Source organism: Syngnathus floridae, chromosome 12 (genome assembly GCF_059516105.1).
Source record: "Syngnathus floridae isolate MCC-2025c chromosome 12, RoL_Sflo_1.0, whole genome shotgun sequence".
NCBI lineage: Eukaryota > Metazoa > Chordata > Actinopteri > Syngnathiformes > Syngnathidae > Syngnathus > Syngnathus floridae.
In genome coordinates, this window is record NC_142424.1 from 12,653,737 (window position 1) to 12,790,048 (window position 136,312).

At 43.6% G+C, this 136,312-nt stretch overlaps 2 protein-coding genes and 1 long non-coding RNA gene across 4 annotated transcripts; 1 reads left to right on the plus strand and 2 right to left on the minus strand.

Annotated features, from left to right (window-relative positions):
- The first annotated feature begins 9,997 nt into the window (after positions 1 to 9,997).
- LOC148390089 (uncharacterized) lies at positions 9,998 to 24,301 on the plus strand. The gene is made up of 3 exons (XR_015861549.1): positions 9,998 to 11,927; positions 20,310 to 20,484; positions 20,544 to 24,301. It is a non-coding gene; the product is annotated as an uncharacterized LOC148390089 (long non-coding RNA).
- Positions 24,302 to 27,304: 3,003 nt separating this feature from the next.
- prrc1 (proline-rich coiled-coil 1) lies at positions 27,305 to 76,024 on the minus strand. 2 transcript variants are annotated; one of them, XM_088391149.1, is made up of 9 exons: positions 75,621 to 76,024; positions 73,550 to 73,655; positions 72,390 to 72,713; positions 72,163 to 72,308; positions 70,144 to 70,228; positions 69,767 to 69,930; positions 58,719 to 58,822; positions 50,588 to 50,690; positions 27,305 to 27,985 (listed from the first exon to the last, which is right to left on the minus strand). In XM_088391149.1, exons 2-9 carry the CDS (start codon positions 73,644 to 73,646, stop codon positions 27,776 to 27,778), a joined length of 1,233 nt encoding a protein of 410 aa, XP_088247275.1. In that variant the 5' UTR covers positions 73,647 to 73,655; positions 75,621 to 76,024; the 3' UTR covers positions 27,305 to 27,775. The 2 variants fall into 2 exon arrangements, with proteins under 2 accessions (XP_088247275.1, XP_088247274.1); XM_088391148.1 differs by having other exon boundaries at positions 70,126 to 70,228; positions 75,621 to 76,023.
- Positions 76,025 to 81,727: 5,703 nt separating this feature from the next.
- Positions 81,728 to 109,559, minus strand: LOC148390091 (long-chain fatty acid transport protein 6). Its single transcript, XM_088391147.1, has 10 exons — positions 109,003 to 109,559; positions 108,683 to 108,886; positions 107,288 to 107,446; positions 104,490 to 104,614; positions 103,822 to 104,016; positions 101,739 to 101,829; positions 101,440 to 101,638; positions 83,098 to 83,195; positions 82,334 to 82,464; positions 81,728 to 82,261 (listed from the first exon to the last, which is right to left on the minus strand). Exons 1-10 carry the CDS (start codon positions 109,475 to 109,477, stop codon positions 82,085 to 82,087), a joined length of 1,854 nt encoding a protein of 617 aa, XP_088247273.1. The 5' UTR covers positions 109,478 to 109,559; the 3' UTR covers positions 81,728 to 82,084.
- Positions 109,560 to 136,312: the final 26,753 nt, after the last annotated feature.

The window sequence follows — 136,312 nt, forward strand, 5'->3', positions numbered from 1 at the left end:
TTTAAAAAGGTCACTTCCGGTTTGATTTGGGGTCACTTCCAGTTTACTTGAGGTCACTTCCGGTTCATTTGGGGTCACTTCCGGTTTGATTTGGGTCACTTCCGGTCTATTTGGGTCACTTCCGGTTTGATTAGAGGCACTTCCGGTCTAGCTGAGGTCACTTCCGGTTTATTTGGGGTCACTTCCGGTTTAAAAAGGTCACTTCCGGTTTAAAAAGGTCACTTCCGGTTTGATTTGGGGTCACTTCCGGTTTACCTGAGGTCACTTCCTGTTTACCTAAGGTCACTTCCGGTTCGATTTGGGGCACTTCCGGTTCATTCTAGGTTCATTGGGAGCACTTCAGGGTCAATCCAAGATGGCCGCCACACTGGAAGTGGGGGTCAAGGGTTGAATTTTGTAAGCATAGTGGAAGTGGGGGTGAAGGGGGTGAATATGGTAAGGATGAGGTGACCAAAGTGAATAAAGTTGGAATGGGTTGAATCGGTTGAAAAATGTAGAAATTAGAGTAGAATAACCAAATTTTGTAGAATTTGGTTGAATTTCAAAATTGAAAATTTGGAAATTTTGGTAAGTGGGAAGGTGTGGAATAGGTAGGCAAAAGATGAACAGTTGAAAGTTGGAATGGGTTGAATCGGTTGAAAAACGTAGAAGTTAGAGTAGAAAAACGAAATTTTGGAGAATTTGGTTGAATTTCAAATTTGAAATTTTGGAATTTTTGATAGGTGAGAAGTTGTGGAATAGGCAGGCAAAAGATGAACAGTTGAAAGTTGGAATGGGTTGAATCGGTTGAAAAATGTAGAAATTAGAGTAGAAAAACGAAATTACGAAGAATTTGGTTGAATTTCAAATTTGAAAATTTGGAATTTTTTTGTAAGTGGGAAGTTGTGGAATAGGTAGGCAAAAGATGAACAGTTGGAAGTTGGAACGGGTTGAATCGGTCGAAAAATGTAGAAATTAGAGGTGAAAAACGAAATTTCGTGAAATTTTGTCGGAATTTTTAACGTGAAAACGTGAAATTTTTGAATTTGGGAATTTTGGGAATGTCGAGAATCATTACGAATGTGGTTTGAATGTGCTGAATGAGGTGAATTTAAAAGGGGAATGACGTAAATGTGAAATGTCGAATCTGCCATTGAGAATGAATGGGGAAAAATTTGTCGTAAATTCGCGAATTTTGCGAAATCGGAAAATTTTCGGAACGAGAAAAATGGAAGCCCTCATCTCGTGAATATTTGGAATACGTCAAAAGTGGAACGGAGTGAATCGGATGAATTATGTGGAAGAAGAAGCGGGACAAAAAAGTGGCGGGAATAAAATAGAAGAATAATAATAATAATAATAATAATAATAGAGAATGGTGTAGAATAACATATGTGTGAAGGCCATCGCCTTCACACAACTAGAAAATGCAATTTCTGGAGAAATTGCGTGTGAAGGCGAATACTTTGAATCACTTCTTGGGGAATGATGCCGAATGATGTTGAAATTAGTTGAATTTCTTGAGAAATGTGAAAATAGAAGTGTAATACAAAATTTTGGAGAATTTGGTTGAATTTCAAATTTGAAAGTTTGGAATTTTTGGTAAGTGGGAGGTTGTGGAATAGGTAGGCAAAAGATGAACAGTTGAAAGTTGGAACGGGTTGAAACGGTTAAATAATGTAGAAGTTAGAGCAAATCATGAATCCCCTTAGAGAATGAGTGGGAATTAAAAGAAAAAGCAATTGCGCCAAAATTTTTTGAAATTTGGAACAAAACGAAAAAAAGCGGCTTCAGGAGGTTCACTTCTGGGGTCAAAATGTTGAAACGGGTTCAATCGGGCAATAAATACAAAAGTTAGCACCTAATGTAGCTATTTAGGGCAGTTAATGTTGAAATAAGGTCACTTCCGGTCTATTTGGGTCACTTCCGGTTTGATTAGAGGCACTTCCGGTCTAGCTGAGGTCACTTCTGGTTTAAAAAGGTCACTTCCGGTTTAAAAAGGTCACTTCCGGTTTGATTTGGGGTCACTTCCGGTTTACTTGAGGTCACTTCCGGTTCATTTGGGGTCACTTCCGGTTTAAAAAGGTCACTTCCGGTTTAAAAAGCTCACTTCCGGTTTGATTTGGGGTCAATTCCGGTTTACCTGGGGTCACTTCCGGTTCATTTGGGGTCACTTCCGGTTTGATTTGGGTCACTTCCGGTCTATTTGAGTCACTTCCGGTTTGAATAGAGGCACTTCCGGTCTAGCTGAGGTCACTTCCGGTTTATTTGGGGTCACTTCCGGTTTAAAAAGGTCACTTCCGGTTTAAAAAGGTCACTTCCGGTTTGATTTGGGGTCACTTCCGGTTTACTTGAGGTCACTTCCGGTTCATTTGGGGGTCACTTCCGGTTTGATTTGGGCCACTTCCGGTCTATTTGGGTCACTTCCGGTTTGATTAGAGGCACTTCCGGTCTAGCTGAGGTCACTTCCGGTTTATTTGGGGTCACTTCCGGTTTAAAAAGGTCACTTCCGGTTTAAAAAGGTCACTTCCGGTTTGATTTGGGGTCACTTCCGGTTTACCTGAGGTCACTTCCTGTTTACCTAAGGTCACTTCCGGTTTGATTTGGGTCACTTCCGGTCTATTTGGGTCACTTCCGGTTTGATTAGAGGCACTTCCGGTCTAGCTGAGGTCACTTCCGGTTTATTTGGGGTCACTTCCGGTTTAAAAAGGTCACTTCCGGTTTAAAAAGGTCACTTCCGGTTTGATTTGGGGTCACTTCCGGTTTGCCTGAGGTCACTTCCTGTTTACCTAAGGTCACTTCCGGTTCGATTTGGGGCACTTCCGGTTCATTCTAGGTTCATTGGGAGCACTTCAGGGTCAATCCAAGATGGCCGCCACACTGGAAGTGGGGGTCAAGGGTTGAATTTTGTAAGCATAGTGGAAGTGGGGGTGAAGGGGGTGAATATGGTAAGGATGAGGTGACCAAAGTGAATAAAGTTGGAATGGGTTGAATCGGTTGAAAAATGTCGAAATTAGAGTAGAAAAACCAAATTTTGTAGAATTTGGTGTGAATTTCAAAATTGAAAATTTGGAAATTTTGGTAAGTGGGAAGGTGTGAAATAGGTAGGCAAAAGATGAACAGTTGAAAGTTGGAATGGGTTGAATCGGTTGAAAAACGTAGAAGTTAGAGTAGAAAAACGACATTTTGGAGAGTTTGGTTGAATTTCAAATTTGAAATTTTGGAATTTTTGGTAGGTGAGAAGTTGTGGAGTAGGCAGGCAAAAGATGAACAGTTGAAAGTTGGAATGGGTTGAATCGGTTGAAAAATGTAGAAATTAGAGTAGAAAAACGAAATTACGAAGAATTTGGTTGAATTTCAAATTTGAAAATTTGGAATTTTTTTGTAAGTGGGAAGTTGTGGAATAGGTAGGCAAAAGATGAACAGTTGGAAGTTGGAACGGGTTGAATCGGTCGAAAAATGTAGAAATTAAAGGTGAAAAACGAAATTTCGTGAAATTTTGTCGGAATTTTTAACGTGAAAACGTGAAATTTTTGAATTTGGGAATTTTGGGAATGTCGAGAATCATTCCGAATGTGGTTTGAATGTGCTGAATGAGGTGAATTTAAAAGGGGAATGACGTAAATGTGAAATGTCGAATCTGCCATTGAGAATGAATGGGGAAAAATTTGTCGTAAATTCGCGAATTTTGCGAAATCGGAAAATTTTCGGAACGAGAAAAATGGAAGCGCTCATCTCGTGAATATTTGGAATACGTCAAAAGTGGAACGGAGTGAATCGGATGAATTATGTGGAAGAAGAAGCGGGACAAAAAAGTGGCGGGAATAAAATAGAAGAATAATAATAACTAGAAAATGCAATTTCTGGAGAAATTGCGTGTGAAGGCGAAGACTTTGACTCACTTCTTGGGGAATGATGCCGAATGATGTTGAAATGAGTTGAATTACTTGAGAAATGTAGAAAACAGAGGTGAAAAACGGAATTTTGGAGAATTTGGTGGAATTTTAGAGGATTTGGTTGAATTTCGAATCTGAAAATGTGGAATTTATGGTAAGTGGGAATTTGGGGAATAGGTAGGAAAAACATGAAGAGTTGAAAGTTGGAATGGGTTGAATCGGTTGAAAAATGTAGAAATTAGAGTAGAAAAACAAATTTTTGGAGAATTTGGTTGAATTTCAAATTTGAAAATTTGGAATTTTTTGTAAAGGGAAGTTGTGGAATAGGTAGGCAAAATATGAATACTTGAAAGTTGGAATGGGTTGAATCGGTAGAGAAATGTAGAAATGAGAGTAGAAAACGAAATTTTGGAGAATTTGGTTGAATTTCAAATTTGTAATTTTTGGTAAGTTGGAAGTTGTAGAATAGGTAGGCAAAAGATGAACAGTTGAAAGTTGGAATGGGTTGAATCGGTTGAACAATGTAGAAATTAGAGTAGAAAAAAAATGTTGGAGAATTTGGTTGAATTTCAAATTTGGAATTTTTGGTAAGTGGGAAGTTGTGGAATAGTTAGGCTAAAGATGAAGAGTTGAAAGTTGGAATGGGTAGAATCGGTTGAAAAATGTAGAAATCAGACTAGAAAAACGAAATTTTGGAGAATTTGTTTGAATTCCAAATTTGGATTTTTTGGTAAATGGGAAGTTGTGGAATAGGTAGGCAAAAGATGAACAGGTGAAAGTTGGAATGAGTTGAATCGGTTGAAAAATGTAAAGATTAGAGTAGAAAAACGAAATTTTGAAAAAATTCGGTTGAATTTCAAATTTGGAATTTTTGTTAAGTGGGAAGTTTTAGAATAGGTAGGCAAAAGATGAAGAGTTGAAAGTTGGAATGGGTTGAATTGGTTGAACAATGTAGAAGTTAGAGTAGAAAAACTAAATTTTTCAGAATTTGGTTGAATTTCAAATTTGAAATTTTTGGTTAGTGGGAAGTTGTGGAATAGGTAGGCAAAAGATGAAGAGTTGAAAGTTGGAATGGGTTGAATCGGTTGAACAATGTAGAAATTAGAGTAAAAAATCGAAATTTTGGAGAACTTGGTTGAATTTCAAATTTGGAATTTTTGGTAAGTCGGAAGTTGTGGAATAGGTAGGCAAAAGATGAAGAGTTGAAAGTTGGAATGGGTTGAATTGGTTGAACAATGCAGAAATTAGAGTAGAAAAACAAAATGTTGGAGAATTTGGTTGAATTTCAAATTTGGAATTTTTGGTAAGTGGGAAGTTGTGGAATAGTTAGGCTAAAGATGAAGAGTTGAAAGTTGGAATGGGTACAATCGGTTGAAAAATGTAGAAATCAGACTAGAAAAACGAAATTTTGGAGAATTTGTTTGAATTCCAAATTTGGAATTTTTGTAAATGGGAAGTTGTGGAATAGGTAGGCAAAAGATGAACAGTTGAAAGTTGGAATGAGTTGAATCGGTTGAAAAATGTAAAGATTAGAGTAGAAAAACGAAATTTTGAAAAATTTGGTTGAATTTCAAATTTGGAATTTTTGTTAAGTGGGAAGTTTTAGAATAGGAAGGCAAAAGATGAAGAGTTGAAAGTTGGAATGGGTTGAATTGGTTGAACAATGTAGAAGTTAGAGTAGAAAAACTAAATTTTGCAGAATTTGGTTGAATTTCAAATTTGGAATTTTTGGTCAGTGGGAAATTGTGGAATAGGTAGGCAAAAGATGAAAAGTTGAAAGTTGGAATGGGTTGAACCGGTTGAACAATGTAGAAATTAGAGTAAAAAAACGAAATTTTGGAGAACTTGGTTGAATTTCAAATTTGGAATTTTTGGTAAGTCGGAAGTTGTGGAATAGGTAGGCAAAAGATGAAGAGTTGAAAGTTGGAATGGGTTGAATTGGTTGAACAATGTAGAAATTAGAGTAGAAAATCAAAATGTTGGAGAATTTGGTTGAATTTCAAATCTGGAATTTTTGGTAAGTTGGAAGTTGTGGAATAGGTAGGCAAAATATGAAGAGTTGAAAGTTGGAATGGGTTGAATCGGTTGAACAATGTAGAAATTAGATTAGAAAAACGAAATTTTGGAGAATTTGGTTGAATTTCAAATTTGGAATTTTTGATAAGTGGGAAGTTGTGGAATAGGTAGGCAAAAGATGAACAGTTGAAAGTTGGTATGGGTAGAATCGGTTGAAAAATGTAGAAATTAGAGTAGAAAAACGAAATTTTGAAAAATTTGGTTGAATTTCATATTTAGAATTTTTGGTAAATGGGAGGTTGTGGAATAGGTAGGATAAGATGAACAGTTGAAAGTTGGAATGGGTTGAATCGGTTGAAAAACGTAGAAGTTAGAGTAGAAAAACGAAATTTTGGAGAATTTGGTTGAATTTCAAATTTGAAATTTTGGAATTTTTGGTAGGTGAAAAGTTGTGGAATAGGCAGGCAAAAGATGAACAATTGAAAATTGGAATGGGTTGAATCGGTTGAAAAATGTAGAAACTAGAGGTGAAAAACGAAATTTCGTGAAATTTTGTCGAAAATTTTAACGTGAAAACGTGAAATTTTTGAATTTGGCAATTTTGGGAATGTCGAGAATCATTCCGAATATGGCTTGAATGTGCTGAATCAGGTGAATTTAAAAGTGGAATGACGTAAATGTGAAATGTCGAATCTGCCATTAAGAATGAATGGGGAAAAATTTGTCGTAAATTCGCGAATTTTGCGAAATCGGAAAATTTTCGGAACGAGAAAAATGGAAGCGCTCATCTCGTGAATATTTGGAATACGTCAAAAGTGGAATGGAGTGAATCGGATGAATTATGTGGAAGAAGAAGCGGGACAAAAAAGTGTGGAGAATAAAATATAATAATAATAATAGAGAATGGTGTAGAATAACATATGTGTGAAGGCCATCGCCTTCACACAATAACTAGAAAATGCAATTTCTGGAGAAATTGCGTGTGAAGGCGAATACTTTGAATCACTTCTTGGGGAATGATGCCGAATGATGTTGAAATTAGTTGAATTTCTTGAGAAATGTGGAAAATGGAAGTGTAATACAAAATTTTGGTGAATTTGGTTGAATTTCAAATTTGAAAGTTTGGAATTTTTGGTAAGTGGGAGATTGTGGAATAGGTAGGCAAAAGATGAACAGTTGAAAGTTGGAACGGGTTGAAACGGTTAAATAATGTAGAAGTTAGAGCAAATCTTGAATCCCCATAGAGAATGAGTGGGAATTAAAAGAAAAAACAATTGCGCCAAAATTTTTTGAAATTTGGAACAAAACGATAAAAAACGGCTTCAGGAGGTTCACTTTTGGGGTTAAAATGTTGAAACGGGTTCAATCGGACAATAAATGCAAAAGTTAGCGCCTAATGTAGCTATTTAGGGCAGTTAATGTTGAAATAAGGTCACTTCCGGTTTGATTTGGGTCACTTCCGGTCTATTTGGGTCACTTCCGGTTTGATAAGAGGCACTTCCGGTCTAGCTGATGTCACTTCCGGTTTATTTGGGGTCACTTCCGGTTTAAAAAGGTCACTTCCGGTTTAAAAAGGTCACTTCCGGTTTGATTTGGGGTCACTTCCAGTTTACTTGAGGTCACTTCCGGTTCATTTGGGGTCACTTCCGGTTTGATTTGGGTCACTTCCGGTCTATTTGGGTCACTTCCGGTTTGATTAGAGGCACTTCCGGTCTAGCTGAGGTCACTTCCGGTTTATTTGGGGTCACTTCCGGTTTAAAAAGGTCACTTCCGGTTTAAAAAGGTCACTTCCGGTTTGATTTGGGGTCACTTCCGGTTTACCTGAGGTCACTTCCTGTTTACCTAAGGTCACTTCCGGTTCGATTTGGGGCACTTCCGGTTCATTCTAGGTTCATTGGGAGCACTTCAGGGTCAATCCAAGATGGCCGCCACACTGGAAGTGGGGGTCAAGGGTTGAATTTTGTAAGCATAGTGGAAGTGGGGGTGAAGGGGGTGAATATGGTAAGGATGAGGTGACCAAAGTGAATAAAGTTGGAATGGGTTGAATCGGTTGAAAAATGTAGAAATTAGAGTAGAATAACCAAATTTTGTAGAATTTGGTTGAATTTCAAAATTGAAAATTTGGAAATTTTGGTAAGTGGGAAGGTGTGGAATAGGTAGGCAAAAGATGAACAGTTGAAAGTTGGAATGGGTTGAATCGGTTGAAAAACGTAGAAGTTAGAGTAGAAAAACGAAATTTTGGAGAATTTGGTTGAATTTCAAATTTGAAATTTTGGAATTTTTGATAGGTGAGAAGTTGTGGAATAGGCAGGCAAAAGATGAACAGTTGAAAGTTGGAATGGGTTGAATCGGTTGAAAAATGTAGAAATTAGAGTAGAAAAACGAAATTACGAAGAATTTGGTTGAATTTCAAATTTGAAAATTTGGAATTTTTTTGTAAGTGGGAAGTTGTGGAATAGGTAGGCAAAAGATGAACAGTTGGAAGTTGGAACGGGTTGAATCGGTCGAAAAATGTAGAAATTAGAGGTGAAAAACGAAATTTCGTGAAATTTTGTCGGAATTTTTAACGTGAAAACGTGAAATTTTTGAATTTGGGAATTTTGGGAATGTCGAGAATCATTACGAATGTGGTTTGAATGTGCTGAATGAGGTGAATTTAAAAGGGGAATGACGTAAATGTGAAATGTCGAATCTGCCATTGAGAATGAATGGGGAAAAATTTGTCGTAAATTCGCGAATTTTGCGAAATCGGAAAATTTTCGGAACGAGAAAAATGGAAGCCCTCATCTCGTGAATATTTGGAATACGTCAAAAGTGGAACGGAGTGAATCGGATGAATTATGTGGAAGAAGAAGCGGGACAAAAAAGTGGCGGGAATAAAATAGAAGAATAATAATAATAACTAGAAAATGCAATTTCTGGAGAAATTGCGTGTGAAGGCGAATACTTTGAATCACTTCTTGGGGAATGATGCCGAATGATGTTGAAATGAGTTGAATTTCTTGAGAAATGTGGAAAATAGAAGTGTAATTCTAAATTTTGGAGAATTTGGTTGAATTTCAAATTTGAAAGTTTGGAATTTTTGGTAAGTGGAAAGTTGTGGAATAGGTAGAAAAAAGATGAACAGTTGAAAGTTGGAATGGGTAGAATCGGTTGAAAAATGTAGAAATTAGAGTAGAAAAACGAAATTTAGAAAAATTTGGTTGAATTTCAAATTTGGAATTTTTGGCAAATGGGAAGTTGTGGAATAGGTTGGCAAAAGATGAACAGTTGAAAGTTGGAATGAATTGAATAAGTTGAAAAATGTAGAAATTAGAGTAGAAAAACTAAATTTTGGAGAATTTGGTTGAATTTCAAATTTAAAAATTTGGAGTTTTTGGTAGGTGAGAAGTTGTGGAATAGGCAGGCAAAAGATGAACAGTTGAAAGTTGGAATGGGTTGAATCGGTTGAAAAACGTAGAAGTTAGAGTAAAAAAACCAAATTTTGTAGAATTTGGTTGAATTTCAAATTTGAAAATTTTGAATATTTGGTATGTGAGAAGTTGTGGAATAGGCAGGCAAAAGATGAACAGTTGAAAGTTGGAATGGGTTGAATCGGTTGAAAAATGTAGAAATTAGAGTAGAAAAACGAAATTACGAAGAATTTGGTTGAATTTCAAATTTGAAAATTTGGAATTTTTTTGTAAGTGGGAAGTTGTGGAATAGGTAGGCAAAAGATGAACAGTTGGAAGTTGGAACGGGTTGAATCGGTCGAAAAATGTAGAAATTAGAGGTGAAAAACGAAATTTCGTGAAATTTTGTCGGAATTTTTAACGTGAAAACGTGAAATTTTTGAATTTGGGAATTTTGGGAATGTCGAGAATCATTCCGAATGTGGTTTGAATGTGCTGAATGAGGTGAATTTAAAAGGGGAATGACGTAAATGTGAAATGTCGAATCTGCCATTGAGAATGAATGGGGAAAAATTTGTCGTAAATTCGCGAATTTTGCGAAATCGGAAAATTTTCGGAACGAGAAAAATGGAAGCGCTCATCTCGTGAATATTTGGAATACGTCAAAAGTGGAACGGAGTGAATCGGATGAACTATGTGGAAGAAGAAGCGGGACAAAAAAGTGTGGAGAATAAAATATAATAATAATAATAATAATAATAATAATAGAGAATGGTGTAGAATAACATATGTGTGAAGGCCATCGCCTTCACACAATAATAGAGAATGGTGTAGAATAACATATGTGTGAAGGCCATCGCCTTCACACAATAAAGGACAGCAATAACAATAGTGTGAAGGTCTTCACCTTCACACTAATAAAGGACAGCAATAACAATCCCCGCCCCTGCAGCTGCAGGTTCAGCACATCGAGGTGGCTTGAGATGTCACACAGAAAGGCCAGCTCACACAGAAACTTTTGCTCCCGGAGCTCTGCTGTGTCCTTCCCTTTGCTTTCCAGAAACTGGCATATTTCTTCACGCAGTTCGAAAAATCTGTTCAGCATTTTTCCGCGGCTTAGCCATCTCACCTCTGTGTGATACGGCACATCTGTGTATTCTGAATCAGACTCTTCCAGAAAAGACTTAAACTGGCGGTGATTGAGACCTTTGGCTCTTATGAAGTTAACAACTTGTGTTACTGTGGACATAACATCCTCCATCTTCAGCGCTTTACCACACAGGGATTCTTGATGTAAGATGCAGTGATAAACAGATAATTCACCTGCACAGTTCTCTTCGCGCATCTTTTCACAAATCCTGCCCAGCAGTCCATTCCTTTTACCACTCATGGCTGGCGCACCATCAGTGGTTAATCCCACAAGTTTATTCCACGGCAGGTTTATTTCAGTTACACATTTGCAAACCTCCTCTAAGATTTCTTTCCCTGTGGTTGTGCCATGCATTGGTTTAAATCCAAAAGCTCCTCCGTAACACACAGATTTGAGTCCACGCCGCGGACGAAGACAGACAGCTGCGCAGTATCAGACGCGTCAGTGCTCTCATCCACAGCAAGGGAAAAAGAAACAAAAGCTTTTCCCTTCTCCATCAACTGGACATGCAGATTGGTGGCAAGCTCGCATGTGCGGTCAATGAAGTGAATTTTGAACTTTATGTGTATCTGTATGTTGCATTAGATCAGGGGTGTCAAACTGATTTTTTTCGCGGGCCGCATTGTAGTCATAGCTTCTTTCGAAGGGCCATTATGACTGTCAACTCAAATGTATGAGCACCTCATATTAGACGTATACAGTAAAAGCTACAAAACAAACGAACAAGTAACTCGTTTTCAAATCAGATGAGTAAAAACTGGTCAAATATTAAAAAAAAAAACGATATTAAAAGTGAAGACAATTTGCAATTCTAGTAATGACACAAATTTGATGCACAATTTGTCTTCGCGGGCCACATAAAATGATGTGGCGGGCCGTATCTGGCCCCCGGGCCTTGAATTTGACACCTGTGCATTAGATGATCCACTAGTAGCAGTAAGACTATCAAACTATATTTGCTGTACAGAGAAGCTTTAGTTTCAGTAATGTATAAGTACTTAGTAGAAGATAGAAGGGCCAGTTATCCGTGACCAGGGAGAGCTGAAGGAATGACCTTTTAGGGGAAACAAGCAGACTGAGACTCAAACTGCAGCTGTTACCCAAAGCCGTGACATCAGCTTCTTGTCAGGTATAAAAGCTACGGGCCTGACAAAAGAAGGAGCGGGGGCTCGCTCTAACTCGGGCTCGCTCGCTCTCGCTCGCTCTCTCTCTCTCGAGCCTTTTATATCCATGCCTTGGGGCCACTCAACTTTTTGGAAAGACTTCACTCTGACATCGGTTGAATAAACTCTTTTCCCAATCAGCCGTGTGTCCCTGAAGTGTTCATTTGTCTGGAGCCAGCCACCGACCACCGAGTGTTTTTTGGAGACCAGCAAAGCAACAAAAAACATATACCACATTTTTGGCGTCACGAACAGGATTCGTGTTCTCCAGGGGACCTCCCGTCCGCTCTCTCCGCGAGCATCCAGCGGCCGGCCGACGACCTGTATTGAGGTGAGTTGCTTGCACTCAAAGTCGCCGCAGCATGCTCGCTCTTGGAAAAGGGGGGAGGGAGCGTTGTCCCCCACACGGAGGACAGTTAAACGGATCTGATGTGGCCCCGGCGGGCTCCAGGGAAAGTTGTCTCTCCTTGTCAAAAGCCGTCATAATGCGACTTTTGAAGGGGGAGTGGCCCCAAATAGAGACAGCGAAAGAAAAGTAAAATAAAAACAGGAAAAATAAATAAAAAACAATAAATAAAAAGGGAACAGTAACAAAACGTTTTGGGGATTGCACGAGTGAATGGCATGCCGGGTGAGAATGTTAATCAAGAAGAAATAAACGCCCCAGTGAGGGCGAATGTGAAACAGGACAGGTTGTCGAGAACAACGCTGGTCGGCTGTCACGAGAAGAAAATAGTAGGAAGTCCCATAAAACGTGGACGTGGAAATTAGTCGTGTCAATGGTCCGGCGGAGGATCGAAATTTTAGCTGTATGATTGTGGCGGAAACACAGATACGATTGAACTATGCTGCGACAAGATACGGGTGAATCCACACGGGCCAGGGGCAATAGTCGAGATGTCCGGTGGGAGCCTAGTCTCTCCCAAAGTCCAGCGCAAAAGGGAGGTTGCGTTGACCGCGTTTGGCCAATAGGAACAAGCGCAACCTTGGCATCCGTACTCTGAGAGTGAATGGGAGAAGATATCCGGCCAGGTCAGGGACCTGTGGGCCGAAGAGAAGGATGCGCGCGAAGCCACGTCGTTTGGGCACTGATCGAATTAGAGGTGTATGTGAGTTATAAGGCTTGTCAATTTAAATGCTGGTGCAAGAGGCCCCCAGGTAAAACTTAAAAGGACTGGCGGTTTTTGAATATTGATTAAGCTAATACGATCTGCTTGCGGTTCGATTCCTCTATGGGGACATATTATAATAGCATGCACGCCTGTCAAAGTTTGATAAATTTGAGCCTGTACAGACCGCGTTTGGGAAATAGGTGCTGGACGGCTACTGTGTGAAGAGAAGTCCCACTGTGTGAAGGGGAAAACGTGGCAATGAGGCCTCTTGGAGTGCAAGGATTGGTATACCATGGGGGAGAAGTAATTTGTGTGCACACTTAAGTTAAATTCTGCAGAAAATAAAGGGGAAAATATAAAGCGATATTAGAAACGAAATGAAACGAAACAAAAGTTAAGTAAGACGTGCATATTTGTCAGTGCATATGTGCACTGATAACACCAAACTGCATAGCAGCAGTTGGCAAGCAGCAAAACGCGGAACGGATTCGAATCCTGCTCTGTCTTCTATGTCCGTGCGTCATTGTTGTGAGCGCTGTCTGCTCAATGTCGTCTGTTTGAGATTGTCTGCGCATGCAGAGACGTGTGGGATCCCATGTGTGTGTGAGTGTACCCATGTGTGTGTGTATGTGAGCGTGTGTGTGTGCGCGTGTGCGTGATCGTGAGTAAGTGTGTGTGTGTGCTCTTGAGTGCGTGTGAGTGAGCGTGCTTGTAGAAGCAGCAAAAGGAATGGATAGGATAGTGTGCTTCTCTGTGCTCTGGGGCGCGTGCCCGCCTGCGCTGCGCGTGCGGGAGGGGGATCCAGCGCCGGGGGCGGCAGGGTGGCCAACCTGTATCTGCTCACCATGTTTCAGGGCTGGGCCCTCCCCGCTCGGGCGACGTCGGGGCCGCGTGCAGGGCCGGAGTTGTGCCCATTTTAGGGGCCTACCTTGCTGGTAGCGAGAGGGGCAAAAGAATGCATGACCAACAGTGGAGGTCCTGAGGTAACTGCAACCCATGAGAATTAATGTCCCATAGCTGTCTAACAGGAGAAACAAGAAGCATGCGTATGTTAATCAATACGACACCAATATAGATGAGTATGTAGGTATCTCGAGAGGAGTCTGGTCCCCTCGTAAATAATGAGGGACCCTACTAGAGCCAGCTGATGCTCCTTTTAGCATTCTGAGGGAAATGGGAAATTGTTTAAAGACAACCACAACTTGTTAATTTAAATTGTTGAAAGGATGAGAAAACTGAAAACAAATTATTGCTACGGCTCTGTTTCTTTAGGACTCTCCTTAACACTTCAGATTTTCTGTTTACATAAAAAACCGACACAGCGGAGACATCCGTTGTCTCCAGGACAAAGAGACACAGATTGAACTTAGAATTAATGTTTAACAGCCGTCTAACAGGTGAAGACTAATTTATGAGCGCAAGAGAGGTATCAAGTGAGGGCCACAGCGCCAGCTAGAATTAAAGGAATTCTCTGGATTTAGACATAGGACTGAATTGTATTCACGGAGAGCCTGGTCATAAATTTTGGCTCGACAAGGGCGACCAGCGCCTATGTAACAAGACTCACAGGTCAAAAGCAGTAAGTCCAACATAGAGGAGGAGATGCCAACGAGGAGATATTGGATTTGGAAGTAATCTGTTGGTTCTCTTAATACCCTTGTAAAAGGCTACTCGGTACAAATAAATTAGCGATAGGAGCAATTTAGAGGTCCAAAAGTAAGAAATTCAAATGAAAATCACATCCTAGATTTGAATAGTGGAGCCTAACAGGAGCATGGGAAAAGTGAACAGCTGAGAAATGGCCTTCAATGTAGTGGCAGTGAATGAAAGATTCAAGATAGTTCAGTAATATCTGTAAAGTGAGCATAACACCATTAATACTTAGGTCAAAATGGAGATGATGCTATGTACAATTTGGAAACTTTATCAGAAATTGAAGGCTCAAATCAGGAAAGGTAATAAAGAGGATGGCATAAAATCAAAGTTAGGAAAAACAAACGATAGAATGTTGCCTGAAAATAGAATGAGCTTCTGGAAATTGGAGTATAATTGAGAGAAATCACAGTTAAGACTGGCAATTTAAGTTTGGGGTAATCTGCCAATTTAAAATGGTTCAAATGAGGTCCATCACAATACATCCGAGAGCTCATGAAGGAAAGGCACCGTCTCTCTCAAGTGTATTACATTGTCGATAATAGTAGAATTTGAAGTTTGATTAACAAAAGGCACTATGAAATTAATGGCATATTGGGAGACGATATTTAAGTTTGGTACCCCAGTCTGTCTTTTTCAGTATCCATCAGTTACTCTGAAACTCGATCCCGAGACTCCACCGACGGCTGAGAACAACAAGAAAACGGTGCATGGCTCTGAGGAACCTTTGACCTTTGCAAGAGCAAAGAAGGACTATATTTGTGCTTGGGGGGAGCACAACGCTCTGGAGGAGAACGACATCCTCGGAGGCGAAGTACAAAGAGTGAAGGAACTTACAAGATGAGAATGGACTCAGTTGAAAATGGACTCATCCAAGAGTGAGAGATGAGTTGACTCTGAGACTACGACCAAAGACAACAACTTGACAATGAGGTGCGGCGACAGACACGTGAGACCTGAAAGATGCATCAAGCTGCTTAGACATTATCAAAACTGGTGGAGCTTGGGTCAGAGTGGAGGGAAGCTTGCTTGGGCACTGAGTTTGACACCACTGAGGAGTCTTGATAAATAAAGACGTATAAAGAAATAAGGAGCAAAATGTGTAGTGTTACAGAAAAAGGAAAAGCATCATAGTCAGAGATTAAATTTGGATAAAACAGCTAACACTGTAAGAAATAAGAGTAGAATCACATTTAGCCCATCCAGCTTAACGATTAGACATTTAGTCATTGACACTTTGGAGAAGAGAAAATAGGGCATTAGGACCAACTAGGATGCAGTCAAGAGGTGATTAGATTGTTCAATGGAGCTAATTAATAAGTTAATTAAGTTAATCACACCTCACAGGGAAATTCTGGTGTCAAACAAGTCCGATAAACTCAAGGAATAACAGCCATGAAAACTTTTGACAGTTAAGAATAATATTGCTACTACTAATACTAAGAGTCACACCAAGTGATAGTGAACGCGATGACAAATGCCTTCATATGGCAAAGTGAAAATAACGTGGTGGAGTAGACTGTCTTTACCCGGCTGCTCGATCAGAACGATGGATTAGGACAAAATTATTTAGGAACCATCTGAGGCTGCTTCTTTCCCCATGCTCACCTATGAACATGCTCAACAGTGGAAATGACAGAATTTTTTAGGCATTTATTCAGCAATTATACAGTAAAGGTGAGGTACGAATGTAGGAAATATTTAATTGGGAAGAACATCCGGAAATGAAGGGTTACTGTTAGTATTCACTGATTGCCTGCTCACTTCCACATACTAAATTTGTTTGTTGTGGTATGAGTGATAGAAACAAATGGAGTGGCATTTGTGTGGTTAGGAATGAGTGTGTGTGTCGGGAGCAGTGTGAAAGGCCAAAGTATTTTGGAGTTGGTATGAAAGGGTCACAGTTGAGGGTAAGATTCCTCTCACCTGAGACGGCAACACCCAAGAGTGATGACTGACAGCTGATGGTTAATCAAAGGCACCATGAACAGCAAAATAGTTCATAGAGAAGGCCGAATTCAGCAACACGGATGGACAAGACAGGACTAATATCAAACATTAGGACGATGGATGATATGACATGACAAACCTGGACTCACCCGACAGGGTGACAGACTATGTAGATGACAAGCATACATTTGAAACTTAAGCTTGCTTGTGGCAAGTGCGAGCTTTGCTTTGTTTCTGTGTGTCACTTGACTTTTTGCAGCATCAACCGCCAGCCGAGGAGCAGAATGCTGGTTGTTTTATAACTTGTATTACTTTTGCAGGCTGTCAATTGCAGTCTTGGAAAGTTTATGTTGAATTCACGTGAAAATGTTAACCCTAACCCTTTAATTTTTATGATGATTGATGATTTTCAGGACGGAATCCCCGTGCGCCATGATTCATTGTGTGTCTATTTTCATTAAGTAGATACTCGATGCCTGTGTAGTTTTGTGAGTAAAAGTGTCCGTTGTTGGTATTGCCGAGTGTGAGGTGCACAGTCAATTTTCAGGAACTTGGGGATGACGGTCCTGGATGAGTGCAAGGTTCGACAGGACTGGCTGCAAGACATATGATGATGTGGTAGGACATTTGTCGGTTCCTTTTTGGATGCCTAATGACACATTGGGTGAATGTGTCAAAGGGGGGTGGGGTTACGTTTGAATGAGTAAGTAGATATAAAATTTAATTGTGACATTCAATGTTTTTTCAGATTCACTTGTTTTTGAGGCTTCAACAGGACGTGCCAGAATTCAACAGGCAGTGATGGAAGGAGCAGAAGAAGCATCTCGAAACCAAAGTTAATGGGAGATAACAATCTGGAATGGAAGCAAAGCGTGGTAACAATCTAGCGACAGTAAGGGTTAAGGTTTATCAACGGAAAAGCATGAATGACGACAAATCATACTGCTAATAGGGATTAGACTGCAGCACAATAGACAACAAATGTTTGGAAGGTCATTAAATAAAATAGGAAACTGGGTCAGAAACAAGGAATAGGGAAAATTTCTTAACACATGAATGCATTAAAGCTGCTATTAAAGAGAAAGTATTTAAGAACACATTTCGACGAAGATAATGTACATACACAAATTGGTTGGACAAAACTGACGAGACTGGTAGCAATTTGACGATATTGAGAAAAAATCTAAATCAAAGAGGAAATTTGGAGAGAAAATTAGTATTTGGACTGGGAAAGCGTGATTGCCGAGACGTGATTGACAGGACTTCAGACAGTGACAGCTTCAGCAGGAAAGGCTAACTTGAACGGCTAGCAGTTACTCTGCTACAGGAGAAATCTTGCGAGACTGACAGCAAGGCGAGGAATAAGGGGGATAATTCATAACTCCTGGGGGGAGTGTTTGTTTGTTTGTTTGTTTGTTTTAAGGATCACGTGGGCCTCTGGATCATAGGAGTAGATGCCGGGAACGCTCGGAGGTTCTATGGAGTACTTCGATGAGACGATGACCACCAATCGTCCCCGTGCCCCAAACAACCCCAGAGGAGAAGAATTTGTTTGCTGACGACTGCTTATGGAAATGTCGTTTACTAGGGGGGACCAAAGGGGGGCAGGAGGACTTCCGGCCTATGCTGGGCATTGCTGCTTTTTTCATTGCAACTCAAGGTTTTGTGCTGTCATTGTTCAATACTGGCAGTAGCTACCAATTATTGCAGAACTCCTGGACGCTGACCGGGGCCTGGGAAGAGACGCTGAGGACGGTGAAGTGGACATAAAGATCTTGGATGGACAGCCGGCCCTGGGCAGTGATCCCAGCGCAATTCACTCCTGAGCATTGGACTTTGCATCGTCAGAAACATACATATGCAAGGGGGGCAAAACTAAGAGCGTTTCAACTTTGCAGTATGCTGTGATATTGCGTCAATATTATGTCCTTCATTACTTTATCAAATGACCACATGCTGCATTACTTTAATTCATCACATATTAACATCATGTTAATGCAGTTTGACTGTTTAGGGGTCGGTGGACATGTCATTTCATTTCCATACTGTTTTGTGAGCTCATACTGTTTTGTGGATTTTAATGTGCCAGGGCTCCTTACACCTGGTTGACACCAGGTGAAGGGAACCACTGGGGATGGTAGAAAGGGCCTTCCTCTTTTTCCTTGTCATTAAACTGGCAGGGTTTTTTCTTGAGGAAAGGCCGGCAGCTTTTTGGGGCTTCTAACGGGCCACGCCAAATTTATTACTTCGCAATTTGTCACCGTTGTAAGGGTATTACCTAAGGGGGGTGGTACCGTCATTTGAATAATGTGGGCTTCAACTTTCTTTACTTGTGGTTCCCGAGAGGCCTCAGATTGTTGTCAGGGAGCAATTGGCTAACTAAATAGTTTGAGTTTTCCTAGTTAAAATAACCTTAAGTAGCATGCCTCGAGCATAATTTAGGCTGTGCAGGTATAGGCCAAATTGTAGACGTGACCATAGAAAATTTGGTTGGGAGAAGATTTTTTGGTTGTTTACTGATGTCATCTTTCGTTAAACTGTTTTCGGGACATTTGTAACGTCCCGAAGGGGGGAATGAAGTGAATTTTGAACTTTATGCGTATCTGTATGTTGCATTAGATGATCCACTAGTAGCAGTAAGACTATCAAACTATTTTTGCTGTACAGAGAAGCTTTAGTTTCAGTAATGTATAAGTACTTAGTAGAAGATAGAAGGGGCAGTTGTCCGTGACCAGGGAGAGCTGAAGGAATGACCTTTTAGGGGAAACAAGCAGACTGAGACTCAAACTGCAGCTGTTACCCAAAGCCGTGACATCAGCTTCTTGTCAGGTATAAAAGCTACGGGCCTGACAAAAGAAGGAGCGGGGGCTAGCTCTAACTCGGGCTCGCTCGCTCTCTCTCTCGGGCTTTTTACATCCATGCCTTGGGGCCACTTAACTTCACTTCACTCTGACATCGGTTGAATAAACTCTTTTCCCAATCAGCCGTGTGTCCCTGAAGTGTTCATTTGTCTAGAGCCAGCCACCGACCTTCGAGTGTTTTTTGGAGACCAGCGAAGCAACAAAAACCATATACCACATCAGCTATTGTGTTTCTGGTCAGGGTTACGTTTGCAAAGGCTTGCTTTTTCTCTGGGCACACTTGGTCACAAACCTTCATCATGCACTTTTTTACAAACTCTGCCTCATTAAAGGGTCGGGCTGATTTGGTGATTTCTTGTGCCACGATATAACTTGCCTTTACAGCAGCCTCACTTTGTGTTGTGGCTTTTGTGAACATTTTCTGTTGTGAAACCAAACCTCTTTTCATCTCCTTTACTTTCTGGCTCCTTTGAGCCGTGTCCAGGTCCTTATATTTGTCCTGGTGTTTGGTTTCATAGTGTCGTCTAATATTGTACTCCTTAGTTACTAACATGTTGGCTCCACAAACAAAACAAACTGGTCTGTCTTGTATACATGTAAACAGATATTCTGTCTCCCACCTATCCAGAAAATGTCTATTTTCTGCCTTTCTTTTCACCATTTGTTGGTAGGGTAACACCGTGACAGCTGTCGTTTGAGGTCGCAGTGTGGAGGAGAGGCACGCAGATGCGGGGTGTGCCCATAGACTGTATATAAGAAATGGACGTAACATCCGTGACGTCACCCATTGGTTTGTGGACTGCTGCTCGGAAGCCAATAGTATCGAATCTAGGCAGCACCATCTTGAAAATTTCAGGTGCATTCTGGGAAAAAATGAACACGGATTCTACTTATATGGGCATGAGGCGGAGTCATGAACGGACGTATGGGCGCCAAAGCAACAGCAGAGCATTATGGGATTTGTAGTACAAGCGATGAATGCGGTGTTACAGCGCTGCCGCCGTATAATACCGGCGGGCCAGCTCTAATGTTAATTTGAAATTGCCTCGCTGGCCAAATGTAATTACACTGCGGGCCAAATTTGGCCCGCGGGGCAGAGTTTGACACCTATGCTCTACACCAACGATTTCTCCGCAGGTGACTCTCCTGTGAAGCTCCTGAAGTATGCAGACGACAGCACTCTCATCGGACTGATCCAGAACGGTGATGAGACTGCGTACAGACAGGAGGTGGAGCGGCTGGTCCACTGGTGCAGCCAAAACCACCTGGAGCTGAACCCGCTCAAGACCGTGGAGATAACAGTGGACTTCAGGTGAGGCCCTTCACCACTTACACCCCTCACTATCCGCAGTAATACTATTCTCTCCACAGACACCTTCAAGTTCCTGGGAACCACAATCTCTCGGGACCTGAAATGGACCGGCCACATAGACTCTGTCCGGAAGAAGGCCCAGCAGAGGCTGTACTTCCTGAGACAGCTCAAGAAGTTCAACCTGTCGCGAGAGCTGCTGAAGACCTTCTACACTGCTATCATCCAGTCTGTCCTCTGCACCTCCATCACTGTCTGGTTTGGATCGGCCTCCAAACAAGACAAGCAAAGACTGCAACGGACAATAAGGACTGCAGAAAAGATAATTGGAATCAACCTCCCATCTATCCAAGACTTGTACCTGTCCAGGACCAGGAAATGTGCAAGTAACATCTCAACAGACTCTTCGCACCCAGGTTGCAGCCTGTTTGAACTACTCTCCTCCGGACGCCGTTATAGAGCTCTGTACGCTAAAACCAGCAGACACAGAGACAGCTTCTTCCCCCAGGCTGTTGCTCTGATGAACTCACACCACTCTTAGAGTCTCAGAGCCATTACTGTGCAATAACATCCTTCTCTCCACATCTTTTTTGAATTGTCTACACTGTTTGTGCTATGTGTCCTCTCTGCATCCATCTCTGGTCATCCTAGAAGAGGGACCCTCCCATCTGTGGTCTCTTCTCAAGGTTTCTCATTTCCCCTAGCTGGAGTTTTGAGTTTTTCCTTGCCCTCTTGGGAGTTTAAGATCAGGGGATGTTTGAGAATATCTGCCATTTTTCACATGTCCTGAGTGTTGTTGTTAGTCACCTACTAAATGTTGAACAGAGGCTGTGATTTACCAAAGTCAAATTCCTTGTTTGGCACGCTCAAACATGGCGAATAAAAAACTCTTGAATCTTGAAATAGCCGCACACTCCCTTCAAGATAAGCCACACAAGGTCCGTGCCCAACTCCCAACCCCTCTAGCGAAAGCAATCTCTCTTGCGTTTCCCGCATAACCAAAAACATTACTCTCACTTCTGCAAAAATGAACCAGTTCACACGAAACTAATCATTAATCATATTTGAAAGCATTGAAGTGAGGGGCACTGGCCACCGTTACAATGACACAAAACAGTTCTCGTCCTTCCGTGGTACAAACGTTTTTTTCCAGGAAACTCTATTCCTTAAAGAGCCGTTCTGACATGATATCAATCAGTGAGTGGAATCCTAACAGCTTTCGGAAAAAAAAAAAACTGAAAAAACTCCACACAGGTTCTTTTGGAGTCACGAGTGAAATCTGATATCAAACGTAAATCGCAACTCCCCAAAACAACATTGGGTGCCATATGTCAAATCCGCACTTATCGACCGTAAGTGACCCGACCCTCCGTTTAAAGGGTTAAACTCCCCTTCGACCCCGCTGCTGTGACGCAGCCCTCATAGGGAGACAAGAGTTTCCAGGTCGGAGCGGGTAAAGATTCGTCCAAGTCTATCCGCCTCTAAGATATCAATTCGGACAGAATTAATGTATTCTTTTTGGGACGCCAATCCCTTTAAAGTCACTCTGAAACCATCCATCCATCCATCTTCTTCCGCTTATCCGGGGTCAGGTCGCGGGGGCAGCAGCTTTAGGAGGGACTCCCAGACTTCCCACTCCCCAGCCACTTCATCCAGCTCATCCCGGGGAATCCCAAGGCGTTCCCAGGCCATCTGAGAGACATAGTCTCTGCAGCGCATCCTGGGTCGTCTCCGGGGCTGGTAGGAAATGCCAGGAACGCCTCTCCAGGTAGAAGTCCAGGAGGCATCCTGATGAGATGCCCGAGCCACCTCATCTGGCTCCTCTCAAGGTGGAGGAGCAGCGGCTCTACTGTGAGTCTCTCCCAAATGACCGAGCTTCTCACCTTATCTCTAAGGGAGAGCCCAGACACCCTGCGGAGGAAACTCATTTCGGCCGCTTGTATCCGGGATCTCGTTCTTTCGGTCACGACCCATAGCTCGTGACCATAGGTGAGGGTAGCAGCATAGATCGACCGGTAAATCGAGCTTTGCCTTTTGGCTCAGCTCTCTCTTCACCACGACGGGCCGGTACAGAGTCCGCATTACTGCCGACGCTGCACCAATCCGCCTGTCAATCTTGCGCTCCATCCTGCCCTCACTCGTGAACAAGACCCCAAGATACTTGAACTCCACTTGGGGCAGGATCTCATCCCCGTTCCGGAGAGGGCATTCCACCCTTTTCCGACCATGGACTCGGATTTGGAGGTGCTGACCCTCATCCCAACCGCTTCACACTCGGCTGCGAACCGCTCCAGTGATAGCTGGAGATCACAGCCTGAAGAAGCCAACAGCACCACGTCATCTGCAAAAAGCAGAGACGCAATGCTGAGATCCCCAAACCAGACCCCCTCAACGCCTCGGCTGCACCTAGAAATTCTGTCCATAAAAACTATGAACAGAATCGGTTACAAAGGGCAGCCTTGGCAGAGTCCAACCCTCACTGGGAACGAATGCGACTTACTGCCGGAAATGCAGACCAAACTCTGGCATCGGTGATACAGGGACCGAACCACGCTTATCAGTTGGCTCGGCACCCCGTACTCCAAAGCACCCTCCACAGAACCTCCCGAGGGACACGGTTAAACGCCTTCTCCAAGTCCACAAAACACACGTGGACTGGTTGGGCGAACTCCCATGCACCCTCGAGGATCCTGCCGAGGGTGTAGAGCTGGTCCACTGTTCCACGGCCAGGACGAAACCCACACTGCTCCTCCTGAATCCGAGGTTTGACCTCCCGACAGACACTCCTCTCTAGCACCCCTGAATAGACCTTACCAGGGAGGATGAGGAGTGTGCTTCCCCTGTAATTGGAACACAAGTCCCCCTTCATAAAGAGGGGAACCACCACCCCAGTCTGCCAATCCAGAGGCACCGTCCCCGATGTCCACGCAATGCTGTAGAGGCGTGTCAGCCATGACAGCCCCACAACATCCAGAGCCTTAAAGAACTCCGGGCGGATCTTATCCCAAGGCCTTGCCACCGAGGAGTTTTTTAACTACCTCAGTGACTTCGACCCCAGAGATTGGAGAGTCCGCCTCAGAGTCTCCAGGCCCTGCTTCCACAATGGAAGGCATGTCGGTCGAATTGAGGAGGTCTTCGAAGTATTCTCCCCACCGACTCACAACGAGGTCAGCAGCACGCCATCTCCACTGTAAACAGTGTTGAGTGTGCACTGCTACCCCCTCCTGAGACACCGGATTGTGGACCAGAATTTCTTTGAAGCCGTCTGGAAGTCATTTTCCATGGCCATGGGTTTTTGCCTCAGCAAACGCTGAAGCCGCGTTCCACTTGACCATCCGGTACCTGTCAGCTGCCTCCGGATTCCCGCAGGCCAAAACGGCCCGATAGGACTCCTTGTTCAGCTTGACGGCATCCCTTTCCACCAGTGTCCACCAGCGGGTTCGGGGATTGCCGCCACGACAGGCACCAACGACCTTATGGCCACAGCTCCGGTCGGCTGCCTCAACAATGGAGGCGCGGAACATGGTCCACTCGGACTCCCCCGAGACGTGGGAAAAGCTCTGCCGGAGATGAGAGTTGAAGCTCTTCCTGACAGGGGATTCTGCCTGACGTTCCCAGCAGACCCTCACAGAGCGTTTGGGTCTGCCAGGTCGGACCGGCATCTTCCCCCACCATCGGCGCCAACCCACCACCAGGTGGTGATCAGTTGACAGTCAAGTCAAGTCAAGTTTATTTGTATAGCCCTAAATCACAAACAGTCTCAAAGGGCTTCACATAGCCAAAAATTGACAATTATTCTCAAAGCATCCCCTGATCTTAAACTCCCAAAAGGGCAAGGAAAAACCCAAAAAACCCCTGCCAGGGGAAAATGAGAAACCTTGAGAAGGGACCACAGATGGAAGGATCCCCCTTTCAGGATCACCAGGTTGTAATGGATGCAGAGAGGGCACAAGTAATACATAATATGAAAATCAATGAAAAAATGGATGTCGGAGGTGCCCTCGATTGTCCTGGCAGTGTCTTCAGGGAGGTTGAGCTGCAGTTTCTTCATCTTGAATTGGTCCCCGAGAATCCAGATATAGCCGCTGTCAGCTTTTGCGCCACCTAACCCCCTCCCCAGCCAGGGAGGGGGTGGGCAGAGAGAACAAAACAAACTACGGCCGAATCGGCGACTACAAGTTAGTTAAAGGCCATCTCATAGTTGTGTGTCCCAAGAACAAGAACCAAGCAAGGAGAAGCAGCATTCAGTTATTATGTTCCTCACCTTTGGAACAAACTTCTCGTAGATCTGAGGTCTGCTCAAACTGTCAGCTCCTTTAAATCAGGGCGAAAACCGTGACTGTTTACCGCAGCGTATTCTCAAATTAAATCCTCTCTCTATGCTTTTTTTTTTTTACTTTTTAACTATTTTTTATTCTTGCTTTTGTATTCATTGTATTCTGTATTTTTTCCCTTTTTTGTGCTCTATGTTCTTTGTTTTTTAATCCTTTTTGTGTAAAGCACATTGAGTTGTTGTGTATGAAATGCGCAATATAAATAAAGCTGCCTTGCCTTGCCTTGCCTTGCCTTGCCTTGCCTTGCCTTGCCTTGCCTTGCCTTGCCTTGCCTTGCCTTGCCTTGCCTTGCCTTGCACAATATCTTTCAGAAAGTAATAGTTTGTGTCACGTCTGCAGGTTCATAACATCAACAGTATTAACATGGCCACTGCATGGCTTGCTTTAGTAATATCTACTTTTGACTCACAGAACCGTGTGAAGAATGGCTGTTGTGATGCCAGTTCAGCTTGGAGCTGCTTCACTTTATCAGCGTGGTCACTCCCTGTTAGCTTGTCATATGTGTTAGCATGTTTAGTCTGATAGTGTCTCTTTAGGTCAGGGGTGGGAAATTAATTTTTACAAGGGGCCACATGAAAAACCTGAGTTGTGTCAGAGGGCCACACCTACGATAACTTAAATCTGCTCAATTTTCTTCCATTGTAAAATGCACTAAATTATTTATTTTAAATAGTTGATACTGGTAATAAGAAGAATACAATTATTCTGTTTATATTTATATTGAGCTATGTGAAATTGTGGTGTATAGGTCAAATTAAAAAACAATCATTAATCAGTAAAATTTATTCTTAACTTCTTTAACTTTTCCTCAAATGACAAAGCCGCTGCATCTCTGGGTGTGAAGTTTGATAAAAGGCCTTGTTGGGCTTGCAGTTTTGCTAGCAATGCATCAGCCTCTGATGCGCCCTGTTTATCAGACAGATGTATTTTTTCTCATGCTTGGTCGTGTAGTGGCGACTCAAATTATATTCTTTAAACACAGCGACCTGTGCACCACAAATCAGGCACACGGTTTTACCTTTCATTTCTGTAAAGAAATACTTGGCAGTCCATGTCTTGTTGAAAACACGGCGCTCCTTGTCAACTTTTCTTTTCTGAGCGTCAGCACACATTTCTCGGGCAGCATTACTTCGCACTGTTCACCTTCACGCACATCTCACATACACGCTACACGGAAGTGCGACGCCTTTCAAAATAAAAGCAAAACAGTTGTATTGCACGCACGGCACAATTTTTTTTTTTTTTAAATTAAGTAGTAAATCAAATATAATTTACGATTGGTCTCATGCGGGCCGGACAGGGTCGCACAAAGGGCCGGATGTGGCCCGCGGGCCGTAATTTGCCCAGGTTTGCTTTAGGTTGAAATCCTTAAACAAGGCAACCGTCTCTTTACAAATTAGACAAACACAATCACCTTGATTTTCAGTGAAGAAGTATTGTAATTCCCATTTCTATTGATAGCGACAGCCCTCAATGTCAACTTTCCTCGTTTTCTTTGCAGTCGCCATGGCAGAAATGAGCGGAGAGGGGTGGTGCTGCAACCTTTTGGTAATAGGACAAATTACAGTTTCAAGTTTCATGATTTTTTTTATTCAGTTTGACAGTGCAGGCGGGCCATGAATAATACCGTAGCTGCGGGCCCTATGAAATCTGACCGGGGGCTGGATTTTGCCCGCGGGCCAGGGTTTGGACGTGGATGGAGTGGATACAGTGCGGAGGCTGAGATAAATTGTAGCTAGAACTGCTAAGCCAATCAAGGACAAGGACACAGCTCAACATGTTCCCAATGGCTATTAGTGTCATATGGTCAAACAAAGTTACACGCTCCAAGCTCCAAGTGACGCCCGATGTTGCTGATGGTGGAGGGGTTAGGGTTAGGGTTGTCTTGTTGTCAGTGTTGTGTGTTTCATTCCTGCATATCACGATGTGAATGTGTGTGAGTGAGACATAAAAAAAAAAAAAATCCGCGATGCACCAAATCTGTCCGCAATACAAGTTTTGAAAAAAATCCACGATAGAGCAAAGTGAAGTGAAGCGCGAAGTAGCGAGGGATTACTGTACTCCCTGCGCACACTCTTACAATTATACCGCTACTCCCACCTCTGCCGTGGATGTCTAATTACCCTTTCATCTAGTACAGCCAAAAAAAGGATGTTCCCTGGGGTCACACGCGCCCCCCCTGGCCCCACTATTTGAGAAGGACTGAGACTTTAGTTCTGAAAAAAAGCAAAAAATAAAAAGCAACTTTCAATGACTTGTAATTTTTTGTGGTGTCATTAGACTTCCCTCCGAAGAGGCGATGTTCACCTGTCAGTGTTAAAAAGTAGATTTGAGTAGATAACTGAAAATCGCTTTCTCATCCAGGGGTAGTGTGTGTGTGCGTCTGTCTGTCTGTGTGCGTCCGTGCGTGTGTCTGGGTGCGTGCACGCAAACTGTGCGTGCAAACTGTGCACTATGTGAACTGAATTGGAGTAGGATCACCAGACACCTTTTTGGTTGCATTTATTTTATTCTTACATGTGGCAGAGATGACCCTTCATATAATGTAATAAGGCAATAAGGCTTTTATAATTTTTGGCGTAATGATTCAGGTTTCAAATTCAGTGTGAAATTCGTGAAAAGGTTTGGCCAAATATTGTATGATTTTAAAATGCCTTTGCTTTTACAACAGTTGGGACATAAAATAAAAAAAACAAGGAAACAATCACACAAAACCTCACATAGCAGACTAATATATAATGTCAGGAAAGAAGAGCAGGTGATTACTTCTAAAATGGCTTCATTTTCAAAGTGATGTGCAACAGTAAAATCCAGTTGAGTCGGAATGTCAATAACATTACTCACGAGTTTTGAAAAACACGGAGCAGTGAATAATCTCACAGACATTGCAATGGCTCTCAGTTTTCGCTACTCCATCAAAATGTCCTAAAATGCTCCTAAACACAAAAATCAGCAGAGCCTCATAGAGTCCTGGGTGGCAGGTTCCGTTTATAGATTCCAGCCAACGCTTTGGCGGCACTATAGATCATTTGCCGCTGTGTCATCCCCGTCATAGCCAAAAGCCATTCTGTTTTATCGATGTTGGGCAGACTGCGTTCCAGGACATCACCTACTGTAACCATAAGACCGGACCATCGAAGGCTGTAGTCGGGAGGAGTCAGAGACTGAGCCTGTACGTAGATGAGAAACAAACATATATTATCTGTCTGGCATAAATTTATATCTTGTTGGTCTGCAGAACACCACCTCCAGGGAGTTATCACTGCTCAACACACTATTAGAAGATGCAGACTCTTAAGAACAGATACATTTTTTGATCCTCAACTTTGTTTATAGCATATTCAGCTCACATTTTCTTCTTATTTTGGTGACTCATGACCTTATAATCTGTTTACGTATCTGATGATGCAGTGATTATTCTCACCAGGAGGTACACTATTTACTCTACTCTGACCTTTTTAAACCGGAAGTGACCTTTTTAAACCAGAAGTGACCCCAAATAAACTGGAAGTGACCTCAGCTGGACCAGAAGTGCCTCTAATTAACCGGAAGTGACCCAAATAGACCGGAAGTGACCTTATTTCAACATTAACTGCCCTTAATAGCTACATTAAGCGCTAACTTTTGCATTTATTGTCCGATTGAACCCGTTTCAACATTTTAACCCCAAAAGTGAACCTCCTGAAGCCGTTTGTTTTTCGTTTTGTTCCAAATTTCAAAAAATTTTGGCGCAATTGCTTTTTCTTTTAATTCCCACTCATTCTCTATGGGGATTCAAGATTTGCTCTAACTTCTACATTATTTAACCGTTTCAACCCGTTCCAACTTTCAACTGTTCATCTTTTGCCTACCTATTCCACAACCTCCCATTTACCAAAAATTCCAAACTTTCAAATTTGAAATTCAACCAAACTCTCCAAAATTTAGTATTACACTTCTATTTTCCACATTTCTCAAGAAATTCAACTCATTTCAACATCATTCGGCATCATTCCCCAAGAAGTGATTCAAAGTCTTCGCCTTCAGATGCAATTTCTCCAGAAATTGCATTTTCTAGTATTATTATTAGTGTGAAGGCGAAGGCCTTCACACTATTGTTATTCTACTTTATTATTATTATTATTATTATTATTAGTGTGAAGGTGAAGACCTTCACACTATTGTTATTGCTGTCCTTTATTATTATTATTATTAGTGTTAAGGTGAAGACCTTCACACTATTGTTATTGCTGTCCTTTATTATTATTATTAGTGTGAAGGTGAAGACCTTCACACTATTGTTATTGCTGCCCTTTATTATAAGTGTGAAGGTGAAGACCTTCACACTATTGTTATTGCTGTCCTTTATTATTATTATTATTAGTGTGAAGGTGAAGACCTTCACACTATTGTTATTGCTGTCCTTTATTATTATTATTATTATTAGTGTGAAGGTGAAGACCTTCACACTATTGTTATTGCTGTCCTTTATTAGTGTGAAGGTGAAGACCTTCACACTATTGTTATTGCTGTCCTTTATTATTATTAGTGTGAAGGTGAAGACCTTCACACTATTGTTATTGCTGTCCTTTATTATTAGTGTGAAGGTGAAGACCTTCACACTATTGTTATTGCTGTCCTTTATTGTGTGAAGGCGAAGGCCTTCACACATTGTTATTCTACTTTATTATTATTGTGTGAAGGCGAAGGCCTTCACACATTGTTATTCTACTTTATTATTGTGTGAAGGCGAAGGCCTTCACACATTGTTATTCTACTTTATTATTGTGTGAAGGCGAAGGCCTTCACACATTGTTGTTCTACTTTATTAGTGTGAAGGTGAAGACCTTCACACTATTGTTATTGCTGTCCTTTATTATTATTATTATTATTATTGTGTGAAGGCGATGGCCTTCACACATATGTTATTCTACACCATTCTCTATTATTAGTGTGAAGGTGAAGACCTTCACACTATTGTTATTGCTGTCCTTTATTATTAGTGTGAAGGTGAAGACCTTCACACTATTGTTATTGCTGTCCTTTATTATTAGTGTGAAGGTGAAGACCTTCACACTATTGTTATTGCTGTCCTTTATTATTAGTGTGAAGGTGAAGACCTTCACACTATTGTTATTGCTGTCCTTTATTATTAGTGAAGGAAGGAAGTGACCCCAAATAAACCGGAAGTGACCTCAGCTAGACCGGAAGTGCCTCTATTCAAACCGGAAGTGACCCAAATAGACCGGAAGTGACCCAAATCAAACCGGAAGTGACCCCAAATGAACCGGAAGTGACCTCAGGTAAACCGGAAGTGACCCCAAATCAAACCGGAAGTCATCTTTTTAAACCGGAAGTGACCTATTTAAACCGGAAGTGACCCCAAATAAACCGGAAGTGACCTCAGCTCGACCGGAAGTGCCTCTAATCAAACCGGAAGTGACCTAAATAGACCGGAAGTGACCCAAATCAAACCGGAAGTGACCATATTTCAACATTAAGTGCCCTAAATACATACATTTGCACTAACTTTTGCAAATTTTGCCCGATTAAACCCGTTTCAACATTTTAACCCCAAAATTGAACCCCAGTTTGAAATTCACTTATTTCAACACATTCAAATCACATTGGGGACATTCCCAAACTTGCCAAATTCAAAAATTTCACGTTTTCACTTTTAAAATTTGCACAAAATTTTGCAAAATTTCACAAAATTTAGTTTTTCACTTCTAGTTTCTACATTTTTCCACCGATTCAACTCGTTCCAACTTTCAACTGTTCATCTTTTGCCTACCTATTCCACACCTTCCCACTTACCAAAATTTCCAAATTTTCAATTTTGAAATTCACACCAAATTTTCCCAAAATTTAGTTTTTCCCTTCTAATTTCTACATTTTTCAACCGATTCAACCCATTCCAACTTTATTCACTTTGTTCACCTTATGCTTACCATATTCACCCCCTTCACCCCCACTTCCACAATTCAACCCTTGACCCCCACTTCCAGAGTGGCGGCCATCTTGGATTGACCCTGAAGTGCCCCAATGAACTCGGAATGAACCGGAAGTGCCCCAAATCAAACCGGAATTGACCCCAAATGAACCGGAAGTGACCTCAGGTAAACCGGAAGTGACCCCAAATCAAACCGGAAGTGACCCCAAATCAAACCGGAAGTGACCTTTTTAAACCGGAAGTGACCCCAAACAAACCGGAAGTGGCCTCAGCTAGACCGGAAGTGCCTCTCATCAAACCGGAAGTGACCCAAATCGACCGGAAGTGACCCAAATCAAACCGGAAGTGACCCCAAATCAACCGGAAGTGACCTCAGGTAAACCGGAAGTGACCCCAAATCAAACCGGAAGTGACCTTTTTAAACCGGAAGTGACCCCAAATAAACCGGAAGTGACCTCAGCTAGACCGGAAGTGCCTCTTATCAAACCGGAAGTGACCCAAATAGACCGGAAGTGACCCAAATCAAACCGAAAGTGACCATATTTCAACATTAAGTGCCCTAAATACATACATTTGCACTAACTTTTGCAAATTTTGCCCGATTAAACCCGTTTCAACATTTTAACCCCAAAATTGAACTTCCTGAAGCCATTTTTTTTCCTTTTGTTCCAAATTTCAAAAAAATTTGGTGCAATTTTTTTTCTTTTAATTCCCATTCATTCTCTATTAGGATTCAAGATTTGCTCTAACTTCTACATTTTTTAACAGATTCAATTCGTTCCAACTTCCAACTGTTCATCTTTTGCCTTCCTATTCCACAACTTCCCACTTACCAAAAATTCTCTGCAATTTTGTTTTTCTACTCCAATTTCTACATTTTTCAACTTATTCAAGCCATTCCACCTTTCAACTGTTCATCATTTTCCTACCTATTCCACAACTTCCCACTTACCCAAAATTCCAAATTTTCAATTTTGAAATTCACACCCAATTTTCCCAAATTTCCTTTTTCCCTTGTAATTTCTACATTTTTCAACCGATTCAACTCTTTTCAACATCATTCTGCAGCATTCCCCAAGTATTTATTCAACCTCTTCACCTTCACACGCAATTTCTTCAGGAATTGCAAATTCTAGTTATTATTATTGTGTGAAGGCGATGGCCTTCACACATATGTTATTCTACACCATTCTCTATTATTATTATTATTCTTCTATTTTATTCCCGCCACTTTTTTGTCCCGCTTCTTCTTCCACATAATTCATCCGATTCACTCCGTTCCACTTTTGACGTATTCCAAATATTCACGAGATGAGCGCTTCCATTTTTCTCGTTCCGAAAATTTTCCGATTTCGCAAAATTCGCGAATTTACGACAAATTTTTCCCCATTCATTCTCAATGGCAGATTCGACATTTCACATTTACGTCATTCCCCTTTTAAATTCACCTCATTCAGCACATTCAAACCACATTCGGAATGATTCTCGACATTCCCAAAATTCCCAAATTCAAAAATTTCACGTTTTCACGTTAAAAATTTCGACAAAATTTCACAAAATTTGGTTTTTCACCTCTAATTTCTACATTCTTTGACCGATTCAACCCATTCCAACTTTCAACTGTTCATCTTTTGCCTACCTATTCCACACCTTCCCACTTACCAAAATTTCCCAAAATTTTATTTTGAAATTCACACCAAATTCTACAAAATTTCGTTTTTTCACTCTAAATTCTACATTTTTCAACCGATTCAACCCATTCCAACTTTATTCACTTTGGTCACTTCATCCTTACCATATTCACCCCTTCACCCCCACTTCCACTATGCTTACACAATTCAACCCTTGACCCCCACTTCCAGTGTGGCGGCCATCTTGGATTGACCCTGAAGTGCTCCCAATGAACCTAGAATGAACCGGAAGTGCCCCAATTCGAACAGGAAGTGACCTTAGGTAAACAGGAAGTGACCTCAGGTAAACCGGAAGTGACCCCAAATCAAACCGGAAGTGACCCAAATCAAACCGGAAGTGACCCCAAATGAACCGGAAGTGACCCCAGGTAAACCGGAAGTGACCCTAAATCAAACCGGAAGTGACCTTTTTAAACCGGAAGTGACCTTTTTAAACCGGAAGTGACCCCAAATAAACCGGAAGTGACCTCAGCTAGACCGGAAGTGCCTCTAATCAAACCGGAAGTGACCCCAAATGAACCGGAAGTGACCTCAAGTAAACCGGAAGTGACCTTATTTCAACATTAACTGCCCTAAATAGCTACATTAGGCGCTAACTTTTGCATTTATTGTCCGATTGAACCCGTTTCAACATTTTAACCCCAAAAGTGAACCTCCTGAAGCAGTTTTTTATCGTTTTGTTCCAAATTTCAAAAAATTTTGGTGCAATTGCTTTTTCTTTTAATTCCCACTCATTCTCTATGGGGATTCAAGATTTGCTCTAACTTCTACATTATTTAACCGTTTCAACCCGTTCCAACTTTCAACTGTTCATCTTTTGCCTACCTATTCCACAATCTCCCACTTACCAAAAATTCCAAACTTTCAAATTTGAAATTCAACCAAATTCACCAAAATTTTGTATTACACTTCTATTTTCCACATTTCTCAAGAAATTCAACTAATTTTAACATCATTCGGCATCATTCCCCAAGAAGTGATTCAAAGTATTCGCCTTCACACGCAATTTCTCCAGAAATTGCATTTTCTAGTTATTATTATTATACTTATTCCGCTCACTTTTTTGTCCGTTAACTACTTCCACATACTTCAACCGATTCACTCCGTTCCACTTTTCACTTATTCCAAATATTCATGACATGGGTGCTTACATTTTTTTCGTTCAAAAAATCTTCCGTTTTCACAAAATTCACGATTTTGTGGCATTTTTTTCCCCATTCATTCTTAATGGCAGATTCAACATTTCACGTTTTTGTTGTTCCAGTTTGAAATTCACTTATTTCAACACATTCAAATCACATTGGGGACATTCCCAAACTTGCCAAATTCAAAAATTTCACGTTTTCACTTTTAAAATTTGCACAAAATTTTGCAAAATTTCACAAAATTTAGTTTTTCACTTCTACTTTCTACATTTTTCCACCGATTCAACTCGTTCCAACTTTCAACTGTTCATCTTTTGCCCACCAATTCCACACCTTCCCACTTACCAAAATTTCCAAATTTTCAATTTTGAAATTCACACCAAATTTCCAAAAATTTAGTTTTTCCCTTCTAATTTCTACATTTTTCAACCGATTCAACCCATTCCAACTTTATTCACTTTGTTCACCTTATGCTTACCATATTCACCCCCTTCACCCCCACTTCCACAATTCAACCCTTGACCCCCACTTCCAGAGTGGCGGCCATCTTGGATTGACCCTAAAGTGCCCCAATGAACCCGGAATGAACCGGAAGTGCCCCAAATCAAACCGGAATTGACCCCGAATGAACCGGAAGTGACCTCAGGTAAACCGGAAGTGATCCCAAATCAAACCGGAAGTGACCCCAAATCAAACCGGAAGTGACCTTTTTAAGCCGGAAGTGGCCCCAAATAAACCGGAAGTGACCTCAGCTAGACCGGAAGTGCCTCTAATCAAACCGGAAGTGACCCAAATAGACCGGAAGTGGCCCAAATCAAACCGGAAGTGACCTTATTTCAACATTAAGTGCCCTAAATACCTACATTTGCGCTAACTTTTGCAAATTTTGCCCGATTAAACCCGTTTCAACATTTTAACCCCAAAAGTGAACCTCCTGAAGCCGTTTTTTTTCCTTTTGTTCCAAATTTCAAAAAATTTTGGCGCAATTTTTTTTTCTTTTAATTCCTATACATTCTCTATTAGGATTCAAGATTTGCTCTAACTTCTACATTTTTTAACCGATTCAATTTGTTCCAACTTTCAACTGTTTATCTTTTGCCTTCCTATTCCACAACTTCCCACTTACCAAAAATTCTCTACAATTTTGTTTTTCTACTCTAATTTCTACATTTTTCAACTTATTCAAGCCATTCCACCTTTCAACTGTTCATCATTTTCCTACCTATTCCACAACTTCCCACTTACCCAAAATTTCAAATTTTCAATTTTGAAATTCACACCCAATTTTCCAAAATTTCCTTTTTCCCTTGTAATTTCTACATTTTTCAACCGATTCAACTCTTTTCAACATTATTCTGCAGCATTCCCAAAGTATTTATTCAACCTCTTCACCTTCACACGCAATTTCTTCAGGAATTGCAAATTCTAGTTAGTGTGAAGGTGAAGACCTTCACACTATTGTTATTGCTGTCCTTTATTATTATTATTATTGTGTGAAGGCGATGGCCTTCACACATATGTTATTCTACACCATTCTCTATTATTGTGTGAAGGCGATGGCCTTCACACATATGTTATTCTACACCATTCTCTATTATTATTATTGTGTGAAGGCGATGGCCTTCACACATATGTTATTCTACACCATTCTCTATTATTATTATTATTATTATTATTATTATTCTATTTTATTCCCGCCACTTTTTTGTCCCGCTTCTTCTTCCACATAATTCATCCGATTCACTCCGTTCCACTTTTGACGTATTCCAAATATTCACGAGATGAGGGCTTCCATTTTTCTCGTTCCGAAAATTTTCCGATTTCGCAAAATTCGCGAATTTACGACAAATTTTTCCCCATTCATTCTCAATGGCAGATTCGACATTTCACATTTACGTCATTCCCCTTTTAAATTCACCTCATTCAGCACATTCAAACCACATTCGTAATGATTCTCGACATTCCCAAAATTCCCAAATTCAAAAATTTCACGTTTTCACGTTAAAAATTCCGACAAAATTTCACGAAATTTCGTTTTTCACCTCTAATTTCTACATTTTTCGACCGATTCAACCCGTTCCAACTTCCAACTGTTCATCTTTTGCCTACCTATTCCACAACTTCCCACTTACAAAAAAATTCCAAATTTTCAAATTTGAAATTCAACCAAATTCTTCGTAATTTCGTTTTTCTACTCTAATTTCTACATTTTTCAACCGATTCAACCCATTCCAACTTTCAACTGTTCATCTTTTGCCTGCCTATTCCACAACTTCTCACCTATCAAAAATTCCAAAATTTCAAATTTGAAATTCAACCAAATTCTCCAAAATTTCGTTTTTCTACTCTAACTTCTACGTTTTTCAACCGATTCAACCCATTCCAACTTTCAACTGTTCATCTTTTGCCTACCTATTCCACACCTTCCCACTTACCAAAATTTCCAAATTTTCAATTTTGAAATTCAACCAAATTCTACAAAATTTGGTTATTCTACTCTAATTTCTACATTTTTCAACCGATTCAACCCATTCCAACTTTATTCACTTTGGTCACCTCATCCTTACCATATTCACCCCCTTCACCCCCACTTCCACTATGCTTACAAAATTCAACCCTTGACCCCCACTTCCAGTGTGGCGGCCATCTTGGATTGACCCTGAAGTGCTCCCAATGAACCTAGAATGAACCGGAAGTGCCCCAAATCGAACCGGAAGTGACCTTAGGTAAACAGGAAGTGACCTCAGGTAAACCGGAAGTGACCCCAAATCAAACCGGAAGTGACCTTTTTAAACCGGAAGTGACCTTTTTAAACCGGAAGTGACCCCAAATAAACCGGAAGTGACCTCAGCTAGACCGGAAGTGCCTCTAATCAAACCGGAAGTGACCCAAATAGACCGGAAGTGACCCAAATCAAACCGGAAGTGACCCCAAATGAACCGGAAGTGACCTCAAGTAAACTGGAAGTGACCCCAAATCAAACCGGAAGTGACCTTTTTAAACCGGAAGTGACCCCAAATAAACCGGAAGTGACATCAGCTAGACCGGAAGTGCCTCTTATCAAACCGGAAGTGACCCAAATAGACCGGAAGTGACCCAAATCAAACCGGAAGTGACCTTATTTCAACATTAACTGCCCTAAATAGCTACATTAGGTGCTAACTTTTGTATTTATTGCCCGATTGAACCCGTTTCAACATTTTGACCCCAGAAGTGAACCTCCTGAAGCCGCTTTTTTTCGTTTTGTTCCAAATTTCAAAAAATTTTGGCGCAATTGCTTTTTCTTTTAATTCCCACTCATTCTCTAAGGGGATTCATGATTTGCTCTAACTTCTACATTATTTAACCGTTTCAACCCGTTCCAACTTTCAACTGTTCATCTTTTGCCTACCTATTCCACAACCTCCCACTTACCAAAAATTCCAAACTTTCAAATTTGAAATTCAACCAAATTCTCCAAAATTTTGTATTACACTTCTATTTTCACATTTCTCAAGAAATTCAACTAATTTCAACATCATTCGGCATCATTCCCCAAGAAGTGATTCAAAGTATTCGCCTTCACACGCAATTTCTCCAGAAATTGCATTTTCTAGTTATTATTATTATTATTATATTTTATTCTCCACACTTTTTTGTCCCGCTTCTTCTTCCACATTCTTCATCCGATTCACTCCGTTCCACTTTTGACGTATTCCAAATATTCACGAGATGAGCGCTTCCATTTTTCTCGTTCCGAAAATTTTCCGATTTCGCAAAATTCGCGAATTTACGACAAATTTTTCCCCATTCATTCTCAATGGCAGATTCGACATTTCACATTTACGTCATTCCCCTTTTAAATTCACCTCATTCAGCACATTCAAACCACATTCGGAATGATTCTCGACATTCCCAAAATTCCCAAATTCAAAAATTTCACGTTTTCACGTTAAAAATTCCGACAAAATTTAACGAAATTTCGTTTTTCACCTCTAATTTCTACATTTTTCGACCGATTCAACCCATTCCAACTTCCAACTGTTCATCTTTTGCCTACCTATTCCACAACTTCCCACTTACAAAAAAATTCCAAATTTTCAAATTTGAAATTCAACCAAATTCTTCGTAATTTCCTTTTTCTACTCTAATTTCTACATTTTTCAACCGATTCAACCCATTCCAACTTTCAACTGTTCATCTTTTGCCTGCCTATTCCACAACTTCTCACATACCAAATATTCAAAATTTTCCAAATTTGAAATTCAACCAAATTCTCCAAAATTTCGTTTTTCTACTCTAACTTCTACATTTTTCAACCGATTCAACTCATTCCAACTTTCAACTGTTCATCTTTTGCCAACCTATTCCACAACTTCCCATTTGCCAAAAATTCCAAATTTGAAATTCAACCAAATTTTTCGTAATTTCGTTTTTCTACTCTAATTTCTACATTTTTCAACCGATTCTACTCATTCCAACTTTCAAGTGTTCATCTTTTGCCTACCTATTCCACAACGTCCCACTTACCAAAAATTCCAAATTTGAAATTCAACCAAATTCTCCAAAATTTCATTTTTCTACTCTAATTTCTACATTGTTCAACTGATTCAACCCATTCCAACTTTCAACTGTTCATCTTTTGCCTACCTATTCCACAACTTCCCGTTTACCAAAAATTCCAAATTTGAAATTCAACCAAATTTTTCTAAATTTCGTTTTTCTACTCTAATTTCTACATTTTTCAACCGATTCTAACCATTCCAACTTTCAACTGTTCATCTTTTGCCTACCTATTCCACAACGTCCCACTTACCAAAAATTCCAAATTTGAAATTCAACCAAATTTTCAAAAATTTCATTTTTCTACTCTCATTTCTACATTGTTCAACCGATTCAACCCATTCCAACTTTCAACTGTTCATCTTTTGCCTACCTATTCCACAACTTCCCGTTTACCAAAAATTCCAAATTTGAAATTCAACCAAATTTTTCAAAATTTCGTTTTTCTACTCTAATTTCTACATTTTTCAACCAATTCTACCCATTCCAACTTTCAACTGTTCATCTTTTGCCTACCTATTCCACGACTTCCCACTGATCAAAAATTCCAAATTTGAAATTCAACCAAATTCTCCAAATTTTCGTTTTTCTACTCTAATTTCTACATTTTTCAACTTATTCAATTCATTCCAACTTTCAACTGTTCATCTTTTGCCAACCTATTCCACAACTTCCCATTTGCCAATAATTCCAAATTTGAAATTCAACCAAATTTTTCTAAATTTCGTTTTTCTACTCTAATTTCTACATTTTTCAACCGATTCTACCCATTCCAACTTTCAACTGTTCATCTTTTTTCTACCTATTCCACAACTTTCCACTTACCAAAAATTCCAAACTTTCAAATTTTAAATTCAACCAAATTCTCCAAAATTTAGTATTACACTTCTATTTTCCACATTTCTCAAGAAATTCAACTCATTTCAACATCATTCGGCATCATTCCCCAAGAAGTGATTCAAAGTCTTCGCCTTCACACGCAATTTCTCCAGAAATTGCATTTTCTAGTTATTATTATTATTCTTCTATTTTATTCCCGCCACTTTTTTGTCCCGCTTCTTCTTCCACATAATTCATCCGATTCATTCCGTTCCACTTTTGACGTATTCCAAATATTCATGAGATGAGGGCTTCCATTTTTCTCGTTCCGAAAATTTTCCGATTTCGCAAAATTCGCGAATTTACGACAAATTTTTCCCCATTCATTCTCAATGGCAGATTCGACATTTTACATTTACGTCATTCCCCTTTTAAATTCACCTCATTCAGCACATTCAAACCACATTCGGAATGATTCTCGACATTCCCAAAATTCCCAAATTCAAAAATTTCACGTTTTCACGTTAAAAATTCCGACAAAATTTCACGAAATTTCGTTTTTCACCTCTAATTTCAACATTTTTCGACCGATTCAACCCATTCCAACTTCCAACTGTTCATCTTTTGCCTACCTATTCCACAACTTCCCACTTACAAAAAATTCCAAATTTTCAAATTTGAAATTCAACCAAATTCTTCGTAATTTCGTTTTTCTACTCTAATTTCTACATTTTTCAACCGATTCAACCCATTCCAACTTTCAACTGTTCATCTTTTGCCTGCCTATTCCACAACTTCTCACCTACCAAAAATTCCAAATTTTTAAATTTGAAATTCAACCAAATTCTCCAAAATTTCGTTTTTCTACTCTAACTTCTACATTGTTCAACCGATTCAACCCATTCCAACTTTCAACTCTTCATCTTTTGCCTACCTATTCCACAACTTCCGACTTACCAAAAATTCCAAATTTGAAATTCAACCAAATTCTCCAAAATTCCGTTTTTCTACTCTAACTTCTACATTGTTCAACCGATTCAACTCATTCCAACTTTCAACTCTTCATCTTTTGCCTACCTATTCCACAACTTCCCACTTACCAAAAATTCCAAATTTGAAATTCAACCAAATTAATCAAAATTTCGTTTTTCTACTCTAATTTCTACATTTTTCAACCAATTCTACCCATTCCAACTTTCAACTGTTCATCTTTTGCCTACCTATTCCACAACTTCCCACTGATCAAAAATTCCAAATTTGAAATTCAACCAAATTCTCCAAATTTTCGTTTTTCTACTCTAATTTCTACATTTTTCAACTTCTTCAACTCATTCCAACTTTCAACTGTTCATCTTTTGCAAACCTATTCCACAACTTCCCATTTGCCAAAAATTCCAAATTTGAAATTCAACCAAATTTTTCTAAATTTCGTTTTTCTACTCTAATTTCTACATTTTTCAACCGATTCTACCCCTTCCAACTTTCAACTGTTCATCTTTTTTCTACCTATTCCACAACTTTCCACTTACCAAAAATTCCAAACTTTCAAATTTGAAATTCAACCAAATTCTCCAAAATTTAGTATTACACTTCTATTTTCCACATTTCTCAAGAAATTCAACTCATTTCAACATCATTCGGCATCATTCCTTAAGAAGTGATTCAAAGTCTTCGCCTTCACACGCAATTTCTCCAGAAATTGCATTTTCTAGTTATTATTATTCTACTTATTCCGCTCACTTTTTTGACGCTTAACTCCTTCCACATACTTCAACCGATTCACTCCATTCCACTTTTCACTTATTCCAAATATTCATGACACGGCTGCTTACATTTTTTTTGTTCGAAAAATTTTCCGTTTTCACAAAATTCACGATTTTGTGGCATTTTTTTCCCCATTCATTCTTAATGGCAGATTCAACATTTCACATTTTTGTTGTTCCAGTTTGAAATTCACTTATTTCAACACATTCAAATCACATTGGGGACATTCCCAAACTTGCCAAATTCAAAAATTTCACGTTTTCACTTTTAAAATTTGCACAAAATTTTGCAAAATTTCACAAAATTTTGTTTTTCACTTCTAGTTTCTACATTTTTCCACCGATTCAACTCGTTCCAACTTTCAACTGTTCATCTTTTGCCTACCTATTCCACACCTTCCCACTTAGCAAAATTTCCAAATTTTCAATTTTGAAATTCACACCAAATTTTCCAAAAATTTAGTTTTTCCCTTCTAATTTCAACATTTTTCAACCGATTCAACCCATTTCAACTTTATTCACTTTGTTCACCTTATGCTTACCATATTCACCCCCTTCACCCCCACTTCCACAATTCAACCCTTGACCCCCACTTCCAGAGTGGCGGCCATCTTGGATTGACCCTGAAGTGCCCCAATGAACCCGGAATGAACTGGAAGTGCCCCAAATAGAACCGGAATTGACCCCAAATGAACCAGAAGTGACCTCAGGTGAACCGGAAGTGACCCCAAATCAAACCGGAAGTGACCCCAAATCAAACCAGAAGTGACCTTTTTAAACCGGAAGTGACCTTTTTAAACCGGAAGTGACCCCAAATAAACCGGAAGTGACCTCAGCTAGACCGGAAGTGCCTCTAATCAAACCGGAAGTGACCCTAATAGACCGGAAGTGACCCAAATCAAACCGGAAAAGACCCCAAATGAACCGGAAGTGACCTCAGGTAAACCGGAAGTGACCCCAAATCAAACCGGAAGTGAGCTTTTTAAACCGGAAGTGACCTATTTAAACCGGAAGTGACCCCAAATAAACCGGAAGTGACCTCAGCTAGACCGGAAGTGCCTCTTATCAAACCGGAAGTGACCCAAATAGACCGGAAGTGACCCAAATCAAACCGGAAGTGACCCCAAATGAACCGGAAGTGACCTCAGGTAAACCGGAAGTGACCCCAAATCAAACCGGAAGTGACCTTTTTAAACCGGAAGTTACCTTTTTAAACCGGAAGTGACCCCAAATAAACCGGAAGTGACCTCAGCTAGACCGGAAGTGCCTCTAATCAAACCGGAAGTGACCTAAATAGACCGGAAGTGACCCAAATCAAACCGGAAGTGACCCCAAATGAACCGGAAGTGACCTCAGGTAAACCGGAAGTGACCCCAAATCAAACCGGAAGTGACCTTTTTAAACCGGAAGTGACCTTTCTAAACCGGAAGTGACCCCAAATAAACCGGAAGTGACCTCAGCTAGACCGGAAGTGCCTCTTATCAAACCGGAAGTGACCCAAATAGACCGGAAGTGACCCAAATCAAACCGGAAGTGACAATATTTCAACATTAAGTGCCCTAAATACCTACATTTGCGCTAACTTTTGCAAATTTTGCCCGATTAAACCCGTTTCAACATTTTAACCCCAAAATTGAACTTCCTGAAGCCATTTTTTTTCCTTTTGTTCCAAATTTCAAAAAATTTTGGTGCAATTTTTTTTCTTTTAATTCCCGTTCATTCTCTATTAGGATTCAAGATTCCCTCTAACTTCTACATTTTTTAACCGATTCAATTCGTTCCAACTTCCAAATGTTCATCTTTTGCCTTCCTATTCCACAACTTCCCACTTACCAAAAATTCTCTACAATTTTGTTTTTCTACTCTAGTTTCTACATTTTTCAACTTATTCAACCCATTCCACCTTTCAACTGTTCATCATTTTCCTACCTATTCCACAACTTCCTACTTACCCAAAATTCCAAATTTTCAATTTTGAAATTCACACCCAATTTTCCCAAATTTCCTTTTTCCCTTGTAATTTCTACATTTTTCAACCGATTCAACTCTTTTCAACATCATTCTGCAGCATTCCCCAAGTATTTATTCAACCTCTTCACCTTCACACGCAATTTCTTCAGGAATTGCAAATTCTAGTTATTGTGTGAAGGCGATGGCCTTCACACATATGTTATTCTACACCATTCTCTATTATTATTATTATATTTTATTCTCCACACTTTTTTGTCCCGCTTCTTCTTCCACATAATTCATCCGATTCACTCCGTTCCACTTTTGATGTATTCCAAATATTCACGAGATGAGCGCTTCCATTTTTCTCGTTCCGAAAATTTTCCGATTTCGCAAAATTCGCGAATTTACGACAAATTTTTCCCCATTCATTCTTAATGGCAGATTCGACATTTCACATTTACGTCATTCCACTTTTATATTCACCTGATTCAGCACATTCAAGCCACATTCGGAATGATTCTCAACATTCCCAAAATTGCCAAATTCAAAAATTTCACGTTTTCACGTTAAAATTTTCGACAAAATTTCACGAAATTTCGTTTTTCACCTCTAGTTTCTACATTTTTCAACCGATTCAACCCATTCCAATTTTCAACTGTTCATCTTTTGCCTGCCTATTCCACAACTTCTCACCTACCAAAAATTCCAAAATTTCAAATTTGAAATTCAACCAAATTCTCCAAAATTTCGTTTTTCTACTCTACCTTCTACGTTTTTCAACCGATTTAACCCATTCCAACTTTAAACTGTTCATCTTTTTTCTACCTATTCCACAACTTCCAACTTACAAAAAATTCCAAATTTTCAAATTTGAAATTCAACCAAATTCTCCAAAATTTCGTTTTTCTACTCTAATTTCTACATTTTTCAACCGATTCAACTCATTCCAACTTTCAACTGTTTATCTTATCCTACCTATTCCACAACCTCCCATTTACCAAAAATTCTAAATTTGAAATTCAACCAAATTTTTCAAAATTTCGTTTTTCTACTCTAATTTCTACATTTTTCAACCGATTCTACCCATACCAACTTTCAACTGTTCATCTTTTGCCTACCTATTCCACAACATCCCACTTATCAAAAATTCCAAATTTGAAGTTCAACCAAATTCTCCAAAATTTCGTTTTTCTAATCTAATTTCTACATTGTTCAACCGATTCAACCCATTCCAACTTTCAACTCTTCATCTTTTGCCTACCTATTCCACATTTTCCCACTCACCAAAAATTCCAGATTTGAAATTCAACCAAATTCTCCAACATTTTGTTTTTCTACTCTAATTTCTACATTGTTCAACCAATTCAACCCATTCCAACTTTCAACTCTTCATCTTTTGCCTACCTATTCCACAACTTCCGACTTACCAAAAATTCCAAATTTGAAATTCAAACAAATTTTTCAAAATTTTGTTTTTCTAGTCTAATTTCTACATTTTTCAACCGATTCTACCCATTCCAACTTTCAACTCTTCATCTTTAGCCTAACTATTCCACAACTTCCCACTTACCAAAAATTCCAAATTTGAAATTCAACCAAATTCTCCAACATTTTTCTACATTGTTCAACCGATTCAACCCATTCCAACTTTCAACTGTTCATCTTTTGCCTACCTATTCTACAACTTCCAACTTACCAAAAATTCCAAAAATGAAATTCAACCAAATTCTCCAAAATTTCGTTTTCTACTCTCATTTCTACATTTCTCTACCGATTCAACCCATTCCAACTTTCAAGTATTCATATTTTGCCTACCTATTCCACAACTTCCCTTTACAAAAAATTCCAAATTTTCAAATTTGAAATTCAACCAAATTCTCCAAAAATTTGTTATTCTACTCTAATTTCTACATTTTTCAACCGATTCAACCCATTCCAACTTTCAACTCTTCATCTTTTTCCTACCTATTCCCCAAATTCCCACTTACCATAAATTCCACATTTTCAGATTTGAAATTCAACCAAATCCTCCAAAATTCCACCAAATTCTCCAAAATTCCGTTTTTCACCTCTGTTTTCTACATTTCTCAAGTAATTCAACTCATTTCAACATCATTCGGCATCATTCCCCAAGAAGTGAGTCAAAGTCTTCGCCTTCACACGCAATTTCTCCAGAAATTGCATTTTCTAGTTGTGTGAAGGCGATGGCCTTCACACATATGTTATTCTACACCATTCTCTATTATTATTATTATTATTATTATTATTATTATATTTTATTCTCCACACTTTTTTGTCCCGCTTCTTCTTCCACATAATTCATCCGATTCACTCCGTTCCACTTTTGACGTATTCCAAATATTCACGAGATGAGCGCTTCCATTTTTCTCGTTCCGAAAATTTTCTGATTTCGCAAAATTCGCGAATTTACGACAAATTTTTCCCCATTCATTCTCAATGGCAGATTCGACATTTCACATTTACGTCATTCCCCTTTTAAATTCACCTCATTCAGCACATTCAAACCACATTCGGAATGATTCTCGACATTCCCAAAATTCCCAAATTCAAAAATTTCACGTTTTCACGTTAAAAATTTCGACAAAATTTCACAAAATTTGGTTTTTCACCTCTAATTTCTACATTCTTTGACCGATTCAACCCATTCCAACTTTCAACTGTTCATCTTTTGCCTACCTATTCCACACCTTCCCACTTACCAAAATTTCCCAAAATTTTATTTTGAAATTCACACCAAATTCTACAAAATTTCGTTTTTTCACTCTAAATTCTACATTTTTCAACCGATTCAACCCATTCCAACTTTATTCACTTTGGTCACTTCATCCTTACCATATTCACCCCTTCACCCCCACTTCCACTATGCTTACACAATTCAACCCTTGACCCCCACTTCCAGTGTGGCGGCCATCTTGGATTGACCCTGAAGTGCTCCCAATGAACCTAGAATGAACCGGAAGTGCCCCAATTCGAACCGGAAGTGACCTTAGGTAAACAGGAAGTGACCTCAGGTAAACCGGAAGTGACCCCAAATCAAACCGGAAGTGACCCAAATCAAACCGGAAGTGACCCCAAATGAACCGGAAGTGACCCCAGGTAAACCGGAAGTGACCCTAAATCAAACCGGAAGTGACCTTTTTAAACCGGAAGTGACCTTTTTAAACCGGAAGTGACCCCAAATAAACCGGAAGTGACCTCAGCTAGACCGGAAGTGCCTCTTATCAAACCGGAAGTGACCCAAATAGACCGGAAGTGACCCAAATCAAACCGAAAGTGACCCCAAATGAACCGGAAGTGACCTCAAGTAAACCGGAAGTGACCCCAAATCAAACCGGAAGTGACCTTTTTAAACCGGAAGTGACCTTTTTAAACCGGAAGTGACCCCAAATAAACCGGAAGTGACCTCAGCTAGACCGGAAGTGCCTCTTATCAAACCGGAAGTGACCCAAATAGACCGGAAGTGACCCAAATCAAACCGGAAGTGACCTTATTTCAACATTAACTGCCCTAAATAGCTACATTAGGCGCTAACTTTTGCATTTATTGTCCGATTGAACCCGTTTCAACATTTTAACCTCAAAAGTGAACCTCCTGAAGCCGTTTTTTATCGTTTTGTTCCAAATTTCAAAAAATTTTGGCGCAATTGTTTTTTCTTTTAATTCCCACTCATTCTCTATGGGGATTCAAGATTTGCTCTAACTTCTACATTATTTAACCGTTTCAACCCGTTCCAACTTTCAACTGTTCATCTTTTGCCTACCTATTCCACAATCTCCCACTTACCAAAAATTCCAAACTTTCAAATTTGAAATTCAACCAAATTCACCAAAATTCTGTAGTACACATCTATTTTCCACATTTCTCAAGAAATTCAACTAATTTCAACATCATTCGGCATCATTCCCCAAGAAGTGATTCAAAGTATTCGCCTTCACACGCAATTTCTCCAGAAATTGCATTTTCTAGTTATTATTATTCTACTTATTCCGCTCACTTTTTTGTCCGTTAACTACTTCCACATACTTCAACCGATTCACTCCGTTCCACTTTTCACTTATTCCAAATATTCATGACATGGGTGCTTACATTTTTTTCGTTCAAAAAATTTTCCGTTTTCACAAAATTCACGATTTTGTGGCATTTTTTTCCCCATTCATTCTTAATGGCAGATTCAACATTTCACATTTTTGTTGTTCCAGTTTGAAATTCACTTATTTCAACACATTCGAATCACATTGGGGACATTCCCAAACTTGCCAAATTCAAAAATTTCACGTTTTCACTTTTAAAATTTGCACAAAATTTTGCAAAATTTCACAAAATTTAGTTTTTCACTTCTAATTTCTACATTTTTCCACCGATTCAACTCGTTCCAACTTTCAACTGTTCATCTTTTGCCTACCTATTCCACACCTTCCCACTTACCAAAATTTTCAAATTTTCAATTTTGAAATTCACACCAAATTTTCCAAAAATTTAGTTTTTCCCTTCTAATTTCTACATTTTTCAACCGATTCAACCCATTCCAACTTTATTCACTTTGTTCACCTTATGCTTACCATATTCACCCCCTTCACCCCCACTTCCACAATTCAACCCTTGACCCCCACTTCCAGAGTGGCGGCCATCTTGGATTGACCCTGAAGTGCCCCAATGAACTCGGAATGAACCGGAAGTACCCCAAATCAAACCGGAATTGACCCCAAATGAACCGGAAGTGACCTCAGGTAAACCGGAAGTGACCCCAAATCAAACCGGAAGTGACCCCAAATCAAACCAGAAGTGACCTTTTTAAACCGGAAGTGACCCCAAATAAACCGGAAGTGACCTCAGCTAGACCGGAAGTGCCTCTTATCAAACCGGAAGTGACCCAAATAGACCGGAAGTGACCCAAATCAAACCGGAAATGACCATATTTCAACATTAAGTGCCCTAAATACATACATTTGCACTAACTTTTGTAAATTTTGCCCGATTAAACCCGTTTCAACATTTTAACCCCAAAAGTGAACCTCCTGAAGCCGTTTTTTTTCCTTTTGTTCCAAATTTCAAAAAATTTTGGCACAATTTTTTTTTCTTTTAATTCCCATTCATTCTCTATTAGGATTCAAGATTTGCTCTAACTTCTACATTTTTTAACCGATTCAACTCGTTCCAACTTTACACTGTTCATCTTTTGCCTTCCTATTCCACAACTTCCCACTTACCAAAAATTCTCTACAATTTTGTTTTTCTACTCTAATTTCTACATTTTTCAACTTATTCAACCCACTCCACCTTTCAACTGTTCATCATTTTCCTACCTATTCCACAACTTCCCACTTACCCAAAATTCCAAATTTTCAATTTTGAAATTCACACCCAATTTTCCCAAATTTCCTTTTTCCCTTGTAATTTCTACATTTTTCAACCGATTCAACTCTTTTCAACATCATTCTGCAGCATTCCCCAAGTATTTATTCAACCTCTTCACCTTCACACGCAATTTCTTCAGGAATTGCAAATTCTAGTTATTATTATTCTACTTATTCCGCTCACTTTTTTGACGCTTAACTCCTTCCACATACTTCAACCGATTCACTCTGTTCCACTTTTCACTTATTCTAAATATTCATGACACGGCTGCTTACATTTTTTTTGTTTGAAAAATTTTCCGTTTTCACAAAATTCACGATTTTGTGGCATTTTTTTCCCCATTCATTCTTAATGGCAGATTCAACATTTCACATTTTTGTTGTTCCAGTTTGAAATTCACTTATTTCAACACATTCAAATCACATTGGGGACATTCCCAAACTTGCCAAATTCAAAAATTTCACGTTTTCACTTTTAAAATTTGCACAAAATTTTGCAAAATTTCACAAAATTTAGTTTTTCACTTCTAGTTTCTACACTTTTCCACCGATTCAACTCGTTCCAACTTTCAACTGTTCATCTTTTGCCTACCTATTCCACACCTTCCCACTTACCAAAATTTCCAAATTTTCAATTTTGAAATTCACACCAAATTTTCCCAAAATAATTTCTCTTTGTGTGTCTTGGTATATGAAAAAAAAAAAAAAAAAATCGACAATAAAGCAGACTTTGTCTTTGATAAAACAACCAAATAAAACAAAAAACTACATCAGAAAAAAATTATATTTTCAGATGAAACTGGATGAGGGCGCTTTAAATTTCACCGTTGGACGTGACTCATCAACTGGGTGGGCTTAAGAAAAATGGCACCAAAAAGAAAGTCATATTTTGCAAGTTACAAACTTCAAGTTGTAAAATATGCAGCTGAAAACAGTAATTGAGCAGCATGAAGAAAGTTTGGAGAACCGTGATGTACCAATGGATTACTATTTCAAGTGACGTCAGTGGCACCCCGCGGCGCGACCCACGTAAGGACGACCGGCATCATTAGCGGTGATCATTTCTAAGTGACACGGAGGACAAAGAGTTTAAAGGAATTAAGGATTTGGAGTGACATAGAAGGTTTGAAAAACTATTATGGCTTTTACGCACGCCCGGTCCTATTCTACTGAGTCAGGGGCCGGCGCTCGGCCGAGTGGCTGTCTGCGAACGGTGCATGGGGCTCGGACATGGCCATTACGCACGCCCGGTCCTCTGCCATGGAGCTCTTGTGTCTGGAAGTCCACGCCGCCACACGCTTGGAAGTTTGTTTTGAGGAATAAAGAGCCGTTTACCAAACCCACGTCTATCCTTGTACTTTGTTAACGCTACAATATAGTTATATACTAGATCTGTGGAATAAAGACGAGGTTGACGTCAGGGCGCACGCGCGGCGATGTTGACAAAGGACGAGGAATTTGATCGATGGATTTAATGGATTTAAAGTGCACGGATGGTTTGATAATATTATTGCTTATATTATTTATAAACATACATGTTATTTATGTAATGGTTGTCCTAAATCACTCTATATGTTACGTCAGGCCCGTTCTTAGCTCCTCATTTGTGTTTGTCACGTTAGCATACCTATCGTTTAGCCTGTTGCTATCGTATCGAATGATCGATGGATTTAATGAATTGGAGTGACACCGATGGTTTTATAAACATGTTATTCATGTAATAGTGGTCCTTAGTCACGCTATATGTTACATCAGGCCCGTTCTCAGCTCTTTGTTTGTGTTTGTCACGTTAGCATACCTATCGTTTAGCCTGTTGTTGCTATCGTTTAGCCTGTTGTTGCTCGTTCATGACTGTTTTTGGTGTGGGATTTTGTCGAATAAATTGCCCCCCAAAATGCGACTTATACTCCGGAGCGACTTATATATGTTTTTTTTTTAACTTTTAGGGGCATTTTATGGCTGGTGCGATTTATACTCCGGAGCGACTTATGGTCCGGAAAATACGGTAGTCATAGCTTCTTTCCGAGGGCAATTATGACTGTCAACCCAAATAAATGTATGAGCACCTCATATTATATACAGTAAAAGCTACAAAACAAACTGACAAATAACTCGTTTTCAAATCAGACGAGTAAAAACTGGCCAAATATTTAAAAAAAAAGATATTAAAAGTGAAGACAATTTGCAATTCTAGTAATGACACACGAATTTGATGCACAATTTGTCTTTGGGGGCACATAAAATGATGTGGCGGGCCGTATCTGGCCTCCAGGCCTTGATTTTGACACGTGATATATATATTATAACATTCACATAAATATTGTTCAAATATTTAAAGTGTATTTAAAGACCCTAAAAAACGAATGCCATAAAACCTCTCAGATTTCACTTATTGCAGGGATGGTCTGAAATATGACCCCTGTGATGTTGGGGTTTTACTGTATTCTACTTAAACTGAATACTTATTTATCCACTTTCTGTAGAAATTATCATCATCGTCTCCAAAACAATGGCACACTCACTTTGCAGTTCAGGTAATTACTCATATTTACCTGCTGGACATGTTCGAGAGCCAGAGGAGTTGCCTGGGTGAAGACCTCCAGTTGGATGTTATGACCAGGGTCCTCCAGGATCAAACAGCCTATGTCAAACCACCTGAATACAAAAACATAATTTATGAGATTTGTATAAAATAAGACACATTTTGGTATGAACCCAAAGTCTCTGCATTTAGCGGGGGGATAATTCGACGACTAAAATAAATAATTGTACTAAGTTCATCTTGTTTTTCCTTGTTTTAATCACTTCACTGGTTTCTTTTATATCAAACAAATTGTTTTAGGTTCTTTACCTGACATGTTTCGGCGGTTTCTTCCGCCTGATGAAGTACTAAAATAAATTATCATAAATCAATAATTTTATTTCAAGCTCTTCTTTGAAAAACATACTGAAAATGCGCATTTTCCATTTTTCCAATGTAAGTGTAAAGGCTTAATGAGAATTTTAGGCCTTTTTTCAAATTTTTCGAACAGGTATTTTACTTACAATGTTCTTCTTTTCCCCTCAGGAATCACCACAGCGAACCATCTGTTTCCATCTCACCCTATCCTGTGAATCCTCTTCTCTCACCCCAACTAACTTTATGTCCTCTTTCACTCCAGCCATAAATCTCCTCTTTGGTCTTCCTCTTGACCTCCAGCCTGGTGGTTCCATCCTTCTACCAATATATTCACTATCCATCCTCTGTACATGTCTGAACCATCTCAGTCTGGCCTCTCTGGCTTTATCTCTGAAGCACCTAACATGCGCTGTCCCTCTGAATTTTACTTACAATGTTACTCAAAAATATAAAATAATAAAGGGAAACGTCTACATCAGGGGTGCCCAATACGTCGATCGCGATCAACCGGTCGATCGCCTAGCCACTACTGGTCGATCGCGTGACATTAAAATGTTTTTGGGTTTTTTTCGCACTTGACGCGTGCGCAAACAACGGCGCTAACAACACAACACTAACGCTCGCGAGTTCCCTCCAATTGTCAGATCCCTGTTTTTTCTCTTAAACTTAAGAAAGGGAATAAAAAGGGCAGCTGGACATAGTAAAAAGATTTTTAAAAAAGTATCACTTTCATAGGGAATATATATATATATATATATACATACATATACATACATAAACAGTGGGGGAAATAAGTATTTGACCCCTTGCTGATTTTGCAGGTTTGCCCACTTACAGAGAATGCAACGATCTACTATTTTAATCAGATGTACATTCTAACAGTGAGAGACAGAATCCCAAAGAAAATTCCAGAAATTCACATCATATGAATTTATAAAAATTGATAACTGTCTGATGAGAAAAAACAAGTATTAGAACCCCTGGACAAACAGCAAGTATTCTGGCTCCTACAAGCCAGTTACTCTTTCTTTAAGACACAGCCCCAATCCCAACCAATTATCTACATCAAATACACCTGCCTCACCTCGTTACCTATATAAAAGACACCAGTCAACACCCAAACAACCAGCATCCAACATCACCACCATGGGCAAGACCAAAGAGCTTTCTACGGACATCAGGGACAAGATTGTTGATCTGCACAAGGCTGGGATGGGCTACAAGAGAATCGGAAAGCAACTTGGAGAGAAAAGATCGGTGCAGTTATCAGGAAATGGAAAAAGCACCACACCACCGCCAACCTCCCTCGGTCTGGGCCTCCACACAAGATCTCACCTCGTGGGGTCTCCCTGATCATGCGAATGGTGAGGAATCATCCCAAAACCACAAGGGGGAACTGTTGAATCAACTGAAGACAGCTGGGACCACAGTTACAAAAGAAACGGTTGGTAATACACTACGCCGTCATGGATTGAAATCCTGCCGCGCACGCAAGGTCCCCCTGCTCAAGAAGAAACATGTACAGGCCTGCATTAAGTTCGCCATTCAGCACCTGGACGACTCAGAAGAGCCCTGGAATAAGGTGATGTGGTCAGATGAGACCAAAATATAACTTTTTGGCCTCAACTCAACTCGTCGTGTTTGGAGGGCAAAGAACATCGAGTACAACCCAAAGAACACCATCCCCACCGTCAAGCATGGTGGTGGCAACATCGTGCTTTCGGGGTGCTTTTCAGCCAAGGGGACGGGACAACTCCATCGTATTGAGGGGAGGATGGACGGGGCCATGTATCGTAGAATTCTGGACCATCTCCTTCCCTCAGTGAGAGAGCTGAAGATGGGTCGAGGATGGGTGTTTCAGCACGACAACGATCTTAAGCACACCGCCAAAGCAACAAAAGAGTGGCTGAAGAAGAAGCACATCAAGGTTCTGGAGTGGTCTAGCCAGTCTCCAGACCTGAATCCAATTGAAAATCTTTGGAGGGAGCTTAAAATTCGAGTTGCCAGGCGACAACCTCGGAACCTGAATGATTTGGAGGCTGTCTGCAGAGAGGATGGGCCAACATCCCTGCCAAAATGTGCACGACACGACTCTGGTGGGTCTCATCACAAAGCGACGAGACTCGGTACAGGTCGGAAGTTGACCTTCTGACCACGTGGTGCAGGGACAACAACCTCCTGCTGAACGTCAATAAGACCAAGGAAATCATTGTTGACTTCCGGAAGGGTCACACAACACACCTGCCGCTGATCATCGACGGTGCTGTGGTGGAGAGGGTGAGCTGCACCAAGTTCCTGGGGGTGCACATCAGTGAGGACCTCTCCTGGTCCGCAAACACCTCGTCACTGGCAAAGAAAGCTCAGCGCCGCCTGTACTTCCTGCGGAAGCTCAGGCGTGCATGTGCTCCTCAGGCAGTCCTGTCTACATTCTACCGTGGCACCATTGAGAGCGTCCTCACCAGTTGCATCGCTGTCTGGGGTGGTAACTGCACTGAACAGAACTTGAAGGCCCTGCAGCGCATAGTGAATACGGCTAGTAAGATTATTGGTGCTTCGCTCCCCTCCCTGAAGGACATTTACACCTCCCATCTCGCCCGCAAGGCAACCTCGATTGCCAGAGATGTGAGTCACCCGGCTCACTCTTTGTTTGACCTTCTGCCCTCTGGGAAGAGGTACAGGAGCCTGCGCTCCCGCACCAACAGACTCGCCAACAGCTTCTTTCTCCAGGCTGTTAGGGCCCTGAACTCGCTACCCCCTTCTGCGTAGCGTGCGGCACTGTTGCGCTATTTTCGGGAATGTCTGCTGTACGAGCACTTGCTCCTTTTTTTCTGCTCCTCTTATTTATTTATTTATTGTTGTGTTATTTATTCATTATTTATTCAGCACGCTTTTGTTATACTTGTTTACATGTTTGTCTGTTGTGAGCCATGTCTTGTCACCGTGGGATAGGGGGGAACGAAATTTCTGTTTCTTTGTGTGTCTTTGGCATGTGGAGAAATTGACAATAAAGCTGACTTTGACTTTGACTTTCAATGGAATGGTGAGTTTTATTTTTATGTCGTTTATTGTTGTTTTTATTTTATTTCATCGTATTTATATATTTATGATGAATAAATTTTTTATTTATATAAATGTATTATTTATTTATATAAAGGCCGGTCCGTGAAAATATTTCTGACACGTAACCGGCCTGTGGCGCAAAAAAGGTTGGGGACCACTGCTCTAAGGATTTGTGATCTGTCAGGCTTGGAGCAGGGAGAGGACTCGAATGCAGAGTTCCAACCATAAAGTTCCAACCTTCTGCCCTCTGACTCGCCCTCCCACCACCAGACTCGCCAACAGCTTCTTTCTCCAGGCTGTTAGGGCCCTGAACTCGCTACCCCCTTCTGCGTAGCATGCGGCACTGTTGCGCTATTTTCGGGAATGTCTGCTGTACGCGCACTTGCTCCTTTTTTTTTCTGCTCCTCTTATTTATTTATTTATTGTTGTGTTATTTATTCATTATTTATTCAGCACGCTTTTGTTGTACTTGTTTACTTGTTTGTCTGTTGTGAGCCATGTCTTGTCACCGTGGGATAGGGGGGAACGAAATTTCGGTTTCTTTGTGCGTCTTTGGCATGTGGAGAAATTGACAATAAAGCTGACTTTGACTTTGACTTTGACAAAGCTTGTCACCAACTATAAAAACCGTTTGACATCTGTGCTGGCCAATAATGGCTTTTCTACAAAATATTAACATGCTGTTTGTCCAGGGGTTCAAATACTTGTTTTTCCTCATCAGACGGTTATCAATTTTTATAAATTCATATGATGTGATTTTCTGGAATTTTCTTTGGGATTCCGTCTTTCACTGTTAGAATGTACATATGATTAAAATTATAGATCGTTGCATTCTTTGCAAGTGGCCAAGCCTGCAAAATCAGCAAGGGGTCAAATACTTATTTCCCCCACTATACATGCACTTGCACACTTGCACCCATGCACGCACACGCACATATATGCACATATATATACATATACATACTTATACATATATACATATACACATATACATATATATATACATACATACATACATAGACATACATATACATATATATACATATACGTATATATATGTATACATATACACATATATACATATATATACACACATACATATATATATATATATATATATATATATATATATATATATATATATATATATATATATATATATATATATATATATATATATATATATATATATATATATATATATATATATATATATATATAGCAGCAGTGATCCTAGAAACGCTTGGCTACAAGAAGAATGACCATATGCGACCACAACAGTGCCCACCATGGAAGAGAAGGCTGGAGGCCAAAATCAAGATAGCACGGAGAGAAGTGAGCCAAATGACAGAGGCCCAGAAAGGTGCAATGAAAAAGCAAGTTCCCAAGAAATACAGCCAGATGCCCATACCTGAAGCACTCGAAACTGCCAAACAAAGACTCCAAGCCTTGGCCAGCCGCCTAAAGAGGTACACAAGAGAGAATGAAGCCAGACGAATAAACAGGTTGTTCACAACACAACCAGCGAAAGTGTACGCTCAGTGGCAGGGGAATAATAGCAGAGCAGACCCACCAAGGCTGGAAACTGAACAGTACTGGAAGGATATATGGGAGCGGGAGGCATCACATAAGAAGGATGCACAGTGGCTGGTGGCTCTGAGAAAGGACCACAGCAAGCTCCCTGAACAGAACCCAGTAACCATCACAGTGGCAGACATCCAGAGAAGAGTCTCAGGAATGAAAAACTGGACAGCACCAGGCCCTGACATGATCCACAGCTACTGGCTCAAGAAACTTACAACTCTCCATGAGCGCCTGGCAGCACAAATGAACCAGCTGCTAAGGGATGGGACTCACCCTGAATGGCTAACCCAAGGGCGTACGATCCTGATCCAGAAGGATCCATCAAAGGGTACAGTCCCATCCAACTACCGGCCAATCACCTGCCTCTCCACAACATGGAAGCTGATGTCGGGCATAATATCAGATAAGATCAGCAGGCACATGGATCAATACATGAGCACTGCTCAGAAAGGGATTGGTAAAAATACCAGAGGAGCAAAACATCAACTCCTGGTGGATAGAACAGTCACCCAAGACTGCAGAACTAGACGTACCAACCTGAGCACTGCCTGGATTGATTACAAGAAAGCATATGACTCAATGCCACATACTTGGATCACTGAATGCTTGAGGCTGTACAACATCAATGGGACTCTGAGAACCTTCATCACCAACTCGATGAAACTGTGGAAAACCACACTTGAAGCCAATGGCAAGCCACTTGCACACGTGACCATCAAATGTGGTATATACCAAGGAGACGCTCTGTCCCCAATGCTGTTCTGTATAGGACTGAACCCCCTCAGCCAAATAATCAACAAGACGGGCTATGGATACCAACTCAGGAATGGGGCCACCGTCAGCCACCTCCTCTACATGGATGACATAAAGCTGTACGCTAAGAACGAGCGGGACATTGACTCCCTGATCCACACTACCAGGATCTACAGCTCTGACATCGGAATGTCATTCGGACTTGAGAAATGTGGCCGCATGGTGACTAAAAGAGGAAAGGTAATCCACACAGAGGGGGTCTCACTCCCAGAAGGAACAATAGCAGACATTGAGGACAGCTACAAATACCTTGGAATTCCACAGGCAAATGGCAACCTTGACGAGGAAACAAGGAAAGCAGCCACAGCCAAATACCTCCATCGAGTAAGGCAAGTCCTAAGAAGTCAGCTCAATGGCAAGAACAAGTCCCTAGCCATTAACAGCTACGCCCTACCAGTAATCAGATACCCTGCAGGAATCATACGGTGGCCAAAGGAAGATATACAGACCACAGATATCAAGACACGGAAGCTCCTAACCATGCATGGAGGGTTCCATCCCAAGTCCAGCACCCTGAGACTGTACACTAGCCGTAAAGAAGGAGGCCGAGGACTAGCGAGCGTGAGAGCCACTATCCAAGATGAAACATCCAAGATCCATAAGTACATCAGGGATAAGGCCCCAACGGATCACGTGCTCAGTGAATGTCTCAGACAATGGGCATCAAAGGAAGATGAGGTGCTGGAGGGACCATCATGGGAGGACAAGCCCCTACATGGGATGTACCACCGAAACATAGCTGAAGTAGCTGATATCCAGAAATCCTACCAATGGCTAGAAAGAGCTGGTCTGAAGGACAGCACAGAGGCACTGATCCTGGCTGCACAAGAACAGGCCTTGAGCACCAGAGCAATAGAGGCCCAAATCTACCACACCAGACAAGACCCCAGGTGTAGATTGTGCAAAGAAGGTCCTGAGACAATCCAGCACATAACTGCAGGGTGTAAGATGCTGGCAGGTAAAGCATACATGGAGCGCCATAACCAAGTAGCTGGAATTGTGTACAGGAACATCTGTGCAGAGTATGGACTGGAAGTCCCAAGATCCAAGTGGGAAACACCTCCAAAGGTGGTAGAGAATGACCAAGCCAAGATCCTCTGGGACTTCCAGATCCAGACAGACAGAATGGTAATGGCGAACCAACCGGACATTGTGGTGGTGGACAAAGAGCAGAGGAAAGCCGTTGTGGTTGACATAGCCATCCCAAATGATGGTAACATTAGGAAAAAGGAACATGAGAAACTTGAGAAATATCAAGGGCTCAGAGAAGAGCTGGAGAAGACCTGGAGAGTTAAGACTTCAGTGGTACCTGTGGTCATTGGAGCACTAGGGGCAGTAACCCCCAAACTGGAGGAGTGGCTGAAACAGATCCCAGGAAAAACATCTGACATCTCAGTCCAGAAAAGTGCAGTACTAGGAACAGCAAAGATACTGCGTAGAACCCTCAAGCTCCCAGGCCTCTGGTAGAGGACCCGAGCTTGAAGGGAAAAAGAGACCACCCACGGGGGGTGAGGAAAAGTTTTTTTTTTTTTTTTTTTTTATATATATATATGTATATGTGCCGGGCGGCGTGCGCGAGCTCGCCGGCTGCTGGAAGTCAAATGAGGCTCTGCGATCTCCTCCGCGGTGCTTATAACGAGCCGATACGCTCGGCGGGAGCTATTTCCGGCCACTTGGCGTGTGTGCACGGCCTCCCGGTGGTGCCGGGCGGCGTGCGCGAGTGCGCTGGCCGCTGGAACTCGAATGAGGCTCCGCGATTTCCTCCGCGGTGCTTTTAAAGTGCCGATCCGCTCGGCTTGGAGCTATTTCCGGCCTCCCGGTGGTGCCGGGCGGCGTGCGCGAGCTCGCCGGCCGCTGGAAGTCGAATGAGGCTCCGCGATCTCCTCTGCGGTGCTTATAAACAGCCGATCCGCTCGGCTGGAGCTATTTCCGGCCACTGCGCATGCGCCCGGCCTCCCGGAATTTGAACACATTTCGTCAATAAATTTCGCATATTTCTGATTGAATTTTGAAGTTTAATATAATGCAACAATTGAGCTCGACTTATACAAAGGATATATCATAAAATCGTAAATTTCCGTTGAATTTTAGGGGGTCGACTTATACACCGAGTCGACTTATACACCGGCAAATAATATATATATATATATATATATATATATATATATATATATATATGTGTATGTGTATATATATATGTATATACACATATATATACACATATACATATATAAAAATAGGTTTAGGGTTTTAAAAGTCTACACTTGTCAAAAGTGGAGAGAATGTGTAAGTGGCTGTACAAAGTTTATCTTCAAGGAGTGTCTTACTTGTCTGGAAAGAGCTCAGTAATAAATTTTTCCATTGAGACCACTGGCTGCTTCTCGTGGATCACACCCGATCTTCTCAAACTATCAATGCGCTCCTGAGCCCCCTGCATCACTCAAGAAACAACCGCAGGTAAATTGTTAATTTATATGGTACAGTTTGAAATTAAAAAAATGAATAAACATCAACATTTCAACTATTACTTCGAGGTATTTACATCCGATTGAAAGGATAACTTTTGTTCAACCCCCTCATATTTCATGTCAACAACAAGAAATGGAACACTGACAGGCAGGCAAGCCACAATGCTTGTTGAACATACTATTAACAAGTGTTTTGTGGCCCAGGACCATCCTATTGATCGTGACTACACTGACTATTCAACAAAAGGGCTTTGAATGTACTGCCATTGATTTTCTTTAAAGACCTCACACTGCCAGGTTTGTCGCTTGCCGAGAACGACTTTTGTTGAATATACAAAATAGAAATCATTTTTTCATGCCGCGCACGCGCACGCAAAAAGGTATTTGGTCAGCCACCAATTGTGCAAGGCCTCCCACTTAAAAAATGAGATGCCTGTAATTTTCATCATAGGCACATTTCAACTATGAGGACAGAATGAAAAAAAAAAAACAGAAAGTCAGAAAATTTTTAAAGAATTTATTTGCAAATTATGCTGGAAAATAAGTATTTGGTCAATAACAAAAGTTCATATCAATACTTTGTTATATAACCTTTGTTGGTCAAACGTTTTCTGTAAGTCTTCACAAGGTTTTAACACATTGTTGCTAGTATTTTGACCCATTCCTTCATGCAGATCTCCTCTAGAGCAGTGTTTTTCAACCGGGGTGCCGCGGCACACTGGTGTGCCGCAAAATATTGTCAGGGGTGCCGTGGGAAATTCTCCAATTTGTGTGCCTGTGCGGCCGGCAGAGTAATCATGTAGTACTCTTCCATATCAGAAGGTGGCAGCAGCAGGTAGTGATTTGCCTTGTGCTTGCAGACGAGAAAATTGGTGACGCATGGATGCAGCGGCAGGTAGCATTGACTGCGACGTTGTCATTGTGGATAGTGAGACGAGTCGATAGTGAAAGTGTTGGAGAAGTTTTTGAAGAGAAAAAATGCTGACACTCTACTGGACCCTGGACAAAATCTGGACCCAGATGAGGGCCCTAGTATGAGTGGAGGTAAAAAGAAAGCAAAGACAAGGCAATACAATGAAAACTAGCTTTCATTTGGATTTACTTCTACCGGAGATGCAACAGCACCTACTCCATTGTGCTTGGTATGTGGTGAAAAGATGTGATCATTACGCACTGTTTTTTACACCGCAAAGCCCTCGTAGCCAAGACTTTACCGGCAGACCTCGTTCCTGTGTTGGATGATGTTGTGAGCATGATAAACTTTGTAAAGTCACAACCTGTGAAAACTCGCGTATTTGCGGCTTTATGTGAGGAAATGGGAACGGAGCATAAAGCCTTGCTGTTTCATACGGAGGACCGATGGTTGTCGCGCGGTAAGGTGCTGGATCGTGTGTATGAGCTGCGAGAGGAACTTAAAGTGTTTCTGACAAATGAGGGGTCAAATTACCCAAAGCTGCTTGCAAGTGATGAGTGGTGTGCAAGGCTGGCATACCTGGCAGATATTTGTTATCATCTAAATCAGGGGTCACCAACCTTTCTTAAACCGAGAGCTACTTCCTGGGTACTGATTAAGGCAAAGAGCTACCAGTTTGACACACACTTCTGAAATAGCCAATTTGCTCAATTTAGCACTTTGTGTTATCATTGTTATTTCCAGTTCTCATGTAAGTGTGGTTTTAACAAGAATAGCAAAAATACAGTCAAATCTCGGTTTTTGACCACAATCCGTTCCAGAAGGCGGTTTGAGAAGCAAATTGGTCGAATTCCGAATCTATTTTTCCCATTACAAATAATAGAAAAAAACTTAGTCCGTTCCAAGACTAAAAGGAACCCCCCCCCCCTTTTTTTTTTAAAAACGTTTTTTTCATTTGCGCATTTTTGCCCGATCGCGCAACTGCAGCGCACCGCCGAACGCGCAACCGTAGCGCGTCGCCGACCGCGCAACTGCACCGCGCTGGTCGCATTATTGTGACAGAGCCGTCGCCAAAATTTAGAAAATATTCTTAAAGTCCTGATGTACTTTCCAAAATTTAAGTGGACCTCAGTGCGCGGGGAGCTTTATTTGGTCCGATCGCGCAACCGCAGCGTGCCGGGCGCTCAGTGTCGCATTGCTTTAAGAGCGTCTTTGTGTTTTAGGATGGCTTTACTGCTCCCACTTGCTTTCTTTGGAGGCATGATTAGGGGTTAATACAATCCTCAAAGTAACGAAAATACTATAACCACAGATTCAGTCGGCATCCGGGCCGCGCGGTCGGGTTTTCTCGGGTCCTCCCGGCTCATCTAGTGAGGTTCGACCTCTGAATTTTGTTCAACAACCGAAGCAAAAAAATCTCAAATTTTTTATTCAAATTCCGACTTGTTCGAGAACCGGGACGTTCAGAAACCGAGGTTTGACTGTAAAATAAATAGATGCAGCTCACTGACAAGTGCCGCTATTTGAGCTAATTTTAGAACAGTCCTGCGGGCGACTCATGCGGTCCTCACGGGCTACCTGGTGCCCGCGGGCACCGTGTTGGTGACCCCTGATCTAAATGAACTGAACACACGAATACAAGACCGAAATGAAAACCTGCTTACAAGCACAGATAAAATAAATGGATTCAGTTCCAAGGTGCAACTCTGTCAGCAACATGTGGAAAGTGGCAATCTTGAAATGTTCCCACTCACCAAGAAATGGCAAGATGTTAATAATGCTGCATTGTGTGAGATAATAGTTAAACATTTGAAAATTCTTGAGCAGAAGATGTCATTTTATTTCTCTTTAGCCACCACAGAGTACCTTGACTGGGTTAGGGACCCATTCAGCTCAGCATCAGCTGTTGGAAAGGACATGACTTTACAGGAGCAGGAGGAACTAAATGAACTTAAACAAGATCATGGTCTCAAGCTAAGCTTTGCTGATCTACCTTTGGACAGTTTCTGGTTGGCAGCTGCCAAGGAGTTCCCCATGCTGGCCCACAAAGCTATTTTGACATCTCTCCCATTTTCCACAACATATCTGTGTGAGGTGATCTTTTCAAGCCTGACTGCTGTAAAAACTAAAATCAGAGAAAGACTTAGAGCTGTGGAGGAAGATCTTCGTGTGTGTCTTTCATCGATTCCTGCCAGGATATCTGCTCTGTGTTTATCCAAACAGGCCCAGGTTTCACACAGAGAATAAATATGAACGATTGTGAAATACTTTTTGTCTTTGTTTTTATTTGATGTCCGATTCAACGTCATTCTTCAATATTAAAAAAACCTTATATTAACAATATAACACTTATATAGTAAATATTTGATTTTTCGCATTTTCAGCTGGTGGTGTGCCGCGGGATTTTTCCAATAAAAAAAGTGTGCCTTGGCTCGAAAAAGGTTGAAAAACACTGCTCTAGAGCAGTGATGTTTTGGGGCTGTCGCTGGGCAACATGGACTTTCAAATCCCTCCAAAGATTTTCTATGGGGTTGAGATCTGGAGACTGGCTTGGCCACTCCAAGACCTTGAAGTGCTTCTTACGAAGCCTTTCCTGTCACGTGCTGGTGCCACCTGCGACGGGACCACGCCCCCCTGTCAGTGGGATCACCGTTACCTGCCACGGGTTCATGGACAGCGCTATATCAGCGCCGCCAGCGCAGACCCGAGTGCCAGTCTGTCCCTTGATGCTGCTTCGTTCATCAATCCCGGAGAGAATTGACTCGCTTGACTACTCGAAACCCTCGCAGAATCGTTGTCCTCTCCAGCCCGATCGCCGCTCCAGCGCCAGCTGTTCCCATCATCCCCTTCAAATAAAGTCCGTCGTTACGCACTTGGCTGTACTGTCCGATCCTTAACAGTACAGACTGGCCAACACGATGCAGTCAGCGAACGACGAGACGGCATTGGGCCGACTGGAGCGAGCCGAGACCGCCATCAGCAGCCTGTCCGCCGACATCCGGAACCTGATCGAGGTTGGTCAGCAACAACAGCTGCAGCAGCAGGAGATGGCCCGAGCCCTCCAGAGACTGTCGGTGGCTGCGTCCCCGGCTGTCACGGCACCCCCGCACCGCCCGTCTGCCGAGGCCAGGAGGCTCGTGGACGTCCCGGAGCCCCGCCTCGGCAACATCGAAAAGTTCAACGGCGATCCCAAGCACGTGAGGGCGTTTGTGACCAACTGTCGCATAATGTTCAGCCTCCAGCCCGTCACGTTTGCCTCAGAATCAGCCAAGGTCGGTTTCGTTCTAACCCACCTCACGGACGAGGCACGGCTATGGGGTTTGGCAGAGTATGAACGGATGGCCCCGGCATGCGATTCCTTCGACGCCTTCGCAGAGGAATTGCTCTTCCTGTTCGACCTGGGATCCGCCGCCGAAGACGCCGCCGAGGAACTGGCGACGCTGCGTCAGGGTAGCCGATCGGTCGCGGAGTACGCCCTTAAATTCCAGACGTTGGCCGGCAGCAGCGGATGGAACGCGCCAGCGCTCGTTAGCACGTTCCTAAACGGCCTCGCGGATTATATGAAGGACGAACTGGTGTCTTACGATCGCCCGCGAACCCTGAGGGGCGCGATGGACTTGGCGGCCCAAGTAGACCGGCTGTTAGATAAATTGTATATATATGTTATCATGCGTTCCCTAATGCGTACTTATTAATAAAGTTATTGCGCAGAATGCTTGCTGTTTCTTCTTGCAGACATCACCCAGTCCACAACAAGTTAAACGATGCTGTCTGGAGCTTCCTGACCTTCTACACATCTGGGAATCCAAGAAAGTTGTTGATGTCTGCACATGTCATTTTGTCTATGCACTCTTTTCACATGACTACTTTGTTTCCCATAACATTCACTTTTCGTTTCTCATGGGATCCTGTCCGCGACTTCTAGTTTCACATAGAATCTCGTTTCTTCACTCATGAGACAAAGCCCACGCTTTCGCCCCCACCTATCAGGGGCTAGTCTCACATTGTAGGTAGGGCATTCCTAAATAAAAAGAGAGGAGTGTAAACAAGACCTTTAGTGTATTTTGGATTGATGTAAGTCTGTTTGCACTCCTCGCGAGAAAAGACTCAACATTCTGTCTCACTGGTTTTGTCTGCTGATCCTTTTGCTGAATCTGAACCTAACACCGGCGGATCCGGACGCGGCGGCGCGATCGGGAGGGGAGGTCCCCGCAGAATCCGCGTGGCCACATTCCTCCGTCTGCTGGGGACCCGCCCACCACTCCACCCGCCGAGCCCATGGATCTGGGAGGGGCTCGGGTCCCCTCGGAGGAGCACCGTCGACGCCTCTCGCTGGGCTTGTGTTTTTACTGTGGGGAAGGGGGCCATCGGGTGGCGGGGTGCCCGCTAAAAGGCCGGAGCTCACGCGGCGTCGGGGGATCTGCGTGAGCTCGACCAGCACCGGCTCTCCCAGTCCCAGCACGCTCACGCTGCAGGCACGTGTCCAGCTTGCGGCGGGCGACCAGAACGTGGCAGCCTTGGTGGATTCCGGCGCGGAGGGGAACATCATGGACATTAGCCTGGCGCGTCGGTGGGGTGTCGGCTTCCTCCCTCTGAGCCCGTCCATTCCCGCGCGTGCCATTGATGGCCGCCTGATTGGCGAGGTGGCTTTCGTGACGGAACCGGTTAAGGTACTGCTCTCCGGCAATCACCACGAGACCATCCAGTTTTTTCTTCTTTCCCTCCCAGGACAGCAGCTCATCCTGGGGCACCCTTGGTTGCGGCAGCACAACCCGGTGCTGGACTGGGAGGTGGGGGTTGTACGGCAGTGGAGCGAACGCTGCCATCGAGTGTGCCTGAAGGCGGCCACCAGCCCACTCGGCAGAGCCCCGCCCAGGTACAGTCCCGACATCTCCAATGTCCCAGCAGTTTATCACGAACTCAAAGAGGTTTTTAGTATAAAGCCAGGGCCGCTTCTCTTCCTCCACACCGGTCCTACGATTGCGCCATCGACCTGTTGCCCGGCGCCTTCCCTCCCAAGGGACGCGTCTACTCCCTGTCCGCTCCTGAGCGCCGGGCTATGGAGGAGTACATCCGGGAGTCCCTGGCAGCCGGCATCATACGGCCGTCCTCTTCACCTGCGGGAGCGGGGTTTTTCTTCGTGAAGAAGAAGGAGGGCACGCTCCGCCCGTGTATCGACTACCGGGGAATAAACGCAATCACCGTAAAGAACCGATACCCTCTACCTCTTCTTTCTTCCGCCTTTGAGAGCCTTCAGGGTGCCACCATCTTCACCAAGCTGGATCTTCGCAACGCCTACCACCTGATCCGCATCCGGGAGGGAGACGAGTGGAAGACGGCTTTCAACACCCCGAGCGGACACTACGAGTACTTGGTGGTTCCGTTTGGGCTCACCAACGCCCCAGCAGTTTTCCAGTCACTGATAAACGACGTGTTACGAGACATGCTGGACAAATTTGTGTTCGTTTATTTGGACGACATCCTCATCTTCTCCCGCTCGCTTCCTGAGCACATCAAGCATGTTCGGGCGGTGCTGCGACGCCTCCTAGAGAATTCGCTCTACGTGAAGGCAGAGAAGTGCGAGTTCCACACCTCCTCTGTCAAATTCCTCGGCTACGTGGTGCGTGAGGAATCCATCGAAATGGACCCTGGGAAGGTGGAGGCGGTCACGTCATGGCCTGTTCCCGAGACACGCAAGCGGCTGCAACAATTCTTAGGTTTCGCGAACTTTTATCGCCGTTTTATCCGTGGATACAGCACGGCGGCCGCGCCACTCACCGCCCTTACCAGCCCCGCCTCTCCATACAAATGGACAGAACGGGCAGAACAGGCATTTCAGGAGCTTAAGAGGAGGTTCACATCCGCTCCCATCCTCAGAGTTCCCGATCCCGACAGACAGTTCGTGGTCGAAGTGGACGCCTCGAACGTGGGTGTCGGGGCGGTGTTGTCTCAACGCAGCCGCCAAGACGATTGTCTCCACCCGTGCGCCTTCTTTTCTCGCCGTTTGTCAGCCTCAGAACGGAACTATGACATCGGTAATCGGGAGCTCCTCGCCGTCAAGTTGGCTTTGGAGGAGTGGCGACATTGGCTGGAGGGCGCCACCACTCCGTTCATTGTCTGGACCGACCACCGCAACTTGGAGTATCTGAGATCGGCCAAGAGACTGAACGCGAGACAGGCACGGTGGGCTCTGTTCTTGGACCGGTTTGAGTTCTCTCTTTCCTACAGACCGGGTTCCCGTAACGCGAAGGCGGACGCCCTGTCGCGTTTGTTTCCTGGTGGGGAGGAGGGACAGGGTCCGCCTCCCACTATCCTCCCGAGCTCGGTTCGGGTGGCGGCTCTTACATGGGAGATCGAACGCCAAGTGGAAGCCGCATCACGCGATCAACCCGGCCCCAGCAACTGCCCGGAGGGTTGCCTGTTCGTCCCTGAAGGCCTGCGATCGGCCGTGCTGCAATGGGCGCACGACTCACGCCTGGCCTGTCATCCCGGCGCTGCACGTACGAGGTACGTGGTGGCACAGCGTTTCTGGTGGCCCACCTGGCAAGTGGACACCAGCGACTACGTCAGAGCCTGCTCAATCTGTAACCGCTACAAGACGCCTACTCGTCCTCCGGCCGGGCTGCTTCAACCCTTGCCGGTTCCCCAGCGTCCCTGGTCTCACCTGTCGATCGACTTTGTCACGGGCCTCCCCCCCTCAGAGGGAAACACGGTGGTCCTCACGGTGGTAGACCGTTTTAGCAAGATGACGCATTTCATCCCTCTGCCTAGGCTCCCATCTGCGAAGCAGACAGCGTCCATCATGGTGCGGGAGGTGTTTCGTCACCACGGTCTCCCACGAGACATCGTGTCAGACCGAGGACCTCAATTCGCTTCCACCTTCTGGACGGAGTTCTGCCGACTCCTCGGCGCCACGGCCAGCCTCTCCTCGGGGTTTCACCCTCAGTCCAACGGTCAAGCGGAGCGTCTGAACCAGGAACTGGGCAGGTCTCTCCGATGCATGGCCGCCGGAGACCAGCGCGGGTGGGTCCAACAGCTTCCCTGGGTAGAGTACGCTCACAATTCCCTTCCCAGCTCGGCCACGGGACTTTCGCCTTTCCATTGCGTCTTCGGGTACCAGCCACCCTTGTTCGCCCACCAGGAGCGTGGTGCGGCGTGCCCGTCGGCCCAGGCTTGTGTCCGCCGTTGTCATCGTGCCTGGGCGAGGGGCCGGGCCACTCTTCTCCACTCTGTTTCAGGCTACGCCCGCCAGGCGAACAAGCACCGGACGCCGGCTCCGGAGTACAGAGTGGGGCAGCGTGTGTGGCTCTCGACGCGGGATTTGCCGCTGCGAGCGGGATCCCGCAAACTGGCGCCCCGCTTTGTTGGACCGTTCCCTATCCAGAAGGTGATTGGCCCGGCCGCAGTCCGTCTGCTCCTTCCAGACTCCATGAGGGTTCATCCCACGTTCCACGTGTCCCGTGTGCGGCCCATCCATGAAAGCGCGTTGGCGCCGGCGCCCGTTCCGCCGCCACCGCCCCAGCTCGTCGATGGGGGCCCGGCTTACGCTGTCCGCTCCCTGCTCCGATCGCGGCGGCGGGGTCGGGGCCTACAATACCTCGTGGACTGGGAGGGTTATGACGACGCGCACCGCTCCTGGATTCCGAGCCGCTGGATACTCGACCGTTCGCACATCACGGAGTTCCATCGTTGTCATCCGGACCAACCGGGTCCTCGGCGCGGGCGCCCGAGGAGGGACGAGGGGACCAGGGGTGAGGGTCCGGGGAGGTCTTGCCCACCGGTACCGGGGTCTTCTTCCCCCGCGCCCGTCGATCCTGCGTCTGGCGAGGTGTCGGACGTTTCAGCGGGTGCTGACCCCTCCACCTGGCCGCCTGGGGTATTGCCTTCCTTTTAGTTTTTTTGTTTTGTTATTTTCGGTTCCTGGGGACGTCGGGAGCCGTCCCTTGTGGTGGGGGTTCTGTCACGTGCTGGTGCCACCTGCGACGGGACCACGCCCCCCTGTCAGTGGGATCACCGTCACCTGCCACGGGTTCATGGACAGCGCTATATCAGCGCCGCCAGCGCAGACCCGAGTGCCAGTCTGTCCCTTGATGCTGCTTCGCTCATCAATCCCGGAGAGAATTGACTCGCTTGACTACTCGAAACCCTCGCAGAATCGTTGTCCTCTCCAGCCCGATCGCCGCTCCAGCGCCAGCTGTTCCCATCATCCCCTTCAAATAAAGTCCGTCGTTACGCACTTGGCTGTACTGTCCGATCCTTAACATTTCCTTTGTTGCCCGGGCGATGTGGTTGGGATCATTGTTATGCTGAAAGACCCAGCCATGTTTAAATTTCAATGCCCTTGCTGATGGGAGGTTTCCACTCAAAATCTCACGATACATGTGATCCTTTTGACCCTATGGGGTGAAATCTTGCGTGGAGCCCCAGATTGAGGGAGATTATCAGTAGTCTTCCATTTTCTAACAATTGCTCTCACAGTTGATTTCTTCACACCAAGCTGCTTGCAGATTCAGTCTTCTCAGCCTGGTGCAGGTCAACAATTTTGTTTCTGGTGTCCTTTGACAGCTCTTTGGTCTTGGCCATTGTGGAGTTTGTTGTGACAGTTTGAGGTTGTGGACAGGTGTCTTTTATACTGATAATGAGTTCAAACAGGTGCCACTAATACAGGTAACGAGTGGAGGACAGAAGAGTCTAAAACTCGAGTGTCAAACTCCAGTCCTCAGGAGCCGAGTCACACGTTTTCCAAATTTCCCTCGTTAAACACATCTGATTCAAATGATCAGTTCATCCTCGCGTTTTGCAGGAGCCTGATTAATTGAATCAGGTGTGTTTAACGAGGAAAACATGTAGGAATGCGGCCCCCGATGCCTGGAGTTTGACACCTGTGCAGATGCTACAGGTCTGTGAGCACTAAAAATCTTGCTTGTTTGTAGGTGACCAAATACTTATTTGACTGAAGAATATACCAATTAATTCATTAAAAATAAAATGTGATTTCCTGGATTCTTTCCCCCCCATTCTGTCTCTCATAGCTGAAGTGTACCTATGATGAAAATTACAGGCATCGCTCATCTTGTAACTTGCAAAATTGGTGGCTGACTAAATACTTTTTTTGCCCCAATGTATATACACACGTGTGCACACGCACACACACAAAATAGAAATTATTTTTTCATGCTTTATATGTTGTATGATGTTCTATTACTTTACTCGTGACCAAACTAGATTGCATTTCAAATTTTCTCAATTTACTTCACTTCTTTAAGGGTGTATTCAGACCAGAAATGTCGTCTAGTCCGTTTGTTTGATCCGGACCAAAAGCGAACGCTTTTCGTTTTTGTTTGACGCGGTTCCTATTCAGACTGCACATTTTGCAAGTGAAGTAGTATATTTTGTAAACACACCCACCCTTGTGAAGATCTATGTTCCCATTGAACAGCAGTTGACCAGGGCGGCACACAGAGCACAGAACCGGAAATGGAGGAAAACATTCGAGTCCTACGCGCTGCATTCCTGTTCTGCATATTTGTGCTGTTGGTTCGGATCTACACTGTTTGTATTCACACCTGAAGCGAACCGCACCAGAGTTTGTTTGGAAGCAAACCGAAAGTAAAGCAAAGCAGTTCTTTAATCCGCACCAGAATTCATCTGCGTGTATTCACACCTGCACAAAAGGTCCAGACCAGTGTTACAATTGAACCCTGGTCCGTTTAAATTGGACCAAACACTCAGGTCTGAATACACCTTCATGTAAAAAATGTTTTTTTTCTACCTTAATAAAATAATCATTCTCTATAAACGGTATTTTGCATTTTACAATGGTTGTCTTTGTGAGATATTAAAATTGGCATGATGATCAGAAGCATTTAAGTACAATGAACATCGAAAAAGAATGACAGAGGGACAAAATACCTAAATAAATACCACGCGTCTAAATATACACAAATTTTACATCATACACGCATATAAAATACGGATGTTTTTCAAAACGGACCTTGATACCCGCTGCATAACCCACAGGCTGAGGGGCAATGTTGGAAGAACCAATTTCTCCAGTCACCATGGCCATTCCAAACACCTCTTGAAAAGCATCTCGGACTGAATCAACATTTATCTCTTTAGTTGATGTCACAACAATGTCAATGTCCCCTCCGGACTCTATAAAGGAAAAAAAAACACATCGTTTCATATTCGTTCATTTTCTTCATCATCAAAAGATCTAAATATGTTTTTATTTCCAAGTTGACAAGATTTCTGTGCCATTCCATCCTCCTTTATTGATGAAAGAAGATGTGTTATTTTACACCACTGTCATCATTCGCCTATATGGCTTGAGTGATAAGAGATGCTTACTGATGTATGGAGCCATACCAGGATCTAGAGTGGTAATCATAGACTCTACAGAATGTTTAGTCTTATCCAGGACTGTTTTAACAACAGGGTTTCCAGCGACTCCCTAAAGCGAAAACAAAGAGCATAATATCATCATCATCATCCTTTACCTGGCAAAGAATGGGCAGCATTCAATATCATTTAAGACGCAGTGACATTTCTAAATTCAGTATTCTGTGATAACTATAACTTCAGGAGAAACCTCAGAATTTGCACAGAAACAGATGAACCACTCTGAAACTTGACGTGAACTGACCCCGGTTGGGCCTGTGAAACACTTTTCCTTTTCCAGACTACGTATAAGCCGCTACTTTTTGCACAAGCTTTGAACCCTGCGGCTTGTCGTCCGGTGCGGCGTATCTATGGATTTTTTGTGATTTTTGTGATGACTCGTACTCATACACTCGTAAAAAGGCTGTGGACTGACCGCTGTTAGCCGGCACCGCTTTGCTGGACGGAGGGATATGAGACCACACACAGTCACTGGGGAGAAGAGTGGTGTGTTGATCGCATGCCCGTCCGCCAGGCAAATAGTGCTGTATAATTGACACAAAGAAGAGACAGAACGAGATCAAGACGGACATTACTGAAGAAAGGAAGCTTTTATACACAAACCCTCATTATGGGGGACAAAAGAAATGCATATGATGCCACTTTTAACTTAAAGGCAGTCGATTTGGCTCTTAACGAAGGAACTGCTCATGCACTGTAGAGGTTTCCTCCGGTCACTAGAGGGCACTGGGCTATTGTTGATGACATCTTGTTGCGTCACTCTTTTCTTTCTTTATTTGCCGGTCACATCTACTCTGGATATAGCTATACGTGTCGCTCGTATCACATTGCCAACTTTACCCCTGTAAGTCGTCCCATTTTATTTATTATTAGTTTTGTGTTGCTAGTGTTTCCTGCACATTAAATTTATTATGGTCGTCACTGAGATTTATACATGTTTGTATGTTTGCAGAGCTCTTTCATCCCTGTCAATAAGGGTTTTGTTAATAAAAGGTATGCGTCCCCAAAGAACCATCTCTTTCCTGTGTATATTCTCATACAAATTGTAATTAAACATTAAAAAAACCCTGCGGCTTATGGTCCGGTGCGGCTTATATATGAACAAAACAAGATTTTCCCCTAAATGTAGCTGGTGCGGCCTAATCAGGTGTGGCTTATAGTCCGGAAATTACAGCACTATTGTATGTGCAAATCTGTAAAGTTGTTTTGTGTGGCTTCCGCCACAGAGACGTAATATACAGGCACCCGATGAACCAATCAAAGGACACTACGTTTTACGTAGATCAGGGCGGTAAACCAATCAGACGACTGGATGTAACACGTAGAGGAGTACATACCTCCGCCACCATTTGTAAATGATTACGATCGTTTGAGCAAAGTATGTACCTCCAACGCCATTGATAAATAAATACTACCGTTTGTGCAAATCTGTAACGTTGTTTAGTGTGGCTTCCGCCACACAGAGATGTAATATACAGGCACCCGATGAACCAAACAGAGGACACTACGTTTTACGTAGTTCAGGGCGGTAGACCATCAGAGGACTAGACGTAACACGTACCGGAATAGATACCTCCACCGCCATTGGTAAATAATATTATCATTTGTGCTAAGTATGTACCTTTGCCGCCATTGATAAATAAATACTACCGTTTGTGCAAGCCACACAGAGACGTAATGAACAGGCGTAATATGCAGACCCGATGAACTAATCTGAGGACATTACGTTTTACATAGATCGGGGCAGTAAATTCGGAATCTACTGCATAACCTAAATGCATTTATTAGCTTCAAAATGTACTGAACTGAAAATACTGAGAAAAACAGGCAGTCCCCAAACCGCAGCTGTGAACAAGTCATCTAGAAAATTCAAATGAAATTTAAATTCATACGAGTACACACTATTAGAGAAACAAAACAAAATTAAAATGTAATCAATCGTTGGACAATCTCTTGATGTTGGCTTTACAATCATTGAACATTTACCTTAAAAAAGCCCCATATTCCTCTACTGCCATTGTTGTCTATGGATACTCTGGGATCCTCTCGCTCCTCGGGGAATGTGATTGGGGATCTGGCATCGAAACCCACAGTCATGGCAGGTTGCTGAACCATAGGGTTAGACAGTACACCTGGAGATGAAAAGAAAGCCATGACACCATCCATGGTTGCAATAGAATTGAATCAAGTATGCTGTTGCACACATTATGTACCTGGAATAGAGGATGGGCTGATAAAAGTTGGCATCAGCAGTGTCTGTGGTGTTCGACCAGCATGACCCCGTGTGATGTCATATCCTGCGCTCATGGAAGAATTGGAAATAGGAGGCCCAACAGGGGGTGCACCAGAAGAAAAGGATGGTGGTCCTGTGGAAGAGGTCAGGGGAGGCACAGAGACCGAAGTATTGGTGCTGAAGGGGCTGCCAAGTGAAGATGGAGGAGGAAATATAGAAGGTGGAGTCACGGGGCTGCTAAAAGCAGGAAGGGAAGAAGCATTGATTGAGCTAGTGCCTGCAGCGATGAGATGACTTGATGGATCTGAAACATAAATATTAAACCTTGATGATACTTTTTGTCAAATGCTGGTCATCTTTTAGACATTACTTAACACTTTTTGTATTTAACGTAACAATTTCACATTTACGGGCCTTATTGAGAAGTAAGATACTTTTTGTCAAATGCTGGTCATCTTTTAGACATTACTTGTTAACACTTTTTGTATTTAACGTAACAATTTCACATTTACGGGCCTTATTGCAAAGTAAGTACTCCCCAAAATGACAGCCCAGGCAGTCTTTAAGAGAGTAAATGAGCCCATATAGCTATTGCCTAAGATTTGCAGTCTGTAAGGCCGTTCATTTAGTTGTATAATTTTGTAGAAAATAAGCAGATGACAGTCACACAAATGGAAGCTTTCTGCCTTAACGAAATACTAAAAGAAACCAAGAAAAAATGTGGTAGTCAGTAAGTTACTTGTTTACACAAACCAAGAGAAAAAAACTACAGAATCACACAATTATGAGGAAAAAAAATGGAACAATAAAAACAAGTGAACAACACACCACTGGTTATTTGTTGCAGCACATCTGGCTTTTATAACAGCCGGCAGTCTCAGAGGCATAGATTTAATGATTGATAATGATAAATGATGATGAATGAGTAATAAACAGTACAGAGATCCCTCGCCACTTTGCTCTTCACCTTATACAAATGCGCTACTGCACGGGTTTATAAGTGACAGGAGAACGGTGTATAAATGAATAAAATGATAGCGTGGGGTGTGCCTCTGAGCAATGCGAGCAATTTAAATGGAAAAATGATTGATTCCCTTTTGGTAAAAGACCTCTGGACTAGAATAAATACAAATGTCCTACCTATGCTCATTGGAGGAGCGCTGACTGAAGCAGCTGCATTTATTGGTGGTGTAGGGCTGGATGGAGGCGTAGTATCAATCCCACTCTCTTCCATCATTTCCTTAACCTTAAGGGAAGCAGAATCTTTTGTGGAACAAAATATTTACAAATCGTACTAATAAAATATAGTTTGACACTGAATTAACCTGTTGTTGTGATTGTTCTGTAGAAAAAACAACCAACTGTATCTAACGGAAAACAATTTTGCCAAAGGCTTACCTTTGTTTGTTTGTTTGTTTGAGCTTGCTCATTGTTACACTTCATCACAATGTCATTACATGCACTGCAAACACATGACTTTTTTTTTTCAAAGTCAAAGTCTCCTTTATTGTCAATCCCTCTGCATGTCAAGACACACAAAGAGATTGAAATAACGTTTCTCACTATCCCAGGGTGACAAGACAGAGTTCACAACGCACATACAAGTAAACAACACAGGAAAAATAAAACAAGAAGATGAACATGTAAGAGTGATAGCACGCTAGCCGCTCCTGATGCACAGCAGAGTCCGGAAAGATGACAGTCAACCAGGCCACTGTGAACACGAGCACACAGCAGGCACGCACTGTCCGGTTCGTGGATCCTATCAGGCGAACGCAACCCATCTTGTCGTCCCACGAACGAACGTACGCCAGGAGAATGGAAGGCACGGCTGGGCGAGCTGGTTTGGCCGCAAGCCTGGCCCGACGTCTTCGCGCTGGCCCCTCTTCCGCTGCCTCGCAGACCCGCTGCCGACGCATCCAAACAATGCTCCAGGACGGAGCAGTCCGAGCTCACGACGCAGTCCAACTGGGGGAGGAAGAGCAGGCCGGACTCGGGGGAGGAAGAGCAGGCCAGTCCGGCGTCGCTCCATGACGAAGCAGTCCATGACGAAGCAGTCCGAGCGCCCTTAATCTCTCCGCACCAAAGTCCAGAACGCCATAGATCCCACTTCCGCCGATGAGCAGAACATGCCCGCCGCACTAGTAGCACGACGTATCACCCGAGACGAACACACACAAAGCTGCCGGACACACTCAGTAATCACTCACAAAACACCAAACGGGACAGAGAGTAGCCGCTGCGTGTGCACGCGCCGCCATCTTGAACCGGTGATATTGGCTTATCAAAGGGATTGTGTTCGAGTCATCCGTTTATCTATCATAGATATGACTTGACCAATAGGGGTGAAGCAGGCCTGCTTATTCAGTTAATAATAAATCAGCTGGTTTACATCTCTGATAGAAAAAAACTGTTGTGGCAAAATTTTAATTACCTCTGAAAGAAAAATGAATCCCCTTCCCTTTGATTTGATTATAGTGGGTCAAATAACCGTTATAAAATTCACGTGCTCGTTTCAATGAGCTCACGTACTTGTCGTTGCAATTTCAATGCACCCATTGAATGAGTATCATTCGTATTATTTCGTTGAATATGAGAAGTCATATTGTGTGACAGGTCATTGAACGCACCTCGCGTAAACTGCCGAACGGGAGGGGGTGTACTGTGTACAGTTCTTTTGCTTTTCCACACAGCTAGCGTTGAGTAGAAACGCTTTTTTTCAAAACCTTTTTAATACAATTGAAAATGCGAAAACACAAATGTGACTTATTCGTTTCTTAAAATGTCAACAGGCAAGTAATGTCGCACTGCTGTCATCCAATGCATGCGCGTTCCCATATGGGAATTACAATGGCACAACTGCCGAGATGCGTCGAAAAATTGTCGCGTTCTGGTATATTTCACTGGGCATTTAGCGTTCTATGAGCAGGGCTAAATTAGCACCGCTCTTTATACTTTGAACAACACTTTGTTTTTAGGAACACAATTTCATTAGCGAATGCAATCAAACCGCTGTGCGTGTGCGTGTAAAGAAAGCGCGAACGTTACACGTGTGCACTGCTGTTCATGACAAAGCAAAAGGAAAGTCCAGTACTGAAGATGTTCGTACGGTTTGTTTTTAGTTAAGCCTTAACTGTTAAGGGAAACGCGTGTCGTTGGAGATAACGTGTATATAAATTCATATTGCAACATAAACAGCCTTTGTACTCACCTGCGAGCTGATCAGCTCGATTTCCCATGAACAACCACAGACTCACGTTGACGACGCCATGCTTTGCCACGTCTGCTCTAATGGTGAGTCCCTAGATTCGAGCTCCTCCCACTACAGGGAAATTGGACTCGCTCCTGACGGATCAGCTGCCACACCACAGCCCCAGTTCAAAGGGATGTTGTCGTCATCTTCACCGAGTTGGAAGTCGGATAAATTCTTCCGACCCTCGTCGATTGCAGCATAACAGCCATGAAAGGAATACACTCAAGCCGCTCCTGAATTTCAAATGTGCCCATATTTTACGCTTTGCGGTAAAAAAAGAGCGAAGGGAAAGCAAAGCAGTGCGATAGAATATAAACACGGCAAAAGAGAGCGAGGGAAAAGCAGTGCAGTGTGCGATATCATGTAAACACATCCGGTTTTCAAAATAAAAGATAACCCATTTCGAATATGCCTCATTATGTTGTATTATGATGTAATTTTTCAAAATGAAAAACACATTTACATTTGCACATTTATAATAGCCTCAGCAGTGCATTTTAAAATAATTGGTTCACATGACCTCGAAGTTATTGAATTAAAACCCTAATATTTACAGAAACAAATTCATAACATAAGAAGCATTGGAATGTAATTCTTTTTCTTATCGTGTCTACAAGGCAGTTAGTTACAAGGCTTGGCTAGATGTGGTTCAGCCACAGCTGAACACATTTCTGTCCCTTCTCATTAAACTCTGCCAAGTCTGACGCTGTGCAGGGATGTTCCAGCAGGGGGCATATGAGGAGGTGTTGCGTGGTCTGTGGTTCAGTGCCACAGTCACACTCAGCGTTCCGATCATTCAGATGTCCCCATTTGACGAGAGTGACTTTGGCACGTCCAACCCCAGATCTTAGTCTGTTTAGGCGTTTCCACGTTGCAAAGTGGGGCAGTGTCTCGCTTGCCTTAAGCTCCATTGTAGTTTCTGGTGGAAGATTGTGAAGTCTTTCTTCCCACCGAGTGACTCTTTCACTGCCTATGCTCGGTGTTCCGAGGGGTGGGACACTTTTCAGAAAACGTTTCCTGGACTAAAGGCGGCTTTTGGCTGGTACATGGCCGAAGAGAGGATGTCTTTGGTCAGTTACAAGAGGAGTATCTCAACCAGCCCATGAAGGTCTTTCATCCTACAATTTTTGGGGTCAATAGGTCACATAACCTCGATGCTATTGAGCTATAATGTTAATATTGACGATGTGGATATAGAGTCAAAAAGTCTCAAAACTAATATGGTCACTTCATTTATTAAAGGACATAAATGTTCACATACACAATCTGTTTGGTTTACAAATATTTAGACTCATGCACATATGTGTTCTGCACTTTTGTTCTGAGATAATCATTAAACACTAGTGTAACAGTGTTCAGTGGCCTGCATGAGAGATCCGTAAAAATTTTTGGACAAGAACATTCTACAGAAGAGGGGAATGTTTCTATACAAATACATTGGGCAGCAAGAAACAGTAGCTCTGATCATGTTGAGAGAGAACAAAACCTTACAAGGCATCATCATCAGTGAGTTCATAATCAGGAGAGGAGAAAACATCTCAAAACTAACGAATAAGGTTATTGTAATCACCAATGTTGAAAGAAGTGGTTCAAATGACATTTGCAGGAAAGTACGCTGAGATAAGGAGTATGCCAGCAGTTGCACGAAGAGGCCGAAAAAGCCAACAGCCTTCTTAGAATAGTACTGAGAGTAAGCAGAGCTATATAATTGTAAGGACTGCCTGAATTAGCATCCGCTTTTCTGATCTCTGCCCAAGTGGTGGTGGAAACTACGGGAGATAGAAAAGCGGTCCTGTGCTGATTGTAACTCTTTTCTGAACGCAGACGAATAATATGATCAGATGAAATTCAACTCTTTTCATGTAGGCTTGTAAGCTTTGTGTCAGTGTGCGCTTTCCTTAATAGAAGAAAAACTACCTTGCATTAAGTAAGTTGGACATAAACAATAGATAATGTTTGAGGCAGAGGGTGATTGGCGCGCGCTCTGCCGCTCATTGTAAATTTTCAAACGATGGTCATGAATTCATATAAAATCCTAGAAGCATTGGAATGGAAATGATAAGAAGTGTATGTCAACCAGCTCATATTTGAAACAAGGAAATCAAAGTCAAAGTCAGCTTTATTGTCAATTTCTCCACATGCCAAAGACACACAAAGAAACCGAAATTTCATTCCTCCCTATCCCACGGTGACAAGACATGGCCCACAACAGACAAACAAGTAAACAAGTATAACAACAGCGTGCTGAATAAATAATGAATAAATAACACAACAAATAAATAAGAGGAGCAAAAAAAAAAAAAGGAGCAAGTGCGCGTACAGCAGACATTCCAGAAAATAGCGCAACAGTGCCGCACGCTACGCAGAAGGGGGTAGCGAGTTCAGGGTCCTAACAGCCTGGACAAAGAAACTGTTGGTGAGTCTGGTGGTGCGGGAGCGCAGGCTCCTGTACCTCTTCCCAGAGGGCAGAAGGTCAAACAGAGAGTGAGCCGGGTGACTCACATCTCTCCCAATCGAGGTTGCCTTGCGGGCGAGATGGGAGGTGTAAATGTCAGAACAAGAATGCATGAATGCTGGAATGCAGTGTCTAATTTGGTTGTTAATTTTCTTTTAAATAAACTGGAAGCACATGAATCTCTCATTTGTCGCAGAAAATTGGTTCCACGACCACCCGGGATAAGTGAAAATCCACAAAGTAGTGTCACTTTATCATTTTTAATATATACATCATTCTTTGTGTTTCAATAAATGTACATTAAACCGTATATGTGCATATGCTATCATTATAACATTAAATAATAACATGTAAATACTATATTATGACATACAGAAAATAATGTATAAATAATATAAATATGATGTGTGTGTGTGTGTGTGTGCGTGCGTGCATAACATACGTATGTAGATGTAGCTAAAGTATACATACTGCAAATATGTTTTTAGAACTCTTTTCATATCACTGTTATGCTGATGCCCGCATACAGACAAAGAGTGAAAGCATCCAGGCCGAGGATGACAAGGGCTGTCCTCAGGCTGCTGAGGGCCAGGGACAAAGCCTTCAGGGCTGGGGATGAGGCTGGCTTAAGAACAGCAGGGGCCGACCTGTCCCGGAGCATCAAGGAAGCGAAGAGGGCATTCTCTTGCACGATTACCGCCCACTTCAAAGACAGCAGGGACGCGCAGAGCCTATGGCAAGGCATTCAGACCATCACGGACTACAAGCCCGTCATGCATTAATGCATATATTAATAATGCATTAATTAATATTAATAATTTATTTATTACATATACACTGAGAGTGTCCTCTCCAGTTGTATCGCTGTGTAGGGTGGTAGCTGCACTGACGACAACATGAAGGCCCTGCAGCGCATGGTGACCACAGCTGGTAAGACTATTGGTGCTTCACTCCCCTCCCTGAAGGACATTTACACCTACCATCTCACCCGCAAGGCGACCACGATTGTGTGTGATGTGAGTCACCCCGCTCACTCTTTGTTTGATCTTCTGCCCTCTGGGAAGTGGTACAGGAGCCTGCGCTCCCGCACCACCAGACTCAGCAACAGCTTCATATTCCAGGCTGTTAGGATCCTGAACCCTCTCCCCCGCCTGCGTAACATCCTGTACTTTTGCGCTATGTTCTGACTGTCTGCTGTGTGCACCCTTGCTCCATTTTTCCTCGTCTTATTTATTATGTTATTTGTTTATTTATTATTTATTCATCACTCTTATTTATTCATTGTTTGTGCCTTCTTGTTTTTACTTTTTGTGTTGTTTACTTGTATGTATATTGTGTACTATGTCTTGTCACCGTGGGATAGTGGGAAACGGAATTTCGATCTCTTTGTACGTCTTGGCAGGTGAAGAAACAACTTTTTTATAACAAGGTACAAGGTACAAATGTCGCGTGCGGAAATGGAGCAGGGAGGACTTGTCGGACTGGTATTGACGCGCGTCAGAGTAACCCCACCCTGGGTCGGATTCTGTTTTTGGGACATAGAGACAAAAAGAGCCCGTCCGCCTCCCATAGAAGTGGATGATTCAAGTGATGAGGAGGAGACTCTGCCACCAAAAGTGCTAAAAAATGGCAAAGCTGGCAAGAAAGCAAATAATGTTGAGCCCCCACAAAGGTTTACTGAGGGAGCTGAAGATGCCGCTGAGGGAGCTGAAGACGATGAAGAGGTCGTCCAAAAGAGAGACATTTGGTCCCTGCTCGACCCCCTGCAGTTTACCTACCAGGCAAACAGTGATGATGCGGTCAACATGGGACTGCACTACATCCTGCGCCACCTAGAAACCCCAGGAAGGTATGCCAGGATCCTGTTTGTGGATCGCTCCCGATATCCTCCACCAGAAGCTTATCCAGCTCGCGGTGCCTGCCTCCACCTGCCAGTGGATCACCAGCTTCCTGACAAACAGGAGACAGCAGGTGAGGGTGGGGACCATCATGTCCGACACCCGGACCACCAGCACTGGCGCCCCCCAGGGGTGTGTACTCTCCCCACTGCTCTTCTCTGTCTACACAACGATTGCTCTTCAGGAGACCCTTCTGTGAAGCTCGTGGAGTATGCGGACGACACCACTCTCATCGGACTGATCCAGGACGGTGATGAGACTGCGTACAGACAGGAGTTGGAGCGGCTGGTCCACTGGTGCAGCTAAAGCCACTTGAAGCTGAACCCTCTCAAGACTGTGGAGATGACAGTGGACTTTAGGAGAGACCCTTCGCCACTTCCACCCCTCACCATCCTCAGTAATGCTATTTCCACCACAAACGCCTTCAAGTTCTTGGGATCCACAATCTCCCGGGACCTGAAATGGACCGGCCACATAGACTCTATCTGGAAAAAGGCCTAGCAGAGTACAACTACTTTCTGAGACAGCTCAGGAAGTTCAACCTGGCACAGGAGTTGCTGAAGACCTTCTACACTGCCATCATCCAGTCTATCCTCTGCACCTCCATCACTGTCTGGTTTGGCTCGGCCACCAAACAAGACAAGCACAGACTGCAACGGACAATCAGGACTGCGAAAAAGATAATCGGGACCAACCTCCCATATATCCAAGACTTGTACCTGTCCAGGACCAGGAAACGTGCAAGTAACATCTCTACAGAGCCTTCTCACCCAGGTCACAGTCTGTTCGCACTACTCTCCTTCGGACAGCGTTACAGAGCGTCAAAATCAGACACAGACACAGCTTCTTCCCCCAGGCTGTCGCTCTGATGAGCTCACACCACTCAGAGTCTCAGAGACATCACTGACTGAGCAATAACACCCTGCTCTTGCCACTTAAATGTTGTTAGTCACCTGAATGTTGTTAGTCACTTAAATGTTGGACAGAGGCTGAGAACAACCGGAGTCAAATTCCTTGTTTGGCATGCAAAAACTTGGCCAATAAAGCTGATTCTGACTCTGTGCCGGCCCCTAGGCCAACGCCTCCCGATGCCACAACTGAGGATGGGGAATTGTCTGTTGGGCCACCTGATGACAGTGCTTGGGAGACGTGTTCATCAGATGACTCGGACTTGTCGGACTGGTATTGACGCGCGTCAGAGTAACCCACCCGGGTCGGGTTGTTTTTGGGATGTCAAGAGCCGTTCCTTGGGGGGGGGTGTTCTGTCACGTACCTGCGTCACCTGACTTCCAGCAATGCCCCCAATCAAGCCGATCACCAGCACCTGCCACTGCTTGTTAGGTCAGCTCTATTTCAACCCTGTGAATCAAGCCAGTGGTTGTCGGTTCGTCTCCTTACCCTGCCCATCACGCCACTGCTCACTGTGCTCTGCCCACTGTGCCCTGCCCGAACAATTCCCGTTGCCGACTTTGCCCATGTTCCGACTCGCCTTTCTCGCTGCCTATCCTGACTATACTCGCCTGTCCTTGACCACGCTCTCATCGCCGCCTGCCTCGACCACCTGCCTGCCTGCCTCCGACGCTGCGCTCTTCTGCTCAGCCACACCAGCAAGACCGGCAGTCCAGCGTTCCACTTCCCCTTTCCCCTTTTTATTAAAGATCCGTGCTGCAGTTGGTCACCCCGTCTCCAATCATGACACAAGTGTACGTACATACTGTAAATATGAACTCTTTTATTACTATAAAAAAATGATAAGGTACAATACTGAAAATATGTTTTTAGAACTCTTATTATAAAAACTTCTTTATAACAAGGTACAAGTGTACGTACTGCAATTGTATGGGCACTCCCTGCCTTCTGCTGGCGTGCGGGCAACTTTTGTGCCATAATTCCTCAATTTAGAATTTATTTTAATATTTTAATTTTTGATTGTTTCTTTTTTTAAAATGCCATATACATTATTATTGTTATTGCCAAAAATGATGCATTGCTAAATACCTGTTTATAACTTATTCATTTCTATTGCTCTAATGTGACACTTATTACTTGTCAGAGAATTATTTCAGATACTATAGTTTGATTTTTCCATCCACAATATCCTCATATAGAGATACATTGAGGAGAAGATAATCCTTCTGAGTGATATCTAAGAAATACATGTGATCCTTTGTGATTTTTGGGTTAAATCCTTCCTGGACCAGCTTTACCTTCTGCTGCTTAAAAGTCTCAGTGACATCCAAAGAGGGCTGAAAACACAAATTGAGCGTGTAAAAATGTGTAAGAATACAAACTTCGGTTAACAAGATGACATACAGTACCTGTATTCTGAGAAACCAAGGCCAGGCATATGCAGGTAGAGTTTCAACCAGGTGGTAGTAGAGTTTTGGACCATGCAATTTGTGCTCATGTTTTAATACAATAGCAGCCATGCCAGCTCGACCTTCATATCCTGCGATGAATATCACAACACAAGCAAACATGTTTCACTAGTTATGCAAAAAGGAAATGGAAAGCTAACACTAAGGATTTGATTCACGCAAGTATATATAGGTAGACTTTAATTACAGTTAGGTCAACAACAATGCAATAATAATAATAATAATAATAATAATAATAATAGGTCCACCTCCGGCCCTCTCTGTGTGGCATTTGCATGTTCTCCCTGTGCCTGCATGGGTTTTCTCCGGGTACTAAGGGCTACTAAGTTCGTGTTATACTTGGTCGTCCTGCCCTCATTCCTGACAAACTGTTTCTTGAGTGTAGGCCAGGAGTTGGATACTCCAGTCTTAGAGAGCTGCTGTCCTGCCTGGTTTACAAGTTTCCCTCCTTACCACAACTGATTCAAATGATTAGGGTTATTATCAAGCTTCTGCAGGTCTTATTGATAAGTGTCATTATCAATCTTGGCTAATGCTGACGTAGTTACTGTAGGTATAAGAAATAGGATGGATATGTGGATGGATATTTAAAACAATTTTCCACAAAGCAATTAAATTGAACATTTTATCACAAGATCTTGCTCTCATGCTCATTGCACACAGTATCACATGCAAGTGCAGCAATGAACAACAATATTACAAACCTGGTACAGTGACTCCATAAACATTAGCCTCTTGAATAAAATCCAGAAGACATAAAACCTCAGACACCTCTATAGTGGACACATTTTCACCTTTCCACCTGCAAAAAACATTTAGATGATGCTTTTTTTCTTTTTATTGAGTCTCACAATATACATAACAATCAAATTGCTAACTATAACTGTTATTATTATTAGTCTTAGTTATTATTATTCGTCTTAATAAGTATTTTTACATTATTATCATTATTTTATTATTACTAATTTTAAGGAAGTACTGCTCAGCGATCTACTTTTTGGGCCGAACCCTTTGGATATATTGCTGAGGCCATTTTTGGTGGTAATAGCTATAACTATAGGCATGTACCGTATTTTCCGGACTATAAGTCGCTCCGGAGTATAAGTCGCACCAGCCATAAAATGCCCCAAAAAGTGAAAAAAAAACATATATAAGTCGCTCCGGAGTATAAGTCGCATTTTAGGGGGCAATTTATTCGACAAAATCCCACACCAAAAACAGTCATGAACGAGCAACAACAGGCTAAACGATAGCAACAACAGGCTAAACGATAGGTATGCTAACGTGACAAACACAAACAAAGAGCTGAGAACGGGCCTGATGTAACATATAGAGTGATTAAGGACAACTATTACATGAATAACATGTTTATAAAACCATCGGTGTCACTCCAATTCATTAAATCCATTGATCATTCGATACGATAGCAACAGGCTAAACGATAGGTATGCTAACGTGACAAACACAAATGAGGAGCTGAGAACGGGCCTGACGTAACATATAGAGTGATTTAGGACAACCATTACATAAATAACATGTTTATAAAACCATCGGTGTCACCCCGATTCATTAAATCCATCGATCGTTCTTTGTCAACAATGGCTGCGCGTGGCTGAGGGCGCTTGCACAATATTCCACAGGCTCATATAACGATAGATAAACTATATTTTAAATAACTATAATATAAGCAATAATATTATCAAACCATCCGTGCACTTTAAATCCATTAAATCCATCGATCAAATTCCTCGTCCTTTGTCAACATCGCCGCGCGTGCGCCCTGACGTCAGCCTCGTCTTTATTCCACAGATCTAGTATATAACTATACTGTAGCGTTAACAAAGTACAAGGATAGACGTGGGTTTGGTAAACGGCTCTTTATTAAACAAAACAAACTTCCAAGCGTATGGCGGCGTGGACTTCCAGACACGAGAGCTCCATGGCATAGGACCGGGCATGCGTAATGGCCATGTCCGAGCCCCATGCACCGTTCGCGGACAGCCACTTGGCCGAGCGCCGGCCCCCGACTCAGTAGAGTAGGACTGGGCGTGCGTAAAAGCCATAATAGTTTTTCAAACCTTCTATGTCACTCCAAATCCTTAATTCCTTTAAACTCTTTTTCCTCCGTGTCACTTAGAAATGATCACCGCTAATGATGCCGGTAGTCCTTACGTGGGTCGCGCCGCGCGGTGCCACTGACGTCACTTGAAATAGTAATCCATTGGTACATCACGGTTCTCCAAACTTTCTTTCTGCTGCTCGATTACTGTTTTCAGCTGCATATTTTACAACTTGAAATTTGTAACTTGTCTTGTTTTATCAAAGACAAAGTCTGATTTATTGTCGATTTTTTTTTTCATATACCAAGACACACAAAGAGATTGAAATTACGTTCCCACTATCCCTCGGTGAGATAGTACACATATGCATACAAGCAACACAAAAAAAAACAAGAAGCCATAAACAATGAATAAATAAGAGTGTTTAATAAATGATAAATAAACAAATAATAATAAATAATAATAATAGATATAAGAGGAGCAAACAGACAGTGGACTTGGATATGGTGCTTTAAAGTGTTAATTGCTTTATTTGATGTTTTCTCTATTTTTTATGTTTTGAAAATGTTCAAGATAAAGATATAAAAGCATGTTAAGTGATCAACTATACTAAAAATAACATGGGAAGTGGTCAACTATACTTTTAAGTGATGTCTTAATGATCAAGTAAAAATTTGTGGGGAAAAAAACATATATAAGTCGCTCCTGAGTATAAGTCGCCCCCCCCACCCAAACTATGAAAAAAAACGTGACTTATAGTCCGAAAATTATGGTACGCACGCACGCACGCGCACGCACACACTCACACACACACACACACACACACACACACACGCTCTCTCGCTCTTGGGCAGTCCATCAATTTCAATGATGACGTTGCTCCAGATTAAAAGTATGGACAGTTATTGGGGTGTTTTGCGGCAGTGCATAGCCAGGCCGATGCGTGATCCACAGGTCTTGCCACATGAGTGACTGGGGTAAGTGGTACTGGAGGGCGTTGGCCCTGCAGCATGCTGATGCCTCTGTGCACGGCGTTGTATCCTCCTCTCTGTGGCCTGCTCCTGAAGGTGAGTAATACCTTGGTGGTAGGTAGAACTCCAGGTGTGGCAAACAGCAGCCAGGGACTCGAGTGCTGTAGGTGTAATGTCACACTTCTTCAGGAGGGTTTTGAGGTGATCCTTGTAGCGCTTTTTCTGGCCCCCTGCAGATCTCTGACCACCCAAAAGCTGGCCATAGAGGATCTGCCGAGGGAGGCGGTCGGTAGGCATACGGATCACATGACCTACCCAACGTAGCTGTTTCTGCGCAAGGAGCAGGACAATGCTGAGTGTGTGGGTCCGGTCGAAGATCTCAACATAGGGCACCCTGTCTTCCCAAGACACACGCAGGATCCTTTGCAGGCAGCGGATGTGGAAGGCCTCTAGGGTTCGTATGTGCCTCTGGTAGGATGTCCAGGTTTCAGAGCCATATAGCAGTCTAGACAGACATACTGCCTTATACACAGCTGCTTTGGTGGCGATAGTAAGACTCCTATTCTGGAAGACCCTGGAGCTGAGCCTGCCAAAGGCAGCGGAGGCAAGGCTGATGCGGACCTGAATGTCGCCGTCGATGTTGCAGGAGGACAGAATACTGCCTAGGTAGGTGAAGTGTGGGATGATGGCAAGGGGATGACCATCGAGAGTGAAGGTGGGCGCGCAGGTTTGGGGGGTGGACTCTTGCACAACTATCTGTGTTTTCTTGATATTAATTTGAAGAACCAATGGCGCTGTACAAGGAGGCGACCACATTTAGCACACGTGTAGGGACTGTGGTGAGTGGGCGAGGACAGCACAGTCGTCTGCATACTGTAGCTCCAGGATGTGTTGGGTGGTGGTTTTGGTGACGGCTTGCTGAATATTGAATAGGTTGCCATCCAATCTGTACTGTATGTGTACCCCATCGGCGGGCTCAAGTAGTTTATGAGAGAGGAGGGTGACGGTAGAGAGGAAAATGTTGAAGATGGTTAGTGCTAGAACACACCCTTGCTTGACCCCCCCATCCACACTGAAGAATGTGGATTGTTGGCCACCAACGTGCACGCAGGCTTGCATCCTGTCGTGGAACTGATGCAGGAGGTTTCTGAACTTGGGTGGAACTCCCAGCTTCCCCAGCACTTCCCACAACAGTTCCCGGTTGACTGTGTCAAAGGCCTTGGACAGATCAATGAAAGCTAGGTACAGGTCTTTGCGGTGTTCTCTGCATTTCTCCTGTACCTGTCTAGCAATAAAAATCATGTCAAAAGTGCCTCGCTCACACCTGAAGCCGCACTGGGATTCAGGCAGGATGTTTTCACTGACATGGGATGCTCGGCGGGGTAGTATGATCCGTGCTAGCACCTTCCCGGCCACTGATAAGAGGGAAATGCCTCTGCTGTTCCCACAGTCTGCTTTGTCACCTTTGCGCTTAAAGATTGTTATTATCCTGCCGTCCAAATATGTTGAATATCGAAGACAGTAAGCTCAACCACTTTCACTCAACAAGACTCTGAAGGCCAGGTTGAAGGTTGACTCCAGGTTTAATAACAAGGGAAAGGTGAAACAACGATGCCTTGTATAACACAAAATGTAGGTAGTAGTTTTGCCGAACAGCAGGAGAGAATAGAACAAGCAGCGTTCTCTTTCAACACTGTGCTGAAACATGCTCTTACTTCCTGATTCTAGTCATGTGACCTACTCTATCTTAATAACGATCACAGACTTCAAAGATCACAGACTACAAAGACATGACACAACCTTAAAGGTCTTAAGGTTCTTACTGGGTGAAATGTTTCTAATCAGGGGCAAGAAGGAGGACCATCTTGGAGACGGGACGCTGGTACGGTTTTGTCCCGCCCGTCTTAGAGACCTTGACCTCGACTTTACGTACCATGCCATCGTTGCTGGGGAAGACCTGAGTAATCAGTCCCAGAGGCCACTCTTTTCTCACGAGCTGATTGTCTTTGAGAAGGACAATGCTCCCAGGCTGGATGTCTGGGGCTGGAGCCTGCCACTTCTGTCGCGGCTGAAGTGATGCGAGGTATTGCTTCTTCCATCTATCCCAGAACGTTTGGGCCAGATGTTGGACTTGGTGCCTCTGGGACTTGTGAAGGTCTTTGATACAGTCACCGACTGGGACTGAAAGTACATTCACCTTCTGGGTGAGAACGGTTGTGTCGCTGTATAAGATAGTCTTGTCTAGTTGCATGTCGATCTCTGAGGAGATGAGTTTAGCAAGTTCCACTGCAAGAACCGCTGCACGGAGCTCGAGTCTTGGTACTGTGTGCTCGGGGATGGGAGTCAGCTTAGCCTTACCCATAACAAAGCCCACGTGGATGGTGTCCTCTGCATCTGTTAGCCTAAGATAGGCTACAGCACTGCTTGCTTTTGTTGAGGCGTCGCAAAAGACGCATAGCAACTCTCTGCATGACATTGCTGAGAGAGAGATCTCTGCATAGGTCCGAGGTATCTGGAGGGTGCCAAGGTCGTCCAAAGAAGACCGCCATGTGATCCACGTCTCTTCCATCTCTTGTGGGAGAGGGGAGTCCCAGTCGCTATGATCCTTTGTTAGTTCTCTGAGAATGTCTTTGCCTTGGATGGTGACTGGGGCGATGAACCCAGGAGGATCGTAAATGCTGTTCACGGTAGATAGGATGCCTCGGCGGGTGAAGGGTTTCTCTTCGTTGCCTAACTTGAAGGTGAAGGTGTCGGACATTAGGTCACAGTTGAGGCCCAAGCTGCGCTGCATGGGAAGCGCATTGGAACCGAGATCTAGGTCTTTGAAGTCTGCAGCGTGGTCTTGGGCTTGGAAGGCCTCTATTACTTCTCTATTGGTTGAGGCAATTTTATGCAGTCGCAAGTTTGATTCTGATAGAGTGTATTGCGTTCTCTTGAGCAGGTCCACTGCTACTTCCACTGTAGGGAACGACTTCAAGCCATCATCCACATAAAAGTCCCGTTTGACAAACTGTTTGACGTCGGGGTCCCCGTTCTCTGTGCTCTGCCGGAAGCAGTAGATGGCTACCGCAGGGGAGGGACTATTCCCGAATACGTGGACCCTCATGCAGTACTCGATAATGTTTTTGGATGGGTCGTTGTCCCGGAACCACAGGAATCTCAGGAAGTTGCGGTCCTCTTCCCTAGCGAGGAAACAGTGGAAAATGTGTTCGATGTCCGCTGTCACTGCCACAGCCTCCTTCCGGAACCTGAGAAGTAGCCCGAGCAGGGTATTGTTAAGGTCAGCAGAACATTATTCAGTGAGACTCCTCCGTGCTGGGCGCTTGAGTCAAACACCACACGGATGTTGCCGGGCTTTTTTGGATGATAATCGCCCAAGGTTGGCAAGTACCAACGCTCTTCGCCCTCCTTCAGAGGAGGGGCGACTTCTGCATGTTTGTTCTGAAAGGCCTTCTCCATGACGGTGAGGAAATGCTGTTTCATCGCTGGTTTCCTTTCAAGACTCCGTCTCAGTGATGAAAGTCGATTTGTGGCCTGGAATTTGTTGTTAGGGAGGCGACGCCTTGGTGACTTAAATGAAGCGGGGCCACCCAGCTATTATCTTTGTCTTTCTTTAAGTTCCTTTCCATGATGTTCAGGATCGAGAGGTTGTCAATGGAGGGAGCCACCTTATTATCATCCTTTGTTTGTTGAAACACTGTAGAACCCAGCTGGTCGGTTTCTCCATTGCCGGTAAGTTTCTCTGTTGACTGTAGCTGAGGATGATCGGTGCCTTGGAATTGACACTACCTCTCTTTCACCTGAAAGACATTCGGGCAGGGTTCGAAGATGGAGGGGCGTTTCTGCTCTATAGTCTTGGTATACAGGGCGTTTATGGTGTCAGGCTTGTGAACCCCTCCCAAACACACATTTCCGACAATCACCCATCCAAGGTCGAGTTTCTGGGCGAATGTAGCATCTCTTGGACCGTTCACCTGCTTGCGGACTTTATGGGCTGTGATGATGTCTCGCCCAAGGAGAAGCATTATGGGAGTGCTCTGTTCAAGTTCTGGGATGAGATGAGCGATTGATTTCAGGTGAGGGTGGTTGGATGCAGCATTCGGAGTTGGTATCTCGGAGCTGTTGTTTGGGATGTCGTTGCATTCTACAAGACTTGGTCGGAGAAGCCTAACTTTGCCGTCCATGGATTTGATTTCGTAGCCCGGAGCTCTTCTCCCCATAGTTTCTGTCACTCCAGAGCATGTGCAGAGAGAGTATGGAGAAGGGGGTCTTTGGACATTGAAGGTGTCGAACAACTCGGAACGAGCCAAGGATCTGTTGCTGTGTTCATCGATGATTGCGTAGACCTTTGTCACTTTCTCACGATTGTTGACAGGGTAGACCCTGACAAGGCAGATTTTAGAACATGATCTGTCGCTCTGATCGCCACCGCAGACAATTGCAATTGCTTGTGACCTCCGAAGGAGCTGTAGGAGCTAGCTCCCCGCCATGCTCTGTAGTGGGGGCTGGCTCCTTGGTCTGCGATACTGGTCCAGGGTGAAGTGCAGAGTTATGTTTCCCACTCCTGCATTCAATAAATGTGGCTGTATACTTGCAGTCCTGGGCCACGTGCTTAGTAGAAGTGCAACATTTAAAGCAGATTCTGTGCTCTTTCAGGAACGCTCTCCTCTATGGGTTTCTACCGGAAAACCCGACATTTCCGTAACAGGTGGGGCTTTTTGTGAATGGGGCACTGGCGATCGGGGCTCTCGGCTCCAGCGCTGCGCTCCGCAGCACCGACGTCCGTCTTGTGGACTGAGATCTCCCTTTGTCTGTGCATTTTCGCGTTCTTGCTTGGGTCAGGAATGTCCGTTTGGCTAATGGCCTTGAAGCTCGGGTCATTCATGATTTTAGCCTGATGGAAGATGAAGTCCATGAAAATTCTAAAGGGGAGGAATGAAATTCCGTAACATTGTTTGTAGCTGAATTCGATAGTCCGCGACTTCTCTTGCAGGCAAAAGGGCAGCCTTTGAACCAGGGGACTTATTCCTCTGGCTGTGCCTAGGTACTGAAGGCCTGGAAGGGTTCCGTCTGCCTTGGCTTCTCTTAATTCTATCAAGAGGTCACTGAGCTCATGCAGCTTTGCACAGTCTTTGTTGGTGATTTTTGGGAAATTGTTGATGGGTTGGAAGAGAGCCTCATCGACTACTTCAGGGGCTCTGCAGCATGCGTCCAGTCTGTCCCATGTCATATGGAGCCCTTGTTGGGGGTGATTGGCATTGACATCCCTGATACGCTCTGCATGCTCTCCCGACTCTTTCCCGAGCCACTTGACCAGTAGATCCATCTCCTCGCTGGGAGTGAGATTGAGTCCTCTCACTGCGTTTTGAAAGGACAGTCGCCAAACTCTGTAGCTTGCAGGCTTGTCGTTGAATTGAGTCATACTTGTAGTGACCAGCTCGCGTCGTTGATACCAGATTGGTCGTGCTGGTTGCTTTGGGGTGTGTAGTTGGGCACGGTAGGACGTGATGGACCCCGGTATCTGGGTGTAGCTGTATATGTGCCCTGATGTCCCTGTGTATCTCTTGGGATAAGAGATGTGATAGGGGCATGTTGTTGTGGCCAATGAGCTGGCAGTCTGTTCGCCGGTGTATAGGTAATAATAATAATAATAAATTATATTTATAAGGCACTTTACATTTGGAGGAATCTCAAAGTGCTACAGGGCAAGTAAAAACAAGAAAACAAAGCAAGGACAAGTATAAAACAACTGGACGACAACCAGGATGTAAGAACAGGATTACGGAAATGCTAGAGTAAAGAGGTGAGTTTTACGTCCGGTTTTGAAAGAGTCAGTGGATTGGGGTGCTCTTAGGTGGTCGGGGAGGGAGTTCCGAGGTTGGCATCGGCCGGACCATTCTCTGATATGGGCCGTGGAGCTGTAATAGAGTTACCTGGCACAGTATCTGCACGTAGATATGAATCGTCACCTTGCGGGGGAAGATAAGGTGCTGATGCAGACTCTACGTGTAGCCATCTTGCCTCGTCGTGAGAGTGTGGATGTGGTGCCATTGTTGGCTCTGTTGCTGTCCAGGCTCGTCTTGAGAAAATGGTTGTGATGCCAAGGTTAGCTGAGTACGTAGCTGAACAGGCTCATCCTGGGAGAGTACACGTGGCGGTGCTGGGGGCTCTGTGTATAGCTGGTTAGTGTCATCCTGAGTGAGAAGGTCCGGAGGCAGGTTGGATAATATGTTTAGCGGGTCAGTTTCGGTAGGAGCGTATTCTTCCTGCGCGGCGGTTGAATGCTCCTTGGACTGCTGAGCAACATATACTCTGGTCCATTCCAGTGGGTTAAAGGGATTCTCATCGAGTTGAATCTTTCTGCTACCTCACTCATTACCATTGTTGATGCTAGCCGCTGCTTCTAGAGCCTCTGCTTTGGCCAGATCAATGACGGGTGGCAGGCAGGGGAGGTCAGCAAGTGTGTCCAAGCGGGTTGGGTATGAGGTGTTCAGCAGGGTTTTGAAATGCTCAGCACATCTGTCAAGGATCTGTTGTTTGTCCTTGTACAGGATGGTACCATCTGCTGATCTGACCGGGGCTATGTTCTTTCTCTGTGGGCCATAGACAGACTTGATGGCATTGTAGAAAGCATGGGAGTTGTTAGTATCCGCGTGATGCTGTATCTCGCTGGCTTTCTTGACCCACCAATCGTTCTCCATGGCTCTGAGGGTGCGCTGGGTTTCAGCCCGGATGTCATTGTCGCTGGCTTTCAGCGAGCTGGATTGGGGGTTGGAAAGGTGAGCTGCAAGGGCCTTGTGTTTTGCCTGAAGTAGGTTGTGGATACCAGGTGCACTGTTGTCGAACCAGTCTTGGTGTCTCCGTCTGGTGTACCCTATGGATTCTACAGCCGCCTGGTGAATGGCAGTGCAAAGGGTGCTCCAGGTAGCGCTGATGCTGACATTAGTTGGTGTTTCAGGGATCTTAGACAGTTGTAGAGCAATGTGTTCCCTGAGCAGGTTGACTGAGCGCGTGGACTTCAGTGCATCACAGTCGAGCCGCCTGCAGGGTGGTGTTTTCCTGAGAGGAGGACGGAGTTCCAGGATGAGTTTGGCTCTGATTAGACGGTGATCTGTCCAGCAGTCAGCTCCACACATGGCTCTGGTGATTCGCACCTCCTTCCTGTCAGCAGCTCAATGATGTAATCCAGGAGATACCAGCGTTTGGAGCGAGGATGTTTCCAGGATGTCTTGAACTTGTTCTTCAGCTGGAACATGGTGTATATGTTACATATGTTACACACACACACACACACACACGCGCGCGCACACACACACACACACACACACACACACACACACACACGCGCGCACACAGGCAGCACGGTGGAGGACTGGTTAGCACGTCCTCCTCACAGTTAGGAGGGTGCGGGTTTGATTCCACCGCTCTGTGTGGAGTTTGCATGTTCTCCCCATACCCGCGTGGGTTTTCTCCAGGCACTCTGGTTTCCTCCCACATCCCAAAAACATGCATGGTAAACTGATTGAGCACTCTAAATTGCCCCTAGCAGTGAGTGCGAGTGCGGATGGTTGTTCGATTTTGTGTGCCCTGCGATTGGCTTGCAACCGGTTCAGGGTGTCCCCCGTCTACTGTCCGATGACTGCTGGAATAGGCTCCAGCACCCCCACGACCCCTGTGGGGACAACCGGTATAGAAAATGGATGGATGGATACGCACGCACGCACACATGCACACACACACGCGCACACACGCACACACACACATACAAACAAACATACCGTAAGCTTCGGACTCTAAGCCGCTACTTTTTTCTCAAATTTTGAACCCTGCGGCTTATAGTCCGGTGCGGCTTATATAGGTTTTTTCCCGTGATTTTTCTCATGACTAATACATTTCCACACTCATAAAAGGCTGTGGACCGCTGTTGTGCTGTTATGTTAATAAGAGTTAGGCGTCCCTAAATAATCTTCTCTTTCCTGACAATCATCTTTGTATGTATTTTTCTACAAATGGTAATTAAACATTAAAAACCTTACAGGAACATGCGGCGACTTTACGTGCAACCCTAACGACCATCGGGGGGGCTCTCAGGTAAGACTGAGAGAGGTGGAATATATGCGTCGAGGAAGACAGTAGTGGCGCGTTGTGCACGAGGAAATTTAGCGTAAACAGAGCCCAATGATGGATGACACTGGGAGGCGTGTGTATGATGCAGCTTTCAAGTTAAAAGCCATGGAGCTGGCTGATAAAGAAGGGAACAGAGCGGTTGCACGTAAACTTGGAATAAATGAATCGATTTTAAGTGGCCCTCCGACTTGAATGGGAGGCTAGGATGACCAGCGGCGAGATATCGTTTACAAAAATTGGACGGATGCAAAGAGCAACTTTCGCACAAGTCTCCCAGTGGTGACAGCGTGGAGCAGTGTGAAAAAATCCACCATCACCAACTGGTTTCGAATAGCCGGTCTGCTGCGTGACGGAGAGCAGAACACAAGCTCAGGAGTGAATTTGCCTCAGGACGAGAGTGAAGATGAAAGCGACAAGGAAAGAGAGAATGAGAAAGAGTGTTGTGACGTACATCTGGCGCTATTCCAATCGGACACTGAGGAGGAAGATTTTGCTGGTTTCAGGCGACAGGAGGAAGACAAAGACGGTTCTCAGTAACTTTGTTGACTGGTATGTATTTTTTTTACCCACCTAGTAAGTGCTGTTACTTCCGTGTTTACAACAAAATGTTAATGTTATTAAAACTTTAACCCAGCTATTGCTGTTACTTCCATGTTTACAATGAAATGTTAACGCTATTAAAACTTTAGCGCAGCTAGTGCTGCTACTTCCGTGTTTACAACAAAATGTTAATGTGATTAAAACTTTAAAAAGGCTTTCTGTGTACTGTCTTTCTTTGTAAATAACTTGCGCACGTGTGGCTTATAGTCCGGTGCGGCTTATATACGTAAGTATAAAACTAAAAAAAATCCCGAATTTTAGCTGGTGCAGCTTACAGTCCGGTGCGGCTTATAGCCCGAAATTTATGGTACATATACATGCCGTGCTACCCGTCACCAGCCGGTACTCTGTCACTCAATCACCATGGATACCATTCACAGCCACGCCCCTTCCATTAAGTCAATCACCCACACCTGTTCCTGCTCATCAACCAGTTTTTATTTAAACACCACACATCAGTCACTCCTTTGTCAGTTCGTCCCAGTATGCTACCTGTCCGTGCTCTTGCTCTGTGCCTTGTTGCTCTCGTTGCCTCCCAGTTGCCGACCTGTTTCCGTGTACTGACGGATCAAGCCCGAATGCCCTGACCAAGCGCCTGTCCAACAACCAAGCCTGAACTCTGCCAGCCCTGACTGAACGCCCGATCACTGACCACGACTCTGTCTCACTCCTTGAACTCCATGCCCGATCCCCTCATTTCTCCAATAAACAGTGTGTCGCATTTGGTCGTCCTGCCCGTCTGCTCTTGTCACGGAACAAACTGACCAAATCATAACCAGCGTGCACTGTTTTCACTGTTGTTGTTGCAAGTTGGCGAAGCCACCGCGTCCGCTCCGCTGCTCATCTGTCAGCTGCGTCAGCCCACTTTCTCCATGGAGGGCTTCCCGGAATCTGAGGTGGAAAATCCGGAGCGATTTGACGCCAACCAGTACCGAGTCCGGCCATTTCCTTTAAGTTGATGGATTCAGTTTGCGCTCCAGCCTCAGACATTTGCCTCGGAGGGAGCCAAGGTGGGATTTACCATCACGCAGCTCACAAGTAAGGCCTTCCTATGTGGAATGGCCAAGTTAGATCGCCAAAGCGCCCACCTGTGCTTCCTTCGAGGCATTCACTCGGGAAATGACCAAAGTCTTTGATATGAGCTCCTCCGTCACCGAGGCATCGCGGAAGCTGCTTCGGATCCACCCCCCCTGGTGGAACATGCCCTGAACTTCCGCATTGCTGTCAGTCAGAATTTGTAGTTGATATTTTTTTTGAGAGTCTGAATGACTATCGAGCTTGTTTCATACTAGACAAAGCTGTGGAGCTGACGACGCACATCGATCGCTGTAACCAGGGGCAGTGAAAGGGACAGGGTCAACGTCACTCTACGTGGGTTCGGGACCGAATCCATAGGCTAGGTGACCGGACCGTTCAAGGTCTTCTCCGAGCAGATGGGCCGGACAGAGCAGAGCTGATGGAAATCAGTCGGGCTTCCCTCCCTCCTCAGGAGCGCCAGCAGCGACTGCTCGCCAGCCTCTGCCTTAATTGTGGAGGCGAGGGGCAGCAAACAGCTGGGGGTCCAAGAAAAGAAAGGAGCTTAAGTGAAGTGGGGTCGGGGAGAGCCGCGTGAGTTCGACCACGGTCCCACCGGCTGCAAAACCTTAATGCCAGCTCGTCTGCTGATCAATAAAGAAGTTCACGATCTGTCCGCATTGGTGGACTCCTGAGCAGAGGCCAAAATTTTGGACATCAACCTCACTTGGAAGCTGCGAATCGGTGATCTGTCTCTCCCTGAACCCATTCCTGCATGAGCACTCGACCTGACGCATCATAGGTACACATCACCTCTCCAGTGATGATGCTCTTGTCCAGTAATCATCAAGAAACCGTCCAGGTTCACCTGTTATCAGTTCAACCCCTCATCCTTGGTCATTCCTGGTTGCGGCAACACAATCCCACATCGACTGGGAGATCGGGGTTGTGCGGGAGTGGAGCTCCGAGTGCCATATAAACTGCCTGAAAGGAGCCATCATCGTAACGGGTTCCCGCTCCACCAGTCTGCCCACGATCTCTCCGGTGTTTCATCTTGCTACCATGACCTCGGTGGTGTTCAGCAAAGCCAAGACCACCTCTCTGCCACCTCATCATCCTTACAACTGCTCAATAGACCTCCTGCCAGGCGCCACCTCCCCAAGGCGCCGTCTGTACTCTCTGTTGGTCCCCGAGAGGCAAGCAATGGAGGCTTACATCAAGGACTCCCTGGTGGCCAGGATCATCTGACCCGCCTCCTCTCCAGTGGGAGCCGGGTTCTTCTTCATTGAAAAGAAGGACAGCACGCTTCCTCCCTGCATGGACTACCCCGGCCTTAATGACATCACCGTAAAGAATCGGTACCCCTTGCCTCACTTGTACTTGGCATTTGAGCTTCTCAAAGGCGCCACATATTTCACGAAGCTGGATTTAAGGAACGCCTATCACCTCGTCCACATCAGAGAGGCGGACGAGTGGAAGACGGCTTTCAACACCCCAAGCGGCCACAACGGGTATCTGGTAGTTCCTTTCCGCCTCACCAACGCGCCCGCTATCTTCCAGGTACTACTCAACGACGTCCTCTGAGACATCAACCTCTTCGTGTTCATTTACCTCGCCGATATCCTCATCTTCTCACGTACGATGTCCGAAAATGACAGCCACGTCCAGTCCCTTCTCTGCCGCCTCCTCAAAAACCCCATGTTTGTCAAGGCGGAGAAGTGTGAGTTCCACGCGAAGTCTGTTCTTGCCCAAGCGCTTGGCCAGCGCTTGCCTATTTGTCCCCAGTAATCTGCGCGCGCCCGTCCTGCAATGGGCGCATGACTCCCACCTCACCTCGCCTGCCACCCTGGAATCCCTTGCGCCAAGGTCTCTGTGGCTCAACGCATCTGGTGACCCAAATTTTGTGGTATTTTTTGGTGATGAATTAGCATTTTAACATCGCTAAAAGCCCCGAAAAAGTTAATCTCGCATGATATGGCTCCTTTAATGGTTATTGTTAGGGTTGATAGATTAGTTTGATCCTATGCTTATGTTGGAATTTAACCTGTAATAATTAACCAAACGTGTCCTGTCTTAAAGTCCCAGAGACATCTTTTTTTTTCAATTAGAATGGAATTTGATAGAATGTATAAAGAGAACACATTTGCCGCATTGGAAATTAAAAATGGACACAGATTACTAAGAATAAAGATAAAATTAAATGCCAATTTATCAATCGGGTTCCGCACGCAGCCACACTGGTGGCGCCATTACTGTGACGTCACAAATTGTGCATCCGGATCTCAACAAACCCAAACAACATGGCGGATGATAGCGACAGCTACGTTTCTAGCGGCAATATTAGCATCATTTTATCCGATTCAGAAACCTCTTGACGCAGAATATGATGAATCTAGCAGTTCACTTGGGCTGGTCTGAGCACGTTTTCTGAATTGTGCCCCTCCCGTCACTCTGGTTAGGTTGGCATAGTAAAAAGTGCTCTTGTGGGCTTTAGAGTGCCGAGTTCATCTCGGCACATGAAGAAATGACCACCTGCAACGTTTGGTTTAGGTTTTATAAGCCTTTTTAATTTTATTGCTTAAATCGCATTTTCTCAACGAGCAGAGCACGTTTTCTGAGATGTGCCTCTCCCGTCACTCTGGTTAGGTTGGCATAGTAAAAGGTTCTCTAGGGGGCTTTAGAGCGCCGAGTTGACCACGGCGCACGAAGAAATGACCATCTGCAGCGTTTGGTTTAGGTTTGAATCGCATTTTTAATTTTATTGCTTAAATCACATTTTCTCGACGAGCTGAGCACGTTTTCTGATTTGTGCCCCTCCCGTCACTCTTGTTAGGTTGGCATAGAAAAAAGTGCTCTTGGGGGCTTTAGAGTGCCGAGTTGACCACGGCACATGAAGAAATGACCACCCGCAACGTTTGGTTTAGGTTTTTTGCGCTTTTTTAATTTTATTGCTTAAATCGCATTTTCTCGACGAGCTGAGCACGTTTTCTGAATTGTGCCTCTCCCGTCACTGTGGTTAGGTTGGCATAGTAAAAAGTTCTCAGGGGGCTTTAGAGTGCCGAGTTGACCACTGCGCATGAAGCAATGAACATCTGCAGCGTTTGGTTTAGGTTTTAGGCGCATTTTTAATTTTATTGCTTAAATCGCACGCCCGTCACGCTTCGACATACTTTTGTTTACATTCACTGAAGCTAAACGCGAACAACTTGAAACGTACTTCCGGCTTCTTCCCCAGTCTAGAAGGAGGCCGCTCGGTGCAGTCAAACTCGTCTGCGCGGCAAATTTAAATTAAATTTTTCAGAGCAACAGCTTCCTTTTCGTTGTTTCGATCGTCAATTTATATTTATAAGCCCATAAGCTAACTAAAACCGATTTGTACATATACCATATATCTCTGGGACTTTAACAAAGTAGTAGAACAAAGTGCTAAGATCCTTTGAACTGATTGACCAGCTGCAGAGGAAGCCATCTAAGTTGTTCTGTTTACACAACATTGTAAAACACCCCCTGCTATGAGTTGACCAGAGGTCAGGGGTTCACCCACATCCTGACCACTCTCACCGCCACCCTGCTTTCTCTCAATAAATACTCTCTTGCAAGAATCCTTCGTTTGATCATCGCTGTATGGACAGTGACAAACGAGCTCTCCACTTGCAAATGTTCAAAAGGCACACTGTCTCCCGTGTGGTTCTTGCAAAATAAGTTAGAGTGAGTACCACTCTAACAGTTATATGTAATATCTTCACTTTAATTGAATGAATTTCTCATTGAGGGATCATAAGTGAAAATTTCAAAAAAATAAAATAAATGAGTTACCGTATTGCGCAGTGGCCGGAAATAACTCCAGCCGAGCGGATCGGCTGTTTATAAGCACCGCGGAGGAGATCGCGGAGCCTCATTCGACTTCCAGCGGCCGGCGAGCTCGCGCACGCCGCCCGGCACCAACGGGAGGCCGGAAATAGCTCCAAGCCGAGCGGATCGGCACTTTATAAGCACCGCGGAGGAGATCGCGGAGCCTCATTCAACTTCCAGCGGCCGGCGAGCTCGCGCACCCGCCCGGCACATCCGGGAGGCCGTGCGCACGCGCCAAGTGGCCGAAAATAGCCCCCGCCGAGCGGATCGGCTGTTTATAAGCACCGCGGAGGAGATCGCGGAGCCTCATTCGACTTCCAGCGGCCGGCGAGCTCGCGCACCCGCCCGGCACATCCGGGAGGCCGTGCGCACGCGCCAAGTGACCGAAAATAGCCCCCGCCGAGCGGATCGGCTGTTTATAAGCACCGCGGAGGAGATCGCGGAGCCTCATTCGACTTCCAGCGGCCGGCGAGCTCGCGCACCCGCCCGGCACATCCGGGAGGCCGTGCGCACGCGCCAAGTGGCCGAAAATAGCCCCCGCCAAGCGGATCGGCTGTTTATAAGCACCGCGGAGGAGATCGCGGAGCCTCATTCAACTTCCAGCGGGCCGCGCACTCGCGCACGCCGCCCGGTTCAAATTTTCTAAGTGCAACGCACAATGAGATGCATGAGAAACGGCCTTGGTTACCATCACATTTGAAGCGATGAATACGAAGTTAAATTTTATGACTCGGTGTATAAGTCGAGGTCGATTTTTATCGGTCGATTTTGGATCGAAAAAGGTCGACCAATACACCGGCAAATACGGTATATACATTTCATTGTTACTACTGTCCACTGTTGTGCCGTTTGTCTGATTGCGGTTCGCTTCATGATCGCGCCGTTTGATTGACAGCTCTGGCACGCTCATAATTGACTGAGTATGTTGCTGTGATGGTGTGCGTCTTTACACAAAGTGAGTATATACATTTCATTGTTCCTACTGTCCACTGTTGTGCCGTTTGTCCGATCGCGGTTAGCTTCGTGTGCTCGCCGTTTGATTGACAGCTCCGGCGCGCTCCTTAAAGTTTGCCTCGCATCGTACAAGTAGCCGTTACGCAGCGGTACGGCGACTAACGGTCGCCAGCAAATGTATTTTGTTATCTCGATCGATGATTTATGTATGTTTGGTGTGTTGCCGAGAGTATTTCATTTATGGCTATTTATTATTATTATTTGCCAATAATTCAGTAAAGCAATCAAAACTGAACCACGTCTTCCTTCCTGTGTTCTGACCGACACCCGGGGGTGAAAAGAGCATAACCATCCGCGCTAACCCCCTATACAGTCCTCAGGCTCCCCAACAATAGCGGTTGCAGTTTGCATTATTTCATTGCAATGGTTTTCCTTATTCAGATTTGTTTCAAGACTACAGTTAGACTTCACTTTGATGGTTAATGCAGTTATTGCAATTTTGTTGTTTCATCACAGTAGATTGGTTTATTTACATTTCAAAAAAACAGAAGCCATTCATTTACAAATCTGATTGCACTTTAGTTTACATATTTAAATGTTCAGTTATTAAGATGTGAGACAGTTTTTGCATGATTTGAATGAGGCAAAATAACAAGCTTTTTCTCTCGAATATATTGTTAAAATCATTTGTTTCAGATGTACTGTAATTATTTTCTGTATAAAAATTAAATTTGGTGTTCAAAAAGTCTTTTTCAAACTTGAGTCTTGAAAAAGAGGGAGTCGTCTTATAATCGGGGTCGTCTTATATTCGGGCCAATACGGTAATTAACAACATTCATGAGCAATTTTTGGAACACAAAATGTGAATACCATCATTGGCACAAGAAACAGTTGAACATCTCCTCCGTATCCTCAATGGGATCAAGGGTAAGTTGGAGCCTATTCCAGTTGATTTTGGACTAGCAGCTGGTTGCAAATAAATTGTAAAACACATACGAACAAGAATCCACCCTTGCGAATTAAAGTGCCCAATTAACAAGCATGTTTTTTAATATACGTATGTATGAGGAAGCCAGAGCACTCAGACATAAGCCATACAAACACAGAAAGTATAAACAGAACCTGTTGACTGTGAGGCAGACATGCTAACTACATGGCTACCATGTTGCCCATAATACAATACACTATAGTCATGACAAATCATGGAGCCACGGTGACCAGGTGGTTAGAACAGAGGTCACCAATATAGTGCCCATTTAGCCCAAAAGGACCATGTGTTCTAAAAAAAAAAAACTCATTATTGAAGGGACCTTATAATTTTCTCTGAATGTTGTAAAGCCAGTCACTTAAGAATATGCACATCGCCTCACGACCTTAATGGGGTTAAGCAGTTTAGAAAATAGATAGACAAATGAAAAATCATTTGATGTGGAAAATGTGTTCTGACACAAATATTGTTGATGGATACCTGAAAGTGTCTCCAATGCGGTCACGGAAGTAAAGAAAACCTCTGTGGTCCTGCAGCAGGAGGTCTCCGGTGTTAAAATAGAGATCACCCGTTACAAACACATCCTTGATCAACTTCTTTTCAGACTGGACCTTATTTCCAGCGTAACCCAAGAACTGGTTCATAGCCGTCACAGGGGCAACCAGGATACCAACCTCACCTGCTCAAATACAGTACTCAAGAGTGATTCCAGACTAATAAAACGTCTTTCAACTTGAGAATATATGTTGTAATGGTGTACATACAGATCATGGAATTACCTATGTGCGCTCGTACACATCTTCCAGACACAGTTCTGAATGGTTCATATGTTTGTGTATCATATCGCAGGAGTTCAAAGGGTACTGTAAACTGTAGAATCAGAAATGTTTCAGAACTAACCATCCAACTAATCACAATCTTCGATTTATCATGTTGCTGATCAGATTATGAAGTGACTAAACATTAAAGAAATCCAAAATTATTTTCGATGGGTATTTCTAGTCAAACAGGACATTGTATTAATAGTTTTTTTAAATACCGTAATTTCCGGACTATAAGTCACGTTTTTTTTCATAGTTTGGGGGGGGGGGGGCAATTTATACTCAGGAGCGACTTATGTATGTTTTTTTTTTCACAAATTTTTACTTGATCATTAAGACATCACTTACTTACAAGTATAGTTGACCACTTCCCATGTTATTTTTAGTATAGTTGATCACTTCACATGCTTTTATATCTTGAACATATTCAAAACATAAAAAATAGAGAAAACATCAAAGAAAGCTATTAACACTTTAAAGCTCTATATCCAAGTCCACTGTCTGCTGTATGTAGACTTGCTCCATTTTTGCTCCTCTTATATTTATTATTGTTATTTATTATTATTTGTTTATTTATCATTTATTCAACACTCTTATTTATTCATTGTTTGTGTCTTCTTGGGTTTTTTTGTGTTGCTTGTATGCATATATGTACTATCTCACCGAGGGATGGTGGGAACGTAATTTCAATCTCTTTGTGTGTCTTGGTATATGAAAAAAAAAAAAAAAAAAAAATCGACAATAAAGCAGACTTTGATAAAACAACCAAATAAACAAAACAAAAAACTACATCTGAAAAAAATCAACTGGGTGGGCTTAAGAAAAATGGCACCAAAAAGAAACTCATATTTTGCAGGTTACATACTTCAAGTTGTAAAATATGCAGCTGAAAACAGTAATCGACTAGCAGAAAGAAGGTTTGGAGCACCGTGATGTACCAAGAGATTACTATTTCAAGTGACGTCAATGGCACGGCGGTTGTTTACATAAAGGACAAACGTACCCACGTAAGGACTTCCGGCATCATTAGCGGTGATCATTTCTAAGTGACACGGAGGACAAAGAGTTTGAAGGAATTAAGGATTTGGAGTGACATAGAAGGTTTGAAAAACTATTTTGGCTTTTACGCACGCCCGGTCCTACTCTACTGAGTCGGGGGCCGGCGCTCGGCCGAGTGGCTGTCCGCGAATGGTGCATGGGGCTCGGACATGGCCATTACGCACGCCCGGTCCTATGCCATGGAGCTCTCGTGTCTGGAAGTCCACGCCGCCACACGCTTGGAAGTTTGTTTTGTTTAATAAAGAGCCGTTTACCAAACCCACGTCTATCCTTGTACTTTGTTAACGCTACAATAGTTATATACTAGATCTGTGGAATAAAGACGAGGCTGACGTCAGGGCGCACGCGCAGCGATGTTGACAAAGGACGAGGAATTTGATCGATGGATTTAATGGATTTAAAGTGCACGGATGGTTTGATAATATTATTGGCTTATATTATAGTTATTTGAAATATAGTTTATCGTTATATGAGCCTGTGGAATATTGTGAAGTGCAAGCACCCTCAGCCGCGCGCACCCATTGTTGACAAAGAACGATCGATGGATTTAATGAATTGGAGTGACACCGATGGTTTTATAAACATGTTATTCATGTAATAGTTGTCCTTAATCACTCTATATGTTACGTCAGGCCCGTTCTCAGCTCTTTGTTTGTGTTTGTCACATTAGCATACCTATCGTTTAGCCTGTTGTTGCTATCGTTTAGCCTGTTGTTGCTCGTTCATGACTGTTTTCGGTGTGGGATTTTGTCGAATAAATTGCCCCCCAAAATGCGACTTATACTCCGGAGCGACTTATATATGGGTTTTTTTTTTCACTTTTTGGGGCATTTTATGGCTGGTGCGACTTATACTCCGGAGCGACTTATAGTCCGGAAAATACGGTATATGGTAGCATTGTGCTAGAGATTAGATATATTATGCAATCACTGGTAATAGATACAATGATAATAATACGACTACTACCAGAATAATTCCTAACCTTGTTGAAGTAGCTTGCTCTCCCAATCGGCCCAATCTCATCAGTATAGTTGAGGAAGCCAATGCTGGCCTCAGTTAAACCATAACCTTCTCTGACCTTGAGTGTATGAAAGCGTTCAGCAAATTCCTTCCACACATCTGATCGAAGCCCGCTTCCTGCTGCAAGCCAAACACTGTGACTGTTCTCTTCTGGAACCTGCATTTATAGGAACACATTTTCAACTAAACTGAGATGTTCATCATATTATTTTTAACATTTAGGAGAATATGAATGTTTGTTTGATTTCATTATCATATGCCTTCTTATCTTTCACTGTGGAATCACTTTTTATCAAAAGAATTCTCAGGAATTTCCAATTTTTTAAAACTATGTTATGCTACGTATGTTTTTATGTTATGTTATCTTATGTTATGCTATGCTATGCTATGCTATGCTATAAACGAAGTTATTGATATAAAATAGATAATTCTCAGGGTAAACCATGAATAATAAAATCTGAATCCAATCATTCAGTTAGTGATCTAGAATGATTGTTTTTCCTGACCTGACAAGAAGCACATAAAATATCACAAGGAAAGCAATTTTCTGTGAAATTCTACTACTGAAAATAAATGGGAAAAACTATCCCTATCGTAGAACAACATGACACAAATGAAATTTCATCTTACCACGGCATGGTTGATCAGATATCGACAGAGTTCGCCTATGTACTGCACCACTGTCACATTATATTTGACACAGTCCTTCCAAAACTGAGTTGCTGAGAACTTTTTCCTCAAGACACAAGTTGCACCTTTGATCAAATTGAAGACAAACACATGTCGGACAAGTAGTATCAGTAATTATGAATACCAGGCTATTAAAACGACATTGCATACTCTGATGTAAATATAGTAGTTACTGCTCTCCATTCCAGGTGCATGGTCACTTGATGACTAGATTAGACACTAGAATTGTACTGTAATTGTAATGTATTCTTTTATGTATAGAGTCAAACCTCTACATACGAATTTAATTCGTTCCGCGAACTACTTCATATTATGTCTCATGAAGGAATCATCACCTTTTACCTTTTTTCACCAATACTACCATTTGCGTTAGCCTTCTTGGGACGCTAACTGACGTCATCCCGACGTGCCGCCGTCTAGCGGGCTAACCATAATGACGTATGTTGGGAATTACTTCGGATCTTGAGTCAAATATTTGATCAAATTCCATATCGTATGTTGAAAAATTTGTATGCTTAAGCAATCGTATGTAGAGGTTTGACTGTACTGTACTTGGTCTTGTTATGACATTTATTGTTTTTTGCCCCCTTCTTGGCCAGATCACACGTGAAAAAGACCTTGGTCTCAGTGCCTTTTATTTACTACCGTAATTTCCGGACTATAAGTCGCGGTTTTTTTCATAGTTTGGGTGGGGGGGCGACTTATACTCAGGAGCGACTTATATATGTTTTTTTTCCACAAATTTTTACTTGATCATTAAGACATCACTTAAAAGTATAGTTGACCACTTCCCATGTTATTTTTAGTATAGTTGATCACTTAACATGCTTTTATATCTTTATCTTGAACATATTCAAAACATAAAAAATAGAGAAAACATCAAATAAAGCAATTAACACTTTAAAGCACCATATCCAAGTCCACTGTCTGTTTGCTCCTCTTATATTTATTATTATTATTTATTATTATTTGTTTATTTATCATTTATCATTCAACACTCTTATTTATTCATTGTTTATGCCTTCTTGGGTTTTTTGTGTTGCTTGTATGGATATGTGTACTATCTCACCGAGGGATAGTGGGAACGTAATTTCAATCTCTTTGTGTGTCTTGGTATATGAAAAAAAAATCGACAATAAAGCAGACTTTGTCTTTGATAAAACAACCAAATAAACAAAACAAAAAACTACATTTAAAAAAATATATATTTTCAGACGTAACTGGATGAGGGCGCTTTAAATTTCACCGTTGGCCGTGACTCATCAACTGGGTGGGCTTAAGAAAAATGGCACCAAAAAGAAAGTCATATTTTGCAAGTTACAAACTTCAAGTTGTAAAATATGCAGCTGAAAACAGTAATCGAGCAGCAGAAAGAAAGTTTGGAGAACCGTGATGTACCAATGGATTACTATTTCAAGTGACGTCAGTGGCACCGCGCGGCGCGACCCACGTAAGGACAACACCGGCATCATTAGCGGTGATCATTTCTAAGTGACACGGAGGACAAAGAGTTTAAAGGAATTAAGGATTTGGAGTGACATAGAAGGTTTGAAAAACTATTATGGCTTTTACGCACGCCCGGTCCTACTCTACTGAGTCGGGAGCCGGCGCTCGGTCGAGTGGCTGTCCGCGAACGGTGCATGGGGCTCGGACATGACCTTTACGCACGCCCGGTCCTCTGCCATGGAGCTATCGTCTCTGGAAGTCCACGCCGCCACACGCTTGGAAGTTTGTTTTGTGGAATAAAGAGCCGTTTACCAAACCTACGTCTATCCTTGTACTTTGTTAACGCTACAATATAGTTATATACTAGATCTGTGGAATAAAGACGAGGCTGACGTCAGGGCGCACGCGCGGCGATGTTGACAAAGGACGAGGAATTTGATCGATGGATTTAATGGATTTAAAGTGCACGGATGGTTTGATAATATTATTGCTTATATTATAGTTATTTAAAATATAGTTTATCTATCGTTATATGAGCCTGTGGAATATTGTGCAAGCGCCCTCAGCCACGCGCAGCCATTGTTGACAAAGAACGATCGATGGATTTAATGAATCGGGGTGACACCGATGGTTTTATAAACATGTTATTTATGTAATGGTTGTCCTAAATCACTCTATATGTTACGTCAGGCCCGTTCTCAGCTCCTCATTTGTGTTTGTCACGTTAGCATACCTATCGTTTAGCCTGTTGCTATCGTATCGAATGATCGATGGATTTAATGAATTGGAGTGACACCAATGGTTTTATAAACATGTTATTCATGTAATAGTTGTCCTTAATCACTCTATATGTTACATCAGGCCTGTTCTCAGCTCTTTGTTTGTGTTTGTCACGTTAGCATACCTATCGTTTAGCCTGTTGTTGCTATCGTTTAGCCTGTTGTTGCTCGTTCATGACTGTTTTTGGTGTGGGATTTTGTCGAATAAATTGCCCCCCAAAATGCGACTTATACTCCGGAGCGACTTATATATGTTTTTTTTCACTTTTGGGGCATTTTATGGGTGGTGCGACTTATACTCCGGAGCGACTTATAGTCCGGAAAATACGGTAATTAAATAACGGTTGTGATTGATTGATTGATTGATTGATTCATTCATTCATTCATTCATTCATTCAGATACTTAATCACACACCACACAGAGAAGTAAGCATTCTACATATTTGCAGACATGCAAGGAAAGATGTCAAAGAGTGATGCTCAGCTTTGCCTACTGTTCTTAGACGTTCTTACCAAGCTGTATGCATCCTCCAATGCCTAACAGGGAAGCAGACATGTGGTAAAGAGGAAGAGTGATATAGACGATGTCATCAGATGTAGCGCCGCACATCTGAAAGAATGCCATACTCATAATGGCTTTAAGGTGACCCACACGTGCTGCCTTTGGGAAACCTGACAGAGAAAGGGACATCATTTCTACATTTTAACAGGTTCATTTCTAATGATTTAATTCACAATAGAGCAGAGGTGGGCATTCCGTCCCAGGGACGTATTGGTCTGTCCGTCTGTCGCTGACAGACACCCATTTTACAGATGAAGGACAAGAAAGTTAAAAAAAAGGGACAGACTGTGAGGACAGATGCAAGTGTTTCTTCGTGCGTCCATGTAATCATCCCTATCTAGGTCAAGTGCCGACAAACCTCGTCGTCCGTCACTGACAGATGCCTATTTCACTGACAACTGTTGGAAACACGCTCCTTTGTCTTGCGTGTGTAAAACGTATGGTTAAAGCCCACATATCACGCTAATGAATTCTACTGTTTTACATTTCACTCATTTAGTTGTGGTCTATATAAAGTGGAATAGTGTTGCTTTTGTCTGAATTTCTCGTTTTGCTACCATCACTCTTTCGTACTTGTTCTGATGTGCGGCTCAGAGCAAGCCGTTTTGGTGCAGTCTCTTTAAATGCAAATGAGATACAGTCAAACCTTGGTTTTTGACCACAATCCGTTCAAGAAGGCGGTTCGAGAAGTGAATCGGTCGAATTCAGAATCTATTTTTCCCATTACAAATAATGGAAAAAATTTAATCCGTTCCAAGACTAAAAAAAAAACAACGCCTTTTTTAAGCATTTTTTAATTTGCGCATTTTTGTCTGATCGCGCAACTGCACCGCGCTGGTCGCATTATTGTGACAGAGCCGTTGCTGAAATTTAGAAAATATTTTTAAAGTCCTGATGTACTGTCCAAAGTTTAAGTGGACCTCAGTGCGCAGGGAGCTTAATTTAGTCCGATCGCGCAACCGCAGCGCGCCTGTCGCATTGCTTTAAGAGCGTCTTTGTGTTCCGAGTTGTAAGATGACGCTGCTCTCGAGCCATGCACATCTGAAGCAGTTCTTCATCCCGTTCGACTTGTCTATTTCCCTGGCACGATCTTCGTCTTTTTTCTCTAAAACTTTTGCCATACTGGCTAAAACTTTTGCTAATTAGGCAAATGAAAATAAGGCGGCTGTTGTCGCAATACTGCTGCCAGCCCCCCCCCCCACCCCCATATAAAAACAATTTTGTCAATGGATCTACACGATTCACGAAATTATACTCCCAACGGAAAAAAACACGGAAATCCGCAAAAGATTCTCATCCCTGATTAAAAGTAAACATATTTTGGTGATGTAATACATATGCAATACCTGTGGTTCCAGAAGTAAATATGAAGAGGAAGTTGGACATGATGTTAACGTTGGGTGGGCCACTTTTGTTTCCTGTCGACATATTTTCCACTTTATCGAGTAAACTGATGAAACCCTCAGAAATTGGTGAGTGATGCATCACACACACAGATATGTTATCTTTCTGTAGGTCAGGCAAAACGGGCTCCACCAAATGATCCAAACCTGTAGACAAAATGAGCAATCATCCATCAAAATAAGTAAAAAGTCCACCTAATCATTTGTTTGATTCGGTGAAACATAATGTGGAGCACAAGGTGAAAGGGAGTGTGCCCACATACCTCTGCCCACAACAAGCGTCTTGGCTCCACAACTCTCAATGCAGCGAAGCAACGATTTAGCTTTAATGTTGGTGTTAAGAAACGCTACTTCACATCCCAGTTTACTCAGTCCCAGCCATACGCAAACAAAATCCGGGTGGTTGTACATTAACAGAGCAACAATGCTTCCTTGTTTCAAAGAACTCTCCCTGAACGCGTTCGCAAACTGGTTACTTCTTCTGTCCACATCTTGATACGTCAGCCTCTGATTTTCAAAGAGAATGAAGGGCTTGTTCGGGTTCCTTCTCGTCTGAAGGAGAAAGCAGTCCAAATATGTGATGATTCCTTGCTTCATGCGAGCGTTCAACGACTTTTTGTACATCCGGAGTTTCAAATAATACCTCAAATCCACCCAGTAAAAGGGGTGATACAGTTTCTGATAGAAAAGAAGAGCTAGCGAAGCCGCTAAAACACTACTGAACAGAACAGTAAACATCGTCGCGTTAAATTCCGACTTGCTGCAAAATGCTTTACAAGCAGTGGCAAATACTGTTAGCTCCCAAGTGATTCGTTCAAAGAAACGACTCTTTTCAGTGAACGAGAGTGAACGTTCTTTTTTCAGTTCATATGACTTCAACCAGTAGGTGTCAGTAATGCGCATTGAAGCTGGTGCCACCTCGCCGTAAAACAAAACGAAAAAGAAAATGGAAAAACGAAAACTTCCCGTTCACGAACGAGTCTTGAATTGCATTTCCCGTTGACCAACGAACGGATATGTGAGTGAACGAATCAGTGAGTGATTTGCATTTCCGGTTCATAGCGAGAACGGATCAGTGAGGGAACGAATCCTAACTTTCCCGACTTCCTGTTCGCGAACGAGTCAATGGGTGAACTGCCTTCCCGTGCATCAACGGATCAGTCCGTGAACGTGTTGCGTCTACTGCCATGAACTATGTAAGCCAGAATGTAGATTTAAGATTTGCCAAGGAAAGAAAGAACCACTCACTGTAACACCACTTCTTTTATGCTTGTTTTCTCCAAGCTAACGGCTAACTTTATTGCAGGAAGGGGTTCGCTGTTATGCAACAACGGGGAGATTATGCTTCTATGGGTAATCTTTATTGTATAACACTTATAGTCGTTTTTAAATAACGTGTATGCATATATACGCCTAAATATTGTTATCCAATATATCTACTGCAATTTCACATTAGATTGCTGGTTTGAAATTTACTTTATTATTATTATTATTATTATTATTATTATTATTATTTAATAAACATTTATGTTAAACCTTGTCTGGTGTTTTATTCCAGTTTGAAATATTTTTTCAGCCAAGTACCCCCTGACCAGCGCAACACATTTCTGGTCGAAAAGAAGGAGGTACAGGATTGTCCCATCAGTGTTTGGTTTATTAAATTTAAACAACTTGTAGCAGTGTACCTGACAGACACATTTATGTTTCAAACATTGCATATAGAAACAAAAACGATAAACAGTAAACAGTGACCACCAAGAAGGCCTAAACCCTTTCAAAACTCAAATACTGTATGCAGAACACTGCTAATTTATATTAATCTTTCTTGTAATAATCTCTTGCAAGTAAATAAAAATACACATAACTAAAAATGTGTTCACAAAAATAAATTAATTATAAATAAATATCTTGTTTACAAAATAAATTGATAACTTAATAATAAATAAAGATTTGCTCATAAAAAATAATAAAGTTTACTTCTTTTGGGATAAAAAAAAGAAACTTTTTTTTCCTCTTAAAATTAAATTGTTGCATTGAACATTTGATTTTGATTTGACAAGCATTGAACAGTGTTGAAGCTTGAAGTCTTTTGCACTCATACTACATTTTAGTGAGAAACATGGAGCTATGGTGAACGTTTTTTTTTTTTTTTTTTTGCTTTAGCTACGAGCAAAGAAACCGCATAAGAAGCCTTCAGGGCTTTGGCTGATGTAGTGGAGGCTTTTCGCATTGTGTCTTGGGATGATGTGGTATATGGTTTTTGCTGCTTCGCTGGTCTCCAAAAAACACTCGGTGGTCGGTGGCTGTTTCCAGAAAAATAAGCAATTCAGGGACCACGGCTGATTGGGAAAAGATTTTATTCAACCGATGTCAGAGTGAAGTCTTTCCAAAAAGTTGAGTGGCCCAAGGCATGGATGTAAAAAAGCCTCCCCCGAAAGAGAGAGCCCTGGCACCCGCTAGAACGACCCCCCCTCTTGTCAGGCCCGTAGCTTTTATACCTGACAAGAAGCTGATGTCACGGCTTTGGGTAACAGCTATAGTTTTCAATCTACTAGTTTACTTCAGTCCTAAAAAGGAGCGCTGTTGGTGATGGACGACAACAGCCACTTTACCTTATTATAGGATTGCACACATTGCTGAAACTGAATTCTCCCTGGTCACGGACAACTGGCCCTTCTATCTTCTACTAAGTACTTATACACTACTGAAACTAAAGCTTCTCTGTACAGCAAATATAGTTTGATAGTCTTACTGCTACTATTGGATCATCTAATGCAACATACAGATACGCCTAAAGTTCAAAATTCACTTCAATGACTTGAAGTCAGAAGCTTTCCTCCTGAAGAACTCCGGTGGCTTACCAACATGGCATCCGTGTTTTGTGGTAAGATGCCGCTGGAGATGTGCCGGCTTCATGCTAGCGTTGGCTAATTTCTACCCGCAAAAAAAAGCACAGCGCTTTGGGTGGGTTACAACTTGCGGATGTAAATCCCATCAAACAATAGTCTTGTTGGATTTTGTCCACAATTTAGGGAGTGCGCTATCTGCGCCTCACGGCAAAAGCCATTGCCAATCACCTGTTATCCAATGTACTCACTGCATGCTCGTTTGATTTCTTCAGATTTAGAAAAATGCTAAGACACTGAAGCAGAAATTAGACTTGCACAGGTTGGTTGAGTTCAATCACAATTCTTGTTAAGAAAGCTCTGTTTTCAGGAAAGTACAATACAGCACTGGGCCTTTCGTGCGACCATGCTCAAGAGCAGAAAGTCTCCATTCAGAAAAGGCAACGTTCAAGGTTCTTTGCTCAGTTTATATTCAGTTGCACATGCCGGTGTGGGCTGAGTTTGATGGGTGATGAGTCTTTGGGGTGTGGCAAGTTCGCAGGAGAGTTTGATTCCATGGGAGTGGGTGCTGGTTCGGTGAGAGCTGGTTCCGTGGGGTTGAGTGCTGATTATGGGCGATTCGATGTGTGTGGGGGCTGTTGTTTTCCTTTCCGTCTTTCAGCCTTGACGATCATCTTTGGCCGGGTTCTTGGCTGTCTCCCTCTGGCACCTGCTGGTTTCACCTCCACGTGACCTTCCTGTAAACCATTCTTGCACATACATCCACTTCGCCCACTGTCGCACACCGCCCATTCAACATTCAATTTTGTCATTTTGTATGGAATTATGTGAGCTTTTGGCTGTGACATCAATTTATTAATGTTCCCTCACGTTTTGAGGCACGTTGTTTTTTGCCTTTTGTCCCTCATCTTGAGATGCCTTTTGTTTTTTGTGCTGGCTTCCGTTGGAGAAAATAAAACACCCTTGGTTGGAACTCTGCATTTGAGTCCTCTCCCTGCTCCAAGCCTGACAATACGCACTGGCCAGACATGGTCTTGGCAGAGGCGGAGCAGCTGGCCGCCACAGTACGCTCCCAGGCGTTGCAGCTCGCCCAACACCAGAAGCAGGTAGATGCCCTGAGTATTGGTGTCCAAGCAATTGGGAAGACTCAGGAAGACTTCAGAGAGGTGGCCCAGGTGGGAACACTGAGCCGGCAAATGCAAGACGTTCTCACGCTTCTGACCGTGGTACCAGCAGCGACGCCCAGTCCACCAGCTGCTTCCCAGGTGGATCGTCCTGTTCCCGCTCCCATGGCGATGGGGGTCAGACTGCCCCTCCCGGAATGATACTCAGGTGAACCCGGACTCAGCCGAGCCTTCATAACCGAGTGTGAGATGCAGTTCGAGCAGTCCCCAGGCGACTTCCCCACGGAACGCTCCGGGTGGCATATATGGTCTCATACCTGACGGGAAGGGCCCGAGCGTGGGCGACTGCAGAATGGGCCAGGAATTCCGCTACCTGTCATTCCCTCTCCGCTTTCATCGAGGCCCTGCGCACGATGTTCGATCCGGTCTCTTCGGACCGAGAGAAGGCGCGGGAGCTGTGCCAGCTGACCCAGGGTCGAGAGACAGTCAGCGACTACGCGATCCGCTTCCGCACTCTGGCCGCGGAATGCAGGTGGAACTCGACGGCCCTGTATGATGTGTTTCCCCGGGGCCTTTCCAGACCCATCCAGGACCAACTCATCCCCCTCGACCTTCCCGCTGACCTTGACGCTCTCATCGCGCTGGCTATCCGCACGGATAACAGAGTGCAGGACTGGAAGAAGCAGCGCGCAAGACGGAGCACGACCGCCTTCCCCCCCGTATCAGCGGTGGGGTCAGCACCCGTCGAGACGCACCGCAACGGTCGAACACGGCACTGCTACTGTCTGGGACTGAACCCATGCAGCTTGGCCGGGCCAAGTTGAGTGAGGAGTAAAGGCAGCGCCGACGCCAGTAAGGCAAATGCTATTATTGCGGTGTGCATAATAATGGGTTCCTTCAACTTAAACAGATATATTGGTATTGCTCAAGCTGTTACATCTTAAAATTATGGCATAGCAAACTCATATTCCAAAAGTGTGCGTTGCTACATGTTTGAACAGGTCGTGTCTTCCCAATTGCTAACAATTTAATTTATTAGATTTGTTAATTTCCATCAGGTCACCCCATGTCAAGCTTTAACACCATCTCCTGGTGAAAATTTGGAATACTACATGTTTTGGGATAGCCAATGTACCTGGGCCAAATTCAATACCTAATTTTACACCATTTTGTACCACCATGCCACTTGACATCCCCTCCTTGAATTTCGGGACAGGCAATATAACCCCCTTGCCCTCCACCACAGTTGGGAGCCACATTGGCATCTCGCCCTCGGAAAAAAAAAAAAAAATTAAAAATTAAAAAAATTGTCCACAACTTCTCCAGTAGAGGAATCAGGGAGTAGTCCATCGGGCGGGCTGAAACAGCCCTTTCCCGCTAGTCACTCCAGGGTCCGATGCAAGCGCTCCACGCGGTCCTGAATGAACACGCCGCCGTGAGGGACGCTGATGTCGTCGTCGCTGCCGTTGCCATTGTTGTTGATGTTGTCATTGACGTTGTCGTTGACATTGTCATTGACATTGTCGGTCCCCTCAGTGATGGCTTGAAGAAGAAGCCGTCACCGTACCAATGTCCAAGGCAAGGTCCTCCGCGCCAAGGGGAGGGTCACACAACCACGACAGGAGCAGCATCGGGTCCCTCTACTCGGGTGTAGAAGTCTTTGGACACAGGACGATGAGCCAGGCTAACAGCCACACACCGGCCACACCGCCAGTGGGGCGTGAAGCATCGTGATCCGTCCAGGTGGCTCCAAGCCATGTGAACCAGAGGCCAGATGGTGCGACAGGATATCACTCTGTCTCAAAATGAGGACAACCCATGGTCTCGGTGGGCCATGGGACATCTTGAGTTGTGTTGCTGAACCCATCAGGTCAGAATAGCCACCCCATCTAAGGCGCTCCACTCAGCCTGCTCTCCTTGCTTGACATTAGGGGCAAGCCACTTAAAGACGGCAGGGATGTGGGAAAGCCAGAGTTCACCACAACCACCCTTCCAGCTGTCCAGGCAAATTTCGACAGATTCAATCTACTAAGAATTCACCTGTGTGCATTCAAAACACGTACTTGTCTGGAACACATAGACGCACAAGTTTAGAACATAGAACAGTCAATCCCTCCGCATGGCAGAGGGACTGGCCGGCAGGTGTTTATCGCTCACATTTGCTTCCAAAATAAAACACAAAAATAAAATGGAAGTTGCTATTACAAAACCTTTCAACATTACACTTTGACACCCTCTGACAAATGCTTTCCTAGACAGGCTTAAAGGAGCCCTGTTAAGGAGACATTTCCAATTTCAAAAGGAGGAAGTTGTCATTACTAAATCTTTCAACATTACAGAATCAGGACTTATTCTATCAAATACTTTTTGACACTCTCCTATGCCTTCCTAGACAGGCTCTTTGGAGCCCTGTTAAGGAGATGTTTACAATTTAAAAAGGAGGAAGTTGGGGCCAGGGATGCAAATTCCTCCGGTACTTTGCTTTTTTTTTGCTTTCTTCTCTCAATAACTGCTGCATTTGGTCTTGGTTAACGGGACACACTAGGCATTGCTGTACCATTGTGCTTGACCCTCCCCCTCCTAGAAGATAAATTTGTTTGAACAAAGTTATCCTTTACTTACATTTGCAACTCAAATTCCGTTCAGTTTTCTTCGTATGATAACCGCACCTTTGCATGCGGCCAAACACACCTAGGCGGGGACAGTTAAGTTCTCAGCTGTAATCTGGTTACTTTGGTTACATATTAGCTCGAATCGGGTCAGCTGGCAATGGTTTCAACTGCTCACCCTCTGGATTATATTCTTCTAGCGTCTTGATCACGCTCACGATTGCTGTTGGCGTCGGCTCTTCTCCCAGCTTCCAGCCCTTCATGTCTTGACAAAGAGTCCACAAGCACACCTCCTGTGCTGTCAACTCACATGGGTCCAGCGTCATGCTGGCCCCCATGTCACAGTGTTTGAAAGTCAATCCGTCTGTTCGCTGTCCTCTGCGACCTGTGCTGTACCTGTTACACAATTCACGCAAGGCAGCACGAATTGCACTTTCGGAAATCCAGAGCTCCAGCTTCTCCAACTCCTACCGTGTCGGCACGGCTCCTCCGTGCCCTATGGCTTCATGTACGGCCGTTACCACATTCTTCACGGACTCACATATGGGACCACTTTCCGCGAGGGGTCTTGTCCCATTTCTCAACTCCTACAACTATAATTGTCCTTTCTTGGACGTATCGATTAACCTTTATTCTTAACCAGCAGGCCCCCTCCTAGGGCCCATCCGGTCTTCCTTTCGCACCCCCGTAGCCATGTTCATCCCAAATGGCCAGAACGTCTATGAGGGCTTCTTCACCATAACGGCTGTCGGTCATGACCCTCACGCTTCCTGCGTGTCTGTTCACAACCTTCAACAGTCTTTCCAGCACTGTAGGAGCAACTTCTCCTACCTGTGCGTCACCAGGCGTTCTTCCCCAACGTCGGTAACTCTTCTTAGGGATGAAGCCCCAATGGGCTTTCAGGTCTCCATCTTTTCTTGATCCGTCTCTTTTCGCGGTGTCAGCTTCTGCGGGCCTGTCTGCAACTCGTTTCCTTTTGACATCTCATCAGTCTTGTGTGTGTGTGTGTGTGTGCGTGTGCGTGTGCGTGTGTGTGTGTGTATGTGTTTTGGACACATGCATATGGCTTTCTTTTTGTGGCAATTAGACTGCCTCCACAACTTTTTTTTTCTGGCAAATCTTCAGTCACTTTTCAATAATCTCCTGATTGTTTACAGCAAAAACGTTTGCAATTTTGAAGAAAGAAAAAAAAAAAAAAAAAAAAAACTTCAAAAATGTTCAGCTTCTTCTAAGTCAACCGGCCTCAGATGTCTCACTCAAGGCTGTCGACAGTTCCCTTTTTTTGAGACAGCTGTTTCCTCTTTTTCCTCTCGCAAAAACTCTGATAACCCACTTACTTCCCCAAAAAGAAAAAAAAGGATCTACAAAACAACTGCCAATATATTAATCAAAATACTTAATCTCAACTTTATATAACCTAATCTGTTTTATTTTCCTGTGCAAATACTTGTATAGTCCTGACACAGCCAATCAACTAGTTCCCCTGACTTTAGGATTGAAATGTCCTTATGTCATAATTTTGCTTCATCCAATTTCAGACAGAATGCTCTCTGTCCTAAAAAAAAAAAAATCCATTAGGGCTGGACCCTAAATGAGTGTGGACCAGTTTCTGTAAACAACTAATCCCCCCACTTGTTTTTTTCTCTTACGTTTTGCGGTGCAAACCAGACAAACTACAGTCTAGCAAATTCTTCAGCGCACCATTATAGCCAATTATGTCTCACAACACATAACACCGACAGACAACATATAAACACACAAGCAACGCAGCGCAAACGCCATCTTCTTCGCGCTTCAAACACCCTGTGGGAGACACATATCGTCCCTTGAACATTCTCACCGAGCACACTCAGCCCCTACCGGGCAAACGGCCTGATCTGCCTTTTTTTTTTTTTCTTTTTCATCCCCTAGTATTCCTTCCTCAAAAAGCGCACACACTATACAGCGAGGCGTCGCTCCCACGCCAGCTCCACTGTGTATTTAGCAAACTCTGGAGGCCAGCTTCGCCACACAAGCCGCCTCCAAAAAATAGTTATAAGTTCGAGCTGTCTCCTCTTGAAGCCTTTCCGTGTGCACTCGGAATAGGGACGATACAGCTCTCGGATACGGTCCGTTAGAAAAGTGTGACCGGACTGCAACCTGTAGCCCAGGGGTCACCAACACGGTGCCTGCGGGCACCAGGCCGCCCGTGAGGACCGCATGAGTCGCCCGCAGGACTGTTCTAAAATTAGCTCAAATAGCGGCACTTGTCACTGAGCTGCATCTATTTATTTTACAGTCAAACCTTGGTTTCTGAACGTCCCGGTTCTCGAATAAATCGGAATTTGAACAAAAAATTCGAGATTTTTTTCCTTCGGTTGTTGAACAAAATTCGGAGGTCGAACCTCGCGAGATGAGCCGGGAGGACCCGAGAAAACCTGACCGCGCGGCCCTGATGCCGACTCACTCCGTAGTTATTGGGGTTTGAACCCACAACCTTCCAGTCTCAGGAAGGTTGTGGGTTCAAACCCCGGCCGGGTCATACCAAAGACTATAAAAATGGGACCCATTGCCTCCCTGCTTGGCATTCAGCATTAAGGGTTGGAATTGGGGGGTTAGATCACCAAATGATTCCCGGGCGCGGCACTGCTGCTGCCCACTGCTCCCTTCGGGGATGGGTTAAATGTAAAGACAAATTTCACCGCACCCAGTTGTGTGTGTGACAATCATTGGGACTTTAACTTTAACTTTTATTGTATTTTCGTTACTTTGAGGATTGTATTAACCCCTAATCATGCCTCCAAAGATAGCAAGTGGGAGCAGTAAAGCCATCCTAAAACACAAAGACGCTCAAAAGCAATGCGACAGTGAGCGTCCGGCACGCTGCAGTTGCGCGATCGGACCAATTTAAGCTCTCTGCGCACTGAGGTCCACTTAAATTTTGGAAAGTACACCAGGAGTTTAAAAATATTTTCTAAATTTCAGCGACGGCCCTGTCTCAATAATGCGACCAGCGCAGTGCAGTTGCGCGATCTGACAAAATTAAGCTCCCTGCACAGTTAGGTCCACTTAAATTCTGGAAAGTACATCAGGACTTTAAAAATATTTTCTAAATTTCAGCGACGGCTCTGTCACAATAATGCGACCAGCGCGTTGCAGTTGCGCGGTGGGCGACGCGCTACGGTTGCGCGTTCGGCGGTGCGCTGCAGTTGCCCGAACGGACAAAAATGCGCAAATGAGAAAATGGTTTAAAAAAGAAAAAAAAAAAAAAAGGCGTTTTTGTTTTATTCTTGGAACGGACTAAAATTTTTTCTCTTATTTGTAATGGGAAAAATAGATTCGGAATTCGACAGATTCGCTTCTCAAACCACCTTCTGGAACAGATTGTGGTCGAAAAACAAGGTTTGACCGTATTTTTGCTATTCTTGTTAAAATCACACTTACATGTGAACTGGAAATAACAATAATAACACATAGTGAAAGCTAAATTGAGCAAATTGGCTATTTCAGAAGTGTGTGTCAAACTGGTAGCCCTTTGCCTTAATCAGTACCCAGGAAGTAGCTCTCGGTTTGAGAAAGGTTGGTGACCCCTGCTGTAGCATGTTGACAGAGCAATAAAGAAAGCCGTTTAAGTAAGCAAGAACAACTGCTTTAAACTTCCATTATGTACAGAACAGAACATAATGTACGTAACATGGTGGCAGCGGTGTACACGCCAAAATGTGCCGTGCTTTATTTTACCTACCGTAGTTGACAGAACGTTAGCACTAGCTGGCTAGCTGACGGCGATGGAAGGGTTAAAACCACCAGGAACGTTGGCGGAAGATTCCACCAACTTGGCAAAGTCATGGAGAAGTTGGAAAGAGGAATTCGAACTTTACTTGGACCATGCCAACGGCAGACGAGACGACAAAAGTGAAGCTGTTCACCTACCTCATCAGAGAAAAGGGCAGAGAACTGTGGACAACTTTGGCGAGTGCGAGCCCCTCTGCAAGGACCACAGTGAGTTCAATGATGAAACAGTTTGACGAATACAGCAATCCGATGACAAATGAGACAGTGGAGAGGTACGGATTCTTTACGAGAAATCAAGGATTGGATGAAAATGTTGATAGCTATGTAACGGACTTGAAAGTACTGGCTAGCACGTGCAATTTTGGAACCATTAGAGACTCTTTGATATGGGATCGTGTAGTGTGTGGTTCAAACAGCTCAGCACTGAGGGAGAGATTACTCAGGGCGGAAAAGCTGACGCTGGAGTCATGTCTGAACATCTGCAGATCTACGGAGCTATCGAGGGAGAATAGTAAGACGCTTCAAGGACTGACATAGAAGGAAGTACACGCAGTGAAGCAGACAGATCTGACAGAGGGAGAACGGGATTCACTGCAAGTTCTGTGGAAAAACACGAGCGTAGCAAGAAAAAGTGCCCGGCTTTTGAAACAAATGTAAGAAGTGTGGGAAGGAAAACCATTTCGCAGCTCAGTGCAAATCGAGACTAGAGACCAGTTGGAAAACAAGGAGAGTAGATGCCGTTACAGAGGAGACAAGTGACAGTGACTCTTATGAGGATGTCAACTGTATAAGGGAAGAACAGGGAGAGAGCGAAAAGGTGAATCACTTTAAAGACAGCCACAGTCAGAGCCAACAGCTCTTTGCAGGGATGAAAATCGGAGGAAAAGTTGTTGATTTCCAGATTGACTGTGGGGCCACTTGTAATGTCATCCCCATTGATCTTTTAAACCAGGGGTGTCAAACTCAAATTCACAGTGGGCCAAAATTCTAAAATGAACAAAGCCGCGGGCCAAGGTTGAACAAATGAACCTTTTATTATGGAATCAAACAAGTTTTGATTTTACAATGAATATTGAACAAGCAAGGCTTATATAACTTAAAAGTGCAGGCGTGCAAAATCAAGTTGATAATAACACTAATAATACTAATAATAACAATAATAGTAATAACAATAATAATAATAATAATAATAATACCATAATTTCCGGACTATAAGTTGCGTTTTTTTCATAGTTTGGGTGGGGGGGCGACTTATACTCAGGAGCGACTTATATGATGTTTTTTTTCACAAATTTTTACTTGATCATTCAGACATCACTTACAAGTATAGTTGACCACTTCCCATGTTATTTTAGTATGTTGATCACTTCACATGCTTTTATATCTTTATCTTGAACATATCCAAAACATAAAAAATAGAGAAAAAATCAAATAAAGCAATTAACACATGCTTATGTGTACTATCTCACCGAGTGATAGTGGGAACGTAATTTCAATCTCTTTGTGTGTCTTAGTATATGAAAAAAAATCGACGATAAAGCAGACTTTGACTTTGATAAAACAACCAAATAAACAAAACAAAAAACTACATCTGAAAAAAAAGATATTTTCAGGCAAAACTGGATGAGGGCACTCTAAGTTTCACCGCTGGCCGTGACTCATCAACTGGGTGGGCTTAAGAAAAATGGCACCAAAAAGAAACTCATATTTTGCAGGTTACAAACTTCAAGTTGTAAAATATGCAGCTGAAAACAGTAATCGAGCAGCAGAAAGAAAGTTTGGAGAACCGTGATGTACCAATGGATTACTATTTCAAGTGACGTCAGTGGCACGGCGCGGCGGTTGTTTACATAAAGGACAAACGTACCTACATAAGGACTACCGGCATCATTAGCGGTGATCATTTCTAAGTGACACGGAGGACAAAGAGTTTGAAGGAATTAAGGATATGGAGTGACATAGAAGGTTTGAAAAACTATTATGGCTTTTACGCACGCCCGGTCCTACTCTACTGAGTCGGGGGCCGGCGCTCGGCCGAGTGGCTGTCCGCGAACGGTGCATGGGGCTCGGACATGGCCATTACGCACACCCGGTCCTATGCCATGGAGCTCCCGTGTCTGGAAGTTCACGCCGCCACACGCTTGGAAGTTTGTTTTGTTTGATAAAGAGCCGTTTACCAAACCCACGTCTATCCTTGTACTTGGTTAACGCTACAATATAGTTATATACTAGATCTGTGGAATAAAGACGAGGCTGACGTCAGGGCGCACGCGCGGCGATGTTGACAAAGGACGAGGAATTTGATTGATGGAGTTAATGGATTTAAAGTGCACGGATGGTTTGATAATATTATTGGCTTATATTATAGTTATTTGAAATATAGTTCATCTATCGTTATATGAGTCTGTGGAATATTTTGAAGTGCTAGCGCCCTCAGCCGCGCGCAGCCATTGTTGACAAAGAACGATCGATGGATTTAATGAATTGAAGTGACACCGATGGTTTTATAAACATGTTATTTATGTAGTAGTTGTCCTAAATCACTCTATATGTTACGTCCGGCCAGTTCTCAGCTCCTCATTTGTGTTTGTCACGTTAGCATACCTATCGTTTAGCCTGTTGCTATCGTATCGAACGATCGATGGATTTAATGAATTGGAGTGACACTGATGGTTTTATAAACATGTTATTCATGTAATAGTTGTCCTTGATCACTCTATATGTTACGTCAGGCCCGTTCTCAGCTCTTTGTTTGTGTTTGTCACGTTAGCATACCTATCGTTTAGCCTGTTGTTGCTATCGTTTAGCCTGTTGTTGCTCGTTCATGACTGTTTTTGGTGTGGGATTTTGTCGAATAAATTGCCCCCAAAATGCGACTTATACTCCGGAGCGACTTATATATGTTTTTTTCACTTTTTGGGGCATTTTATGGCTGGTGCGACTTATACTCCGGAGCGACTTATAGTCCGGAAAATACGGTAATAATAAAACATCAATGGCATATTAAATAAAATTTTAATAAAAATTGAATGCCTCCTTTCTGTTTGCAACCTTCTGAGGTAAATGTCAAAATTAGCTTCTTATACAGGCTAATAAATTTGAAAATAAATAACATACCGTAATTTCCGGACTATAAGTCGCGGTTTTTTTCATAGTTTGGGTGGGGGGGCGACTTATACTCAGGAGCGACTTATATATGTTTTTTTTCCACAAATTTTTACTTGATCATTAAGACATCACTTAAAAGTATAGTTGACCACTTCCCATGTTATTTTTAGTATAGTTGATCACTTAACATGCTTTTATATCTTTATCTTGAACATATTCAAAACATAAAAAATAGAGAAAACATCAAATAAAGCAATTAACACTTTAAAGCACCATATCCAAGTCCACTGTCTGTTTGCTCCTCTTATATTTATTATTATTATTTATTATTATTTGTTTATTTATCATTTATCATTCAACACTCTTATTTATTCATTGTTTATGCCTTCTTGGGTTTTTTGTGTTGCTTGTATGGATATGTGTACTATCTCACCGAGGGATAGTGGGAACGTAATTTCAATCTCTTTGTGTGTCTTGGTATATGAAAAAAAAATCGACAATAAAGCAGACTTTGTCTTTGATAAAACAACCAAATAAACAAAACAAAAAACTACATTTAAAAAAATATATATTTTCAGACGTAACTGGATGAGGGCGCTTTAAATTTCACCGTTGGCCGTGACTCATCAACTGGGTGGGCTTAAGAAAAATGGCACCAAAAAGAAAGTCATATTTTGCAAGTTACAAACTTCAAGTTGTAAAATATGCAGCTGAAAACAGTAATCGAGCAGCAGAAAGAAAGTTTGGAGAACCGTGATGTACCAATGGATTACTATTTCAAGTGACGTCAGTGGCACCGCGCGGCGCGACCCACGTAAGGACAACACCGGCATCATTAGCGGTGATCATTTCTAAGTGACACGGAGGACAAAGAGTTTAAAGGAATTAAGGATTTGGAGTGACATAGAAGGTTTGAAAAACTATTATGGCTTTTACGCACGCCCGGTCCTACTCTACTGAGTCGGGGGCCGGCGCTCGGTCGAGTGGCTGTCCGCGAACGGTGCATGGGGCTCGGACATGACCATTACGCACGCCCGGTCCTCTGCCATGGAGCTATCGTCTCTGGAAGTCCACGCCGCCACACGCTTGGAAGTTTGTTTTGTGGAATAAAGAGCCGTTTACCAAACCTACGTCTATCCTTGTACTTTGTTAACGCTACAATATAGTTATATACTAGATCTGTGGAATAAAGACGAGGCTGACGTCAGGGCGCACGCGCGGCGATGTTGACAAAGGACGAGGAATTTGATCGATGGATTTAATGGATTTAAAGTGCACGGATGGTTTGATAATATTATTGCTTATATTATAGTTATTTAAAATATAATTTATCTATCGTTATATGAGCCTGTGGAATATTGTGCAAGCGCCCTCAGCCACGCGCAGCCATTGTTGACAAAGAACGATCGATGGATTTAATGAATCGGGGTGACACCGATGGTTTTATAAACATGTTATTTATGTAATGGTTGTCCTAAATCACTCTATATGTTACGTCAGGCCCGTTCTCAGCTCCTCATTTGTGTTTGTCACGTTAGCATACCTATCGTTTAGCCTGTTGCTATCGTATCGAATGATCGATGGATTTAATGAATTGGAGTGACACCAATGGTTTTATAAACATGTTATTCATGTAATAGTTGTCCTTAATCACTCTATATGTTACATCAGGCCCGTTCTCAGCTCTTTGTTTGTGTTTGTCACGTTAGCATACCTATCGTTTAGCCTGTTGTTGCTATCGTTTAGCCTGTTGTTGCTCGTTCATGACTGTTTTTGGTGTGGGATTTTGTCGAATAAATTGCCCCCCAAAATGCGACTTATACTCCGGAGCGACTTATATATGTTTTTTTTCACTTTTGGGGCATTTTATGGGTGGTGCGACTTATACTCCGGAGCGACTTATAGTCCGGAAAATACGGTAACTATGAATAAATCAACCATTCAGGCCTTGGAGTAGCAAGAAAAAGTGCATAGAAAATTGATTTACTCCTCATTTTGCGACACACTGATCTACTCTGATGCGGCCAAGCTAGATACCTGGCATCTTTTCTTGGATGCCAGTTCATCAATGTCGCGGCTGAGGAAACCGTCATTATCGAACAAAGGTGTTCGTCAGTCAGACGTCTCCTGTGAGAAGTTTTCGTCATCTTCATTGAGGAAAAATGTTGCTCACGTAGGTACTAAGTGCTACCAAACATGGAGAGCAATTAAGCAACTTCAGTGCGAAGCTGAGGCGTCGTGTCAGGGATGAACTGTGGAAACTGTGCGGCCCCAACAGCATCAAACTTTGACTTCAGCGTTTCATCACACTGGAGTTCAATCAGCTCCATTTGGAGGTTGGTTGGTGCTTTTTCCACATCAACTGCGAAGGGATTACTAAGGAGTTCAAATCTAAGTTTCTGGACATCAAAGTCGCCAAACCGCCGGCTAAACTCAGCGCCGAGCGCACTGAGTTTTTCAGCAAACTGTGCACACACGGCGATAGAGATCTGCGTTTTTATGGTTTGGCAGCAGAGGAAATGGCCAAAATTTGCTTGTACCATCTCATTCTCCCACAGGCACATCTTCATTTTCAAAGCTCTCACTGACGCATACATATCTGTGATGATATGTCACTGCAGCTGAAGGTTCAGCACATCGAGGTGGCTTGAGATGTCACACAGAAAGGCCAGCTCACACAGAAACTTTTGCTCCCGGAGCTCGCTGTGTCCTTCCCTTTGCTTTCCAGAAACTGGCATATTTCTTCACGCAGTTCGAAAAATCTATTCAGCACTTTTCCGCGGCTTAGCCATCTCACCTCTGTGTGATACGGCACATCTGTGTATTCTGAATCACACTCTTCTAGAAAAGACTTAAACTGGCGGTGATTGAGACCTTACGCTCTTATGAAGTTAACAACTTGTGTTACTGTGGACATAACATCCTCCATCTTCAGCGCTTTACCACACAGGGATTCTTGATGTAAGATGCAGTGATAAACAGATAATTCACCTGCACAGTTCTCTTCGCGCATCTTTTCACAAATCCTGCCCACCAGTCCATTCCTTTTACCACTCATGGCTGGCGCACCATCAGTGGTTAATCCCACAAGTTTATTCCACGGAAGGTTTATTTCAGTTACACATTTGCAAACCTCCTCAAAGATTTCTTTCCCTGTAGTTGTGCCATGCATTGGTTTAAATCCCAAAAGCTCCTCCGTAACACACAGATTTGAGTCCACGCCGCGGACGAAGACAGACAGCTGCGCAGTATCAGACGCATCAGTGCTCTCATCCACAACAAGGGAAAAAGAAACAAAATCTTTTCCCTTCTCCATCAACTGGACATGCAGATTGGTGGCAAGCTCGCATATGCGGTCAGCTATTGTGTTTCTGCTCAGGCTTACATTTGCAAAGGCTTGCTTTTTTTCTGGGCACACTTGGTCACAAACCTTCATCATGCACTATTTTACAAACTCTCCCTCATTAAAGGGCTGATTTGGCGATTTCTTGTGCCACGATATAACTTGCCTTTACAGCAGCCTCACTTTGTGTTGTGGCTTTTGTGAACATTTTCTGTTGTGAAACCAAACCTCTTTTCATCTCCTTTACTTTCTGGCTCCTTTGAGCCGTGTCCAGGTCCTTATATTTGTCCTGGTGTTTGGTTTCATAGTGTCGTCTAATATTGTACTCCTTAGTTACTGACACGTTGGCTCCACAAACAAGACAAACAGGTCTGTCTTGTATACATGTAAACAGATATTCTGTCTCCCACCTGTCCAGAAAATTTCTATTTTCTGCCTTTCTTTTCGCCATTTGTTGGTAGGGTAACACAGTGACAGCTGTCGTTTGAGGTTGCAGTGTGGGGGAGAGGCACGGAGATGCGGGGTGTGCACATAGACTGTGTATAAGAAATGGACGTAACATCCGTGACGTCACCCATTGGTTTGTGGACTGCTGCTCGGAAGCCAATAGTATCGAATCCAGGCAGCGCCATCTTGAAAATTTCAGGTGCATTCTGGGAAAAAATGAACACGGATTCTACTTATATGGGCATGAGGCGGAGTCATGAACGGACGTATGGGTGCAAAGCAACAGCAGAGCATTAGGGATTTGTAGTACAAGCGATGAATGCGGTGTTACAGCGCTGCCGCCGTATAATACCGGCGGGCCAGCTCGAATGTTAATTTAAAATTTCCTCGCGGGCCAAATATAATTACAGAGTTTGACACCTATGTTTTAAAACCAGGCACACAGCTAGAGCACACCAAGAAAGTGATAGTGATGTACAACAAGACAAAGCTGACTCCGCTAGGTACGTGTAGGGTAAAAGTCAGAAATCCCAGAAACAATAAACTGTACAGATTAGAGTTTCAAGTAGTGGACCAGAACATCAGAACCCCTAACCCTAACCCCTTTACTAGGCAGAAAAGCCAGTGAAGCCATGTAACTCATAAAAGTGCAATATGAGAACATTTTGGCTATTGACAGCATAGTGAAGAAGGAGCCGAGCACAGTGACAAATGGAGGTCACATGACCATGGACAAAATAATGGATGAATTTGAGGATGTGTTCACCAGTATGGGCTGCATGGAGGGTGAATATAGGATAGAGATAGATGACAGAGTACCGCCAGTGAAACTGCCAAAACGCAGAGTGCCTGTAGCCATGATGTCACCTCTGCAAGAGGAACTCAAAGACCGAGTGAGAAGAGGGATAATTGCACCAGTGGAACGCAGCACTGACTGGATCAGTAGTATGGTAGCAGTGAAAAAGCCTATTGGGAGGCTCCGGATCTGTATAGACCCAAAACCTCTGAATAGAGCACTAAAACGAAGTCACTAGCCACTCCCAACCATTGATGACATACTGCCTGAGATGTCCAAGGCAAAAGTATTCACAGTCTGTGATGTAAAGCAAGGCTTCTGGCATGTGAAACTAGAAGAAGAGTCGAGTTACCTTACCACATTCGCCACCCCATTTGGCCGCTTACGATGGCTAAGAATGCCAATGGGAATAAGCCCAGCGCCGGAAGTTAAAGTTAAAGTCCCAATGATCATCATCACACACACTTCTGGGTGTGGTGAAATTTGTCCTCTGCATTTAACCCATCCCCATGTGATTTTGATCCATCCCCTAGAGGAGAGGGGAGCAGTGAGGAGCATCGGTGCCGCACTCGGGAATCATTTGGTGATCTAATGCCCCAATTCCAACTCTTAATGCTGAGTGCCAAGCAGGGAGTCAATGGGTCCCATTTTTATAGTCTTTAGTATGACCCGGCCGGGGTTTGAACCCACAACCTTCCAGTCTCAGGGCGGACACTCTACGACTAGGCCACTGAGCTGTTCCAGAGAAAGCTCATGCAGGCCCTGGAAGGCCTACCTGGAGTCTACATCATAGCAGATGATGTACTAATCACAGGGGAAGGAGCAACACAAGAGGAGGCGGAAAAGGACCATGATGAGAAGGTCAGCCACTTCCTAACCAGGTGCAGAGAGCGCAACATAAAGCTGAATGCAGACAAATTCCGGCTTAGACAAAAAGAGGTACCCTACATAGGTCATCTCTTCACAGCCGAGGGACTGAGGATCGACCCTGAGAAAGTACGGGCAATCAGAGACATGCCAAAACCCACCAATGTGAAAGGTGTACAGAGAATAGTAGGGATGGTCAATTATTTCTCTAAATTCTATGATCATCTTTCTGATGACTGTGAGTGAGGTTCTGAGACAACTCACACGTAAGGAGAACATGTGGGAATGAACAGACACCCAAGAAAGAGTGTTTCACAGACTTAAAGACAAAATTGCCCGAGCACCAGTTCTCCAGTACTACGACAAGGAAGAGGAATTGACACTCCAGTGTGACACGTCAGACACCAGGCTGGGGGCCGCCCTGACATAGAAAGGTAAACCAATTGCATTTGGTAGCAGGGGACTCACATTGACTGAAAAGGGCTATGCTCAAACAGAAAAAGAATGTTTGGCCATAGTGTTTGGAATGGAAAAGTATACTTATGGAAGAGAAGTCACAGTACAGAGTGATCACTGTCATGCTGTCATGCTGTCCCGTTTTGTGGGTTGTCTTGTCTTGTCATGTCACTTCCTGTTTTATTGTTGTAACTCTCATTTCAGTTCGTGGGTCCTTCCTCTGCGCGTCAGTCCATTTGACTCCCCTGATTCCCAACTGCGTACACCTGTGTCGTTGGCCCTGATTGTCTGCACCTGTGTCCTCCTCCTTCCGTGTGTGTGTATATAGCCTGCGCCTTCCCCTTGTCTTTTGCCAGTGCGTCTTGACCTTGTCATGAACACCAGCGATCACAAACTCACAGAAATTCCCCGCGAGATCCTAGAGAGAAAATACCTTTTGCCCAGCTCTGTGATTTGTTTAGTTAGGTTTTTGCCAGAGTATTTTTCCCCTCGTTTTGAGGTGCTTTATTTTTGCCTTTTGTCCCTCATCTTGAGGCGCCTTTTGTTTTTTGTGCTGCCTTCCGTTGGAGAAAATAAAACACCTTTTGGTTGGAACTCTGCATTCGAGTCCTCTCCCTGCTCCAAGCCTGACAGATCACAAATCCTTAGAGCAGTGGTCCCCAACCTTTTTTGCGCCACAGGCCGGTTACGTGTCAGAAATATTTTCACGGACCGGCCTTTATATAAATAAATAATACATTTATATAAATAAATAATTTATTCATCATAAATATATAAATACGATGAAATAAAATAAAAACAACAATAAACGACATAAAAATAAAACTCACCATTCCATTGAAAGTCAAAGTCAAAGTCAGCTTTATTGTCAATTTCTCCACATGCCAAAGACACACAAAGAAACCGAAATTTCGTTCCCCCCTATCCCACGGTGACAAGACATGGCTCACAACAGACAAACATGTAAACAAGTATAACAAAAGCGTGCTGAATAAATAATGAATAAATAACACAACAATAAATAAATAAATAAGAGGAGCAGAAAAAAAGGAGCAAGTGCTCGTACAGCAGACATTCCCGAAAATAGCGCAACAGTGCCGCACGCTACGCAAAAGGGGGTAGCGAGTTCAGGGCCCTAACAGCCTGGAGAAAGAAGCTGTTGGCGAGTCTGGTGGTGCGGGAGCGCAGGCTCCTGTACCTCTTCCCAGAGGGCAGAAGGTCAAACAAAGAGTGAGCCGGGTGACTCACATCTCTGGCAATCGAGGTTGCCTTGCGGGCGAGATGGGAGGTGTAAATGTCCTTCAGGGAGGGGAGCGAAGCACCAACAATCTTACCAGCCGTATTCACTATGCGCTGCAGGGCCTTCAAGTTCTGTTCAGTGCAGTTACCACCCCAGACAGCGATGCAACTGGTGAGGACGCTCTCAATGGTGCCACGGTAGAATGTAGACAGGACTGCCTGTGTCCTAGTGGGATCACTGAGATTGTTTCTCAGAAACAAGCCGGCGTAATCGGAGACAATGACACCCGAAGTGGTTAAGGTTTGTCTCTTAATACAGGATGCTTGAGCTCCATCTGCCCAAGCACTTTTGAAGGCTTCATTGCCTCGTTAGCTAGCCTGTCGCCGCCCGCCACATATTATGCAGAGTGGGCTTGCTTGGCGCGTCAGTCACCTGTGGCGATAAATCCATATTTGAAGTAGGACTTTCTTTTAAATGCAGCTTTCCTTTTCTTAGAAGTTCTAGCCTCTTCTTCTCCCGTCTCTTCATTGGGCTTTTTCCCCTTTCCGAAGAAGCTTTCCGAATATCTCTGTTTCTTGCTCATTTTTGCTAGCTTCGTGGGCTCGACTGGGGGGGACGAGCTTCTTGACCTGTGTCAAGAGACACAGCTGCACCGACGGATGTAATTGGGAGAGAATTGCCACATTTTTTACATTTTTCAGAATAAATTCTTACTCATTTTTGCTAGCTTTGCAGGCTCGACTGGGGAAACCTGTCACGTGACCGGGATGAGCGTCTTGAACGGAATTAACTGATAGTTGATAAAAAATAAACAATAATTCTGTGTGGCTTGGCGGCCCAGTACCAAGTGACCCACGGACCGGTACAGGTCCACGGACCGGGGATTGGGAACCCCTGCCTTAGAAAATATCCACAGAAAACCACTACTTAGTGCACCAAAGAGACTGCAGAGAATGCTACTCAGACTGCAGCAGTATGACATTACGGTGACATATGTTCCAGGCAGGGATATGCTACTTGCAGACACAATCAGTAGAGCATACTTACCAGAGAACACCAAGGGAGAGTATGAGACGGACAAAGAGACTGTGAACATGGTCAGCTACCTACTCATTTCAGCAGAGAGGCTAAGTGCTATAAGGGCTGCAACCAAAGAGGACACAAAACTACAGAGTGTGGCAAACAGAATACTGCAGGGGAGGAAAGAGGAAAAATGACTTACCAGATGACATACGGCACTACCACGACTTCCAAGATGAAATGAGTTTTCAGGATGGCATGGTGTTCCGGGGAGACAAAACTGTGATAGAAGATGTTCTCAGGGTGGACATGGCACACAGAATTCACTCCTCACACCTGGGTGTGGAGGGATGTTTGAGGAGAGCGAGAGAGTGTCTGTATTGGCTGGGGATGAACGAGGAGCTCAAGACCTTCATCTCCAAATGCGACATCTGCAGGTCGGTGGACACAAAACAACGGAAAGAGACACTACATCCACATGACATGGCCAGCAGACCCTGGGCCAAGGTAGGAGCAGATCTTTTCTGCTTCCACAACAAAGACTATTTAATAACAGTGGATTATTATTCCAATTTCTGGGAGGTAGATTACTTACCTGACACTAAGAGCAATACTATTATCAGAAAACTGAAGGCTCACTTTGCCCGACAGGGATAACCTGACAGTTATTTTAGATAACGGACCCTAATTTGCATCCCTGGAGTTCCAGCGCTTCAGCCAGAAGTGGGGCTTTGAACATAGGACATCGTCGTCGGGTTACCCACAGAGCAATGGGAAGGCAGAATCAGCAACAAAGACTGCCAAGCGACTGATACTGAAGGCTGCAACAGCTAGACAGGATCCTTACTTAGCCATGCTGGATCATCGAAACACACCAAGCCAGGGTCTCAACACAAGCCCAGCACAGAGACTGTTGAGCAGGAGGACCAGTACTCTGCTTCCCATAAAGGACACGCTGCTGGAACCTGAGGTAACACATAACGACCAGGGACTGAAAAACAACAGAAAGAGACAAGAAAAATCCTACAACCGCACAGCGAAAGACATGGACACTCTTACGAATGGCGACAGTGCAAGAGTACAGTCCTGTGAAACACCCAGGAACTGGAGACCAGGGAAGGTGGTTCAGCAAGTGAGCCACAGATCATATGAGGTGGAGTTAGACTCAGGCGGGGTCCTGAGAAGGAATCGTCACTACCAGTCGCACAGGATGTTCTCCAACACAATAGGCACCCACACAAACATCCACGGAGGGGGCCACATCATCGGATACCCCAGCAGGGGAACAAGGGTCACACACCAGATTGGGTCGGCAAGTTATCAGACCCCACTACCTGAAAGACTTTACAGTATGAACAAAAAAAGTGTTTTATACGTTGGAAATGTTGTGGTTGCACTCCTGAAATGTCTTTTGAACTTTGAGCCTCGTATTGCTTGTGTTTCTATAGATGTGTTCTTTTAGGCCTGTTCTTTTAGGCACACACCAGCTCAGGCTCCTTTCCAGCCAGAGAGGTGACATTTCATGTCCCAAGAGCCAACCTCTGCAGCCGGGGATTGGACCGCCAAGTTCCCCGCCTTTGGCCGCCGCCCAGCTTACTTTGCAACCGACAACTTTGGTCCCTCCTACAGGTGGTGAGCCCATGGGAAGGGGGACCCACGTTTTCTTTTTGGGCTATGACCAGCCGGGCCCCATAGGCGAAGGCCCAGCCACCAGGCGCTCGCCTTCGAGCCCCACCTCCAGGCCTGGCTCCAGAGGGTGGCCCCGGCGACCCGCGTCCGGGCGAGGGAAAACGTAGTCCATTTGTGTTTTTTGTCATAAGGAGCTTGGGTGAGCCGTGCTTTGTCTGGCCCCTCATCTACGACCCTTTTGCCATGGGTGACCCTACCAGGGGCATGAAGCCGGCATAGCAGCAATGCTGTCTGTCACTCATTCGTGAATCTGCGCGAACGACCAATCAGCAGCGAGCCATTTACGAGTCAGTGACGTAATTTCCCGTTCACGAACAAGTCAGTGACGCAACTTCCCGTTGACGACCGGGTGAGAGACTGTTGCCAACGGATCAGTGTGTAAGTGTTGTATTATAGAAAGAAATGTGTGAATTACCCGAGCCAATTATTATTATTATATATAATAAAAAAAAAATTGGGGGGGGGAGTTGTGTAGTTGTATTGTTTGATGTGTATTGGTTGTATCCACGAGAGGTCCAAAAAAAAAAAAAAAAAAAATCTGTGTGTGTGTGTGTTTGGGGGGGGGGATTCATTGAACGATTCGTTTGAACGAATTTTTCGAGCGAACTGATTCTAAAGATTTAGTTCACTTAAAAGAACTGGAATGCACATCACTAGTGGCAAATTCTATGGGTGGAGTGGTAGTCACAGAGAAGCCACAACTACAACAACCTATCAGACGCCTGAATGGAAAGGCTATCGACACATATTCAGGACACCTGACCAAAATTAGGATTACATTATTTTGGTTTAAAATGCATTAACAACTCACACGGTCAACATATGTACCATACAGGGGCGCCAAAATATTAATTGAGTTTAACCGTTTAGGTGGACCACCATGTGTTTCAAAATTTTAACTCCATGGTTGCGAAATTCGACAGGCTCAGAACGTCATTCAAGAATTGGAGAACATTTGGGCTTGAAAATTCTAGGGGGAAAAACCCTTTCTGATTTGCATGTTTATTAATAATAGTTAATAAACAATCAAAGGCTTGATTAGCTCTAATTACAGATGAGTGGCACATTTATTTATTTATTTACCATATTTTCACATTCAAAAGACGCACTGTAATAAAAGGCGCAGTCTCAGTTGTGTGCCATGACTGTGTTTAACACACACGTAGGGCGCAACGGCTCATAGGGCGCGGGTTTTATATATACAATCCACGCTCGCACACACTGCAAATCCACGCCCACACTTCCCCCCGTAAACGTTCTCATTTACATTTACATTTATCAACAACACATACACAAGCATACAAGTGTGCGTATTTAAAAATGAAGCGGGAGCAAAACTGAGTTTGGTATTCACATTTTTACTACCGGTAATGGTCATCAATTGAACCCATCGAAGTCGTCATCCTCTGTTTCCACATTGAAATCTCCAACTGACATGCAAGGTTCACTTTCTTCACTGTCATTTTCCGTGGCGTGTGGCTCCTCGGTTATGACGCTCGCACAACAGTGCCAGCAGACATGTTAGCCCAAGCATACACAATACATTCGCAAACTGTGGCGTAACTCGCCCGGCGCTGCCTTCCACTCTTAGTGAAACAGTGCTCTCCATCGGTCATCCATCGCTCCCACGTCGCTCGCAGCTTTACTTTGAACGGCCGGTTCACTCCGATGTCCAGCGGTTGGAGTTGCTTTGTTGTGCCTCCCGGAATGATGACAAGCTCTGCGTTCATTTGCTTCACCAGTATTTTCACATCCGCTGTGAGATGGGCGCGCATAGAGTCACAGATCAACAGCGATGGTGATTGGTGGAAAAAAACACCTGGTCTCCTCACGTACACCTCCCTCAGCCACTCAGTCATCATTTCCTCATCCATCCAGCTCTTTTCATTTGCCTTAATGATGACTTCTGCTGGAAACTTCTCTTTTGGCAAAGTCTTTCTTTTAAAAATCACCATAGGCGACAGTTTCTGTCCATTAGCATGGGAGCCAACCACAACAGTAAAAGAAGACTTTTCATATCCCGTTGTGCGTATCGCGATCGTCTTGGTCCCTTTCTTCTCCACAGTGTGATTCACCGTGATGTAGAAAGTGAGCGGCACCTCGTCCATGTTGGTGCGTCAGCTGCGTCTTCTTGACCTGTCGGAGCTCGTTTTCCAGCTTCCTCCACTTGCGAACCATCTATTCGTTAATTTCAAATTCTCTCGCGGCTGCTCGATTTCCATGCTCTTCCGCGTAGCTGATGGCCTTCAGTTTGAACTGTGCTTGATATGCGTGTCTCTTTGCCATTTATACTGTTGTCATAACAATGATGTTTTGCATGACGCATGTACCCGTTCTTTTATATACAATCCACGCCCACACTTCCACCGCCCCCTTCAACTTTCTCATGGCGTTCTCTACTACGTCCGCCTTACAACAACAACAACACACACACAGGGTGGGGCGTACTGCAAATCCACGCCCACAATTCTCCCTATAACGTTCTCATGGCGCTCTTTAATACGTCCGCCTTACAACAACAATACACATCGGGACACATGACGCGCCGCACATCTTGAAGAAAATCTAAGACGTTAACCCACGCGTAATAAACGTGAAAATACGGTATTTATTTATTTATTTAGTAGTTATAATACTGGTTGCAAATCTCTTACCAACACTAAGAAACCTGAAGAAATGACAGTTGTTGGATTTTGTCCACAATTTAGGGAGCACGTTATCTGCGCCTCACGGCAAAAGCCATTGCCAATCACCTGTTATCCAATTTACTCACTGCGTGCTCGTTTGATTTCTTCAGATTTAGGAAAATGCTAAGACACTGAAGCAGAAATAAGACTTACAGACCTGGCTATGTTCACAGAGACAGTTCTGGACTACATCAAGTTCTGCATGGGAACTGTATGTGTGGACAAAACCATTCGGGTCTTTCCCAACCAGAAACCCTGGATGACCAGCCATGTTCGCTCACTCCTCAGGGCCCGTGACTCTGCCTTCAGGTCAGGCGACAGAGCCCTTTACAGCTCAACTCGGGCTGACCTGAAGAAAGGGATTAAAAAAGACAAAGCGGACTACATGAGGAAGATGGAGTCCCACCTCGTCAGCAACAGACCACGGGAGGTGTGGCAGGGCATCTAGACCATCACCATCTTGATGTGACGTCAGACCCAAGTGAGTCGCTGGCAGAGGAGCTTAATTGCATCTTTGCCCACTTTGAATCACCACAGCCTCACTCACTTGCTGTAGCCCTCCCCCCACCCCCATACACACCAGATCTTAGCACCCCTCCACTCACAGTAGAAGAGCAGGAGGTGAGGCATGTGCTCCAGGCAGTAAACCCCAGGAAGGCCCCTGGTCCAGATGGAGTACCTGGCAAAGTGCTCAGAGCCTGCGCCCAGCAACTGTCCCCGATATTCTGCAGGATTTTTAACCTCTCGCTGGCACAAGCAGTCATCCCCACCTGCCTGAAGTCAGCCACAATAATCCCCATACCAAAAAAGTCACCTCGAACCAGCTTCAACCACTACCACCCTGTTGTACTCACCCCGGTAACAATGAAGTGCTACGAGAGACTAGTTCTCGAGCACATCAAGGACTGCCCACACACATACTCGACCCCCATCAGTTCGCATACCGGGCGAACAGATCCACGGAGGCGCCATCATCTAGCTTTGCATGCTGTGTTGAGTCACCTGGAACAGCGGCAGAGCTATGTGAGAATGCTCTTTGTGGACTACAGCTCGGCTTTCAACACAATCATCCCGGACATTCTGGTCACAAAGCTGGACACTCTGGCCCTCCCCCCTCTCACATGCACCTGGATTAAGGACTTCTTGACCAACAGGCCCCAGACTGTAAGACTTGGCCCCCACCTTTCCTCTACACGCACACTGAGCACTGGTTCACCACAGGGCTGCGTGCTGAGCCCCCTCCTCTACTGTCTCTTTACCTACGACTGCAGTCCGGCCCACGGCAACAACATGATTGTCAAATTTGCTGATGACACCACAGTGGTCGGGCTGATCTCGAATGGTGACGAGACAGCCTATAGGGAGGAGGTCCAGAAGCTCACAACCTGGTGCTCGGCAAATAACCTGGCTCTGAACACCACAAAAACAAAGGAGATCATCGTGGACTTCAGGAGGAAGAAAAGGGATCCCCCTCCCCTCTATATCAACAACGAGAGTGTGGAGAGGGTCCATGACATCAAATTCCTGGGAGTCCAGATCTCCGATGACCTCTCCTGGACATGCAACA

What these genes read in the sequence shown, in the direction of transcription:
- prrc1 (XM_088391148.1), bottom strand. Translation starts at nt 73,646, where the DNA reads ATGATGGAAGAGAGTGGGATTGATACTACGCCTCCATCCAGCCCTACA. An exon ending in GAATATGGGGCTTTTTTAAG is followed by an intron (nt 70,229 to 72,162) that starts GTAAATGTTCAA and finishes TTTTCGCTTTAG; the next exon opens with GGAGTCGCTGGAAACCCTGT. An exon ending in GTTATGCAGCGGGTATCAAG is followed by an intron (nt 58,823 to 69,766) that starts GTCCGTTTTGAA and finishes TGAGTGATGCAG; the next exon opens with GGGGCTCAGGAGCGCATTGA.
- LOC148390091 (XM_088391147.1), bottom strand. Translation starts at nt 109,477, where the DNA reads ATGTTTACTGTTCTGTTCAGTAGTGTTTTAGCGGCTTCGCTAGCTCTT. An exon ending in ATGTGTACGAGCGCACATAG is followed by an intron (nt 101,639 to 101,738) that starts GTAATTCCATGA and finishes GTATTTGAGCAG; the next exon opens with GTGAGGTTGGTATCCTGGTT. An exon ending in CTTGGTTTCTCAGAATACAG is followed by an intron (nt 82,262 to 82,333) that starts GTACTGTATGTC and finishes TTGTGTTTTCAG; the next exon opens with CCCTCTTTGGATGTCACTGA.